At 40.6% G+C, this 101,865-nt stretch overlaps 4 protein-coding genes across 4 annotated transcripts; 1 reads left to right on the top strand and 3 right to left on the bottom strand.

The window, feature by feature from the left end:
* Nucleotides 1-3,100: 3,100 nt before the first annotated feature.
* Nucleotides 3,101-16,475, bottom strand: LOC124113337 (kelch-like protein 26). The gene is made up of 4 exons (XM_046473618.2): nt 15,989-16,475; nt 14,350-14,541; nt 13,431-13,555; nt 3,101-11,072 (listed from the first exon to the last, which is right to left on the bottom strand). The coding sequence occupies exons 2-4, from the start codon at nt 14,526-14,528 to the stop codon at nt 9,559-9,561; spliced, it is 1,818 nt and encodes a 605-aa protein (XP_046329574.1). The 5' UTR covers nt 14,529-14,541; nt 15,989-16,475; the 3' UTR covers nt 3,101-9,558.
* Nucleotides 16,476-28,397: 11,922 nt separating this feature from the next.
* Nucleotides 28,398-38,541, bottom strand: LOC124113336 (protein preY, mitochondrial-like). The gene is made up of 3 exons (XM_046473617.2): nt 38,490-38,541; nt 29,814-29,964; nt 28,398-29,682 (listed from the first exon to the last, which is right to left on the bottom strand). Exons 1-3 carry the CDS (start codon nt 38,530-38,532, stop codon nt 29,538-29,540), a joined length of 339 nt encoding a protein of 112 aa, XP_046329573.2. The 5' UTR covers nt 38,533-38,541; the 3' UTR covers nt 28,398-29,537.
* A 182-nt stretch (nt 38,542-38,723) lies between these two features.
* LOC124113335 (ribonuclease P protein subunit p29-like) lies at nt 38,724-52,427 on the top strand. The gene is made up of 6 exons (XM_046473616.2): nt 38,724-38,886; nt 39,050-39,111; nt 39,525-39,739; nt 43,055-43,123; nt 51,557-51,732; nt 51,998-52,427. The coding sequence occupies exons 1-6, from the start codon at nt 38,838-38,840 to the stop codon at nt 52,132-52,134; spliced, it is 708 nt and encodes a 235-aa protein (XP_046329572.1). The 5' UTR covers nt 38,724-38,837; the 3' UTR covers nt 52,135-52,427.
* Nucleotides 52,428-52,599: 172 nt separating this feature from the next.
* LOC124113334 (3-ketodihydrosphingosine reductase-like) lies at nt 52,600-87,962 on the bottom strand. Its single transcript, XM_046473615.2, has 10 exons — nt 87,798-87,962; nt 86,625-86,714; nt 77,307-77,366; nt 71,406-71,471; nt 62,754-62,849; nt 61,570-61,761; nt 55,711-55,794; nt 55,065-55,148; nt 54,549-54,650; nt 52,600-53,691 (listed from the first exon to the last, which is right to left on the bottom strand). The coding sequence occupies exons 1-10, from the start codon at nt 87,906-87,908 to the stop codon at nt 53,569-53,571; spliced, it is 1,008 nt and encodes a 335-aa protein (XP_046329571.1). The 5' UTR covers nt 87,909-87,962; the 3' UTR covers nt 52,600-53,568.
* Nucleotides 87,963-101,865: the final 13,903 nt, after the last annotated feature.

The following is a 101,865-nucleotide window of genomic DNA, read 5'->3' as shown; positions in this document are numbered from 1 at the left end:
GACGCTCCACCCACCATACATGCCGTATTACTGACCCTCCAACCTCCACCAACCATACATGCCGTATTACTGACCCTCCAACCTCCACCAACCATACATGCCGTATTACTGACCCTCCAACCTCCACCAACCATACATGCCGTATTACTGACCCTCCACCCTCCACCAACCATACATGCCGTATTACTGACCCTCCACCCTCCACCAACCATACATGCAGTATTACTGACCCTCCACCCTCCACCAACCATACATGCAGTATTACTGACCCTCCACCAACCATACATGCAGTATTACTGACTCTCCACCCTCCTTACAAGCTGTACTACTGCCGCTCTATCCTCCATACAAGCGAAATGTCAGTCTGTGGGTGTGTAGGACACTACGGGGTTGTCTCTGAGATAAATACAGGTAGATGTGAGATGTGTCAGTCTGTGGGCATGTTGGACACTACAGGGTTGTCTCTGGGATATATACAGGTAGATGAAAGCTGTGTCGGTATGTGGGCATGTAGGACAATGTGGGGTTGTCTCTAGGATAAATACAGTTAGATGAGAGATGTGTTACTCTGTGGGTGAGTAGGACACTGTGGGGTTGTCTCTGGGATAAATACAGTTAGATGAGAGATGTGTTAGTCCGTGGGTGAGTAGGACACTGTGGGGTTGTCTCTGGGACATGTACAGGTAGATGAGATGTGTTGGTCCGTGGGTGTGTAGGACACTACATGGTTGTCTCTGGGATATGTACAGGTAGATGAGAGATGTGTTAGTCCGTGGGTGTGTAGGACACTACGGGGTTGTCTCTGGGATATGTACAGGTAGATGTGAGATGTGTCAGTCTGTGGGCATGTTGGACACTACAGGGTTGTCTCTGGGATATATACAGGTAGATGAAAGCTGTGTCGGTATGTGGGCATGTAGGACACTGTGGGGTTGTCTCTAGGATAAATACATATAGATGAGAGATGTGTTAGTCCGTGGGTGAGTAGGACACTACGGGGTTGTCTCTGGGATATGTACAGGTAGATGTGAGATGTGTCAGTCTGTGGGCATGTTGGACACTACAGGGTTGTCTCTGAGATAAATACAGGTAGATGAGAGATGTGTTAGTCCGTGGGTGTGTAGGACACTACGGGGTTGTCTCTGAGATAAATACAGGTAGATGTGAGATGTGTCAGTCTGTGGGCATATTGGACACTACAGGGTTGTCTCTGGGATATATACAGGTAGATGAAAGCTGTGTCGGTATGTGGGCATGTAGGACAATGTGGGGTTGTCTCTAGGATAAATACAGTTAGATGAGAGATGTGTTAGTCCGTGGGTGTGTAGGACACTACGGGGTTGTCTCTGAGATAAATACAGGTAGATGTGAGATGTGTCAGTCTGTGGGCATATTGGACACTACAGGGTTGTCTCTGGGATATATACAGGTAGATGAAAGCTGTGTCGGTATGTGGGCATGTAGGACAATGTGGGGTTGTCTCTAGGATAAATACAGTTAGATGAGAGATGTGTTAGTCCGTGGGTGTGTAGGACACTACGGGGTTGTCTCTGAGATAAATACAGGTAGATGTGAGATGTGTCAGTCTGTGGGCATATTGGACACTACAGGGTTGTCTCTGGGATATATACAGGTAGATGAGAGATGTGTTAGTCCGTGGGTGTGTAGGACACCACGGGGTTGTCTCTGGGATATGTACAGGTAGATGAGATGTGTTAGTCTGTGGGTGTATAGGACACTACATGGTTGTCTCTGGGATATGTACAGGTAGATGTGAGATGTGTTAGTCTGTGGGTGTGTAGGACACTACGGGGTTGTCTCTGGGATATGTACAGGTAGATGTGAGATGTGTTAGTCCGTGGGTGTGTAGGACACTACATGGCTGTCTCTGGGATATGTACAGGTAGATGAGATGTGTTAGTCTGTGGGTGTGTAGGACACTACGGGGTTGTCTCTGGGATATGTACAGGTAGATGTGAGATGTGTTAGTCCGTGGGTGTGTAGGACACTACATGGCTGTCTCTGGGATATGTACAGGTAGATGAGATGTGTTAGTCCGTGGGTGTGTAGGACACTACATGGCTGTCTCTGGGATATGTACAGGTAGATGTGAGATGTGTTAGTCCGTGGGTGTGTAGGACACTACAGGGTTGTCTCTGGGATATGTACAGGTAGATGTGAGATGTGTTAGTCCGTGGGTGTGTAGGACACTACATGGCTGTCTCTGGGATATGTACAGTAAGATGAGAGATGTGTTAGTCCGTGGGTGTGTAGGACACCACGGGGTTGTCTCTGGGATATGTACAGGTAGATGAGATGTGTTAGTCTGTGGGTGTATAGGACACTACATGGTTGTCTCTGGGATATGTACAGGTAGATGAGAGATGTGTTAGTCTGTGGGTGTGTAGGACACTACGGGGTTGTCTCTGGGATATGTACAGGTAGATGAGAGATGTGTTAGTCCGTGGGTGTGTAGGACACTACGGGGTTGTCTCTGGGATAAATACAGTAAGATGAGAGATGTGTTACTCTGTTGGTGAGTAGGACACTGTGGGGTTGTCTCTAGGATAAATACAGTAAGATGAGAGATGTGTTAGTCCGTGGGTGTGTAGGACACTACGGGGTTGTCTCTGGGACATGTACAGGTAGATGAGAGATGTGTTAGTCCATGGGTGTGTAGGACACTACATGGTTGTCTCTGGGATAAATACAGTAAGATGAGAGATGTGTTAGTCCATGGGTGTGTAGGACACTACATGGTTGTCTCTGGGATATGTACAGGTAGATGTGAGATGTGTTAGTCCGTGGGTGTGTAGGACACTACGGGGTTGTCTCTGGGATAAATATGGGTAGATGAGAGACGACTTTGGATGTTATCTGTAATATTTTATGTTTTTAAAAAGGAAATCACTTCTTGTTTACAGCTAGGGACATATAAAAAATGTATGCAAATATTTTATTCATACGACTTACTTTTGTAAGAAGAGATTTTTGTGGGAAGGTTATAGATTGAAGGAGAGATTGACCGATAGATGAAAACCCATGACATTAGCTGAGAGTCACTTGTCATAGTGAGCCGAAAAATAATAAAAGACAAACATATGAGAATATATTTTAATGAAAATAGCTGTAAAAGGATTTCAATGGAAGATGAACACAGTCAGTGAGATGTCATGTACAGATTCCTGAGAAGCAAAACAACGCTATGTCACAAGAATGTTGGTGCTGAAACCAGCTAGTTCCTCTGGTTACTAGAGATACATGGGTTACAAAGTCATGATGTCACCACACTGAAAACTGACATAGCAATACAAGTACAACAGACATGCTATACTATTGTATTAAACATGCAATTAACTAACAATGATATACCGGTATTACCTACTGTAAAGGGAACACACTATGTTTAATGTTAGTTTTATGTAACGAAGTCAAGTTAAGTTAAGTCATTGATAAAGTTTAACCGGACCCAGGGGCCAATGCGTAGTGATTGTTCGGATACCCTATTTGAGATTTTTTACAGGAAGATGTCCTACGGTCCCATTGTTTCAGCCATATAACAAGGAAATGATCCATCATCGACAATAACAGAGCAAGGAACCCTCAAAATATGATTGACCATAAACTGGACGTCAAGAATGAATGAGTAAATTCAATGTCTACATTATGAACGTCTGTGGTAACAAGCACTATCAGCTTCTCCACTTGCTACTGACTATAGCAGTCCAAACCTGGGAAACAGTGGTCAGATGTCAGCCTTACTCATTCAGGGATCAAGTTATTGTGATAAAATAGTGTGAAATCTTGTATTTAACTAACAAAAGAGATAGCATGGCCAGCTATCTCACTGATAATACAGTTTAGACAATGTGCCAAGAACTTCCTAACTGGGTCTAACCCATAACACTTTTAGTTGTAAAACCAATTTAGATTTGACATCATGAACATAAAAGTTACAAAACCCTCATAGCGGAGCAAATATGTACTTGAAAACATATAGATAGTCATTAAGGTATCAACAAATATAGGCCTCAACAACACAAGGATTGAATGGACATTGTTCTGTTATCGTGTGGTAATGAAGAAAGAAATACACCCGCTGTACTCCCAACACAAACTCTGCCTTGTATTTACAAAATTTACCAAACATTATTGTCTTGAATTGTCTGCAGAGCCAAAAGTAACTTATTGATACATCTCACCACGAAAACACCCTACTTCCCATGAACTAATTGTCCCAAAGTACCTACAGATGAAGAAGAGCACTGTTTGTGTTGCCTTAGTTGTTACCTTTTGAATACCACCACAGACATGTGTCACAACAATCAGCAATGAGCAGGATACTGTGACAAATTGGCAACTTATAAAGTTGACCATTCTGTAAGAGTTGCTGATTAACACTTGCCATTCCGTGTCTGTTCGAACTTAACTTGGCAAGATGTGCTGCACATCAGCCAACAGTCATATATACACATTTACCTAAAACATTTCATTAAAAAACAAAAACAATAAGTAAAATTCACCCATCTAAATTATTTGCAAAATTGTGTGAAATTCTATTTTGTTGCCCTTATTAGCATATATATTTGCGGACAATATGGGAACCCTTACACAGCACCAATCTGTTTGTAAAGCAACAATGAGACTATCCTATATAAACAGGCTACAAATATATAGAAGCTTCTGTACACATAATAACTTGTAGTAGGACTATGTCAGGATGCTGCTTCAGTTAAAGATCCATCGATATCTGATATTATGCATAATGAAAATAAATATGGTGTACATTTGATGTCCTTGACCAAGCAGACATAGATGAGGTACAACAACCAAGTCACACACAGGGAGGCAACTGTGTCGGTCATCTGATAAACTATCTTCACTGCTCAACCAACCAACATGCTTAAGCCAAATCAAATAATGAAAGCTTAACTTAGAAGATTTAACAAATAAATGTTATTTAAAACAAAGGGTTGGATAAAATGTTCTTATCAAATAATGTGTTAAGATTAAAAATGATATCAATCTTATAATCATTTATAAAAAAAGAACACTAAAATGTGTGTATAAAAACTGAGACTGGTTCCTGCAGGCAGTCTGTCCATGCATGCAGACCCATGTGACAAGCATGCAGACCCATGTGATCAAGCATGCAGACCCATATGACCAAGCATGCAGACCCATGTGACCAAGCATGCAGACCCATGTGACCAAGCATGCAGACCCATATGAGCAAGCATGCACACCCATATGATCAAGCATGCAGACCCATGTGATCAAGCATGCAGACCCATATGATCAAGCATGCAGACCCATATGAGCAAGCATGCAGGCCCATGTGACCAAGCATGCAGACTCATGTGACCAAGCATACAGACCCATATGATCAAGCATGCAGACCCATGTGATCAAGCATGCAGACACATGTGACCAAGCATGCAGACCCATGTGATCAAGCATGCAGACCGATGTGGCCAAGCATGCAGACCCATGTGACAAAGCATGCAGACCCATATGATCAAGCATGCAGACTCATGTGACCAAGCATGCAGACCCATGTGACCAAGCATGCAGACCCATGTGATCAAGCATGCAGACCCATGTGACAAAGCATGCAGACCCATGTGATCAAGCATGCAGACCCATGTGGCCAAGCATGCAGACTCATGTGACCAAGCATGCAGGCCCATATGATCAAGCATGCAGACCCATATGATCAGGCATGAGGACCCATATGACCAAGCATGCAGACCCATGTGATCAAGCATGCAGACACATGTGACATAGCATGCAGACCCATGTGACCAAGAATGCAGACTCATGTGACCAAGCATGCAGACCCATGTGACCAAGCAAGCAGACCAATGTGATCAAGCATGCAGACCAATGTGACAAGCATGCAGACTCATCATGCAGACCCATGTGATCAAGCATGCAGACTCATCATGCAGACCAATGTGATCAAGCATGCAGACCTATGTGGCCAAGCATGCAGACTCATGTGACCAAGCATGCAGACCCATATGATCAAGCATGCAGACCCATATGATCAGGCATGAGGACCCATGTGACCAAGCATGCAGACCTATGTGATCAAGCATGCAGACCCATGTGACCAAGAATGCAGACTCATGTGACCAAGCATGCAGACCCATGTGACCAAGCAAGCAGACCAATGTGATCAAGCATGCAGACCAATGTGACAAGCATGCAGACTCATCATGCAGACCCATGTGATCAAGCATGCAGACTCATCATGCAGACCAATGTGATCAAGCATGCAGACCCATGTGATCAAGCATGCAGACCCATGTGATCAAGCATGCAGACCAATGTGATCAAGCATGCAGACCCATGTGACCAAGCATGCAGACCCATGTGATCAAGCATGCGGACCCATGTGACCAAGCATGCAGACCCATGTGATCAAGCATGCAGACCCATGTGACCAAGCATGCAGACCCATGTAATCAAGCATGCAGACCAATGTGATCAAGCATGCAGACCCATGTGATCAAGCATGCAGACCCATGTGACCAAGCATGCAGGCCCATGTGATCAAGCATGCAGTTAAATGTCTTCATGCGTGCAGCCCTATGTATCCTTGCATGCTGTCCTACATGTCCGTGCATACAGTCAAATGAGGTAAAAGGAAGAGGACTGGAGACAAACAATTACTGGGCCATAATGAGAGGCAATGAGACAAGTCATCCATGAACATTACTGCAGAACACTTCATGAAGAGAACACTAAGTAGCATAATAGAACAATGAAGGTATAAATTACAACATAACCACTCAAACAATAAACAAACAGTAACAACACTACATCATCATCATCATGCTTGTGAATACACAGGATTGTCTAGTGCCACAGTGCTGGGTGAGACCAGGAGTAAGTTACAGGGTCAGGGTTGTGCCAGTTTAGGCAGGTACAGTCTGCTGGGTGAGACCATTTTACAGGGTCGGGGTTGTGCCAGTTTAGGCAGGTACAGTCTGCTGGGTGAGACCAGGAGTAAGTAACAGGGTCAGGGTTGTGCCAGTTTAGGCAGGTACAGTCTTCTGGGTGAGACCAGGATTACAGGGTCAGGGTTGTGCCAGTTTAGGCAGGTACAGTCTGCTGGGTGAGACCAGGAGTAAGTTACAGGGTCATGGTTGTGCCAGTTTAGGCAGGTACAGTCTGCTGGGTGAGACCATTTTACAGGGTCAGGGTTGTACCAGTTTAGGCAGGTATAGTCTGCTGGGGGAGACCAGGATTACAGTGTCAGGATTGTACCAGTTTAGGCAGGTACAGCCTGCTGGGTGAGACCAGGATTACAGGGTCAGGGTTGTGCCAGTTTAGGCAGGTACAGTCTGCTGGGGGAGACCAGGATTACAGAGCCAGGGTTGTGCCAGTTTAGGCAGGTACAGTCTGCTGGGTAGGACCAGGATTACAGGGTCAGGGTTGTGCCAGTTTAGGCAGGTACAGTCTGCTGGGTAAGACCAGGATTACAGGGTCAGGATTGTACCAGTTTAGGCAGGTACAGCCTGCTGGGTGAGACCAGGATTACAGGGTCAGGGTTTTGCCAGTTTAGGCAGGTACAGTCTGCTGGGTGAGACCAGGAGTAAGTTACAGGGTCAGGGTTGTACCAGTTTAGGCAGGTACAGTCTGCTGGGTGAGACCAGGATTACAGGGTCAGGGTTGTGCCAGTTTAGGCAGGTACAGTCTGCTGGGTGAGACCAGGATTACAGGGTCAGGGTTGTGCCAGTTTAGGCAGGTACAGCCTGCTGGGTGAGACCAGGATTACAGGGTCAGGGTTGTGCCAGTTTAGGCAGGTACAGTCTGCTGGGGGAGACCAGGATTACAGAGCCAGGGTTGTGCCAGTTTAGGCAGGTACAGTCTGCTGGGTAGGACCAGGATTACAGGGTCAGGGTTGTGCCAGTTTAGGCAGGTACAGTCTGCTGGGTAAGACCAGGATTACAGGGTCAGGATTGTACCAGTTTAGGCAGGTACAGCCTGCTGGGTGAGACCAGGATTACAGGGTCAGGGTTTTGCCAGTTTAGGCAGGTACAGTCTGCTGGGTGAGACCAGGAGTAAGTTACAGGGTCAGGGTTGTACCAGTTTAGGCAGGTACAGTCTGCTGGGTGAGACCAGGATTATAGGGTCAGGGTTGTACCAGTTTAGGCAGGTACAGTCTGCTGGGTGAGACCAGGATTATAGGATCAGGGTTGTACCAGTTTAGGCATGTACAGTCTGCTGGGTGAGACCAGGATTACAGGGTCAGGGTTGTGCCAGTTTAGGTAGGTAGTCTGCTGGGGGAGACCAGGATTACAGGGTCAGGGTTTTGCCAGTTTAGGCAGGTACAGTCTGCTGGGTGAGACCAGGAGTAAGTTACAGGGTCAGGGTTGTACCAGTTTAGGCAGGTACAGCCTGCTGGGTGAGACCAGGATTACAGGGTCAGGGTTTTGCCAGTTTAGGCAGGTACAGTCTGCTGGGTGAGACCAGGAGTAAGTTCCAGGGTCAGGGTTGTACCAGTTTAGGCAGGTACAGTCTGCTGGGTGAGACCAGGATTACAGGGTCAGGGTTGTGCCAGTTTAGGCAGGTACAGCCTGCTGGGTGAGACCAGGATTACAGGGTCAGGGTTTTGCCAGTTTAGGCAGGTACAGTCTGCTGGGTGAGACCAGGAGTAAGTTACAGGGTCAGGGTTGTACCAGTTTAGGCAGGTACAGTCTGCTGGGTGAGACCAGGATTATAGGATCAGGGTTGTACCAGTTTAGGCATGTACAGTCTGCTGGGTGAGACCAGGATTACAGGGTCAGGGTTGTGCCAGTTTAGGCAGGTACAGCCTGCTGGGTGAGACCAGGATTACAGGGTCAGGGTTTTGCCAGTTTAGGCAGGTACAGTCTGCTGGGTGAGACCAGGAGTAAGTTACAGGGTCAGGGTTGTACCAGTTTAGGCAGGTACAGTCTGCTGGGTGAGACCAGGATTATAGGGTCAGGGTTGTACCAGTTTAGGCAGGTACAGTCTGCTGGGTGAGACCAGGATTATAGGATCAGGGTTGTACCAGTTTAGGCATGTACAGTCTGCTGGGTGAGACCAGGATTACAGGGTCAGGGTTGTGCCAGTTTAGGTAGGTACAGTCTGCTGGGTAGGACCAGGATTACAGGGTCAGGGTTGTGCCAGTTTAGGCAGGTACAGTCTGCTGGGTAGGACCAGGATTACAGGGTCAGGGTTGTGCCATTTTAGGCAGGTACAGTCTCCTGGGTGAGACCAGGAGTAAGGTACAGGTTCAGGGTTGTATCCGTTTAGGCAGGTACAGTGTGCTGGGTGAGACCAGGATTACAGGATCAGGGTTGTGCCAGTTTAGGCAGGTATAGTCTGCTGGGGGAGACCAGGATTACAGAGCCAGGGTTGTGCCAGTTTAGGCATGTACAGTCTCCTGGGTGAGACCAGGATTACAGGGTCAGGGTTGTGCCAGTTTAGGCAGGTACAGTCTGCTGGGTGAGACCAGGATAACAGGGTCAGGGTTGTACCAGTTTAGGCAGGTACAGTCTGCTGGGTGAGACCAGGATTACAGGGTCAGGGTTTTACCAGTTTAGGCAGGTACAGGCTGCAGGAGTTGTGCTCCCACATCTCTAGGGACTGATTCTTCTTGTCCTTCCATTGTCTTGTCTTCAGATCCAAACAGTCCACAAACCTACTTTTGAAGCGGTAATCTCCCCCTTGCCATCCCCCAATGACATAGATTACGCTGTCAAAAAGAGTGTATGTTGCATAGAGACGTGTTTCATTGAGAGTTGCCACTTGTTGCCAGGAGTCCGTGTCCGAGTGGTAACAGTCAATGGAAGACACCATCTCTCTTTGGTGGTTTGTTTGGTCATAGGTCCAACCTCCAATTATATATACTTGACCATTGAAGAAGAACATGGTGTGATCAACACGTGGAGACCGTAATGAAGCACACCTCTCCCAGGTATTACTGTGGGTGTCGTACCGCAGGAGGTCATTCAGTATTTCCCCATCAGTCTCCTGCTGACCTCCGGACACATACAAGAACTGTCCTGCAGCAACGCCTGCATGCTGGGTCCGGTTGCCGGGCACTGGCTCAATATCCTGCCAGGAATTAGATTTTGGGTCATATCGTTCACAGGGGGCTCCATCAAGTGTGAGATCAGATGCTTGTGGGTCACCCCCTATTGCATAAAGATAGCCTTCTGTCACCCCAAGATAAAATCGGCATCGTTCATGATTCATGGGAGTAATGCTGTCCCACTCACTCTTGGAAGGGTCATAACGGAAGCCATATGGATGAATAACTTCATCAAACTGATCGTTAAAACATCCACCAATCACATACAGCTGGTTGTGGAGAACAGCCATGCCAAAGTTGCACTGGTCTACATGAGGTATTCTGGTTAAATACTTCAAAGAAGCTAAATCCTTTTCTTCTTCATAATACCAAATATTATTGGTCATTCCTGAATCTGCGCTGAACCCGCCAGCTACCAATACTGTTTCATGGAAACCCCGCATATTCGTAATACCATGAACCTCTCTACTGACATTGTGCCCTAAAGTACCATCACAGATGTCAAGTCTATGATTCCTGGCCTCCTTCTGAAATCTTGTGTTCATCTTCTCCAAGCAGGGTACTGCAAGCATCATATCCTTCCACTCCTTTTTCTCCAGCATATCCTTGAGGCTTTCCTCCGAGATGTTATGGAACTGAACATGTGCAAGGATATTCTCAGCCATGGTCAGTCTCTCCTCCGGAGAGTACTTGACCCAACTGAGGACAGCCAGGAGGACCTCCAGCTCGGAGCAGTTGACGGGGAAGCCTGAGGCCAGCACATTGACCAGTGCCTGCTGACCCATACTGTGGAAGTAGGTGGACATCGTGAAGGTGGTCCAGTGTTTGCAGATATACTGCTGCACATGTTGCTGCAGGGGCTGCAGACAGTACAGGTCAGCCACACTGGCCACGTCCACACAGTTGTCAAGGGACAGGTGAGACCGCAGGAAGTCCTCACAGGCATCAATCACAGGCAGAATTTGGACATGGGTTGCCGCACCCAGCACGTCAGCCACATTGTCTGAAACAAGGTCAAAAACTACATTAACAATTGATGCAAGAACTCCAATTATATTGATATGAAAATTCAGAGTGATAATCAGTGAAACCCAAGAGATGACAAACATATCTACAACTATATCTGAATAGATGCTGCAAAACATATCAGGTGAGCTGCCTGAATAAGACCAATATGCCAGACCAATTCTTTTTTCCTGTGTTCAATTGTAACTGCGCTTTTTTAACCATTGCTAACATGATTTGTTTGTACCATACGTTTTGTTAAAACAATTTACAAAAACACCCCTGAAACCATATTTCATTTTCTCATTCTGTCTGTCTTCTGGTATACAGACAAACACAATCTGTAAACATAACAAAAGACCTGGGCTCACTTTCACAGAACAATCTTGGTTACAATGAACTTTACAAGCATCATACAATTGTCATTTTCCACTTGCACAAACTGATCTTAGCCCGATTGTAAGACGGTTTGGATTTAAGAGGCTAAAATCAAAATCTTCAATGTTGGAGGTATGAATATCTTAAACTCGACTCCTGTCTCCTGTTGTCTGCAAACACGCATAGCTTGCTGCATTTAGTGGAACTGGTTACAACACACAACACGTACATCCCTCTATCGCACCTTCCAGAGTTTTAAGAAAGGTCCAAATTATTTGAAGGAAACGGTTAGTAGAATGATGTCATATATTTCTTTTCTGCATTGAATACTGTTGTGATTTAGGAATTGTAAGTTTAATATTGCATCTAGAGAAATACCTTCTCATGTTTTATTAAAAGTATCAAAATACAAATAAATACATTCATAAATTCGGCTCCAGATTTAGTGACATAATTATTATGAAAACTAAAAAATACCATAATAATATTTCCTCATAACATTACACGTAAATGTATCATTGTTATCTATTTTGGGGAGCTATTCATAAAATCCTCAATATGTCCTTCATGTTTTCATTTAGCTGCTATAACAAACAATGTTATGACTAGCTATTCAAAACACAGAAAGACGGGGGATTTCAAGAATGCATGGATGGCTAATGAGAATAATGAATAATATTTTGAGAAAGCAGTTTTTTAACATATATATATTATTGGGTAATAATAACACAGAACTTTATGTTTAAAAAGTGTGAATATTATTTTTGCTATTTAAATGATATTTTATACACAAGTTTCAAATGTCTTATTAAATGTATTTCCTTGTTTGATGAATACTTGTATTATTAAAAGAATCATATATTAAAACTGTTCGTGCCTCAAAGATTTAAATATGTATGATTTTTCACTTTAACATGTATTTAATTGTAGATTATTTTGATAAACAAACAAAAGACAAAATCACTCACATGAATACGACCCAAAAGAAATACAGGCGGAGCTCAGCGATTCTACTACTTTTATAAATACAATGGGCAAGGTAGATTCTACTGTTTGGGTTATGGCAGTAAAGGGGAACCACTCCCATCTAGAGTATAAACTAAGATTATCTGCCCTTGAGTAATCCTAAAGGTCACAGAAGTTACTAATCTAAAATTATGTTTTTATCCTTCCCTTGTTTAGTGAAAAGGTATGTTCAGGGTATGAAACTCCAAAAAATTTCAGCCAGACCACAGGACTGGCTAGCTGAAATACTTGCCAGCCCTGACCAAAACCTGCCTGCTCACTTTAATCATATGTTTCTCAGGATAAGCTAACGGGGTTTCTTTTTGGTTACATTTTATCATTCATCTTTACTTGTGAATTAATGCTTATCATCGGGAAATGCTACAAAATGCTTTGTGCAAGAGTATTGCGATTGTAGACAAAGCCTAAGATCGTGACCTTAAGGATTAACAATAATAGTAGCGCTAAGATTGTTCCGTGCTGATGGACCCAGGTCTGGTCTTAATACAAGAGGTGAGGTGAAATGGAATTTAATGTCACGCCAAGATTATTGCACTCATATAGCGACCTTCATGCAAGTGTGTGTGTATGTGTGTGGCTGCTTGTACTAGTCTGTACTAATGCCGATTTTATAGTGCTACTGAGATACCATGTTACAGTTTAACATGAATACCCCATTCAGACACAGTATACTGATTCGGGGCCGACCAATCCTTGTTTTAGCCCCTTAATGCTGAATGCCAGGGAGGGGAACAACAAGTACCATCTTTTAACATCTTTTGGTATGACACAGCCAGGGATCAAACCCGGGACCTTCCGCTCTCTGGGTGAACACTCTATCACTAAACTACGGAAGTGGTCCTAAAACAAGATGCAGTCAAGATGCATAGCATATTCCTCATCAACTTTCTATATGTTCACTTATTTCACTGATTTGATGATATTAATGACCAAACTTCCTGAAAGTACCTACCACTATCAATGTTACTCTTTGATGTGTAAGCGAAATCCAGCAGATTCTTCATTCCCCGAGCAGTGACACCATTCAACACAATCCGCTTCTGTCTGCACTCCTTTAGGCCATCGGTGAACATGGCCCTGGAAACAGCAAAAGGGTGCCATTCAACTAATGGGAAGATTACAGGACGTCCTCTGTATTGTGTTGTCCTCTGTTATTCTCACCAGAAAGGATATTAAGTGTCATCACAAATCAGAAGAGAAATTAACTGTTTGATAGGCAGAGATATTGATAAACTGAAAAACACTAAACAAATTTTGATATAAGGTAATTTACTTAAAACTGAGTGGCACAAATCTAGCCATCTTTGTCAACAATTATTGATTTCCACACTTATAACTTATGATTTTTTCAATTCTTGGTTTAAAGACTATTTTTCATAAATCCTTGTTGGTAGGTGAGGAAAAAATAGACAAAAAAAGAAAGACATTTAATAAGTCATATGAACATGTGCAGTGTTTACTGAGCTGTTCTTGTTGTTAACCACTTACAACCATGATAACCTGTGGTCTTGCCGCACAACCTATTTTAACCACAATGCTTTTGTGGTGAACATATCAGTTTGCTTTTCATGGAATAAAAAACAAAGTTGTTTTTCATTTTTTTTCCCAAGGATATTAATGGGGTGAATCTGGAAGGTAGGCTCTCATAAAGCACAGGAATTATAGCTGTATATACAGACAATAATCTTTAACTGCACCATGTGACATTGCAAGAGTTTGATGGCAGACTACCCAAAGCACCAGCGTATGAGAGGCAGACACAGGGGGCACACACAGAAGGAGCACAGTGAACTGGAATCATGCATAGGTATTCCTCATGAAAACCAAGTGAGCAATACACACAATACTATATTATACAGTAGGACTGCTACCTAAAGTAGTCACTGCATGACGCCAACACCACCCTATGGGCAGGTAACTCTAGTTTGTCCACAACCAGCGTCACATCAAAGAGTTGATGTTTGTCTCGCAGGTGTCTCAGCCCTGCCAGCAGTACATCCCCGTGATTGGTGGCCTCAAACTGGAACTGGTCCTGGTCCAAGACGTCCATGCTTCCGTCAGTCCTGAAGAATGAACATGCTTAGATCAGATTGACACTGACATGACTCATTAGAATACACAATTTTACATTTGGGACAGACATTGTTAAGCCATTTCAACACATGCAACAATCTTGTCAATGAAAAATAACAATATTTTCATGCATCAACAATACATTGAACTAAGTGTCCTTGTCTTAATCCATGATGTCATCATGATCTGATTCTGTATGGTCAACTGTGTTGTGTGATGTGACATGTGGTATTGGTGATACGACTGTAGTACTGGCTACAGTGTTGTGTGATGTGACATGTGGTATTGGTGATACGACTGTAGTACTGGCTACAGTGTTGTGTGATGTGACATGTGGTCTTGGTGATACAGCTGTAGTACTGGCTACAGTGTTGTGTGATGTGACATGTGGTCTTGGTGATACAGCTGTAGTACTGGCTACAGTATTGTGTGATGTGACATGTGGTCTTGGTGATACAGCTGTAGTACTGGCTACAGTGTTGTGTGATGTGACATGTGGTATTGGTGATACAGCTGTAGTACTGGCTACAGTGTTGTGTGATGTGACATGTGGTATTGGTGATACGACTGTAGTACTGGCTACAGTGTTGTGTGATGTGACATGTGGTATTGGTGATACGACTGTAGTACTGGCTACAGTGTTGTGTGATGTGACATGTGGTCTTGGTGATACGACTGTAGTACTGGCTACAGTGTTGTGTGATGTGACATGTGGTATTGGTGATACAGCTGTAGTACTGGCTACAGTGTTGTGTGATGTGACATGTGGTATTGGTGATACGACTGTAGTACTGGCTACAGTGTTGTGTGATGTGACATGTGGTCTTGGTGATACAGCTGTAGTACTGGCTACAGTGTTGTGTGATGTGACATGTGGTCTTGGTGATACAGCTGTAGTACTGGCTACAGTGTAGGGCAACACTCACTCATTGATACACACACTGTGCACACTTCTCTAACAGAGGAACGACAAAGGAGTCTTTGCACTGCAGGTAGTAACTGAACACCATGCACAAGAAGCACCATACTGTACACAGCTATGTTCATTGAAAATGTTCATAAAGCTATGAAAAAGGGACCATTAAAGACTGAAGTTCATGCATAATATTTATTTTACTTCTTATATAGTGTTAAAGATAATATTTATTTTACTTCCTTTGGAGTGTTAAAGACAATCTTACCAGTAAAAATAGAAAGCATAAAATCGCATAGACAATATAAAAAACTCCATATCTTTTACCATGGATACACTCTTTCACTCTGTTTATATATATCTTACTAGAAACAATGCTATAGAAGTCATTAAAACTACACCGCCCTATACCATGGAAACACAATAACAATGTTAAACACCAGTCCAGTGTGGTATACAATATTAGTGTGACAACATATCACCTTAGGCTACATTAAATATGACATTATTATAGGAGTATTTACCTCTGTTATTTCCATATGCTCAATAAATCCCATGGATCTGTCACTTCCTTGTATTACAACAGACGTTGAAAATACCAGGTGTCATTGTCCAGTGCCCAGCAGTTTGAAGCACACAATGTCTTTCTGCGCCTCCTGCACTGCAAACTGGCGTCGTGTGGGCATTTATCAATCTGTACTAACGAGCTGAGTGATTGAACGAAGGAGAATCGGAAGATGTCAATCACTGATATTTATCAGCCGCGTCCATCACTATAAACAAACAACACCGGTTTTGTTTTCGTGGCTTTTCGATCACTTTGACCCGTGACTTGTGTTACTATATATATAACTTCCGCTTTTGTGACTACCCGAAACAGCTGATAAACTACACTCCGATATGAGTTACCCCCCTTCGTTATACAGTTATCGTTATCTTGAACTAATGAAGAGTCGTGTACTCTACAGGCTTCATACCCGATTGATTCCCACACAACGTAACAAAGGCTTTGTGTGAGATGAATGATTTAGCATTTTATTTTCATTGACTCCACAAAGCGATTGAAAAAAAACACTAAATCAATGCGAAAACCAGTCTAGTAAGTCTATAAAGCCGCAGTCACACGGGTGAATATATTAAATTCAACTGTTATGCGAAGATCAATGCATAATTCAGGTGCTTTGTGAAGACACACTCAAGGCGAACTTCCTGAATTTTAGTTGTTGTTTGAGTTACATTCTACAGCTTCGCGTAATATATAATGGTGCACATGCATATAACAAATATATAGGGTCTGACTGTTTGATAGAATGACAAAGAAACCTGAAGCTTCACGTAGGCAAGGTTCATTCTCCGGTCTGCACAACCATCACCATGCATGGTCGATATGTGTGAGACAGGAATTATTTAAAATGATGACAAAGAATCAGCTTGTAGTGAATATAGACTAACGATAGATTAAACATTCAAGAACTCAATTTTCTGTTTAAAACAACAACAAAACTTCATATAATGGACAGCCTGTTAAGACATTTACTTCTGTACCCGAATGAAAAATGCAACTATAAAAACTAAAACTAAAACTTGAGTGATATACGTATCACCACAAGAACAGTTACTGGTCGTACGACACACAGTGACCCATCCTGTCCTGAGTCAAACATCAATCTACAGGCAATCTATCTGATCAGCATCTAGGCTCCGAATGCCTACTGGCAACACAAACCATGCACAAAGGGTTACTGCGTTTCTTCATCAGAGGCCGTGCTATAAAGTGTCCTGTGATATGAATACAGGAGTGAATATAACTATTTGGAAACAGTGCAACGTGTTCTGCCCTATATGAACGGAACAATAAGGCACACAAACTTTCCCTGGCAATCTTGCCTTATCAAACATTACAAGTAGATATGGGTATTGATGGAAACTTACGCACCCCTTGTTCTGTGACTAGTGATCTGTAATACTAGTTGTTGTAGGCCGCCCCCAACACAACTTGTCAACAGAGAAGGGTAGGAAGTAAGGGTGTCATTTCCTGGTTCATGTACAGCAGTAGTTTTTTTTAATGTAGATATTTGTTAAAACGCTTTTTGATAAAGATTTCTGTATATTTTCTCGCTGTACATATCGGGGTAGAATGGGCTATTGTGATGCCACAGCCGTAACAACTCTCACTGCGATCTCGGCAGCGGAATTTTTTTATTCACAAGGATATGGCGTATTCCTGGAAAACCTAATAATCAAGAGACATAATCACATTACCTGACATGTTGTGCATTTATTTCCCACCAACTCATTAGAATCAATCTGTCCATCAGGAAGTAAGTTGTGCTACTTACCAGAACAATAATCAGCTATCAGCTGTCATAGGCTGCAATATACATCACTTGTCAATAACCCTGGCCCTGCGGCTACTGCACTGTCTTCACGTGTCACGGCACCGACCCCAGGACATGCTGGTGACAGGGGATATATACTCTGTCCTCATATTTCAGTGCAACCCCTACCGAATCTGCATTTGAGCCAGAAAACGTTAACTCTTTTAGGGTGAAAATACAATTGTTATCGAAGGGTATTTGTTTTTGAAACCGAGATAAATCATACATGTGATCTAGCTACTTTATTTTGAATGTCTTGGAAGTTTGAAAATGATCTATGTATGATGACATGTTATGTGGTTAACCGCAGTATTATAAACAGCTCGGACCAGACAGTGTTAAGAAATAATTGAAATGTTCGTATTTACGTTGTGGCAAATGTGTCTTGGTAGTTCTTAGACAAAGTGTGTGAGTTAATACTATGTTACGCCGCATTCAGCGCCATTACACATTTTGTGAATATTCAGACACGCCGGTGGTTCATAGCGAGAGAAAAGAGAGAAAAATAGTTTATGTGTCCCGGGTTACATAAGCTGTGTATGTCCAAAAATGGACATATAATTTAAAAGCAAGATGTAAAGATCCGCATCTGAACAAAGCTAAAATTCGACGGTGGTCCCGAAATTGATAGCGCCAGCAAGTATCCACGATAAAACACTATCAACCAAACATTGTAACCATCCAACTCTGATCAGCTGGATGTTCACAACACAAGTGGGGTATTGTGGACAAAGTCAACGTCATCATGGATGTAGATCCCCATCCCATGTTAATTGCGAGACAGGACATGCGGTAGTTGTAGGGTTAAAACGTGTGGTACACCTCGGTGGCTACACAGTCGTCAAAGTGATTGGGGCAACTGTAGCCGGAGATGAATTGGTTGGTTGGTTTGTTGTTTAACGCCGCACTCAGCAATATTCCAGCTATATGACGGCGGTCTGTAAATAATCAAGTCTGGACCAGACAATCCAGAGATGAATTGGATGTATAATTAATACACAATACACCCCTGAACCTTATAATCTGAAGATATGCTCCGACCCCTCCCACACACCACTTAAGTTAGGAAATAAGAATTAAGTTTTGTTTTTGAAAGCATGAAGTTTATGCACAGCCATAACGCTGTTGTCGAATTCTGTTATACTGCATAACCAATATAAAATACAAATTCATTGTTCAGACTTGAATATTACTGAAAACATTTTCACTGCTATAAAACAACACGGAAGTGACGGCGGTTAGCGCTATTTAGTAGAACGATTGGGGCCCTTCAAAGAGGCAACTTCCCAGTACAACTTTTCACACACCTTCAACTTGTAAATCTGAGATATAACCGCTATGCTTACATAACAACACAAAAACAGCTCCCTCCAACTTACTGATAACACACATACATGTACATAAGACCTACCTTGAACATTCACCAGCGACCATCCTTCCAGCTCCCCATAGTGCAATCTCCTAACATATTCAGTATTTGGGTGTGTGCAATAAGGATGCGTTGTTGGGCAATTTTGTATCTTAGTAGACGACGGTACAAGACACATTTTCTGTCTTTTTTAAAACTAGGGTCACCTGATCTGGCGTTGTGAGGGTTACAGATACTAAAGAAGGATGTATTTCAATCAGTTTGTATGCTTTTTATTATCTGGACTTTTAATTGCGTCTTTAAATGTATAATCTACTGTTACTCAGAAATATCACGTGTGCTGCTCAGGATTTCGCCATTTGTAATAGTATATGTATACGTGGTGAGATTTTGTATAAACACATGGCTGCTTAGCGAGCAAACAATGCCTGCCTGTCGATTTCCTAGTGCCTTCTATGAAATTCTGCTGTATTGTTCGTGATGCTGGGCAGATATGACAGTGGCAGTGTTCGTGACTATACGATTTGGATACAGTGCCTGTTAAATTAAGGCCGCAGTCAGCAATATTTCAGCTATAACACATCGACCTGTATTTAATCGAGATTGGACCAGGTCACACACTATCAGCAAAGTCACAGAACATGACAAAGCATAAACAGGGCCGGGGTAAATATATTTTCAAGAACAAAAGGATCATGAATCTGTTATGATAAATAATTAAATTAGTACGAACAACTTGGCCACAGTTCTTGAAAAATGGGATTACCTACTTGACCAAACAGTTAATTGGCAATGTCTTTTGTACAATATAGATTATGTATTAACGATGTCAAACTGCTAGAGTTTCAATACAAATTTATATCTAGGATTTACGGAATGAAAGAATGATTAGATTAGTAGATCTAACAGTGAAAGTATATTGTATCTGTATATGCATTATTTAATTATTTAAAATGATGACAAAGAATCAGCTTGTAGTGAATATAGACTAACGATAGATTAAACATTCAAGAACTCAATTTTCTGTTAAAAACAACAACAAAACTTCATATAATGGACAGCCTGTTAAGACATTTACTTCTGTACCCGAATGAAAAATGCAACTATAAAAACTAAAACTAAAACTTGAGTGATATACGTATCACCACAAGAACAGTTACTGGTCGTACGACACACAGTGACCCATCCTGTCCTGAGTCAAACATCAATCTACAGGCAATCTATCTGATCAGCATCTAGGCTCCGAATGCCTACTGGCAACACAAACCATGCACAATGGGTTATTGCGTTTCTTCATCAGAGGCCGTGCTATAAAGTGTCCTGTGATATGAATACAGGAGTGAATATAACTATTTGGAAACAGTGCAACGTGTTCTGCCCTATATGAACGGAACAATAAGGCACACAAACTTTCCCTGGCAATCTTGCCTTATCAAACATTACAAGTAGATATGGGTATTGATGGAAACTTACGCACCCCTTGTTCTGTGACTAGTGATCTGTAATACTAGTTGTTGTAGGCCGCCCCCAACACAACTTGTCAACAGAGGAGGGTAGGAAGTAAGGGTGTCATTTCCTGGTTCATGTACAGCAGTAGTTTTATTGTAGTATATGCATTTAGCATTTTGATTCTGAACATGCCAAAGCATTTTGGGTAGAAGTTGAATTAATTACCAACAGAAATCTAAAGAGCAAAACTGTATGAAAAAGATATTTTTTTTTTGGTTTAGAGTCAACATAAGCAATGGGCGACCTTTTTCAATTTATCTTCCTTTGTAACCCGCTAGGTGCGCTGACCTAGCCGGTCAGGACAGCGCATGTGGTATATCCTGAAATATATGTTACGTGATTTAGTGATACATTCGGCATGAATACGATAGCTAATATTATGATAGTAAACCACTTGATGGCCGCTTGATTCGTTAGGTTTGGTTTGGTTTGTTGTTTAACGTCGCACTCAGCAATATTCCAGGTATATGACGGCGGTCTGTAAATAATCGAGCCTGGACCAGACAATCCAGTGATTGACCTCATGAGCATCAATCCAGGCAATTGAGCTACGATGACATGCATCAACCAAGTCAGCGAGGCTGACCACCCGATCTCGTGAGTCGCCTCTTACGACAAACATAGTCGCCGTTTACGACAAGCATGGGTTGCTGAAGACCTATTGTACCCCGGATTGCCGCTTTAAGCGATTTAGTCTCGCAATCTCCCAGACCCTAGAGAATAATTTAAAAAAAAAAATGAATCAAACTAGCCATTAGAATGGCTGGGCGAGTATAGATTGCCTCATCTCCAGAAATTAAGCATTGTGTTGTACTCCATTTGTATATACTTTTTATTTTGCTGATGTACATATTTTAAATGTATTATTTATTTATTTTCTGGGACTAAATGGAAGTCTAAAAGGGAGGACCCGTGCATGCATTCAGTAAAATGGCTGTTGGTGATGGAACCTGAAACGTGAAGGTCATTTGCTGCATGTGAAGTTAGTCAGAAAGTTAATAGATATATTACTGAGATAGGTGAGAAAAGAATTTTCAAGAAATTGTGAAAGACACAGGTTCTAACAAATTATTTCATCAACTTTCTACATATCAGTACATAACGTTAAAAAAAGAAGAGATGCAAATCACTGAAATAAACTGTTTGTAATATGTTGGTGCATGGTGTACAAACACATTGTGTGAATGGCTGACGGCTGTGGGTTGCCAGCTATCTTGATCACATCACACTTATGATAATTTAAAGGTAGATACTACTGTGGCAAATTTGTATCTTGAATATTTGAAAATAATATTTTTTCAGACAAGTAGAATACATTTTCTGTGAATACATTTTAATACAAATTTTAGGGTAGTTACCAATTGCACAGAAAATGAAAAAATGTGCGCACTAGGCATGGCTGTATCTGGCCAATCGCTGAATGCAGTTGCGAACACTTTGATAAATCTAAACTCCCGACTAATGGAACGATATTGGCAACCGGGTGGAATAAAGATTAGCGTGGATAGAAGAAGGCATAGAGAGACTACCACAAGGCAGCTTCCGATGTTAGTGAGTGAGTTTGATTTTACGTCGCTTTGAGCAATATTCCAGCAATATCGCGGCAGGGGACACCAGAAATGGGCTTCACACATTGTACCCATGTCTGGAATCGAACCCGGGTCTTCAGCGTGACGATCGAACGCTTTAACCACCCGACCGCCCTCGATGTTAGTAGTAAAGGAAGTAGTAAATGACGCTTTTTAAATGAAGGTGCCAAGGGGAACCGTTTTACCTGGGCTCGGTTTCTACATGTCACATGTTGTTGCAGAGCACATTAGCAAGGAACAAGCACGGAAGCGACAAGTTGTTTGGTTATCACTCTTTGGGAAAAATAATCGCTCATTCCGTCGACTCAAAAATGAAAATCTTGGTAAATATACCCTCTGGATGCTTCAACAGTTTTTACTTTTCAGTATATACCCTTCATATGATATATATGAAAGTTCTTTCTAAAAGTAACTGACTACGTGCTGTTTAAAAGGTCTGGACTGAAGCTTGAATAAAATAACCATTGAGTGTACCATTGGTTGGTTGGTTTGTTGTTTAACGCCGCACTCAGCAAGATGACGGCGCAGTTGGGATCGATGACATGTATCAACCAAGTCAGCAAGCCTGACCCCCCGATCCCATTAGTCGCCTCTTACGACAAGCATAGTCACCTTTTACGGCAAGCATGGGTTGCTGAAGACCTATTCTACCCCGGAATCTTCACGGGTTATTGAGTGTACCAAGTCATAGCGACATAAAACGACCATTGAGTGTACCATGTTATACCGACTGATACTAACATAAAACGACCATTGAGTGTACCAAGTTATACCGACTGAAGCTTACATAAAATGAGCATTGAATGTACAAAGTTATACCGACTGAAGCTAACATAAAATGACCATTGAATGAACCAAGTTATACGGACTGAAGCAAACATAAAATGACCTTTGAATGTACAAAGTTATACCGACTGAAGCTTACATAAAATGACCATTGAATGTACCAAGTTATACCGACTGATACTAACATAAAATGACCATTGAAAGTACCAAGTTATAGGGATTTCTTGATATCTGGGCAAGAGGAGGGTTGATTGATTATTCTATAATCAATGGTTCCAGATAACTCACTTGATTCTGGAGCTGACTGTCTTGGCACGACAGGTGTCTCACTTGCCTCTATACTTGTTGTAGGTGCAGCTAGCGCTGTCAGAAGGTCATCTTCACTTTGATGCTGTATGATAACTTGAGGCTTCAGAATGTCAAGCCAATTTCCCCATCGGTTCCAAAAAGAGCAGCCCTTGTCTCATTGACTTCATATCTATGAGGGGGCAAGGGTGGCTCAGCCCTCAGAGGCGCCAGGATTGCTGTGCAAAGTTGCGTCCCTTGGGCAAGCCAGAAACCTATGATTGTGGGTTCGAATCCAAGTTTGCCCCGATTATGTTTCTAGGTTTGTCAGCATCATACCCATTCTCGTGGGTTTCATCGAAGTGACACCTGCATTGTTTCGGGCTTTCCTCCCAGATTAAGCTGACATGCCGTGATATAACTGGAATACTGTAAAAAGCAGTGTTAAACCCAACTCACTCACTCCTATCTATGATATCTATATGAGCTCTACAGCTGAAGGCTTTGGTGACTTTTGTTGATGGCACACACAGATGTGTGACTTTTGCTTACTTCTTGCTGACTTCCTTCATCATCGTCAGAGGTATATTCAATGGAAATGTGATGGAACACGTCTTTTATATCTTGAATGTGTTGTTACAATATATTTGTAATTAGTTTTCACTTTGATGCAACATTGTTTGATCATAAAATAAGTAATCGTTCCAACAACCAGGTTTTAAACAACAATTAGTTATCTCTTTGATGTAACATTGTTTTAGTTACACTGATAATTTCTTGATTACACTTTCTTCCTAGTAAGACTTGATTACACTTTCTTCTTCATAATAATAATGAATAAATACAGATTATATTTACATAGGGCTTTGTTCCAACATTTGCTCAAAGGTGCTTAGTCCAAGGCTCTACAGAAGAGAACTGTTTTGAGATGTTGTTTGAAGGTTGGGAAGTCTGAGATGCTTTGAATGTGACTTGGAAGTCCATTCCACAGTAGTGGTCCATCTTTGGCAAAAGATATATCTCAGTAGTTAGCCGTGTGGTTTAATGGCACGGTGACTAGTCCTGTGTGTCATCTGGGTAGACATGAAAAGTCTAGATTGTTCTTTTTGGCAATATCTCCTACAGGCAATGTATACACGGTGAACAATGCCTGTCCAAAGACTGAAGACTGCCCATATGCTAGTTGATGTTTCTCAGATCTGAAACCATCAATGAAAACAGACTCATTGCGATCTGTGAGATAGGATTTGAACCAGACAAGGGCATCATCTTTGATTCCAATTCTTGACTCTAATAGTGACAGAAGAATGGAATGGTGTATGGTTTCCAACACTGCGGACAGGTCAGGTGCAGCCAATATGGCACCCTGACAACCCACAGCATCGAGAAGATCATTCTTCAGCTTGCAAAGAGCAGACTCTGTGCTATGTCCATATTTGTAGTTAGATTGCAGGACTTCACTCCAAGTCTTTCGTGTGATCATGGAGACGAGATGCCACAGCTCTTTCAATTACATTTGAAAAGAATGTCAGATTTGATACAGAACGATAGTTCTTGTGATTATCAGGATACAGTCTTGACCTCTTTGAGTAAGGGGTTATGAGAACTTATTTTAGATCAGATGGGAATGCAAAACTTGAAAATGACTGGTTGGCTGCTTTTATGAAGGCATAACTTGATCTGGGCACAGTTTTAGCAGCCATGAGAGAATAGGATTCAAGGAACATGATCTCAGAAACTCATTTAACATTGTTACATTGTCTCGTATATAGATACTATTATGGATAATTCTTGTTATTATTGTTGCTGTAGCTAATCTTTTTACAGCTAACCCAGTGAACATGAAAGAGCAAGCGACTACATTTCTATCTCTGTCATTACAAAACTTATGACCGGGGATTTATTTAAGATTCTTGACAAAGTGATTATGACAGGCAACTAACAGGCAAAATTGGAATTTTACCAAAACATATCATACTTTCTTAAGATAAAAGGTATTTTGAAATTGCATTTAATGCAATAATATATAATGAAGCATCAAAACATGTTCCCATTTATTGGTTTTGTTACTTCTACAAAGCCACACAAATAGTTATTAGTTATATGTATAAATACATTGAAACCTTGGGAAATATTTAGTTCCAAACTGGAACTTCTTAAGAAACATTTGCTGTAGACATGGGGTCGAATATCGGCTTCTGGGCAGGTCAAGATAAATACCTGATGACAAACTAATTGTTAACTATGTAAAATAAATTTCATTGAATATTTCACCTGATGTAACTGCGCTGGCACCAAGAAATGTTTTGGGGAATACACTTCTTTAATAAAGCAACAAAACACTTTCCACATCCAATAGAAATCTCTGCATAAAGCAGAGTCGATTGTACAATTCCGACTACATCATGAGCATGTGTTTATTAATCACTATCAAATAGTAATGATACCAGGTGTTCGCGAGAAGGTGAGGGTATCTTGCCACACTGGTGTCACCCATCACAAACACATGCACAGGCAAGTCAGTTGTTCACCTGAAAAAGCATGGGAACATATGGTACAAGTCAAAATAGGGAATTGCATCGGACATCATTTTTGTCACTGATGCGTCAAATTTGGAAACATCCTCCACATGTCTACCATAAAAAACTTTTGAAAGCTTTACTGAGGCCTTGAATGTTGTAACCTTGATCAAACAACTTCTGAGCAAGAGTCTTGGTAGAAAGAGCATGCTCAATTGTATCTCAAAAGTTGTTAAATGTAAACACCAAAGGCTGGAGCTGTTGGAATATTGCTTGACATGAAGGGGAAGCTGACTATTGGAGTGAGTGAGTGAGTGAGTTTGGTTTAACGCTGCTTTTAACAGTATTCCAGATTTATCACGGCGTGTCAGCTTAATGTGAGAGGAAAGCTCGAAGTGATGCAGTTCTCAGACGTTTACACCTTCGGTGAAACCAACGAGCACGGGTATGGTGCTGACATACCTACAAACATAATCGGGGCGAACCAGGATTCGAAACCTAAGACGACTGGGCCACCCGTGGCCCCCTGACTATTGGAAAGTTGAACTCATCCCTCTTGCTATACAGGCTTGTGGAGAGTTTCTTGTCACTTTGAATTTTTATGCATAGATCTAAATATGGAACTGGTCTCCTTTATTTCTAGTTCAGGTGGGTAAATCGGTGGAAGGGATTTGGCTATTTGCTTGTTATTGAACGATATCAGATCATCGATATACCTGAAACTTAGGTTAAACTTCTTGGCCAAATTACCTTGTTTTGACTTTGCCAATCCGAACAGAAATTCTGATTCATATGCATAAAGAAAGAGATCCGCAAGAAGGGGAGCACAATTGGTGCCCATGAGGATGCCTACTTCTTGGCTAAATGTCTTACCCCCAAATTTTACATAGATGTTATCAATGAGGAAGTCCAGCATTTCACATATTGTTTTCTCAGTGAACTTCAGATTGAAAAGTCTGAATTGTCCTGAACCTCTGAATAAAGATATGTAACTGTATGTGTTCACCACGTTTTGTAACAAAAGCCCTATGGATCAAGGAATGAAGTTTTCCCTTAAGTTGTCATGTGGGATAGTTGTGTGCAAAGTTGAAAAATCAAATGTTTTGACAGAATGGAACTTGGTTCTTTTCTGAGATTGCAAAAAGTCAAGCAAATCCTTTGAGTTTTTTAAAACACTTCTTTTTGGAATGTGGAATATGATTCAGGGGCAAGAAAAGTGAAAAAAAGGATTGCGATTGTCAACTTTCCTAAATACATTAATTTCCGAGCAAGAAAAATTTATAATATTCGTAGAAAATATTTAAATATCCAAGTGAAAGTGCTGAAATCACACACACCATAATCTGCTCCCAAATCAAACCTATTTGGGGGTTTGGGCTAAACCAACTGTTTTCATTGGCTGATATGTTAGTCGCGTTAATCTATGTTTATCTGTTTCTGCTATTTCTGTTAATCCTACTAAAATAACAACATAGCATACAATTTTTGAATGTGTGAAACGACCTTTGATTTTCACATTGTGAGTAATTAAAATAACAATAACAATCGGTAACACGGTAACATTACTAACATCCTTGGCCCTATTCCAAACAATAAATGCCTGTCAAATAATCCTCTGAGTAAACAACTGAAGGCATCTTCTGTGTTGTTACTAAGGTGACATAAGTTGTTGATATGGTAATCAAATGGATGAGAAGACAGCAAAAAGCCAATGTATTCCACAAGCTGAGGCAGAACCAGGCAGACTTGGAGTTGGCCCGATGGTCATGATCGTTGAAATTGCACAGCGCATCAAACACTGCAACCCATTTTAACGTCTGCCCAGTTAGCTCAAAAGTGAAATTTATGAGGATTCGTGAGGCTTGCCGACTTGGTTGATGCATGTCATCGATCCCAATTGAATTGATTGATGTTCATGATGTCAATCAATGGATTGTTTGGTCCAGACTCGATTATTTACAGACCATTGTCATATAGCTGGAATATTGCTGAGTGCGGCGTTAAACAACAAACAAACTAACAAACAAACTGAAAAGTTAAAGGATTATGTATACTCCCTGAGTGAATCAGACATAAAATATATTCCCTATATATTTTAGAGATTAGACATATTCCCTGTAACATACACTGAAACACTTTGAAATCGCATTTTAAATTTTTTGTTATATTTGACCAGAGACCATATTATATTCATGTGTTGAAACTAATATGCCAAAGGAATAATGAGCCCTTTGTAGCTAGTTCTGCATGTGCCAGCTTGTATGAAGATAATTTACTTTTGAATTCATGTCAGTTGTGAGACATGACAAGAAATGCTGGCAATGCCTCCAGGTGGGGGTGATGTTGATTGTAATCATGTGTGAAGGTCCACCTAGTCTGGCCACAAAGAGAATACTCCAGGTGTTTACAAACACTTTGGATCTACCTTCAGCCAACAACACACAAACACAAACACAAACACTCTTGGTATAGCTAAGTCACCAGATGAAAACATGTCGTTATAGGAGGGAAAACATTTATTACTTTTTTTCAGTCACTAACCCAGAATATGTGTACAAATTAAAAGATATGTTACATTTGATATGCAATTCCTATTTAAATGTACATGCTTAGAATATAGTGCATACACATTTAGTGAGTATATTAACATGGTTCATACAGTTCATTTAAGTCAGCAATTTTAAAGTCTTTTTAAGACTCTTGCACACAGAATTAAGGCCCTAATAATGAAAAGCGCAACATTTTTTTAACAGGTTTAATGACCTTAAACAAAACAGAGCTTGATAATACTTGAACCGATTAGATTCAACAAACAAAAAGAAATGTTTATTGATATTTCACATTCTAAGCAGTCAAGCAGGTAACAATGTTTTTTCCCTTGGATATGTGAAACATATTAATTAAAAAGCAAAATTGAAATATAGACTTGACGTTGACTGTTTATGGCCCTTTTCAAGCTAATTTTGCATTTAAGGCCTCTTTAAGGCCAACGTCTACATTTAAGGCCTCTTTAAGACCAACGTCTACAGTCGAGGCCTCTTTAAGGCCAACGTCTACAGTCTTACGTCTACATTCGAGGCCTTTTCAAAGCCGGTGTGAGCCTTGATTTAAATAAAATAATTCTTACGTCTAAAGGAGGTAACCAATAAATAATTATTCATGACAATGAGGTCATAGGTGTATGGAATACTAATTAGTATCATTCAATATCTAATGTAGTCCATGACAACCCACACTGTTACTACCATAACATGCACAAAGAGTGAAAGTGTTCCAAAAGGCTTCGGAGAGACCTTCCTTCATCAGTGATATGCTAGACCAAAGCACTATCACTCTCTATACTGATGAGGCGACTTCCACAGATGTCAGAGCAACACAGACAGGCGTTGGAAGTGATTGGTTGCTGTTGTAGATATTTATGCTAGTACAGTATAGCATCAGACTGGCTGCTGGAATCTCAAACTACAAAACTTACATAACTGTCTTGTCTGAGTTAGACTTTTTGACACTGTGACATAGATGGTTCTAAGGAAGTATTTATACCACATATGTTGACAACAATTCAAGAACTCTTGGCCAACAAATGTTGATAGATGAACAAGACTGGTGATGACACATGACTACATAGGGAGCCTGGCTCACACAGGCTGACTGTCTGGTTGTAGTGGCTTGTCGGTCTTTATCATGCGGGCGTCTGCTGGAATAAGGTTTGGGATGCCATTGACTATTGGGTAGGCGACACCGATATCATCACAGACAAGTTGACAGTTTCCTCTGTCATACCTGGAACAGAGAGAATTACCCATTAGAGACGTATCCACAGCAACTGGATACATAGTAACATCTTCAACGATTAATTTTTTTTAAAAGAAAACTTCTTATAAGCATGATAAGTAGCTTTGCAGTATACCTACCTCAGAGGTTTCTTAGACAGCGGACAGCATATATGCTCCAGGATGTTTTCATTAAAGCTCCCTGTCTCCTTGGCTGAGGCATCTTCTAACAAGGTCTTTGTGGTTAATAGCCACCTAGATGATGTCCGACGCCAAGAGGCTCCTCTACAACCTGAAATACTCATGTAGAAAACAAAAACATATAATGATACACGCTTAAACAGGAACCTAGCACCATGTGATACAGCCATAGACAGGAACCTGCCACCATGTGATACACCAATAGACAGGAACCTGCCACCATGTGATACACCCATAGACAGGAGCCTAACACCATGTGTTACACCCATAGACAGGAACCTAGCACCATGTGATACACCCATAGGAAGGCACCTAACACCATGTGATACACCCATAGACAGGAGCTTAACACCATGTGACACACCCATAGACAGGAACCTAGCACCATGTGATACACCCACAGACAGGAACCTAGCACCATGTGATACAGCCATAGACAGGAACCTGCCACCATGTGATACACCAATAGACAGGAGCTTAACACCATGTGATACACCCATAGACAGGAACCTAGCACCATGTGATACACCCATAGACAGGAGCTTAACACCATGTGATACACCCATAGACAGGAACCTAGCACCATGTGATACACCCATAGACAGGAGCCTAACACCATGTGATACACCCATAGACAGGAGCTTAACACCATGTGATACACCAGTAGACAGGAACCTTGCACCATGTGATACACCCACAGACAGGAACCTAGCACCATGTGATACAGCCATAGACAGGAACCTGCCACCATGTGATACACCCATAGACAGGAACCTGCCACCATGTGATACACCCACAGACAGGAACCTATCACCATGTGATACAGCCATAGACAGGAACCTGCCACCATGTGATACACCAATAGACAGGAGCCTGGCACCATGTGATACACCCATAGACAGGAGCCTGGCACCATGTGATACACCCGTAGACAGGAGTGAGTGAGTTGGGTTTAACGCCGCTTTGAACATTATTCCAGTTATATCGTGGTGTGTCAGCTTAATGTGGGAGGAAAGCCCGAAGTGATGCAGGTTTTAGATGTTTACCACTTCGGTGAAACCCACGAGCACAGGTATGGTGCTGACAAACCTAGAAACATAAATGGGGCGAACCGGGATTCGAAACCACAATCATAGGTTTCTGGCATGCCCAAGGGACGCAACTCTGCACAGCGAATCGCGGCGCCTTAGATGACTGGGCCACCCGTGCCCCCCCCCATAGACAGGAACCTAGCACCATATGATACACCCATAGACAGGAGCCTAACACCATGTGATACACCCATAGACAGGAGCTTAACACCATGTGATACACCCACAGACAGGAACCTAGCACCATGTGATACACCTATGGACAGGAACCTGCCACCATGTGATACATCCATTGACAGAAACCTGGCACCATGTGATACACCCACAGACAGGAACCTGGCACCATGTGATACACCCATAGACAGGAACCTAACACCATGTGATACACCAATAGACTGGAACCTGCCACCATGTGATACACCCATAGACAGAAACCTAACACCATGTGATACACCCATAGGCAGGCACCTAACACCATGTGATATACCCATAGACAGGAACCTGCCTCCATGTGATAAACCCATAGACAGGAACCTGGCACCATGTGATACACCCACAGACAGGAACCTGGCACCATGTGATACACCCATAGACAGGAACCTAACACCATGTGATACACCAATAGACTGGAACCTGCCACCATGTGATACACCCATAGACAGAAACCTAACACCATGTGATACACCCATAGGCAGGCACCTAACACCATGTGATATACCCATAGACAGGAACCTGCCTCCATGTGATAAACCCATAGACGGGAACCTGTCACCATGTGATACACCCATAGACAGGAACCTGTCAACATGTGATACACCCATAGACAGAAGCCTAACACCATGTGATACACCCATAGGCAGGCACCTAACACCATGTGATACACCCATAGGCAGGCACCTAACACCATGTGATATACCCATAGACAGGAACCTGCCTCCATGTGATAAACCCATAGACAGAAACCTAACACCATGTGATACACCCATAGACAGGAACCTGTCACCATGTGATACACCCATAGGCAGGCACCTAACACCATGTGATATACCCATAGACAGGAACCTGCCTCCATGTGATACACCCATAGGCAGGCACCTAACACCATGTGATATACCCATAGACGGGAACCTGCCTCCATGTGATACACCCATAGACAGGAACCTGTCACCATGTGATACACCCATAGACAGGAACCTGTCACCATGTGATACACCCACAGACAGGAACCTGCCTCCATGTGATACACCAATAGACAGGAACCTGCCAACATGTGATACACCAATAGACAGGAACCTGCCAACATGTGATACACCCATAGACAGGAACCTAACACCATGTGATACACCAATAGACAGGAACCTGCCACCATGTGATACACCCATAGACAGAAGCCTAACACCATGTGTTACACCCATAGGAAGGCACCTAACACCATGTGATACACCCATAGGCAGGCACCTAACACCATGTGATATACCCTGGACAGGAACCTGTCACCATGTGTTACACCCACAGACAGGAACCTGCCAACATGTGATACACCAATAGACAGGAACCTGCCTCCATGTGATACACCAATAGACAGGAACCTGCCACCATGTGATACACCAATAGACAGGAACCTGCCAACATGTGATACACCAATAGACAGGAACCTGCCGCCATCTGATACACCCATAGACAGGAACCTGGCACCATCTGATACACCCATAGGCAGGTATCTAGCAACATGTAATACACCCACAGACAGGAACCTGGCACCATGTGATACACCCACAAACAGGAACCTGCCACCATGTGATACACCCACAGACAGGAACCTGCCACCATGTGATACACCAGTAGAAAGGAACCTGGCACCATATGATATATCCATAGACAGGAACCTGCCACCATGTGATATACCCACAGACAGGAACCTGGCACCATGTGATACACCAATAGACAGGAACCTGGCACCATGTGATACACCCATAGACAGGAACCTAGCACCATGTGATATACCCATAGACAGGCACCTAGCACCATGTGATATACCCATAGACAGGAACCTGTCACCATGTGATACACCCACAGACAGGAACCTGCCTCCATGTGATACACCAATAGACAGGAACCTGCCAACATGTGATACACCCATAGACAGAAGCCTAACACCATGTGATACACCCATAGGCAGGCACCTAACACCATGTGATACACCCATAGGCAGGCACCTAACACCATGTGATATACCAATAGACAGGAACCTGCCAACATGTGATACACCAATAGACAGGAACCTGCCGCCATGTGATACACCCATAGACAAGAGCTTAACACCATGTGATACACCAGTAGACAGGAGCCTAACACCATGTGATACACCCATAGACAGGAACCTGCCACCATGTGATACACCAATAGACAGGAGCCTGGCACCATGTGATACACCCATAGACAGGAGCCTGGCACCATGTGATACACCTATAGACAGGAGCCTGGCACCATGTGATACACCCATAGACAGGAGCCTGGCACCATGTGATACACCCATAGACAGGAGCCTGGCACCATGTGATACACCCGTAGACAGGAGTGAGTGAGTTGGGTTTAACGCCGCTTTGAACATTATTCCAGTTATATCGCGGTGTGTCAGCTTAATGTGGGAGGAAAGCCCGAAGTGATGCAGGTTTTAGATGTTTACCACTTCGGTGAAACCCACGAGCACAGGTATGGTGCTGACAAACCTAGAAACATAAATGGGGCGAACTGGGATTCGAAACCACAATCATAGGTTTCTGGCATGCCCAAGGGACGCAACTCTGCACAGCGAATCGCGGCGCCTTAGACGACTGGGCCACCCGTGCCCCCCCCCCCATAGACAGGAACCTAGCACCATATGATACACCCATAGACAGGAGCCTAACACCATGTGATACACCAATAGACGGGAGCTTAACACCATGTGATACACCAGTAGAAAGGAACCTTGCACCATGTGATACACCCACAGACAGGAACCTAGCACCATGTGATACACCTATGGACAGGAACCTGCCACCATGTGATACATCCATTGACAGAAACCTGGCACCATGTGACACACCCACAGACAGGAACCTGGCACCATGTGATACACCCATAGACAGGAACCTAACACCATGTGATACACCAATAGACTGGAACCTGCCACCATGTGATACACCAATAGACAGAAACCTAACACCATGTGATACACCCATAGGCAGGCACCTAACACCATGTGATATACCCATAGACAGGAACCTGCCTCCATGTGATAAACCCATAGACAGAAACCTAACACCATGTGATACACCCATAGACAGCAACCTGTCACCATGTGATACACCCATAGGCAGGCACCTAACACCATGTGATATACCCATAGACAGGAACCTGCCTCCATGTGATACACCCATAGACAGGAACCTGTCACCATGTGATACACCCATAGACAGGAACCTGTCACCATGTGATACATCCACAGACAGGAACCTGCCTCCATGTGATACACCAATAGACAGGAACCTGCCAACATGTGATACACCCATAGACAAGAGCTTAACACCATGTGATACACCAGTAGACAGGAACCTGGCACCATGTGATACACCCATAGACAGGAACCTGTCACCATGTGATACATCCACAGACAGGAACCTGCCTCCATGTGATACACCAATAGACAGGAACCTGCCAACATGTGATACACCAATAGACAGAAGCCTAACACCATGTGATACACCCATAGGCAGGCACCTAACACCATGTGATACACCCATAGACAGGAACCTGCCACAGTGATACACCAATAGACAGGAACCTGCCGCCATGTGATACACCCATAGACAAGAGCTTAACACCATGTGATACACCAGTAGACAGGAACCTGGCACCATGTGATACACCCATTGACAGGAACCTGCCACCATGTGATACATCCATTGACAGGAACCTGGCACCATGTGATACATCCATAGACATGAACCTAACACCATGTGATAAACCAGTAGACAGGAACCTGCCACCATGTGATACACCCATAGGCAGGCACCTAACACCATGTGATATACCAATAGACAGGAACCTGCCACAGTGATACACCAATAGACAGGAACCTGCCGCCATGTGATACACCCATAGACAAGAGCTTAACACCATGTGATACACCAGTAGACAGGAACCTGGCACCATGTGATACACCCATTGACAGGAACCTGCCACCATGTGATACATCCATTGACAGGAACCTGGCACCATGTGATACATCCATAGACATGAACCTAACACCATGTGATAAACCAGTAGACAGGAACCTGCCACCATGTGATACACCCATAGACAGAAGCCTAACACCATGTGTTACACCCATAGGAAGGCACCTAACACCATGTGATACACCCATAGACAGGAACCTGTCACCATGTGATACACCCACAGACAGGAACTTGCCAACATGTGATACACCAATAGACAGGAACCTGCCTCCATGTGATACACCAATAGACAGGAACCTGCCAACATGTGATACACCCATAGACAGGAACCTGCCAACATGTGATACACCCATAGAAAGGAACCTAACACCATGTGATACACCAATAGACAGGAACCTGCCACCATGTGATACACCCATAGACAGGAACCTGGCACCATGTGATACACCCACAAACAGGAACCTGCCACCATGTGATACACCCACAGACAGGAACCTGCCACCATGTGATACACCAGTAGAAAGGAACCTGGCACCATATGATATACCCATAGACAGGAACCTGCCACCATGTGATATACCCACAGACAGGAACCTGGCACCATGTGATACACCAATAGATAGGAACCAGGCACCATGTGATACATCCATAGGCAGGAACCTAGCACCATGTGATATACCCATAGACAGGTACCTAGCACCATGTGATACACCCACTGACAGGAACCTGGCACCATGTGATACACCCACAGACAGGTACCTAGCACCATGTGATAGACCCATAGACAGGAACCTGGCACCATGTGATACACCCATAGACAGGAACCTGGCACCATGTGATACACCCATAGGCAGGCACCTAACACCATGTGACACCCATAGGCTGAGATCTTCCATCAAGTGATACACACATAGGCAGAGAGACCTTACATCAGGTGATACACACATAGGCAGAGAGACCTTACATCAGGTGATACACACATAGGCAGAGAGACCTTACATCAGGTGATACACTCGTAGGCAGAGAGACCTTACATCAGGTGATACACACATAGGCAGAGAGACCTTACATCAGGTGATACACATAGGCAGAGAGACCTTACATCAGGTGATACACACATAGGCAGAGAGACCTTACATCAGGTGATACACACATAGGCAGAGAGACCTTACATCAGGTGATACACATAGGCAGAGAGACCTTACATCAGGTGATACACACATAGGCAGAGAGACCTTACATCAGGTGATACACACATAGGCAGAGAGATCTTCCATCAAGTGATACACACGTATGCAGAGAGACCTTACATCAGGTGATACACACATAGGCAGAGAGACCTTACATCAGGTGATACACATAGGGAGAGACCTTACATCAGGTGATACACATAGGCAGAGAGACCTTACATCAGGTGATACACACATAGGCAGAGAGACCTTACATCAGGTGATACACACATAGGCAGAGAGACCTTACATCAGGTGATACACATAGGCAGAGAGACCTTACATCAGGTGATACACACATAGGCAGAGAGACCTTACATCAGGTGATACACACATAGGCAGAGAGATCTTCCATCAAGTGATACACACGTATGCAGAGAGACCTTACATCAGGTGATACACACATAGGCAGAGAGACCTAACATCAGGTGATCAAGCATAGGCTGAGAGACCTTACATCAAGTAATACACACATAGGCAGAGAGACCTTACATCAGGTGATACACACATAGGCAGAGAGACCTTACATCAGGTGATACACATAGGCAGAGAGACCTTACATCAGGTGATACACACGTAGGCAGAGAGACCTTACATCAAGTGATACACACATAGGCAGAGAGACCTTACATCAGGTGATACACATAGGTAGAGAGACCTTAGATCAGGTGATACACACATAGGCAGAGAGACCTTACATCAGGTGATACACACATAGGCAGAGAGACCTTACATGAGGTGATACACATAGGCAGAGAGACCTTACATCAGGTGATACACACGTATGCAGAGAGACCTTACATCAGGTGATACACACGTAGGCAGAGAGACCTTACATCAGGTGATACACATAGGCAGAGAGTCCTTACATCAGGTGATACACACGTAGGCAGAGAGACCTTACATCAGGTGATACACACATAGGCAGAGAGACCTTACGACAGGTGATACACACATAGGCTGAGAGACCTTACATCAGGTGATACACACATAGGCAGAGAGACCTTACATCAGGTGATACACACGTAGGCAGAGAGACCTTACATCAGGTGATACACACATAGGCAGAGAGACCTTACATCAGGTGATACACATAGGCAGAGAGACCTTACATCAGGTGATACACACGTAGGCAGAGAGACCTTACATCAGGTGATACACATAGGCAGAGAGACCTTACATCAGGTGATACACACGTAGGCAGAGAGACCTTACATCAGGTGATACACACATAGGCAGAGAGACCTTACATCAGGTGATACACACATAGGCAGAGAGACCTTACATCAGGTGATACACACGTATGCAGAGAGACCTTACATCAGGTGATACACACGTAGGCAGAGAGACCTTACATCAGGTGATACACACGTATGCAGAGAGACCTTACATCAGGTGATACACACGTAGGCAGAGAGACCTTACATCAGGTGATACACACGTAGGCAGAGAGACCTTACATCAGGTGATACACATAGGCAGAGAGACCTTACATCAAGTGATACACACATAGGCAGAGACCTTACATCAGGTGATACACACATAAGCTTTATCTTTACTCAAACATATACAAGTCAAAAGGAATGTGTGCATCATCATAAAGAAATGGGAACATTAGCGACTTGTAGTGTAACCACTGAGCTCTAGTGAGTTTTTGTCAGTAAACAATATGTCACCTGACTAACCACGGGCCCAGGTAGTGCTGTGGGTACCCGGGTCCTACTCAGGACCCACCCGACCCGAGTTACCCGTCCCAGCCCTATTAGAAACATATATTTTGTCGCTTTTACAGTCTATACTGGTTAAAGCAACCCGGTTTCGGACATCGTAAAGGTCAGCTCGATAAAGTAAATAAAGTACGAATGCTCCAAAACAGGTACGAGTCTGACGAGAGGTTCAGGTACGGGTTAGCCATTTTCGTTGGGTACGACAACGAATATTCGTGGGTACGGGTCGCCGAGTGTTTGCAACATAATACAAATTGATAATGGCACAGTCTAAGATTTAATGGGCCCATGGGACACACAATATTCTGTAATCGCACTTAGATTTAACCTATTTCATGTTAATATTCACCTTGAACAAAATATTTGGACATGTGTTTCACGGGCGCCGCCATGTTTAAGGAGCAGTCAATGTTCTTAAAATTGAAATAGTGATATCTGAAATATGTGCCAGATAATAATTATAATTGACCAAAGAAGCTCTTTTTAAGGTATTAACAGTATCAGTTTATTATTTCTAATGTCTAGGTGGTACTTACGTCACGTGGAGGTAGTTACATCGAGAACAAAAACATAGATATGGTCCCTGCTGATCATTCGTTCCTTCAAAGTTGAAAACCTAGCATTGGCTTAGAGAGCGAAGCTGTCGATATATTCTGAACCACAATTCGCTTGATAAAAGGAAATTATGTAACTCGTGATGTCTGAAATAGACCAAAGACCTACAATGGAAACTAAAGCCACCACCGGTAGTCCTATTCGTATACTGGTGTTTATTTAGCTAGATCTACCGACCAGAACTCCTACACAAAGAAATAATATAAAATTGGTGTATATTACGTCATGTTGATGGACATGCTCGTATACATGTATTGGTGGGTTCACTATTTGTCCAACATGTTGTTGTTGCAGATACTCTATACAGTCAGCTCCCTTTGTCAGTCAAGATCCATGGACATGAATTAGGACTGAAGGTAGAAAAGATTATGTTCTGTTGAGGACAGTTTGTGCCTATCATATCTATATTTCAGATTTGACTCTTGTACATATGACAACTGAATTCAATACAATAATTAACAATGATCTGTGTTGTTTTCAAAATACCCATACTTTGTACAGTTATTAGGCCAAATGAAGTATTAAATAAATAATCAGTATATATAAAGCATGTTAGGTATTCAGGGCAAATGGATTGATCACTGAAAATGCGAATTTTTCCACATGCTTTATAACAATTGTTACACCTATGCATCGTTATTTGAAAAGGACAATTAAGATTTTATAATGGTCGACACCTAAAATGATTATGAGTACCAGGCTTAATGTGATATTATGTTCTGCATGTATAACACATGGTAACTTGTTGCATTTAATCTTTTCACTCCAGCCAATCAAGAAGCAAGGCTTTGTGACCGCGTTCCTGGAGAAGCACCTACCAGTGCGCAGACTGCAGCAGGGGGAGGGTGACATCAGCCACAGGGTTGAGTTCCTGGATGCCAGGAAAAGGAAGAAGGTGAAGGACGCTTGTGTTGGTAAGAAGGGACTGTCAAACAAGGACAGGAAGAGACTCAAGCTGTTTGACATCAAGAAGGATCAACAAAGGTAAGTAAAAGAAGAGGACAGTAAATGGCAACTTTGACTTCGTATAACATCTCCATTTTATTTTGATAAATACCCTGGACTTTTTAGCCACCATAGCTTCATTTCAGAAGTGATGTCACAACTACCATCACTCCTGTCTCTAACCTTGCACTGAATTCCTCTTGCTTGTAGGAGCAATGTGATTGGACAGCTATTTTTAAGCATTAAACTGTTTGTAGAAGACTTAAAACAAAGCTATGGTAGTGATTGGTTACAGGGTATGTATCATAATAGAAAGGAGACTGTCAATATTTCAGAAAAATTCAGGGGGTGACTGAAAAGTTCTGAGCCGAACTATGATGGACTGCGTTGATGGAGGCGGTTGCTAATTATTTTGCAACATAAACCTCTCCAAGGTCCACAAACTTCTGCAAACAATGCTGTCCACTTCTAAACAGTGGCAAAGGAAAGAGTATTATCCCCTAAAGTTGACCCCATTCCACATGGATGGTTGTTTGAGTTGGCCCTTTCAGCTGGAGATACTTGATAACAGTCCAGTAGACAAATTTTAAAACTCACTATGCATTTCTTTCTTCTTCATTTTGTGGAAACAATCCTAAAACAAGTTTCTAGCTTCAAACAATAACACCTCACCCCAACACATCGCAGTCGTCACTGTGGTCACCAGTAGAAACAATGGTCCGAACACGAACTGGTCACCTGACCACATGAAGACTCTAGCATTATCTTCTCTTTTCTATCACCTTGGATCGAAGACCCAAAGGGGTATGGTTGATTGTTCCCTTGTTCTGAGCTCATTCACTCTACGGTAGTGATTGATGACTTTGACAAAGCATCAAGAGATGCCAAGCTGGTCCATCAAACCATTTTGAGTGAGGACTGTCTTATAGAGCATACTGGCCGGAGAAGGGGTAATCCACTCCCCCTCGTAAACGGGTTTGTGAAAGTCGTGGCTGGATAAGCTTCCCCTAGTTCAAAGCTGCGTGGCTGTTCAATAGATTGACATCCTGATCAAAACCACAAAACACATGAGTTACTCGATATCATGTTGTATCTGGCCTAGGGTTTTAGAAGCAACCCATACACGAGTCTGTCTATTATGACACTAAACATTGTAACAATCATTGGATTAGATCATAGTTTAAAACCAGCTTCCTTGTGTATGTTTCACGGATGAGGTCTGTTTACAGGCTAGGGTATCTGCGCTCAAACCATGGGATAAATGCATATAATTTTTTAATTTGAAGTTTACACGATATACGGCTTTTCCATTGGACGAGAGGTCGGTCACATGACAGCGAAATTGACGTTCATAAGTGTATGAACGACACAATTTGACGTTCATACGTTTTTCACGAGACCGTGTTCTTGAAATGACGTAAACACTGACGGACTACTTCCACATTCCTGGGGAAACCCCTGGGAATTCCCTAGCACGAAAACATGCATAAACGTTCTTTCTGATCATTTAGAACCTTTATTCTTGGTCACAGCGTTTCAGTATACTTTGAGAAATGTCAGAGAGCGTGACTGCATGATTGTTCACGAATATCCATGCTACGGCCCATCCTAATGAACAAACGAAGAAATGCACATCTAAACTATCGTAGTATCGACTCGATCCGTGCCTAGGCTGACATTGACCGTCTCCAGCAATCTATGAATTTACCTTTGTGTCTGTTTGACGCATCTTTATTCACCTTTCAATGATCGGCCAGTTGATCAATGATGACTAACACATGTAACCGCCAAAGGTTCATCAACAATTTAGGAAATCTCTCCCGTCACGTTTATCGTGTCGGCCATTTTGACGTCTTGTACTTGATGTAAATGTATTACGACGTGCTGTCATTGTGACTGACTTACTGAGGTAGTTCTTTACAGACCTTTCTCATCTAATGAGGATATGATTTGAACACATGTGCTGGGTAAGATGTTTCTGGAGAGCAAGTTGTGCATCCATACGCCCATGTCACCTCTCTTTTTGAGGAACTATTTTACTCCGCGATATAGCTGGTTGTTGTATGGCTGTCAGTTTAAACATGAAGTCACATGTACTAAATAAAATTGTGTTTAGATCTAGGCCTACATCTTTTGAGGTAAGAAATTGTGATAAAAAAATTATAAGAATTGACCTTCACTTTGTGTGAGTTCATTGGAGTATGAACCTTCATAGAGTGAGGGCCAAACATTGTATGAACGTCGTCGCAAGCTCCGACGTTCATACAGTTTGGCTCTCACTCTATGAAGGTTCATACTCCAATGAACTCACACAAAGTGAAGGTCAATTCTTAAATGAAAATTTGAACCTTTTACTAGAAATTGTTTATTTATATACTTATCCTGTCTCAAATGCTAAACGCCCACCCAACCATCCCCGCATCACAGTTACACCAGCCAGTACGCTCTTGGAAAGAGAATGATTATGCTGGGGTTGTCATGTGATCAGCTCGCATTGGATTTAAGTGGTGACCAAGGTGATTACTGGGATATGTTGGGGTGAAGTGTTTTTATTTGAAGTTGGAAACCTGCTTTAGAAATTGTTTGCACACCTTGATCGGAAAAGAAGGAAGAAATGCATATCGTGAGATAGGATAACTAATAAATATACAATTTTCAATTTTGTGTCGATTTTGATCAACAGAGAATACCTCGTCACTTTGATGTCTGCACAAATATGCTGCCTTGTTGCGTATTTGGTTCAAATGAAGCCTGTATGCATGGAAAGTACAGCACTTAATACATGCAAACTGTGGGTGTATAATACGCCTTCATCTTTAGGCTCCCTCTTTTCAGCCACCCCTAGTAGAACCTGTTGCTCGACTTCTGACATGAATGCCAGTTACAGCAACATTAGTAGGTCCAGTAAGTAAGATGTAACAAGATGTAAAATAGATATGGGTGTTTCGTGTTTTCACAATTATTGTAGGTGCCAGCAAGTTATTTATAATCATGTGCCGCCAGGCCCTATGACTATACTGCTTACTAACACTGATCAATGAGAGCTTTTCACCCTTTTCTTTGAAATTAATTATCCCTAAGTAGCATTTAAGAAGCTGAACTGTCAATGAAGGACTTCTTCAAATGTTCAATTTATCAGTAGAGATGCGGGTACCTTTATGAAGGGTTGATGCAGATAAGATACTTGTTATCAGGTGTGTTGTTATTTCTGAGATGGAAACATGTGTTGTGGATATTTCTCTTGAAACACCACATTGATTTAGATCTTAATATCAGGTCAACAACAAAAATAGAATTGTATTTTCTGTAAAGAGCCAGTGAGATTCTGATATTGTGAATACATGCTTCCCACAGGTATGAGGATTATCTCCCCCTGCATATCCTGTGGACAAGCTACGTGAAAGACCTCATAGACTTCCAGCAGTGAGTAATCTTGTGACCCTGACAACATGGTGGTGTATTTGGTAGAGTCTCATATCTTTCCACTGGGGAGGATCCCAGTGCAGACCATATATCCCTCATGCTTGTATGATGAGACATAAAATGGGCACTATATGGTTGACTCTGTGGCTTGCCTGATTGTGTGTGGGTCATCATCGACAGATTGCATGGGTCATGCTTCCAGTCACTTGTTTGCCTGGTCTGGACTCAATTATTTAGTCTGCTGTAATATAGCTGGAATAATGCTTACTGCAGCCTTAAGCCACATTACCTTACTGAAATCTTTGACCTGTAATTTAGCCTAGCCTAAGGGACCAGTTCAAAAGTTCGATGTCGGACCAAAAACGTAATTCCATAAAATTTGAGACATACTTGCTACCCCCCCAAACTTAATTCTAAAAATGTTGAATTCCTGAGTTTAGTGGCCTCTGTTGTCATGCATTCTCATGTTTTGTCCTGCTTTTTAAGAAAGTTTATCAAATGAAGTTTATTTTTCGTTTCACATGCCTGCCACCCTTATTGTAAAGCTGTTTGATAAGAAATAAATTAAACATAAAAATATTTATGTTTTACCTTACCTGACGCTACACAGTGCTTTAGCTTCCCTACCTTATACAAACAGACAGTATTCGAAGGAAGAGACAGTTTAAACAGACTACCGCCTGTGTCTCAGCATCAACGAGCTATCCCCCTATTCCTAACACTCTTCTCTGTCTGCCCTAATGCACAGGCGCGTATATGGAACAGATCGTCACAAGCCGGCGCCAGACTGTTGCCTCATTTCATCGAACTGTCCCCAGTGCTTCCCGGATTGTCAGCTATCGCCTAATCGTCATCAGCTATCGCCAGACCGTCGCCAGAGTTCGCCGGAATGTCGCCAGCTTCATAGGTCGCTGTACGCTTTTTCATCTCGCCGATCATCGCCTACTCAGTGTGCTTCGTCATCTGGCCATTCGGATGATGAGCAGCATTTTGTACCAGACTATAACAAAGTCTCTCACTCCGCCCAAGTGGAGCACAGAGTTTTGGAGTCTGGAGAAGTTCTCCTCCCATGTGACCAGTAGGTAGCTGATGTGGACAGGTCATTGAACACTGCTTTTATGACACTACCTGTCCACCATTGATTTAAGTTCCGAGATTTCGGAAGGAACACTATCCTTTCCACTCTATGGAATTTTCCAACGTCCACCCTCCTGTTCGGACGTTTCGATGCTCGTCGGTTCTTCTCAACCCAGTACCTCAATTCCGATGACAGATTCTCAACTTTGAAGAATGGACACCGCTCTCCGTCACTCTCTTTATCGACTGTCGGCAGTGGCTTCCGCCAACTCGGCCATACACGACTGCTTAGACAAGAATCCATCTGAGGCTAATGACCAGGTCCTTTCTGTCTTGGATTGGTAACAGCATCAACTTGTACACATGTCCACTTAGGTACAATACTGCCTTGGATCCATCACCGTCACCATCACTAGACGCCTTGCTCAGGCAGTCCTCCTGGGATCCGTCGTTCAAGACGCAATTGATGGTCTAGGTCAGCTCTCTTCAACAGCGATATCCTTACTGTTGCCAAGGAGGCCCAGTGTTGTGATACTAATCAACAACAGTTTTGTCTCCTTAGTAACATGGAACATCTGATTTCTTCTCAGCTCTCTCAGCTGCGAAAATCATACGTTGGGAAGAGAACTAGTTTGGAGAGCAAGACCTCTTCTTTTTGGCCCTAATGACAGTCCCACAGAAAAGATTGGACCTACCAAGCCCCCCAACTTGGACGCTTACCCGGCAGGGACCAGTGGACGCCTGACAACTGGCAACACCCTTTGCCATTTTCCGCCAAGTCTTCCTGGTGCCCAAGAATGGTTCGTCCAAACTACGAATGATCCACAATCTGGCGCTATTCAACCTCAATTATCTCGCGCCTTCACCACATTTCCAGATGATCTCCATCCGGTCTCTGTGCCACCTCCTTCAACCAATGAACTACCTCATCAGTCTGGATCTCCAGGATGCCTACCTGCACGTTGCCATTCAGGCAAACACATCATCGTTTCCTCCGCTTCATCTTCCGGGGCCAGCACTTTCAGTGGAAAGTGCTCCCATTTGGCATTTCCATGTCTCCATGTCATGGTTATTCATATGTATAACCCATCCCATCATTGCGTTCCTTCACCGCAGAGGGATTCAGTTTGGAGCCTACCTCGACGACTGCATCCTCGGTCACAGGATCCATCAGACCCTGAATCTTCAGCACGATTTTACGCTTTGCCTTCTCCATCGGTTGGGTTGGATGATCAACATGGAGAAATCGGATCTGATTCCTTCTCGCCATTTCTTAGGTGGTCTCTTTCTGGCAGATCTCTCCTAGATACAGGTTCCTCCGGATCGGTTTGCGGCGATCCAATCCGGGGTCAGGAGAGCCTCTCTCAACCTCTCTATCTCCGCCAGTGGCAGAGCCTTCTTGGGCTGTTGACCTCAGCTCGGGATCTGACGTCCAGGGGTCGTCTTCAACTGCGTCCCCTTCAGCGGTTTCTCCAGCCATTTCTGCGCTCAGACCTGTCAGGTCCCCTTCTTCCTCTGCTATGGGAATTACATCTGATGCCAAGGTAGGACCATCCCTTGTGCTGTTCCTCTTGGGTTGCTGGGTACTGTTATGTTGATACCTAGTAAAGTTTTGGTCCCATTTTCCCCCCTCTTTTTGAGCCAGACCTTGCCTTTTCCCTCTGTCAAGCAATGTTCTCTCTTCAAAGAGCTTGACCTACATCTTATCCCCTTGCCTGCTGTTCCGTGAGCCTCTCCCTTGATTTTCTGCCGGACCGTTTTGTTGTGCTTCCTCCTCCTCCTCCCTTACTGTTGGCACCACTGTGTACCCTACATCTGATGTCATCCAGTGAAGAATATGAGGAGTAGGGACCAAGGGGAATAACTCGTGGATGCTGAAGCAAGGGCTGTACCCTGTTTAAACTGACTTTTCGTTCCAGTACTGTCTGTTTGTATAAGGTAGGGAAGCTAAAGCACTGTGTAGCGTCAGGTAAGTATAAAAAGATTGCATTTAATCAGAAATGTTGATATATCATCTGCTAAGCTTGTCCCACTGCGCATGTCGGAAGTGGGGCTGCTGGGAAAATCTTGTGTTGTGAAAAAGTGTGTGAGCATGTGCCGGCCAGCGTGACAGGTTGTTTTTGTGTGAGTGGTGTAAGCTGAGGAAGAATATAAGAAGCAAAGTGTCTACAGCGGTTGGTTTTGGTTATTGGACTGGCATTAACAATGGTAGCAGAGCGTGGTTGCTGAAAGGATTGATAATTCCCAGACGTAAATATCACTTTTGCTCACACATTTGTGAGTGTATTTCAACAAACAAGTAATTTTTGTGATTGATGCAGTGAGATAAAAGTGTGTTTGGAGAGATCGAAAACTGGAAATTTTGGAGTGTTGACATTTTGTTGATTAGAAGATAGAATGGCAGCGAAACTGAATCCCCCCGAACTCTGCATAGGGAAAAGTTATGAGAGATACATACAGGAGCTGAAATGAGAAAATGAAACAAGGAATAGTATTAGCTTTATCACTCCCAGAAAATGAATGTGGTACACGAGAGAAAGTATTTGATAACATTCCTCTTGAAGATTTGAAAAACGAAAATGGTTTTGAAACTCTGATAGCTTTCTTTAACACTCAGCTTGGAAAAGATGATCTTGTTGATAGTCTTGAAAAATTTGAAGATTTTGAAGATTTTTTTAGGGAAGTGGGGCAATCAATCAATGAATATATCTCCAAATTTGATCAAAAATATAATAAGATATTAAAGAAAAGAATGAGTCTGCCACAGGAAATCTTAGCATTCAAGCTTCTCAAATGCGCTAAAAATTACCAAAGAAGAAAAAATGTTAGTGATGACAGGTATGGACTACACAAACAAAGCCACATTATATCAACAGGCCAAATTATCTTTGAAGAAATGTCTTGGACAACATTCTTGTGATTGAGGAAATGGTATGCAGTCAATTAAAGTTGAATCCTCAGACATCATTAATCATGACAATGAGGAAGCTTTTGCCAATCAGTATACAAGTTCTGTCAGAGGTCGGGGTCGAAGTTACATGTATGGCAGAGCACGTGGCTTTCGGGATTGAAGACAAGGCTGGAGAGGATTGAGACAGCCAGAGCGTAACATGAATCCAGTTGGCACCAATGGGAAAACTTTGACATGTTTGGCCTGTGGGTCTTTCAGGCATTTAATTGCACAGTGTCCTCACAGTTGGGAAAATATGTCTAAAGTTCACTATGTTGAAGGTGGAAGTGAAAATGAAGAAACTGTTGAACAGGTCATTTTGTTTACAGGAAACATTAAAGATAACATGGCACAGTTAGGCAATGATGCAAGATGTTGTGCGATATTGGACAGTGCATGTTCGAGTACAGTATGTGGCAGAATGTGGTTGGAAGGGTATTTGGACTCGCTGTACAAGAAGGATAGAGATGTGAAGGTGTGAAAATGTTTATGTTCGGTGGAGGTGAAAAACTCAAGTCACAAGGTAGCTATGACTTACCAGCATTTATGGAAGGAAATAATGTGAGAATTCCGCTTTTACTTTCCTTAAGGTCAATGAAGGAAGCATGTGTCAAATTAGACTTGGAACATGACTCAGCAGAAATCCTTGGTGAAGAAGTTAGTTTAAATTACACATCATCAGGACATTACTGCATTTCCATAGACAAGTATGAAAAAATGCCTGTTGAAGAAGTTAATGGTGTATTGTTACACAAGATGGAAGATGATGAGCGTTACAAGGTAATTCTCAAGTTACATAGAGTTCACCCACCCACCGGAAAGGAAACTTGTTGCTCTAATGAAAGATGCAGGAATGAGGCGAGATGAATTCAAGGACACAATCAGCAAAATTTATGGAAATTGTCAGATGTGCAAAGCTTATACGAGAACACCTGCCAGACCTGCTGCAGCCCTGCCAATGGCATCACAGTGCAATGAAACAGTTGCAATGGATTGGAAGAAGTGGTCAAGACTTACCATTTCTGTGTTTATTCAAAGAAAAACACCTAGTGAAGTAATTGACAAAATTATGACTCATTGGATCGGCCAGACTCGTAGCCAGAGGTTTTGAGGAAGATGTGGAAATAGAGAGAGATTCTCCAATAGGAAAGAGTGCATTGAAAGTGTTTTTAGCTTTGGCAGCTTATCACAAATGGACTGTAAAAACCACTGACATTAAGTCTGCATTTCTACAAGGCAAATTATTTGATAGAGATGTGTTCATCATTCCACATCAGGAAGCTGAAATGAAAAATAATGGAATCATATGGAAGTTGAAGCATTGTTTATATGGTTTGAATGATGCAGCCAGGCAATTCTACAAAAGTGTCCGAGATTAATTATTGCAACTGAAGTGTGTGCAATCTTCACTTGACCCTGCTTTGTTTCATATGCAAGACCATGGTTGTCTTATCGGTATGATTGTTAGTCATGTTGATGACTTTTTACATTGTGGACAGATGTATTTTGAGGCTAATGTGATTATGAAGCTTCAGGTGCAATTCTTAGCAGGAAAAATAGAAACAGGACAGTTTAGATATGTGGGTTTTCAAATCACACAAGATCCTGTTGGAATCATGGTAGATCAACAAGAGTATTTGGACGAGTTGGAGATAGGAAACATTTCATTACAAAGGAAGACACAGAAACATGAACCTCTCAGTCCTCATGAACATACCAGGCTCAGAAGTCTTGTTGGAAAGCTCAACTGGCTTGTACAAGGTTCTAGGCCTGACCTTGCGTTCGAAATGACTGAACTCAGCACAAAGTTTAAGAGTGGAATTGTGGATGATCTATTGAGGGCTGTAAAAGTGATTCGGGAATTGAAAGACTCTGAAGCAAAGATTTACTTTCCGTACATTGGGAATTATTTTAGTTGGAAACTTGTGGTTTTCACAATTTATGTAATGGTGTGAGTAGTGTTGGAGCACATGTGATTTTCCTTGTTGGGGGGAATAACTGCTGCTGTCCTTTGGCATGGCATGCTGGCAAGATAAAAAGAGTAGTGAGATCTACAATACATGCAGAGACACTGAGTTTGCAGGAAGGACTTGAAGATGCATTCTATTTAAGAAAACTCATTGAAGAAATGACAGGCATGACAGGCATGTTTAACATTCATGCGTTTGTTGATAACAGAAGTGTGGTGGAGGCTGTACATTCAAACAGTCTTGTTGATGACAAGCGTTTGAGACTGGATATTGCCACAATTCAGCAGTCTCTACAAAACAAGGAAGTGACCTCTGTCAAGTGGATTCCTGGTCATCAACAACTTGCTAACGCAATGACAAAAAGAGGAGCGTCTGGGGTTCAGCTTTTGAGGGTGTTGCAAACTGGACGTCTTCAAATTGATGGATGGTGACTTTGTGCTAGTTTAAAAGATGCATGCGAGTGATAGTATGGGGCAGAATAATCCCCAAGGCAGGAGTGAAGTCTACCCCTGAGATTGCCTTTCACATGCCTGTGTACATTGTATTCTTTTAAATATAAGTTATACAGTCCTTAAATATATTTGAAAACATTAATATCTCTACAGATTTTTATGAACAATGTTTGACACTGACTTCTCTGCTTGCAAGTAATGAAGAAAAATAGAAAAAGAAAATGTATTAAATGTTGATATATCGTCTGCTAAGCTAGTCCCACTGCGCATGTCGGAAGTGGGGCTGCTGGGAAAATCTTGTGTTGTGAAAAAGTGTGTGAGCATGTGCCAGCGGGCGTGACAGGTTGTTTTTGTGTGAGTGGTGTAAGCTGAGGAAGAATATAAGAAGCAAAGTGTCTACAGCGGTTGGATTTGGTTATTGGACTGGCATTAACAAGAAATGCTCATTTTTATTATGTCTTTCGCTTGCAGTATGGACCCTCTTTACAAAATATAATGTTATATATAAATTCCATGTCTACATCACTATCAGGGATTCAAGAAACCAGCTGCAGATTTAACTCAAGGGCAGAATGACTTTCATATAAATAAATAAATAAATGATTGACATAACTATTTATTTTTATTTTGACTGACCGTATGTGTGGAAAAGCTGGAATAAATATGTGAAACATAAAATTAAAACAGTGTGGCCTTAAACATTACACACTGCACTGGATGGACTATTGCTTGTGATGACAAAACCCTACCTTGAAGAAAGACTGGATGTATTTATAGACAACCAACAGCATATGGATGAAAATAGAATGATAGTGTTTGCTTACTTTAGTTACTATTATAAAGCATTGAGAAATCAGATAAATTGATTTTGTTGGATGGAAAACTTGCAGGGCCATTAACACCCCCACCCATAAACTTAAGACATTAAGATTTTTATCCGACATCAAACTTTTGATCTAAGGCCATCATGTTTACTTCACCAGTGACCTCATGGGAAGGTTTTGAGGTGTTGGATGCTATTTTCAAGTTATGTGTATGTATTCATTCACTGATTAGAGCTTTTATGGATATGGAAATCAAGTCAACTTTTATGAGCAATCTGTAGTCTATACCTTTTCTTCAATAACCATCATCATTACTGGTTTCATCACATCATTACATTTGAGAATTTGTTGGTCTTGATGGCCGCTGAGTAGGAATACTAAAATATGTACTGGTTGATCCAGCTCCTGAACTTGGTGTCTTTGTTCATTTCGTGACTCGGCCATAGTGTCCACCACCCTTTTTAAAACTGCCTGGATCTGTGTGCGTCCCGAGCTGGCTGGGTGAAGCCAGCCTGGTTGATTGTATGTAGAACGTGGTCTGGTCCTGGCTGGAATGTGGCCATGATGCTGCTTACTTTTCTCTAAGCTGACATTCTCTTTTCAACTACCAGAGTTTTACGCGATGCAGCAATGTGCCTCCAGTACGCACAAATGTATAGAATGGAAGCAGAAAAAGATATATTGTGTTCTGAGGGACAAACAAGACATATCTTTGTACCACATTCTTGACAAGGAATATAAAATTCCTGTAAACAAAGTAATTATAAAATCTTTGTACAGTACACAACACCATTTCATTACTTTACAGGACCCTTGAAATTAGTAACATGGGGGTTCTCTGGATCCCTAGTTTTGTAGGTCAAGGTAAAACCCTGAACTACTACTTACACAATGATAAATTATTCAATTTTCATCCCCACCTGCCTCATTAACAAACATTCCACCTCACACCTTACTTTACTTGATGAAATCCACCACATACAGCCCAACCAAACATTGATGCTTCATGTGAATCACATCTGTCAATACAATGTAGTTCATTTATATGCCTTGAACAATTCGTCAACACAAATAAAATAGGAAAATTATCTGAAAACAAAATTGGATGAAATCGTATAATTAATGTAATGTGGCCTTATAATGCATTTCTTCCTTCGCAGTTTGAATGAAAAGAACCATGTGACAGCTACCATGAAGTTTATGAAAGCTGACCTCCATGGTTGCATTATTACAGTTCAAAGGTCAAAGTGTGCATCCTATGTGGGTACAACTGGGATAGTGCTTAAGGAATCTCGCAACATGTTCCTGATCGTAACAGCTGACAACAGAGTCAAAGGTATCTGTGTACTGGACCTTCTGTTAAACATATGCTGACGTGGAGAATTATATGTAATGTGAATGTTTGAATACAATCAACGTAGAAACTGGACTATTGATTGTGTTGTGACAATGTGTTAAACTTTGGACCAGTTCTGTCTTGGACTTTCAAGTTTATGTAGATCACAGGAGTTGTATAGAGGTTAGAGCTTTGTTGAAAGAGACCCTGCCCTGCATTTCACACACTGTTCCTTGTCCCATGACACCCTTATTTTCTGTTCCAGACATCCCCAAGCAGAACAGTGTGTTCACAGTGAAGGTGGAGGGATTTCTGTTCACCGTGCATGGTAACCACTTCAAGGTGAAGACTGCAGAGAGGCCAAGTCGACGCTTCAAGAGTAAAGCAACTATTGACTTGTGACTCGCTTCATGGACAGGCTGTTTGGCATGAGTTCATGAGTATAATTTCACCAGACTGTTTACAGATCACACTGATGGACTGATGCCATAGCAACACTTACGAACTGAAGGCTTCAGTGTGGCCTGCTTTGTGTCCTTCAGCCTCTAGTGTATCCAAATATCATTTGGAGCAAGGTTTCTTTGCTGAATGAATGGCAGCCTGCAGAACTTATTCTAGTGGGTCATTAATGTCTGAATGTTATGTATCTGAGTGCCACATGGACAACAATATTTAATATACCAGCTTGAGGATTACTGTTGCCTTTGTTACTGTGTACTGCTTGGTTTGTCCCACTCTGTGATGTCTGGGTCTGTCTGCTGTCTGGAGAAGGACTGGGAATGTGACATGGAGGTCATCTGGATGTCACCAAGGTGGTCCATGGCCAGAGACGAGTCTCCTCTACTGACTGACTGTTCACGCGGCACATAACAATCAAAAGAGATCTGTTTATTCCAGAAAGTGTACAAAAATATATGAGTCAAGCAATAGTCAAGATAATTACATAACCCACCCAGAAGAGGACCATTATCAAGTACAATATACACTGCATGGTCAAGCATTAATACATGCATTATCTATGGAATCTAATACAACCATTTTCTAAATGTGTAAGAAATAATGATGTTAACATCAATGAGTCAAGGCAATCAGGAGACAATACATTTGATGGATATCCATTAGGAATGCTTCCTATGGTGGCTAATTGTAGAAATATATTTGCGTTACATAATATATTAAGTTTCTCTAAAAAGATTCAAATACGAATGCAAGTTTGTTAAAGAAATATCTAAGGGATTTAGTTGTCATTTTTCTGTTTTCCAAGGCAACCCTTGATATTGTGAGGATTCTCATGATGAGTTCACCTATTACCACTGCTGGTAAGCTTCCTGGAGGGACATTGAGGAAGATAGAACAGTGACATTTTCTCCCATATTTTCAAGTAGTTAGGACAAGTTAATCTGGAACACATGGCGCATGATTCAATAGTATGAAGCAGATGTAAGACGAGTTGTTTGGCTCTCATCAGTGTTTTACTGGAAGCAAAATATGCCTTCCAATACTCATACAACTTTAAAATAGATGCACATAAGTTACGTTGTGATTCATGGGGGGTGAAATAAATGGCTATTTGAATCAATCTGTAACACTATATTGTAGATATCATGTTACATGTAACTTATATTTCTGTTCTGGTAATCAAAGTTCAGAATGTCAGTGGTTGATTTTCTTCATTCCAAAATCAAAATGCCCATCTAAAAGAGGCTTTGTAAGTGCAGGGACAAGACATAAGTAAATTTCATAGTGATATCCAAGAAGCTGTGTCTGTATCAGCTTGTGTGCAATGGAGGTGTTATGTAAGTCAGACATAGTGATATCCAAGTAGCTATGTCTGTATCAACTTGTCTTCTTCTCCTCGCCAGCTTTGTCCTCCCTCTCAGACTTACACTTACGACAGATTCGGTCGAAATAGTCTAGATAGAACAGTGAGATGACACGGAACAAACCCATTGTTGCTACCTGAAACACAAATATGAAAGTGTTGAGTAGTTGTCCCGAGAGGTGAACCGTAAGGAAATGGTGGATCTTCAGATAGCTCATCCCAGAAGTGGTGTCATAGGAAAGTGGTCTTAGATAGCTGAGCTGATCTGTTTCCTTATGTTATGTGGTTATTTATCATACATTATACAAAATCAGACAAAACATTTCCACAAAATTGTAACTGAATAGTTACTAAACACATTAAAAAATAGAGATCTACTGAACTTTTTGAAGTAGAGGAAACATCTTAAACTCATATCCAATAATGACCTCCCCTGTGTATACACAGACTCGGGTCATGAGGAGTGCCATGTGTAAAAACCTTGCATCTTATATTCTGGGGCCATGAGGCTGCATCGTGAATACTTCATGGAGGACACTACATTCCTAAATCACCCATGAATACATGATGCCACTTTGCGATGTAATAGCAACACATCTAGTTATAGTCAAGGATTGAAATGAGGCCATGTATAACTCAAGAAAGTCAACTTATCCCTACTCCATGCTTGAACTTTGAGCGAACCCTACTGTTGCCTGACACGGAAGCAATGAGGAGAGTAGAGGCCGCTAGGCTGGGGCACATGTTGCACGAGAAATACTGCGGATGTGATCTGAGTACTCATTGGTCTGGCTGGCTGGAGCCAGGCTGTGACTTGAAGCATTGGTTGAAAATTAATACACCACCAGGTTGACATGTATTCACTGATTCTTCATGACCATCAAACAGGAGATGCAGCTACATACATTGGTATGTATGTAATGAAGTTCCTTTTCATTTCTAAGCGGGAGGGCTCAGCTGCCTCACTGCTACATGTCATGTTGGTGTGACTGACCTGCTGTGTTGCTGCCATGATGGATGTGACTGGGGACATCCCACAGGTCAAGTTGGCCAGCATGTAGCCATCCAAACCCATGTAGCTGAAGAAACGACCTTGCTGCAATGAGAATATGACAATGGGCAAGTTTTAGAAACTAGCTGTGTCCTTGGGATCTTGTGGTTTTCAGCTGTAGTATTTGAACCTACTGCCCCCATTTAACATAAGGGCAAGAACCCCTTGTCTTCACACGGAACACTGTGTGGCCCTTGTTATTGGAATCACAGCATACTATAGAGAAGCTTATTGTTTGTTTGTTGGTCCAGCTGTCATAGCAATCTGTAAATAATGAAGTCTGGACCAGACAAACGAGTGACTTATAATATGAGCAACATCAGGAGTCTTTACAACAAGCATAGGTTACTTATGATGAATAGAAGAGGTTATTAATGAAACCTTCAAACTGAAATATATTTGTGTTTGATCAATTGATCAACATGTCACATTGGTGAACACAACAGTGTCATTGCTTACAATCGCATCCTTAATGACTGTTTGGGCAACATCTGTTGGCTGGAAGAGACCGGCAGTTTCTGATATCAATCGTGTTTCGGCAGGCTGTAAAAGATAGAAGATCTCAGCTGCTGCCCACCACCACAGATAGTCATACACGTTGCATAATACTGATATTCTTTTCTCTCTAAAACTACCTGTTATACTGTATTATCCTACAAAACATTGCTGAGACAAGTACAATTCAGTATATGAGCTTAAATTACCAGTATGACACATAATACAAATAATAACTCTTGACGAGGTTCACCAAAGATAGGATATCAAAAGTAATGATTCGTTTTGTTATACCAAAATTCACTTTAAAGTTTATGAAGCCTTTAAACTGTCCTCCGTTACATTACAGTACTGGCAAACCATGAAATGTAACTACCAGATGCCATCTCGTTTTCTTGCAGACAAGAGCCAATATTCATCACGTTATAGGTCAATACTGATCATGTTACGGGTCAATAGTTGATGTCAGTGTCAGTCACATGATTTGGGGGACTACATTTAAATGTGTTGTTTCATAACATGGTACAGATTACCCAATGAAATTGCAAGATTCTTAATAGAGGCATAACAAACACTTATGTTGACCAGTAACCAGAAACATGAACCAAACCTTAGATTTCTGTTCCTCTGCAAATCCTGGTGTGTCTGTGTCAGCTGGGAAGGCGAGTGTTACATACACATTGTAGGGCTTTAACTGAAACAAGGCTGTCCTTCAAACTCACTGTGTTTCCAAAAACATTACAAATATATGGCATGTGACACAAAGTCAATTCATCCCAATTTGTAACAAGAGGCCCATAGGGCCTGTATCACTCACCTGGGTATTTACGCAATCATGACAAAATAAACATTTGCATTGTACATGTATATAATACTGCAAATATTTCATAATTTTGACCCTGTCAGCATTTAAAAGGGGCTGATGGCAAATCTGACAGCATGAACGTGTATTTCTCTAGCTACAAATGTAGCATAAAGATCTGAACCGTTTCCATGTTATGATCCAGGATCTAAGTTTCAAGAGGCAAGGCTGCATCCCAGGGCGAGTCCTATTGGCATAAATGTATTATTCTCTTCATAACAAACAAATGTATACAAAGTCTCCGTTTATCATAGGGTGGGGATAATATCTGTTTACATGGTGTGGTCAAGGTTCTAACTCCTTTGGGAGTGCCAGACAGATGAACAGAAGGGCCAGTCCTGGTAGAATATAATTCCTCTCATTACATATGGTTATACGGTGATCTTAACTGTGTCAATCTAGGGATGCTTCCAATCAAATATTGTTGATATCTATATCTTAGTTCCAGAGAAGAAGTCGCTTAAAGCAATATAGCCAAATTACCCCTATTTGGCCCCACCCCTCAACCCCTGGTGGGGTAAGCCCCACATTTGTACAATTTTGAATCCCAACCACCTAGGGATGATTCCAGTCAAATTTTGTTAATTTCCTATTAGTGGTTCAGAAAAAGAAGTCGTTTGAATAAATTGTTGACGTGCGGAAGACGGACGGACGGATGGACGACGAACGGACGATGGACGCCACAGTGAGCTAACTAGGAGCAGCACAGGGCCTTTCCTTACAATACGAAGTTCAGAAACAGAAACCGATCAGAAGCAAAACTTTTTCTATAACCCCGCTACTATACTTGGGTGGTTTGCTTCGTTTGTTGTTTAAGGCCGCCCTCAGTAATATTCCAGCTATATGATGGCGGTCTGTAAATAATCGAGTCTGGACCAGACAGTCCAGTGATTAATATCATGTGCATTGATCCATGCAATTGGGATCAATGACATGCATCAACCAAGTCAACGAGCCTGACCACCCGATCCTGTGAGTCGCCACTTACTTTTACGGCAAGCATCGGTTGCTGATGACCTATTTTACCCCAGGTCTTCACGGGTCTGCTACTATACTATTAATTACTCAGAAATATTTCATAATGCCATCAGCATGATCCATATTAGAGTTGGTAGAAGCGTAGAGTTACCATTACACAATTACATGTCTTGTATACCATAGACAGGATGATGATCAGTGTTGGAGTGGGCAGAAGTGTAGTGTTACCATTACACAATAACATATCTTGTATACCATAGACAGGATGATGATCAGTGTGGGAGTGGGCAGGAGTGTAGTGTTACCATTACACAATTACATGTCTTGTATACCATAGACAGGATGATGATAAGTGTGGGAGTGGGCAGGAGCGTAGTGTTACCATTACACAATTACATGTCTTGTATACCATAGACAGGATGATGATAAGTGTGGGAGTGGGCAGGAGTGTAGTGTTACCATTACACAATTACATGTCTTGTATACCATAGACAGGATGATGATAAGTGTGGGAGTGGGCAGGAGCGTAGTGTTACCATTACACAATTACATGTCTTGTATACCATAGACAGGATGATGATAAGTGTGGGAGTGGGCAGGAGCGTAGTGTTACCATTACACAATTACATGTCTTGTATACCATAGACAGGATGATCATCAGTGTGGGAGTGGGTAGGAGTGTAGAGTTACCATTACACAATTACATGTCTTGCATACCATAGACAGGATGATGATCAGTGTTGGAGTGGGCAGAAGTGTAGTGTTACCATTACACAATTACATGTCTTGTATACCATAGACAGGATGATCATCAGTGTGGGAGTGGGCAGGAGGGTAGAGTTACCATTACACAATTACATGTCTTGTATACCATAGACAGGATGATGATAAGTGTGGGAGTGGGCAGGAGCGTAGTGTTACCATTACACAATTACATGTCTTGTATACCATAGACAGGATGATGATAAGTGTGGGAGTGGGCAGGAGTGTAGTGTTACCATTACACAATTACATGTCTTGTATACCATAGACAGGATGATGATAAGTGTGGGAGTGGGCAGGAGCGTAGTGTTACCATTACACAATTACATGTCTTGTATACCATAGACAGGATGATGATCAGTGTGGGAGTGGGTAGGAGCGTAGTGTTACCATTACACAATTACATGCCTTGTATACCATAGACAGGATGATGATCAGTGTGGGAGTGGGCAGGAGTGTAGTGTTACCATTACACAATTACATGTCTTGTTTACCATAGACAGGATGATGATCAGTGTTGGAGTGGGTAGGAGTGTAGAGTTACCATTACACAATTACATGTCTTGTATACCATAGACAGGATGATCATCAGTGTGGGAGTGGGCAGGAGGGTAGAGTTACCATTACACAATTACATGTCTTGTATACCATAGACAGGATGATGATCAGTGTGGGAGTGGGTAGGAGCGTAGTGTTACCATTACACAATTACATGCTTTGTATACCATAGACAGGATGATGATCAGTGTGGGAGTGGGCAGGAGTGTAGTGTTACTATTACACAATTACATGTCTTGTTTACCATAGACAGGATGATGATCAGTGTTGGAGTGGGTAGTAGTGTTTAGTTACCATTACACAATTACATATCTCGTATACCATAGACAGGATGATGATCAGTGTGGGAGTGGGCAGGAGTGTAGTGTTACCATTACACAATTACATATCTTGTATACCATAGACAGGATGATGATCAGTGTTGGAGTGGGCAGGAGTGTAGAGTTACCATTACACAATTACATGTCTTGTATACCATAGACAGGATGATGATCAGTGTTGGAGTGGGTAGGAGTGTAGAGTTACCATTACACAATTACATGTCTTGTATACCATGATGATCAGTGTGGGAGTGGGTAGGAGTGTAGAGTTACCATTACACAATTACATGTCTTGTATACCATGATGATCAGTGTTGGAGTGGCTAGGAGAGTAGAGTTACCATTACACAATTACATGTCTTGTATACCATAGACAGGATGATGATCAGTGTCGGAGTGGGTAGGAGTGTAGAGTTACCATTACACAATTACATGCCTAGTATACCATAGACAGGATGATGATAAGTGTTGGAGTGGGTAGGAGTGTAGAGTTACCATTACACAATTACATATCTTGTATACCATAGACAGGATGATGATCAGTGTGGGAGTGGGTAGGAGCGTAGTGTTACCATTACACAATTACATGTCTTGCATACCATAGACAGGATGATGATCAGTGTTGGAGTGGGTAGGAGTGTAGAGTTACTATTACACAATTACATGTCTTGTATACCATAGACAGGATGATGATCAGTGTTGGAGTGGGTAGGAGTGTAGAGTAACCATTACACAATTACATGTCTTGTATACCATAGACAGGATGATGATCAGTGTTGGAGTGGGTAGGAGTGTAGAGTAACCATTACACAATTACATGTCTTGTATACCATAGACAGGATGATGATCAGTGTTGGAGTGGCTAGGAGTGTAGAGTTACCATTACACAATTACATGTCTTGTATACCATGATGATCAGTGTGGGAGTGGGTAGGAGTGTAGGGTTACCATTACACAATTACATGTCTTGTATACCATGATGATCAGTGTGGGAGTGGGTAGGAGTGTAGGGTTACCATTACACAATTACATGTCTTGTATACCATAGACAGGATGATGATCAGTGTTGGAGTGGGTAGGAGTGTAGAGTTACCATTACACAATTACATGTCTTGTATACCATGATGATCAGTGTGGGAGTGGGTAGGAGTGTAGGGTTACCATTACACAATTACATGTCTTGTATACCATAGACAGGATGATGATCAGTGTTGGAGTGGGTAGGAGTGTAGAGTTACCATTACACAATTACATGTCTTGTATACCATGATGATCAGTGTTGGAGTGGCTAGGAGTGTAGAGTTACCATTACACAATTACATGTCTTGTATACCATAGACAGGATGATGATCAGTGTTGGAGTGGGTAGGAGTGTAGAGTAAACATTACACAATTACATGTTTTGTATACCATAGACAGGATGATGATCAGTGTTGGAGTGGGTAGGAGTGTAGAGTTATCATTACACAATTACATGTCTTGTATACCATGATGATCAGTGTGGGAGTGGGTAGGAGTGTAGAGTTACCATTACACAATTACATGTCTTGTATACCATGGACAGGATGATGATCAGTGTGGGAGTTGCTAGGAGTGTAGTGTTACCATTACACAATTACATATCTTGTATACCATAGACAGGATGATGATCAGTGTTGGAGTGGGTAGGAGTGTAGAGTTACCATTACACAATTACATGTCTTGTATACCATAGACAGGATGATGATCAGTGTTGGAGTGGGCAGGAGCGTAATGTTACCATTACACAATTACATGTCTTGTATACCATAGACAGGATGATGATCAGTGTTGGAGTGGGCAGGAGTGTAGAGTTACCATTACACAATTACATGTCTTGTATACCATAGACAGGATGATGATCAGTGTGGGAGTGGGCAGGAGTGTAGTGTTACCATTACACAATTACATGTCTTGTATACCATACACAGGATGATGATTAGTGTTGGAGTGGGTAGGAGTGTAGAGTTACCATTACACAATTACATGTCTTGTACACCATAGACAGGATGATGATCAGTGTTGGAGTGGGTAGGAGTGTAGTGTTACCATTACACAATTACATGTCTTGTATACCATAGACAGGATGATGATCAGTGTGGGAGTTGCTAGGAGTATAGTGTTACCATAACACACAATGACATGTCTTGTATACCATAGACAGGATGATGATCAGTGTTGGAGTGGGCAGGAGCGTAGAGTTACCATTACACAATTACATGTCTTGTATACCATAGACAGGATGATGATCAGTGTGGGAGTGGGCAGGAGTGTAGTGTTACCATTACACAATTACATGTCTTGTATACCATAGACAGGGTGATGATCAGTGTTGGAGTGGGTAGGAGTGTAGAGTTACCATTACACAATTACATGTCTTGTATACCATAGACAGGATGATGATCAGTGTTGGAGTGGGCAGGAGTGTAGTGTTACCATTACACAATTACATGTCTTGTATACCATAGACAGGATGATGATCCGTGTTGGAGTTGGTAGGAGTGTAGAGTTACCATTACACAATTACATGCCTTGTATACCATAATGATCAGTGTGAGAGTGGGAAGGTGCAAATATTAAAAACACCAACAGTTTTTTAATTTCTAAATGACAATGAGATACCACTGAATAAAACATTGTCTGATGTGGCCTTTGTACAATGTTCAGTAGAAAATGTTTTCAGCAAACTATACCTTACTGTGTCATATTTATTTGTTTCTTCTTGGAAAATATGGTTCTCAACAAAGAGAAAGACACAAGCAAGGATATTTCAAACACTTTCTGGCTTCTGCTCTGAAAACTATGCCAATCTTGCATCTCAGTGTATTAGAACTTCTTGCTTTGATAACAGCAAAATAATTCATTCTAAATTTTAATTTGAAAAAGCATGACATAAGAATTTGGCTGATGTGTTTTGACAGACTGATGAGACATTTCAATGTCAAGGGGATAAGAAGGTAAAGCAAGTTACCTCCATATGTAGTGACTCTGCCAGTCCTCTCAGTGCATACTTGGAGGCAGAGTATGCTGTGAACCCGAAGAGTCCAATCTGCCCAGCTTGTGATGACACAAACACAATACGACCTTTCTGACGCCGCTTCATCCCGGGGACAACAGCCTTGGTGGCATATACGCTACCCATGTAGTTGATATCAATCATCCTCTGAAATAGACAGGCCGATAATTGAGTCTGAACTAGATAAATAAGTTCTGGGTATAATAAGCTAACTTCCTTACCAGTAGGCATGAAGATACTCACTCAACCAATTCACAGCAACTGATCATTCAATTCATTCTATCGCCCTTTAGAAAAAAAGTATAGGTTACTGTGGACCTGCTCTAACCTAGAAGGGGGCAGTGGGGTAGCCTAGTGGTTAAAGCGTTCGCTCGTCATGCTGAAGACCTGGGTTCGATTCGCCACATGGGTCTAATGTGTGAAGCCCATTTGTGGTGTTGCCGGCTGTGACGTTGCTGGAATATTGATAAAAAGTGGCATCAAACTATACTCACTGTAACCTGGAAGCTCCAAAGGCCTGGCATTTTTGTATAAGATAATAATGGTCACAAAAAGCAAAAAAAATTAACAGCAGTTTTAATACAACAAATCACTATGAACATATTATGATACATGTAGTAAAGGCAGATTGTCATGCGATCATGCCTAAAATTAGCTCAGAATTGTGAGCAAATTTAAAGACATCACTGCTCGAATCACATTCACCAAATTTTGTTTTCCAAAGAGAAGTTGAAATTGTTGATGACCAGCTAAATGGGCATTTAAAGGCAAAGGCAATTGTTAATTCACACCCACATACATACTGAACATCAAACTGGATAATGATACATGTGTATGCAGAAACAGCTGAATAGTAGGCAAAACTGACATTGAATATGATTGTCATGGTGTCCATTTTGAAATTCAGACCAAAATATTGCAAACACTTCTTAGAAACCTCACACCTGGGATCATCCTCAAATAGTTTCAGCTTCATCAAGGGCCATGTTGTTTCAGAGGATATGGTGAGTTTATGTTAAAGTTTATGACAGACAGACAGGAGGAAAGTTGGAGACAGACAGCACCCCACATCATACGCTCACTTGAACAGAAAGGCATCCCATTCTTCCAGACATGTATTAATTGTGTCTTTCTTGTACCTTGAACTCCTCCACTGAGGTGTCTTCAAATGACCCACTGATGGACGTGCCTGCACAGTTGACCAGCAAGTGGACGGTTCCAAGCTGTTCCTCTGCCTGAAGGAAAAGACACATCTTACTAAACATACTTACCACACAATTCCCACATCTTACTGAGCATCGTTAGTACACAATTCACACATCTTACTGAACATAGTTACTATACAATTCCCACATCTTACTGAGCATCGTTAGTACACAATTCACACATCTTACTGAACATAGTTACTATACAATTCCCACATCTTACTGAACATTGTTACTACACAATTCACACATCTTACTAAACATCGTTAGTACACAATTCACACATCTTACTGAACATAGTTACTATACAATTCACACATCTTACTGAACATTGTTACTACACAATTCACACATCTTACTGAACATCGTTAGTACACAATTCACACATCTTACTGAACATAGTTACTATACAATTCACACATCTTACTGAGCATTGTTACTACACAATTCACACATCTTACTGAACATAGTTACTATACAATTCAGACATCTTACTGAACATAGTTACTACACAATTCACACATCTTACTGAACATTGTTAGTACACAATTCACAAATCTTACTGAACATCGTTACTACACAATTAACACATATTACTGAGCATTGTTACTACACAATTCACAAATCTTACTGAACATTGTTACTACACAATTCACACATCTTACTGAACATTGTTACTACAAAATTCACACATCTTACTGGACATTGTTACTACACAATTCACACATCTTACTGAACATTGTTACTACACAATTCACACATCTTACTGAACACCGTTACTACACAATTCACACATCTTACTGAACATTGTTACAACACAATTCACACATCTTACTGAATTTCTTTTTTTCTCCAAAATACTGAATCCGCTAGAGGGGGGTGCGCATTATACATGGGTGCACACTATACTCAAGAAAATATGGTACTCATGATTGCAAACAAGCTAGGAAGGCAAGGAAAAATGCTCAACACTATTTCTGTCGACATCCTGTGGTCCATAATTTGAATGAATATAAAATCTTAAATGGTAAAGCCAGACAAACATTTAAACAAAATAAACACCTATCTTGGCATAACTATGTTACAAAAATAAATTCACGGACACCAAAGGATGGAACATGATCCAAAAGATCAAAGGTAAGGGTTCCAAATCAAGCATCCACCATCTTAAAAATGGGGATGAATTGCTTACAGATAGTTCAGATATTGCTAATAAACTGGGAGAAACTTTCACAACACATTATTCCTCAACTAACTATGTATCTAAATTTAAAAAATACCAACAGAAGCAGGAAAAGACAAAAATTAATTTTACATCAGATAATGGAGAAGATGACAATGAAATATTTTCCATTCATGAGCTCCATACTGCCCTTGGGCAAGCTCGTGATACTGCTACAGGAGCTGATAACATACATTATCAAATCATGAAACTTTTACTGGAACCTTGTTTAGAAACTCTTTTGTTACTATTTGACGATATTTGGACATCTGTTAAGTTTCCTTCATCATGGCATGATGCCATAGTTGTTCCCATACCAAAACTGGGACGGGATCATACTGGTACCTCAAATTATAGAACCATTTCATTAACAAGCTGCATTTGCAAAACCATGGAACGCATGGTCAATAATAGATTGACATGGTACTTAGAATCCAATAATTTAATAACAAATATTCAAAGTGGTTTTCGGAAAAATCGCAGTAGAGTCATTCGTTAAGAATGCCATTGTGAACAAACAACATGCAGTATCTATCTTTTTCAATCTAGAAAAGGCATATCACTCTGCATGGAAGCACGGTATTTAAAAAAGATTTACACAATTTTGGATTGCGAGGCCTCAATTTATATCCAACTTTTTAACAGATAGACAATTTCAAGTTCGCGTGGGTTCTACCCTGTCTGATCATTATAATCAGGACCAGGCAGTCCCCAAGGCAGTATTTTGTCTGTCTCTCTGTTTAGTATTGAACTAAATAGTTTCTCTAAAGTTTTAAATGAATAACTTGAAGGATCACTTTTTGTGGATGATTTGAACATATCTTGTCGTGGTAAAAATATGCAAACTATCGAAGGACAACTGCAATTATGTTTACATAAATTTTCTAAATCTAAAACATATTGTATTCACATTTGTAGGAAATACAAACCTCATAGAGACCCAGAATTAGTTTTGGGTGGCAATCCTATTAAGGTTGTCAATGAGGCAAAGTTCTTGGGTATAATGTTTGACAGACATTTGACATTTTTACCTCACATCAAACATTTAAAAAATAGATGCCTGAAGGCCCTAGACTTGCTGAAAGTCGTGGGTGGGGAATCAGAAAACTCTACTCCACCTGCACTCATAACTGATTTGCTCAAAAATAGATTAGGGCTCCATTGTCTATGGTGGAGCCTGTAAAAGTAATTTGAAAATACTCGATACCATTCCTCATGAAGGCCTGAGGCTTTGCCTAGGTGCCTTCAGAACTTCTCCCATTAACAGTCTGTATGTAGAGACTAAAATTAGCATTGCAATATATCATAAAACTATATATTCCAATCCATCTAATCCTGCATATGAATGTGTTTTTCACACTTCTTATGAGGATTTGTATGGAAAAAAACATCGCTTATTCCACCACTTGGAATAAGAATAAAACCTGCCATTTCTGATGCAAACATTAACTTTACAGATATATTTGTCTTCTCCTCCGTGGCAGTTCATAAAGCCACAGGTCAATCTGACGTTAACCAACCTAAAGAAATCAGATACAAATCAGCTACTTTATCAGCAAAAATATAAAGAATTAAGAGGCACCTATAATCCTGACAAGTCTCTATTTACAGACGGATCCAAAGACGGTGGTGCAGTTACTAGTAGTCAGTTGGCAAGGGGTGAAAAACAAGATTTTCGTTCCCACATTTCCCTGTATACCTTAAACCTTGTCTATTGTATAAAGGAGGTATCTGTACACAATTGTCATTGGGTAGTAAGCTTGCAAGTGTGTGCAGGAATTTTCAGGGGGTCAAAATTGCATAAATTGAAGGAAAAATGCATACTTTGACAAAATTGGCTGTAACATTTTCATTAAGTCATTAAATTATCCAAATTAAGTCTTTGATTACAGGTAATAGGTTCGGTTATCTGAATTTGGCAAACATTTTGTTTCATTTAACTGTTATTCTAATTCTCAGTGGAAACTTTGGTAAAAATCATGTTTTTTTACTTCATTTTCAAATCTTGTGAGTAGGTAAAACACTAATTCCATTGAATTGTGACAATAAAACCACTATAACTGGGTATTAAAATCTGCCTTAACCATTGTACTATCCTATACAAAAAACAAAATGAAAATATATTACATAGGGGTTGAGATATTGTATACAATGTTACCCCACCCCCCAAAAACCAATTTTGATGAAAATTGCTTATTGAGTTATGGTGGTAGATGATGTTGCTGTAGTGGATGAGTGGGATAATTGCAACAATGCCTAAACACACCAAAATAGTAAACTCAGAAAGAAAAATTATGTTTCAAGTTTTTCTGTGAGCATTTATGGTGGCCATCTTGAATTTCAAGATGGCCGCCATTTTGACCTGTTTTTAAAAACAAGATCTTATATAGTTCTTCAACATGGTCATGTAATATATCATATGAAAGCTTTTTACATTGTCTTTTCAATGATGTACATTATTCACTGACTCCTGTGGTAAATTGACCCCCAACAATGAAAAAAGGAAATATTGAAAGCTAATTTCTCTCGTGACTTCAACCCATACCCAAATTTAGATTTATATTGAAATGGACATATTTTCACTCAAAATTGTAGATATACAGCACTTTAGTTCTACAACATGGTCATGTAATATATCATTTGGAAGCTTTTTTACATTGTCTTTTTAATGATGTACCTTATTCACTGACTTCTGTGGTAATCTTATCCCCCAATAATACAACAAATGATATATCGAAAGCTAATTTCTCTAGCAACACCAACCAACCTCCAAAGTCGTATTTTAATAAAATGGACATCGTTTCACTCACAAATTGTAGATAAATTGCACTTTTGTCTGAGCATTTCACTAGTTTATCGTTCGAGTGAAAAAAACCATGAGAATACTTGAGTATTATGAAGTATTAAAGATTACATCACAGAGTCAAGGGCTGTGAAATAATGTCACCTCTAGTCACCGTCAGAGTCCATCTCTTCTGGAAAGGTAGGTAAGTTGTTTCTGTTTAGGCATGACATAGCACAACTGCATCCAAGGGAACATGTTCTTGGCGCAGCAACACCTGGATGAGGAGCATCTGCCTGTTGTGCATTTACATGTGAGCAATTCTAGACACAGTGCTGGCATTCGTTTCTGGCTCATTGGGATGGTTTCTATGACATCCTCAGTAGATGACCACCTATACTCTTCTGGTGGTGGAATGTCAGCCTTTCCTTTGTGTGCAGAACACCACGTGATGCACTGGTGCTGACATCTGAGTAGAGGTTGTGTGGTGGGAGTTCCTCTAGGTCTCCAACTCTGTGGAACATGTCAGCTGTAAGTGTATTAATGCTAGTTCCAGTCGATGCTGGATTGTACACTTTGACAACAAATGTTTCTGTCTTTTTCATGTTGAAGGCACCAGTTTCTTCTGTTGGTTAGAACAAATCTGATTGTGCGATAAATATGTTCCAGGTCGACTTCTTGCCATTACCACTGAACTGGCTTGTTGTGTCACAACCATGACCGCATGGAATGCTGGTAGAGTTGCTACAACATCTTGAGTGAGAGATTGATGTACATCATCAACTTGTATGAATAGTAGGTCCTTTGCAGTACCTGTACCCACCTATATCTGATTTGGTAGATTTGGTATCGCTGCAGATTGATCTAAGGAAGATATTACATCATCATGGTATGAATCGAGGTGACAAGCTTTTGTCAGAGTTCACTGACAATCGATTGGCGGATAATGCTAAGAGTATTCATGACAAAATATCAGAAGTGTGTCCAACAGTACATGTTCCGCACTGTACATCATGCAGATATCAAAGAAGTCAACTCAAACCAATACCTTTAAGCAAGGAAGACAACGTTTCAGAAGGTTGCTGAGTGCCACCCTCAGTGGAATAGAAGTAAACGTACCACATCTTCTAACACATGAGCTGTCCCAGACCCCACCTTCCCTGGCAACAACAGATGGCCTACTTTGTACAACAAAGCTGCATTATCACATTTGCTTGCAGATTCTCATGGTACCATCAACTGATGACACATAATGCATTGTTATTTCTGGCATGGCTCTTGTACAGGTTATAGGCAAACCAAGCAAAGCTAGGCCCTTTGGAGATTTGGCTGATGTTTTCAATTGGAATGTGCTGAAGAACTTCGGTGAAACTTGTACTTAAGTCGATGATGTCTTTGACCAATATGTTGCAAAGTCAGTAAAATCTGCAACTCGGACAAAAAGAGGTGATCGATCAAAGAAAACTTGAAGAATAATAGATAAATGAGACATCCTTCTGCTGGCTACATTGTCCAGTTTTATTGAAATGAACAAGCAAAATTTGATACAATTCTTGACCACATAATTGCACACACAGGCACAGCATCTCCATCATAATCATCAAATCATCATCATTGCAGGTGGATTAAGCAGCCCAATTACAGCAGTATCTTCCATAGATCAATCTGAAGCAATGCCAAATCTACTGTCAACACATAAAGAGGCAGCTACACGAATGGTGATCAATGTCATGGATGCCTCCTGCAATGGATACGACCACAGTGTCATTAACAGCTGAGACACTGATGTTAGAGTACAGTTGACGCATCATAAACATCGTTTTCTGCTCAGATATGAATGGGTGCATATCAGTTGATGATGTACATCAATCTCTCATTCTCTCAGATATTGTAGCAGCTCTACCAGCATTCCATGCGGTCACAGGTTGTGGACCTGGAACATATTTATCGCACAACCATATTTGTTGCAACCAACAGAAAAAACTGGTGCCTTCAACATGAAAGAGACAGACTCACTTGTCATCAAAGTGTACAATCCAGCATCGACTGCAAGTAGCATTAATACACTTACAGCTGACATGTTCCACAGAGTTGGAGACCTAGAGGAACTCCTACCACACAACCTCTACTCAGATGTCAACACATTTGCATCACGTGGTGTTCCGCACACAAAGGACATTCCACCACCAGAAGGGTATAGGTGGATGTCTACAGACGATGTCACAGAACCCATCCCAATGACCCAGGAATGAATGCCAGCACTGTGTCTAGAATTGCTCACCTGTAAATGCACAACAGGCAGATGCTCCTCATTCAGGTGTAGCTGCGCCAAGAACATCATGGGATATTCCCATGGATGCAGTTGTGCTATGTCATGCCTAAACAGAAACAATTTAACTTACCTACCTCTCCAGATGCGACGGACTCTGACGGTGACATTATTTCACATTTTATTTTTAATACTTAATAATACTACAAGTATTCTCATGTTTGTTTCTTCACTCAAATTATAAACTAGTGAAATGCTCAGACAAAAGTGCTGTATATCTACAGTTTTGAGTGAAAATATGTCCATTTTAATTTAAATCTAAATTTGGGTATGGGTTGAAGTCACGAGAGAAATTAGCTTTCAATATTTCCTTTTTTCATTGTTGGGGGTCAATTTACCACAGGAGTCAGTGAATAATGTACATCATTGAAAAGACAATGTAAAAAGCTTTCATATGATATATTACATGACCATGTTGAAGAACTATATAAGATCTTGTTTTTAAAAACAGGTCAAAATGGTGGCCATCTTGAAATTCAAGATGGCCACCATAAATGCTCACAGAAAAACTTGAAACATAATTTTTCTTTCTGAGTTTACTATTTTGGTGTGTTTAGGCATTGTTGCAATTATCCCACTCATCCACTACAGCAACATCATCTACCACCATAACTCAATAAGCAATTTTCATCAAAATTGGTTTTTGGGGGGTGGGGTAACATTGTATACAATATCTCAACCCCTATGTAATATATTTTCATTTTGTTTTTTGTATAGGATAGTACAATGGTTAAGGCAGATTTTAATACCCAGTTATAGTGGTTTTATTGTCACAATTCAATGGAATTAGTGTTTTACCTACTCACAAGATTTGAAAATGAAGTAAAAAAACATGATTTTTACCAAAGTTTCCACTGAGAATTAGAATAACAGTTAAATGAAACAAAATGTTTGCCAAATTCAGATAACCGAACCTATTACCTGTAATCAAAGACTTAATTTGGATAATTTAATGACTTAATGAAAATGTTACAGCCAATTTTGTCAAAGTATGCATTTTTCCTTCAATTTATGCAATTTTGACCCCCTGAAAATTGTTGCACACACTTGCAAGCTTACTACCCAATGAAAATTGTGTACAGATACCTCCTTTATACAACATAAAAGGTTTAAGGTATACAGGAAAATGTGGGAACGAAAATCTAAACTAAGCCTCTTTTCTGCTGGTGGCCAACTGACTATATTACCACTGTCATTGGATCCAACACCATATCATCGAGAATACCAGATGCCAGTTCAATTTTTACAGCAGAATCAAAGGCAATTTTAACAGCTCTCCAATATATACATACACAATCTGAACATAAACAGTTCATCAAATTTTCTGATTCCCTTTCCTGTCTTCAAGCAATTAAGAATATTTCCTGTGACCATCCACTTTTACTTGAAATCATAGAACTACATAATGATCTTGCTACTGGCCAATATGAAATGGTCTTTTGTTGGTTACCCAGCCATGTTGGTATTATTGGTAACACAATGGCAGATGCTGCTGCAAAGGCAGTGTTCAACAAATCTGTGACACCACTTCTAATCCCATACAGTGATTATTAGCCTGCTATGAGATATTACATCAAAGATCTAATGCAAAAGAAGTGGGACACCCAAGTAGGTATCAATAAATTACCTGAAATTAAATCGTCTGTAGGTTATACCTACTTGTGTTGTCAGTCCTGATTTGACGATTATGCGACAATGTCATATTGGCCACTCCAGATATACAAACGACTATTTGTTGAAAGGTGAGGATCCTCCGTTCTGTATCCCTTGTGATGAAAGAATCACGGTCAAGCATGTCCTGCTTGACTGTATTGATTGTTGGCAGGTTTTTCAATATGTTTATTATGTTTAACCCTTGATAGTCACGATATGGCTGAAACATGGCTGATGTGACTTAAAATTTTAACTCACTCACTCACTCAGTATATATGTGAAATATTTTTACCATTTTACATCACCTCACCAACACTTGTTGCTAACTGAGTTTGTTCAAAGTTTCCAGTCTTTTCAATCTACCCAATCATCAGGTTCAATGCTCTCCATTGAAGTCGAATCAAGAATCACTGGTTCAGTGCCAGAATCGAGTCAGGCTTTAACAACAAACAAAAGACTTCTCAGAAAAGCCTTCAATCAAGGTGCAGGTGTTTTTTCCCCTCAAATCTGTGGGGTTAACCATGAAAATCTTAACTGATTTTTTCATGCAATACATTTTCAGTACTGGATTATTATGAAATGCTCAAATAAAACACATACCTGTCGCACTGCTTTCTCCACAGTTGCAGCATCTTTGGATAAATCAGCTGATATGCAGATGATCCGCTGCCAAACACACCACAACACAAACATATCAACAGAAGCTAGTACAGTAATGTAAGGTGAGGTGAACACATGGATGCCGCAGCATGTTGAGCAGTGGCCAAACATTATCACAGTTATAGGGAGTCTGGGAGATAAACTATGCAGCAAACCATCAGGTCTACCATGCCTTGCAATTCCTGTTGGAGATTGATAATCTGATAAGTTAAGGATCGACCACTGGTATTTTAATATCCTTTGATGAAATTTTGTCATAACAATACAAATACTTCAACAGAAACACGCCATGTTTTTCTAAATGTTATTCTCAATTATATTTTACCCAAAATGAAAAGAAGGAAACATGAATGAAGATACATAACTGGAAGATGATTCATGATCGACTCTCTGAATGGAAAACGAAATCAGTCAACAGGTTTTGAAATCTGACATTTCCTTGTGGACTACCAGTTTTATCTTTGCACACTGGTGGAAATGAAAATTTTCACAAAACATATTTTTTTCTCAAAACATTTTTATTTCCTGTAAAAGCTGGTATACTTTGTTACACTTGCAGTAAATGATGGAATTGAGGTCAATCAAAGTAGGGGGTACAAATGTGGCATTTATTACAGGCGCTTCTTTCAGTTTGTGGCCCAAAAAGGTCAGAGATTTTACTAGTGTCTAATATGGTTCATAGGTGAATATCCTGAGTCCGATGCTCAACCCCATTTCCCCTCACCTTACCACACTACAATCCAAGGTGTGAATTCCATTTCCATTAAACCTGTTCCAGTATTATTGATTATACTATGAACATTTCAGTTTTCTTAATATTCTTGATAACTTTTATTACATAGTCTGTTGACATACTATAGGTGAGGTGAAATTGGGTTTAACGTTGCGTCCAAGATTATTGCACTTATATAGCGACGTGCATGCACGTGTGTGTGTGTGTGTGTGTGTGTGTGTGTGTGTGTGTGGCTGCTTGTACTAGTCCGGACTGATGCCGATTTATAGTGCTAGCACACTGAGATACCATGCCGCAGTTTAACATGAATACCCCACTCAGACACAGTATACTGACACCGAGCCGACCAGTCCTTGTTTTAGCCCCTTAATGCCGAGGGACAGACAGGGTAACAACAAGTACCATCTTTTAACGTCTTTTGGTATGATGCGGCCGGGGATCAAACCCTGGACCTTCCGCTCTCCGGCGGACGCTCTACCACTAGACCACGGAGGTGGTCTCTTGACATAGTATAACCTATCATACTATAAATATACCAATTTGTACCAATTATTTAATTATCTTCTCAAAATTGGTAGTTGTGAAAGAATGGCTGGAATGGAATATCATTTGTAGCCGTTCTGTCAATCTCTACATTTTCTGTGTGTTAACCAAGATTAAATTCCAAAGTTTAAATTGTATTGCCAGTCACAGAACAAATTCCAATATTTTTTGATGGATCAAAACTCAATTTAGTCCAGTTACTCCACAAGCAATGAATAAAGCTGTTCATGATTTCTTTTGCAGTTTGAAAGCTTGTTGCTGATTCATCTAGGAATATTTGGGTGTCATCAGACTATTGGCCACGTTAATTTTCATGGTTGAAATGATATCTTCATTGTTTTCTTAACATACATTCTATAACTTCAAGGCAAATTGGAAGAGTTAGGGTAACTACGAGTCTCCTTGTCTACAGCCACTTTCATTAACAAAGGATAAGTAGCCATTCTGAGTAATGTAGGAACTAATTATCATGAACATACATGGTGGTGCTTGACTTGACATCCGGTATGCATCATAAACATACATGGTGGTGCTTTGAATGACATCTGGTATGCATCATGAACTTACATGGTGGTGCTTGACTTGTCATCCGGTATGCATCATGAACATACATGGTGGGGCTTTGAATGACATCCGGTCAGGCATCACAAACATACATGGAGGAGCTTGACATGACATCCGGTATGCATCATGAACATACATGGTGGTGCTTGACTTGACATCCGGTATGCATCATGAACATACATGGTGGTGCTTGACTTGTCATCCGGTACGCATCATGAACTTACATGGTGGTGCTTGACTTGTCATCCGGTATGCATCATGAACATATATGGTGGTGCTTGACTTGACATCCGGTATGCATCATGAACATACATGGTGGTGCTTGACTTGACATTCCGTATGCATCATGAACATACATGGTGGTGCTTTGAATGACATCCGGTAGGCATCACAAACATACATGGAGGAGCTTGACATGACATCCGGTATGTATCATGAACATACATTGTGGTGCTTCGCATGACATCCTGTATGCATCATGAACATACATGGTGGTGCTTGACATAACATCCCGTATGCATCACAAACATACATGGAGGACGTTGACTTGATATCCGGTACGCATAATGAACATACATGGTGGTGCTTTGCATGACATCCAGTACGCATTACAAACATACATGGAGGAGCTTGACATGACATCCGGTATGCATTACAAACATACATGGAGGACGTTGACTTGACATCCGGTACGCATAATGAACATACATGGTGGTGCTTTGTATGACATCCGGTATGCATCATGAACATACATGGTGGTGCTTTGCATGATATTCGGTATGCATCATGAACATACATGGTGGTGCTTTGCATGACATTCGGTACGCATCATGAACATACATGGAGGACGTTGACTTGACATCCAGTATGCATCATGAACTTACATGGAGGAGCTTGACATGACATCCGGTACGCATCATGAACATACATGGTGGTGCTTTGCATGACATTCGGTATGCATCACAAACATACATGGAGGAGCTTGACATGACATCTGGTATGCATCATGAACATACATGGTGGTGCTTTGCATGACATTCGGTATGCATCACAAACATACATGGAGGACGTTGACTTGACATCCAGTATGCATCATGAACTTACATGGAGGAGCTTGACATGACATCCGGTACGCATCATGAACATACATGGTGGTGCTTGACATGACATCCGGTACGCATCATGAACTTACATGGTGGTGCTTGACATGACATCCGGTATGCATCATGAACATACATGGAGGAGCTTGACTTGTCATCCGGTACGCATCATGAACTTACATGGTGGTGCTTGACATGACATCTGGTATGCATCATGAACTTACATGGTGGTGCTTGACATGACATCCGGTACGCATCATGAACTTACATGGTGGTGCTTGACATGACATCCGGTATGCATCATGAACATACATGGAGGAGCTTGACTTGTCATCCGGTACGCATCATGAACTTACATGGTGGTGCTTGACATGACATCCGGTATGCATCATGAACATACATGGTGGAGCTTGACATGACATCCGGTACGCATCATGAACTTACATGGTGGTGCTTGACATGACATCCGGTATGCATCATGAACATACATGGAGGAGCTTGACTTGTCATCCGGTATGCATCATGAACATACATGGTGGTGCTTGACATGACATCCGGTATGCATCATGAACATACATGGTGGAGCTTGACATGACATCCGGTACGCATCATGAACTTACATGGTGGTGCTTGACATGACATCCGGTATGCATCATGAACATACATGGAGGAGCTTGACTTGTCATCCGGTACGCATCATGAACATACATGGTGGTGCTTGACATGACATCCGGTATGCATCATGAACTTACATGGTGGAGCTTGACATGACATCCGGTACGCATCATGAACTTACATGGTGGTGCTTGACATGACATCCCGTACGCATCATGAACTTACATGGAGGAGCTTGACTTGTCATCCGGTATGCATCATGAACTTACATGGTGGTGCTTGACATGACATCCGGTATGCATCATGAACATACATGGTGGTGCTTGACTTGACATCCGGTATGCATCATGAACATACATGGTGGTGCTTGACTTGTCATCCGGTACGCATCATGAACTTACATGGTGGTGCTTGACTTGTCATCCGGTATGCATCATGAACATACATGGTGGTGCTTGACTTGACATTCCGTATGCATCATGAACATACATGGTGGTGCTTTGAATGACATCCGGTATGCATCATGAACTTACATGGTCGTGCTTGACATGACATCCGGTACGCATCATGAACTTACATGGTGGTGCTTGACATGACATCCGGTAGGCAATACAAACATACATGATGCTTGAGATGACATCAGGTATGCATCATGAACATACATGGTGGTGCTTGACTTGACATCCGGTACGCATCATGAACATACATGGTGGTGCTTTGCATGACATCCGCTATGTATCACAAACATACATGGAGGTGCCTGACATGACATCCGGTATGCATCACGAACATACATGATGCTTGACATGAAATCCAGTATGGATCATGAACATACATGATGCTTGACTTGACATGCAGTTTGCATCACAAACATATACTCTGCTAAAAAAGAAACATAAAATCGTAAATATGTGACAGAATGTTGCTGACATCCATACAAATTTAATACCAAAAATGAATTGGTCATTTCTGCTTGGATTGGGATTGATTTGTGTGGAAAGAATGAGGAACTGCAGAAATTTGGTGAAAAGATGGAAAAAAATCGCAAAAACACAGCCACATGAGAAGCCATGCACGTGCAACATCACTTGTTGGGCTATAAAACCCTTAGGTTTTCCTTTGCATGCCATCACAATCTTACAGCAAGTGAACAGCAAAAATATGCCACGACTGAAGGAAGCACAGTGAACAATGCCATCAGCTGACTGCAAACAGAGAATCATAATCATTTGTAGCCAGGTTTTTCCACAAAGCACTAAGCACCATTACAAGACTGTGGAACTGTTACCGAACAAACGGGACAACATGTCATCTTCCCAGATCTGATCGACCATGTATCACCAGTGTTCACGCTGGCTTTTGAAACTGTCAGTCCTGCTGGAATGCATACTCTAAGACATTCCCAGTCCCTACTAATTTTTGTCAGTCCCAACTTTCAACAAATAAAAAAATGTATGGAAATTACCTGTTTTTAATTCTTTCAAAATCATGTTCAATGCAATGATGTCTCTGAAGTAACGTTGTAGGATCTACACGTCATTTACACACAGTTCAGTCAAAATGGTCTCTCTTTTTAAAAATATTTTGAGACTAAGTCACGACAAATATATATTCAACTTCAAGCAAAGTGAAATGTTATTTCCTTGCACATGGAGAAACCCCTATGATAACACACAAGCTGACTTTGTTTGAAAAGTAACTTTTCACAAGATAAGATGTCAGGAGTCACAAGCCTTGGAAGCCAGGGAGCTCCAACTTCTGTCACGCCCAGTTCATACTTTGAATGTTCTCAACTTTCTCATGAAAGATGCCCACTGTATTGGCTATATGACATGTTGTGAGCCTTAATCATCACATGTAATTTACCAATGTTTTAGTGGCAGTTAAGGTCTTCCTGATCTTCGAGACCTCTCTGCCCCTCTTGATCCCCTCTGCCCACCTATTAATACTAGATAATAGTGCATCATCCTCTAAAGACAACATTTCCCCACACGACTGTTGGAGTTAGCCCTTTCAGTTGGAGTCACTTGATGACAGTGTGGGAGTTGTTAATTTTATTTATCTTCATAAACATAGAATACCTCGTCACTTTGATGCCTGCATAAATATGCTGCCTAGATGTGTATTTGGTTCAAATACAGCCTGTAAGCATGGAAAGTACATAATACATGGAAACGGTTAAGGGTGTACTATACATCATTCATATTTATGCTCAGAACTTTTCAGCCACCCTATGTTAAACCATGTAATAACTAAACATTTTCTTGAGGCCAACATCGCAAGAACCTGATTAGATTTGTCCTGAAGATACTTTTCAACTTCTTCTTTGGCTTCTTGCAACTTTATCTGAAACATACAAAATACAAAATAAATACAGATGATGACCTCTGAAGAAATAGGATATACATGTACCAGGAATTGTTGTTTCAGGAATAGCATAGTGGCAGACCCTTACCCTTTGTTCATGTTTCAAAATGTCATGTTTTCTGTTTGTCTGAAACCTGGTGATTCCACTTATTACTACAGTATTACATTTCAACACTGTGTTACTACTAAGCCTTTAAAGGCATTTAGAAGAGAAACACACAAGGAAGAGAATTTATGGATGTCAACTTCCTTATTATGAGGAACACAACGTTTTGGAGTATATACAATAAATGCTATGAGGCAGAGAACATATATATGTACCTGTAAGAACAACAAAAGTAAAAGATAACAAAGGTGGAACTTAACAAGGGAAGCCAACAGATAATTGGCGCTGATAGATGATTAACAAAGGGACCAGAACATCCACTACAACTCCTGTCACCATCCCAAGATAAAACAAGCCATCATAGCCACCCTCACCCGACATGCCCAATCCATTTGTCACCCTGATGCCATCAGCAGTGATCTGGACCATCTCAAGAAACCTTCACTGCCCTCAACAATTGCACTGCCCACCTTGTCTCCAAAAACATCCGCAAGACCCTCAAGAACTCTGACTCCAGACATAAACCTGCCCCGACACCCATCAGAATCTACCAAGGCTCTGTCACTCATCAGATTTCCTGCCTCATCAAGAACAGAGCCAACATAGACGTCACATATTCTAGCGGCAAGTCCATCAAGACCCATCTACGAGCCAATGGCAGAGGCATATACCAGATGCCCTGCACCTGTGGCCACCAATACATTGGAGGAACCCTCAGAACCCCCAACATCAGACTCAAAGAACATCAGACCTATGTCAACAAACTAGACCTGAAATCCTCTATTTCCGAACACATCCTGAAGAACCAAGACCATAACATCATGTGGGAAACAACCAAGGTCCTGTCTACCAACAACAACATCTGGCGACAAAGAAAACTACAAAAAGTCCTTGACATCAGGAGACACCAGCCAGCCATGAACCGTGACAAGGGAACATATCTGCTGGTCATCGGTGTCGTGCCTGGTTCGCGAAAATCCAATTTTGCCTAGTATCAGTAAAGCGAAAACCCAAGTTGGGGTAATTGTCCTACGAAAGTGAGAAATGAGTAATTGCTATAAAAACACCGGATTACCATAGTTTAGATTCAAGCGGCTTTGCAGGTAAGAAAATAATGCACATGATCATGATGATAATAATCTTAAAGACATAGACTCAAAAGACTATTCAGTTATTTATTTTACTTATTATTATTACTTATTATTACTAACAATAACATCGAGGGGTGGAATCACAAACTCAACAAACTTGCCAGGAAGAGCCATCCGAACATTTTTGAAGTTGTTACGCTATTTCAAAGAGAACAATCCAACGTAGAAGTCGCCATTCAATGAATTGGAGCCCACTGGTCAGCACCACCCAGAAAGAGAAGATACCGGCTGATTGACAACCGTCTTCAGGCTCTGAAAGACAATCTCGTCAACAACATCATCTGCGAAGTTGAGTATACAGATCACGTTGGTGACCTGATCCACTTAGAGTTAATGACTTGAACACAACGTGTATGCCAGTGCAACCGCAAATTTATTATAGAATGTATTTATGTATTTACCATTTTATTTTAAGATATAAGTAATTGTTGTTTTTGTAGAAATTATAATGTACATCTATGAAATATTAAAGTATTAGAGTTATTAAATTTGTTAAATGTTAAGTACTTTTGTGCAACTATAGTATACTTCAGCTTCTAATAAATTACTACTGTGATTACGGTATACGCATTTCTGTGTTTTTCTTGTAATTTGAGAGTCCCGGTAAAGCAATATCCTGTGTTTACTGTAGCGTGGCCAGTCTTACTGTAGCTTCACGAAAGTGAAGAAATTTTAGAGTTGATTATGGCTAGGTTTCGCTCTTCCGGCCCAGAACCCGGTCATCTCCCATTTGTCAGACAGCTTCAAACAACAACTTTTTATGGTTGAGGGCACATCAGGTGTGTGATATATTCCCTTAAATCTGAATAGACGAGTCCTGTTGTCAACAACTGTGTGACAAAATAAAATAAAATTTTCTATAAATCAGTGTTCATTCTTGATTTATCCTTGCTTTATACTTTGGAATATATTGCTCAGTTAAAGGAGTTTTACATTATATACATGAAGTATAATACACACCATATACATTATATATAATGACCATCAATCATTAAAAATATATAGTACTATTTATTTCCACATCAATGTCAATGTACTGTCAGTCATATAAGTTAAATAATGGAATTCATCACCTATGTCTGATAGTTTACAGAGTTTCCTTTCGGTTAAAGGTATTTTTCTCCATCTCCCAGTTTGAATAGGTAGATTCTGGTTACAAGTTCTAAACTTATGTAAGACTTGTAAAACATTTTCCTACAGTACGTTTAGATAATATTGAAAATTTAGGCAATTATTTTTTATGATACTAAACATTGTGCATTTTGTAGACTTATCTCTTGCACTTTTCCAACACTGTAGGTTAATGTCATTTAATTTTTCATGGACTTAATGTTTTAGATAAGTAGGATTTTTGAAACTTTGTGAAACCAGATGTAGATAGTCCAAGTTCGTCAAAAGTTCGTTTGATATATGTAATCCATTTATGTTTACATTTTCCAAATAGGTCAAATTAAATAATAGCTTGTATACAAGAAAGGATTATTTAATGTTTCCCCGGAGAGTGATTGGGCCTAAAACCTTATTATTCTCATTGTTTAATAGATGGAGCCTTCCAAGTCCCCTATGTACCATGAAATTTGGAGATTATTTTCTGAATGAGAAAAGATAATTTAGAAAATGCAAATGGACACCTAGAGTTGAGATGTTTTCAAATCCCCATACTTTGCATCCTTAGAAATGAACTGGTATAACCATACTGCCAAAAAGCTGCAGTTGTTATTTAAGTGATAAATTTAACTCTGACGACCCAGGTTGTATTCTAAGCACCATATCACAAACTTCAGTGAAAACAAACATATTTACAGTTTAACTAAGCCATTTAAAACTTCAAAGAGATTGCCAGTGTCTGGGTCATACCACTATGAGTAAAGGGGTGTATGGCAGTTAAAAAATTCTTGGGATTTATTGCTTTGATCTTTGCTGGTGCTAATTATCTAGATGGCTTCCATTTGACCATTGTCATTTCCATTCTATTACCTATAAGTGCTAATTACCCCTGGTCTCCCCTTTGCCAATTGTTTATTGTCAATCAGTGATCAGTTAAGTGTAGGCTTCCTTATATCCATTGTGAATCACCTGTCAGCACCAATAATCTGTTGGCTTCCCTTGTTAGTTTCCACCTTTGTTATCTTATTAGTTTTTTTGTTCTTACATGTACATAAATATGTTCTCTGCCTCATATCATTCATACACCTGATGAAGGAGTAAGTAAATACCCTGAAACATGGTGTTCGTCATAATAAAGAAGTTGACATCCATAAACTCATTTACTCATATATTACTACTCTCCTATACTGTATTACTACTGTAACACTTCAACACTGTATAACTACTGTTACACTTCAACACTGTATTACTAGTGTATTACACTTCAACACTGTATTACTACTGTATTACACTTCAACACTGTATTTCTACTGTATTACGCTTCAACACTGTAATACTACTGTTACATTTCAACACTGTATTACTACTGTTACACTTCAACACTGTATTACTAGTGTATTACCCTTCAACACTGTAATACTACTGTTACACTTTAAACACTGTATTACTACTGTTACACTTCAACACTGTATTACAACTGTATTACACTTCAACACTGTATTACTGCTGTTACACTTCAACACTGTAATACTACTGTTACACTTCAACACTGTATTACTACTGTGTTACCCTTCAACACTGTATTACAACTGTTACACTTCAACACTGTATTACTACTGTAACACTTCAACACTGTATTACTACTGTGTTACACTTCAACACTGTATTACTACTGTATTAAACTTCAACACTGTATTACTACTGTATAACACATCAACACTGTATTACTACTGTATTACACTTAAACACTGTATTACTAGTGTATTACACTTCAACACTGTATTACTAGTGTATTACCCTTCAACACTGTATTACTACTGTATTACACATCAACACTGTATTTCTACTGTATTACACTTCAACACTGTATTTCTACTGTATTACCTTCAACACTGTATTTCTACTGTATTACACTTCAACACTGTATTACTTGTGTATTACACTTCAACACTGTATTTCTACTGTATTACACTTCAACACTGTATTACTAGTGTAATACCCGTCAACACTATATTACTACTACTGTATTACACTTCAACACTGTATTACTACTGTATTACACTTCAACACTGTATTAGTATTGTATTACACTTCAACACTGTATTACTAGTGTATTTCCCTTTAACACTGCATTACAACTGTATTACACTTCAACACTGTATTACTACTGTATTACACTTCAACACTGTATTACTACTGGATTACACTTCAACACTGCATTACAACTGTATTACCCTTCAACACTGTATTACTACTGTATTTTACTTCAACACTCTATTACTACTGGATTACACTTCAACGCTGTATTACTATTTGAAAACCCTTCAACACTGCATTACAACTGTCTCAAACTTCAACACTCTATTACAAATGTATTACACTTCAACGCTGTATTACAACTGTATTACACTTCAACACTGTATTACTACTGTATTACACTTCAACACTGTATTACTACTGTATTACACTTCAACACTGCATTACAACTGTATTACCCTTCAACACTGTATTACAACTGTATTTTACTTCAACACTGTATTACTACTGGATTACACTTCAACGCTGTATTACTACTGGATTACTCTTCAACACTGCATTACTACTGTATTTTACTTCAACACTGTATTACAACTGTATTACACTTCAACGCTGTATTACTACTGTATTACCCTTCAACACTGTATTTCTACTGTATGACACTTCAACACTGTATTACAACTGTATTACACTTCAACACTGTAATACAACTGTATTACACTTCAACGCTGTATTACTACTGTATTACACTTCAACACTGTATTTCTACTGTATTACACTTCAACACTGTATTACTAGTGTAATACCCGTCAACACTATATTACTACTACTGTATTATACTTCAACACTGTATTACTACTGTATTACACTTCAACACTGTATTAGTATTGTATTACACTTCAACACTGTATTACTAGTGTATTTCCCTTTAACACTGTATTACTACTGTATTACCCTTCAACACTGTATTACTAGTGTATTACCGTTCAACACTGTATTTCTACTGTATTACACTTCAACACTGTATTACTAGTGTATTACACTTCAACACTGTAATACAACTGTATTACACTTCAACGCTGTATTACTACTGTATTACACTTCAACACTGTATTTCTACTGTATTACACTTCAACACTGTATTACTAGTGTAATACCCGTCAACACTATATTACTACTACTGTATTATACTTCAACACTGTATTACTACTGTATTACACTTCAACACTGTATTAGTATTGTATTACACTTCAACACTGTATTACTAGTGTATTTCCCTTTAACACTGTATTACTACTGTATTACCCTTCAACACTGTATTACTAGTGTATTACCGTTCAACACTGTATTTCTACTGCATTACATTTCAACACTGTATTACTACTGTATTACACTTCAACACTGTATTACTACTGTATTACACTTCAACGTTGTATTACTACTGTATTACTCTTCAACGCTGTTTAAGGGTGTATTACACTTCAACACTGTATTACTAGTGTATTACACTTCAACAATGTATTACTGCTGTTACACTTTAACACTGTATTACTAGTGTATTACCCTTCAACACTGTATTACTACTGTATTACCCTTCAACACTGTATTACTACTGTATTACCCTTCAACACTGTATTACTACTGTATTACACTTCAACGCTGTATTACAACTGTATTACACTTCAACACTGTATTACTACTGTATTACACTTCAACACTGTATTTCTACTGTATTACACTTCAACGCTGTATTACAACTGTATTACACTTCAACACTGTATTACTACTGTATTACACTTCAACACTGTATTACTAGTGTATTACACTTCAACACTGTATTACTACTGTATTACACTTCAACACTGTATTTCTACTGTATTACACTTCAACACTGTATTACTAGTGTATTACACTTCAACACTGTATTTCTACTGTATTACACTTCAACACTGTATTACTAGTGTAATACCCGTCAACACTATATTACTACTACTGTATTACACTTCAACACTGTATTACTACTGTATTACACTTCAACACTGTATAAGTATTGTATTTCACTTCAACACTGTATTACTAGTGTATTTCCCTTTAACACTGCATTACAACTGTATTACACTTCAACACTGAATTACTACTGTATTACACTTCAACACTGTATTACTACTGTATTACACTTCAACACTGCATTACAACTGTATTACCCTTCAACACTGTATTACTACTGTATTTTACTTCAACACTCTATTACTACTGGATTACACTTCAACGCTGTATTACTATTTGAAAACCCTTCAACACTGCATTACAACTGTCTCAAACTTCAACACTCTATTACAAATGTATTACACTTCAACGCTGTATTACAACTGTATTACACTTCAATGCTGTATTACTACTGTATTACACTTCAACACTGCATTACAACTGTATTACCCTTCAACACTGTATTACTACTGTATTTTACTTCAACACTGTATTACTACTGGATTACACTTCAACCCTGTATTACAACTGTATTACACTTCAACACTGTATTACTACTGTATTACCCTTCAACACTGTATTTCTACTGTATTACACTTCAACACTGTATTACAACTGTATTACACTTCAACACTGTAATACAACTGTATTACTCTTCAACGCTGTATTACTACTGTATTACACTTCAACACTGTATTTCTACTGTATTACACTTCAACACTGTATTACTAGTGTAATACCCGTCAACACTATATTACTACTACTGTATTATACTTCAACACTGTATTACTACTGTATTACACTTCAACACTGTATTAGTATTGTATTACACTTCAACACTGTATTACTAGTGTATTTCCCTTTAACACTGTATTACTACTGTATTACCCTTCAACACTGTATTACTAGTGTATTACCGTTCAACACTGTATTTCTACTGCATTACATTTCAACACTGTATTACTACTGTATTACACTTCAACACTGTATTACTACTGTATTACACTTCAACGTTGTATTACTACTGTATTACTCTTCAACGCTGTTTAAGGGTGTATTACACTTCAACACTGTATTACTAGTGTATTACACTTCAACGCTGTATTACAACTGTATTACACTTCGACACTGTATTACTACTGTATTACACTTCAACACTGTATTACTACTGTATTACACTTCAACACTGCATTACAACTGTATTACCCTTCAACACTGTATTACTACTGTATTTTACTTCAACACTGTATTACTACTGGATTACACTTCAACGCTGTATTACTACTGGATTACCCTTCAACACTGCATTACAACTGTCTCAAACTTCAACACTATTACAACTGTATTACACTTCAACGCTGTATTACAACTGTATTACACTTCAATGCTGTATTACTACTGTATTACACTTCAACACTGCATTACAACTGTATTACACTTCAACCCTGTATTACAACTGTATTACACTTCAACGCTGTATTACTACTGTATTACCCTTCAACACTGTATTTCTACTGTATTACACTTCAACACTGTATTACAACTGTATTACACTTCAACACTGTAATACAACTGTATTACTCTTCAACGCTGTATTACTACTGTATTACACTTCAACACTGTATTTCTACTGTATTACACTTCAACACTGTATTACTAGTGTAATACCCGTCAACACTATATTACTACTACTGTATTATACTTCAACACTGTATTACTACTGTATTACACTTCAACACTGTATTAGTATTGTATTACACTTCAACACTGTATTACTAGTGTATTTCCCTTTAACACTGTATTACTACTGTATTACCCTTCAACACTGTATTACTAGTGTATTACCGTTCAACACTGTATTTCTACTGCATTACATTTCAAAACTGTATTACTACTGTATTACACTTCAACACTGTATTACTACTGTATTACACTTCAACGTTGTATTACTACTGTATTACTCTTCAACGCTGTTTAAGGGTGTATTACACTTCAACACTGTATTACTAGTGTATTACACTTCAACGCTGTATTACTACTGTATTACACTTCAACACTGTATTACTACTGTATTACACTTCAACGCTCTATTACTACTGTATTACACTTCAACACTGTATTACTACTGTATTACACTTCAACACTGTATTTCTACTGTATTACACTTCAACGCTGTATTACTACTGTATTACACTTCAACACTGTATTTCTACTGTATTACACTTCAACGCTGTATTACTACTGTATTACACTTCAACACTGTATTACTACTGTATTACACTTCAACACTGTATTACTACTGTATTACCCTTCAACACTGTATTACTAGTGTATTACCGTTCAACACTGTATTTCTACTGCATTACATTTCAAAACTGTATTACTACTGTATTACACTTCAACACTGTATTTCTACTGTATTACACTTCAACACTGTATTACTACTGTATTACACTTCAACACTGTATTACTAGTGTATTACACTTCAACACTGTATTACTACTGTATTACACCTCAACACTGTATTTCTACTGTATTACACTTCAACACTGTATTACTAGTGTATTACACTTCAACACTGTATTACTAGTGTATTACCCTTCAGCACTGTATTACTAGTGTATTACCCTTCAACACTGTATTACTAGTGTATTACACTTCAACACTGTATTACTACTGTATTACACTTCAACAGTGTATTACTACTGTATTACACTTCAACACTGTATTACTATTGTATTACACTTCAACACTGTATTACTACTGTTACACTTCAACACTGTATTACTGTATTACCCTTCAACATTGTATTACTACTGTATTACACTGCAATAGCCAAAGGAATCTCACTTGGTTGCGTGCTAGGAGAGATATGTTGGCTCCTCGCTTTGCCACCTCAATTGCCAAAGCTTTTCCAATTCCACTTGATCCCCCAGTTATCTGTGAATAAATTGTAACATGTCTGTATCTGAATAGGTGCTTCATACTAAGCCCACAAAATTAACGTGCTTGTCAAGTTGCCATATTTAATCTTAATGCAAATGGTGCTCATATCTAAGTGCATCTCAGAAGGAGAAACATGAACATTCTAATAATTGCAATGGGATTACCAGTATTTAATACTGAAATTCCTGTGTTTATATATTTACAAGGTGATCTCGTCAGTTGGTAAGGAGTGTGCCTGAGGTACAATGCTATTGTATGTAAATGTCATTTTTAGATTCCAAAGTTAATGAGAAATACTTCGTGCTTGTTGACATGTGTTCCCAATGGATGTCATTGACTAGGTTTCCACACACCATTATGTTTTAGTAATATTTCAATGTTGATGTCAAATTTCCGATGTATATGAATTGTCTTGATATTTAATTTTGAGGTTTAATCAAATTAAACCATACAAATGAAAGCAGAGTAAGTTTTTCTCCTTATTTTGAGATTCATCGTCCTATTTTAACAAAAGTCATGCTGTCACCTGCTGCTATAGGCCTATTATTGGCATCCAACAAACATGGTGGATGGGGATCCAGTATTCTGTGTGTGTATCCAAAAAATATCTGAAATATCTGTTTTATATACTTATTATCCCCAACTACATGTACACATAGTACTAATAAGTATATTTCATACAATAATATATAGATGAAAAGAAAATGAAGTCAGACTGAAGTATTAGGTACACCAACAGAATACTGGATACCTAGATATGCTATATTTGTTTGTTGCTACTAATATAGCAGCACACAGCACTGGGACTGTAAAATAGTGCGATTAAGCTAGCCCACCAAACCCTTTGTTGTTTTAGCCAGGCCAGGCCATATTATTTCAAAATGCCATTGCCAAATCATGATTTCGCAAATCACGGGAATTCATAGGTGTACACATTCACTTCATGTTTTTACACAGTAGGAAGGCAAACTTTTATGTGGATACTGATAGTCTGATAGGGCCTAGTTATGTTGATACTTCGCTAATCGCAAATGGACTCTACAGCCGGGAATTGCTAACCTTCGATGATAATCTTACCAGAACATGTTCTTTAATTAGTTCCAACGGTTTTGGTGCAATGAGAGGAGAAGCAAGATATAAGATGATTAAGAAAACAACAAACAACGCCACTGCAATTCCAAACCACATCTTGTTGACGTGAAAACCGAAAACAAGAACCTGTCTGCTTTTGTAGGGGAGGCTACTCCCAGCACTTATACTTATGGCTTGCCACTAAAATATGAATGCGACAGCTTGGTTCGCACTGTATTACTAGTGTATTACCCTTCAGCACTGTATTACTAGTGTATTACCCTTGACATCAACATTGAAATATTACTAAAACATAATGGTGTGTGGAAACCTAGTCAATGACATCCATTGGGTATCTATAACACGGGAGGTATCTACAACACAGGGGTATTTACAACACAGGGGGTATCTACAACACAGGGGGTATCTACAACACAGAGGGTATCTACAACACAGGGGGTATCTACAACACAGGGGGTATCTACAACACAGGGGATATCTACAACACAGGGGGTATCTACAACACAGGGGGTATCTACAACACAGGGGGTATCTACAACACAGGGGGTATCTAAAACACAGGGGGTATCTAAAACACAGGGGGTATCTACAACACAGTGGACATCTATAACACAGAAGGTATAGATCTACAACACGGGATATCTACAACACAGGGGGTATCTACAACACAGGGGTATCTACAACACAGGGGGCATCTTCAACACAGGAGATATCTACAACACAGGGGTATCTACAACACAGGGGTATCTACAACACAGGGGTATCTACAACACAGGGGGTATCTCTAATACAGGAGGAATCTATAACGAAGTGGGTATCTCTAACATGAGGTATTTATTTATAACAAAGGAGGTATCTACAACAATGGAGGTATCTACAACACAGGGGAAATCTCTAATACAGGGGGTATCTACAACACAGAGGGTATCTACAACACAGGGGGTATCTACAACACAGAGGGTATCTACAACACAGGGGGTATCTACAACACAGGGGGTATCTACAACACAGGGGGTATCTAAAACACAGGGGGTATCTAAAACACAGGGGGTATCTACAACACAGGGGGTATCTACAACACAGGGGTATCTACAACACAGGGGTATCTAAAACACAGGGGGTATCTACAACACAGGGGGTATCTAAAACACAGGGGTATCTAAAACACAGGGGGTATCTACAACACAGGGGGTATCTACAACACAGGGGTATCTAAAACACAGGGGGTATCTAAAACACAGGGGGTATCTACAACACAGTGGGTATCTATAACACAGAAGGTATAGATCTACAACACGGGATATCTACAACACAGGGGGTATCTACAACACAGGGGTATCTACAACACAGGGGGCATCTTCAACACAGGAGATATCTACAACACAGGGGTATCTACAACACAGGGGTATCTACAACACAGGGGTATCTACAACACAGGGGGTATCTCTAATACAGGAGGAATCTATAACGAAGTGGGTATCTCTAACATGAGGTATTTATTTATAACAAAGGAGGTATCTACAACAATGGAGGTATCTACAACACAGGGGACATCTCTAATACAGGAGGCATCTACAACACAGGGGGTATCTTTAGTACAGAAAGTGTCTATAACGAAGGGCGTATCTATAACACAGGTGTATCTACAACACATAGGGTATCTATAACACGGGAGGTATCCAAAACACAAGGGGTATCTACAACACAGGGGGTATCTAAACACAGGGGGTATCTACAACACAGGGGGTATCTAAACACAGGGGGTATCTACAACACAGGGGGTATCTACAACACAGGGGGTATCTAAAACACAGGGGGTATCTTAAACACAAGGGATATCTAAACACGGGAGGTATCTAAACACAGGGGGTATCTAAAACACAGGGGGTATCTACAACACAGGGGGTTTCTTCAACACAGAAGATATCTCTAATACAGAAGGCATCTACAACACAGGGGGTATCTCTTATACAGGAAGTATCTATAACGAAGGGGGTATCTCTAACAGGAGGTATCTATAAAAAAGGAGGTATCTACAACACAGGGGGTAACTCTAATACAGGAAGTATCTATAACGAACAGGGGGTATCTCTAATACAGGAGGCATCTACAACCCGGGGTATCTCTAGTACAGAAAGTATCTATAACGAAGGGCATATCTCTAACAAAAGGTATCTATAACAAAGGAGGTATCTACAACACAGGGGTATCTACAACACATTGGGTATCTATAACATGGGAGGTATCCAAAACACAGGGGATATCTTCAACACAGGGGGTATCTACAACACAGAAGATATCTCTAATACAGAAGGCATCTACAACACAGGGGGTATATCTTATACAGGAAGTATCTATAACGATGGGGGTATCTCTCACAGGAGGTATCTATAAAAAAGGATGTATCTACAACACAGGGGGTAACTCTAATACAGGAAGTATCTATAACGAACAGGGGGTATCTCTAATACAGGAGGCATCTAAAACCCGGGGTATCTCTAGTACAGAAAGTATCTATAACGAAGGGCATATCTCTAACAAAAGGTATCTATATCAAAGGAGGTATCTACAACACAGGGGTATCTACAACACATTGGGTATCTATAACATGGGAGGTATCCAAAACACAGGGGATATCTACAACACAGGGGGTATCTACAACACAGGGGGTATCTCTAATACAGGAGGTATCTATAACGAAGGGGGTATCTCTAATACAGGAGGTATCTATAACAGAGGAGGTATCTACAACACAGGGGTATCTCTAATTCAGGAGACATCTACAACAGAGGGAGTATCTCTAATACAGGATGTACCTATAATGAAGGGGGTATCTCTAACATGAGGTATCTATAACAGGCCACAAAAACACGAAATCGCGAGAACGCGTGAATGCGACATTTCATTTTCTCGCAATCTCGCGTTCTCGTGTTCTCGCGTTTTAGACGCTGTCCGTGCGCATGCGATATTTCATAAGGTCAAGGCGGATGCGCATGTTAGTAGTCCTTTGGTAATGCTTCTTTCATTCTCTTCATTCTCCAAGTAGCATTTAGCAAAATTATGACTTGAGCTTGAAAATGCCATGTAATTTACATACACCACTTCTGAGTCATTTACATCACAGGGGTATATCCAATTCAGGAGACATCTACAACAAAGGGGATATCTCTAATACAGGTGTATCTATAATGAAGGGGGTATCTCTAACATGAGGTATCTATGGAATAATGTAAGGGACATTCTCGCGATCTCGCATTCTCGCGATCTCGACCTTTGGAAACGAGGTAAATATGCCTAAAACACGAGATTGCGAGATCGCGAGAACGCGAGATTTGGCCAAAATCTCGCGTTCTCGCGATCTCGCATTCTTGTGGTTTTGGTACATAGCACTTTTTGTCAAAAGTCGACAACGCGAGAATGCGAGATTTGGACATAAAATCTCGCAATCTCGTCTTGTCAAATTAGGCCACAAAAACACGAAATCGCGAGAACGCGTGATTGCGACATTTCATTTTCTAGCGATCTCGCGTTCTCGTGTTCTCGCGTTTTAGACGCTGTCCGTGCGCATGCGTAATATCATAAGGTCAAGGCGCATGCGCATGTTAGTAGTCCTTTGGTCATGCTTCTTTCATTCTCTTCATTCTCCAAGTAGCATTTAGCAAAATTATGACTTGAGCTTGAAAATGCCATGTAATTTACAAACACAAAGTCCTATGTGGAATATAGTTGGGTCGTCTCCCGTCGTGACACTTTCCTGTGTACTTTATATCCAAACCCTCAACATGCTCAATATAAATTAACAAAAGAAATTGTGTACATGAATGTCCAATGATAGTGAAAACATTAATGTGTCCGAAAGCTGGAAACAAAACTATCACCGTCAGTGAGTGAGTGAGTTATATTGCTTAAAGCCGCATCAGCAGTATTGCAGGTATTCGCGGCTACACTGTCAGTTACAGAAATAATCACAGGCCAGTGAGTTTCTCAATGAGGCAATTTTATACACGGCTAGAATATTCATTTAAATAAAATTCTCACAGACCAATTTGTAGCATTCGGCTAAAATGATATTGTCCGATGTTTCTTTTACACGATACCATATTCGCTACTTTAATTAATAGATTTTCATCCGCTCCCGTCTGACAACAAAACATCCTGCCTTACATTATTCTAATGCCCTCAAATTCCTAGAAAGAGAAGTATCGTTAATATGAGTGTTCCTACTTTATTCACCGGATGAAATACTCCGTACACGTAGCCCTCATGAACACACATGATGCATGTGAATAGCACCCGTCGACAGCAATTGTACACGTATGCCTTACGTAGGTCGATAAGAACAAAATAAAACGTTAAAAATAAAATGCCTCCCGTCTCCCGTGTTTTTAAAAAATCAATCAAACTGTAACTATTAATTTATTGCGGCCTTAACATCCAAATGACAGGCATGCTTATACTGGAAAAGTACCCCAAATATCCAGCCTGGGGGACCGGCATGGCTCTGAATAAGTGAGTGAGTTTGGCTTAACACCGGTTTGAACAGTATTTATATTTCAGTTATATCCCGGCTTGTCGGTTTAAAGGGGCACGAATCTTCTTCTCGGCTGTCTAACACTGCCAGCTTGGGCTCACTGTCTGCTGTGAGTCGATTTGCTCGCTGACGCAACTGAGCGTGACAAGAGACTGGGCTACCGTCTTCAAGAACACTGATTGGTTACCCGTAATCTATGAATCTCAGACAAAGGTCGCATGCATGTTAATTATTTTCTTCAGCCTAAACAAACGGACAAAAAGAACGATGGAAGCTCATCGGATGTCGTTATTTGGAAATACCCCAGATGGTCATAGTTTAATAGTTAAAAAAATGGTATCCCAGCAGTGAAAGCATTTTCGGATTTTGGATTGCGCGGATAATACGGTTGCTATCTCTTGTTGTCATAAACGTTTTCTGGCATAACCCTCCCATTGTGTCTTTGTTGCCATTCGCTTGAAGCTCAGTTAATGAACCTATTACAGGTATAGTTAGTGGTAGCACCACTCAGATTGTCCAACAAAGGTTCCCATTTGGCATGTCTTGTGTCTGGGGTAATTATTTCATCTGAATCCATGTTTGAAGTGAGGGGAAATGTATGTTCTGTGATATTCACGTGGCAGCCCAGCAAGAGGAGTGATCAGTTCATTTACTTTTTTGTAAACGGATCATTCCTCGCCATCAAAAGTTCCACAGAAAATACGTTCATTGATTAATCACTGTTATCTTGCACAGTGGATTTGTCAAACGTAAGTGTTTACATGTGTAGGTTTACTAAAGCAGACGGAATACACTCATATCATGGCGTGAAGTGCCGATGAAAAAACAACATACTTGGTTCAAAGGATTAGCCGATATGTTCATTGATTGTTCATTGCTTTCTAACTCCATGGACATCATGAACATAATTGTCACATTTGCTATCTTAGCTGACCGATGAGACTTGACACCATTGTGAAACATCTGAAACAAACTTGATCAGTTGAGAAACGAACACGGGTTATAATATCCAGGAATGCTATACATATATTTTAAAATATTTGATTGTAACAGAGCCACCTGACGCCGAATAAGTTTATTTGTACAGCTGCAGACGTATGGGATATTGTTCCTATTTGTGAATATTCACGGATACATTCCTCGAAATAGGAAGCTGCCCAAATTTATGCATAAAACTTTGGTGGGTCGTAATTATGATATTTGCATTTTGTTTTCATTCATTTGCTGTTGCATTGGATAGAATCATGTTTGTTCCTCTTGTTCCTGTAGGCGTGTATATGTTACACTCAATGTGTAAAATGTGATTCACTCAGGCAATTTATAAAATGTCTTAATATTTCGGTAATTTACAAATTGACTGAAACCAAGTCCAGATTGACTGACAATTTTTAAGAGGACTATTTATCCTAGTATTAGAGTGAGTGAGTGTGTTTGATTATACCCCGCTTTTAGCAATATTCCAGCAATAACCACTAGGCTACCCGACCGCCCCTCTAGTATTAGAAGCCAAAACTAAAGAAACGTACTTTGAATTTCGTTTTCTTTTAATCCTATCATTTTCAGTCACTGGGTGAGGAGATTAAAACACAAAAATGTTTGGAATTCGTAATAACAATAACATAAATGGACCGATTCTCAGTCAATTTGTAAAATAACTGAATATTTAGCCGTTTAAAAAAATGCCAAAGTGAAACAATATAAACAATATACCCACAATGAAATACTATCAATAAAAGCGATACATGCGCTTACGAATGGCGCAGCACAGGTCGCGAACTAGTCTAGATTTCTGCTAAATCATCCGGATACTCACGGGGGAAAAACAATGACAAAGGCAACAACCAGTCTCGGGGCATTGCTGTAGATCAGTGCCCCTTTAAAATGGGAGGAAACCTACCATTGTAGGTTTCTGGACCAAGGGACGCAACTCTACACAACGAATTACGACAACTTAGACAAATGAGCCACAAGATGACTGTACGGGTAATTGGCAGGAAAACGCGACCAATGTCGCAATCTCGCGTTCTCGTGTTTTTGAAAATAGTTACATATAACTGTATAGGCAATAAGCAATAAAACACGAGAACGCGAGATCGCGACCCTTAAAGGGGCACTGATCTAACGCAATTCCCCGGGACTGGTTGTTGCCTTTGTTATTGTTTTTTCCCAGTGAATACCCGGATGTATAGCAGAAATCTAGACTAGTTCGCGACCTCTGCTGCGCCATTCGTAAGCGCATTAGTCACTTTTATGGGTAGTAATAAGGGCGTATGGTCACATTGATCAACAAAATGAAATACAGTTTTCGAGATAATAAGGAAATGTAGGTATCTTTGTGAGTAGCATCGGTAATGGTGACGAAGTTTTGATAAGTCACTTGCTTGGTAATTTTGCGATTTTCGTTTACACTATTTTGACTTGCAACACAAAGTATATATTTCACCTGAACATATGCTTTTTTATAGTGTGTATATTTTTTTACTGTCAAATGTGTAACAAATTTATTAAACGTCTAAATATTCAGTTATTTTACAAAGTGACTGAAAAACATTTCCATCTGTATTATTATGACAACGAATTCCAAACATTTTGATGTTTAATGTCATCACCAAGAGACTGAAAATGTAACGTTGAAAAGTACATTTCTAAGTTGTTTGGCTTTTAATCCTACATAATAATCTGTTGTGATGTTTGTAGGCCCTTTTGATCGTCTTGATCAATCTGGACAGATTTTTTAGTCAAAATGACTGAAATATTTACACATTTTATAAATTGCCTGAGAGAATCACATTTTACAAATTGACGGTAATATATACACGCTTACAAAGGAAAAGACCTGTGACAACAACGTCTATCGCGCATTGAAGAATTTCCCAACCAAGACGTAGAGAAACAAGAACGAATCGGTTCAAATGAAGGAAAACAAAATGCAGATATCATAATTACAACCTACCAAATTTATGTGTATAAGTTTTAGGCAGCTTCCTTGTTCGAGGAATGTATCCGTGAATATCCACACAAAGGAACAATATCCCACTCGTCTGCAGCTGTACAAAGAAACTTATTCGATGTCATGTGTCTTAGTAACAATCAAATATCTTAAAAGATATATATCGTTTCGGGATATTATAACCCGTGTTCGTTTCTCAACTGATCGCTTGGATTGTTTCAGGTGTTTTACATAGGTGTCAAGTCTCAATGGTCGGCTGAGAAAGCCCACGTGACAGCTATTTTCATAGCGTCCACGGTTCCTAAAAATTCCATTGAGTGATAGATAACAATGATCAATCAATCAACGTATTATCAGTTAACCCTTTGAACAAAGTATGTTGTTTTTATATCGGCACTTCGCGCCATGATATGCGTGTATTCCCTTTGTTTTAGTAAACCTAGACATGTAAACACACACTCTTGACATATCCACTGTGCAAGATAACAGTGATTAATCAATCAACGTATTTTCTGTTAATCCTTTGATGACTAGGAACGATCCGTTGATTAACAAAAAAAGGAAATCAACTGATCATTCATCACTTGCTGGGCTGCCACGTGCATATTACATAACACACATTTCACCTCATTTAAACCTGGATTGAGATTGAATAATTACCCCAGACACAATAAATGCCAAATGGGAATCTTTGTCAGGTAATATAAGTGGTGCTACCACTAACTGTACCTGTAATAAATTCATTAACTGAGCATCAAGTGAATGACGACAAATACACAAGTGTAGGGTTATACGAGAAAACGTGGATGACAACAAGGGAGTAGTAATCGTATTATCGACGCAAGCCGAAATCCGAAAATGCTTTCACTGCATGGATACTGTTTTTAGTATTAAACTATAACCATCTGGGGTATTTCCAAATGACGACATCCGATGAGCTCCCTTGTTCTTTTTTGTCTGTTTGTTTAGGCTGAAGAAATGAATTAACATGCGCCCTTTGTCGAAATCTTTATAGATCACAGTTAACCAATCAGTGTTCAAAAATGCGTAAAACAAATATTGCCTCCAGCCTCCAAGTTTATTTTGCTGTCCTTGCAGACGGTACCCCAGTCTCTGGTCACGCTCAGTTGCGTTGCGTATCATCCGGGTACTCACGGGGGAAAAACAATAACAAAGGCAACAACCAGTCCGTTAGATCAGTGCCCCTTTAACCAATGTCGCAATCTCGCGTTCTCGTGTTTTTGAAAATAGTTACATATAACTGTATAGGTAATCAGCACAAAAGCACGAGAACGCGAGATTGCGACACTTGACCAATGTCGCGATCTCGCGTTCTCGTGCTTTTGTACTGACCTACGTTTACAAATATGGAATCGGCATAGAACAAACTAGACGACGTCACCATTGAACGTCATATGACGTCAGCTAACAACGGGCGTGGTAATGGCCCGTCGTTAAGCAATATGAGGGCATTATCAAGTTTTATCATCATAAAACTCACATATCCCACTGGAGATATCGCTTGGGTCAGATCAACCGATATCATTGCTTACCATGACGTCACAATCACATGACATCACTAATGGCTCTGCAACTGAAGCTGTTAGCAGTACTTTTTACACTTAAGACACTGCTTATTACTGTCTACAAACTGAAAAAGTTGGACGAGTGATGTTGGATGATGAATAAAATCTCATGCTCGTGTCTTTTGACGTCAAAACGTCGAGATGAACCACAACGTTCATAGAAATCACGTGACTTTTGACAATGTCACAATGCAGATTTTCCAAGTCTTTTTATTATACAGAAACATATATGTAAATTTGTACACATATAACTACACTTGCCAAAAAAAGAAACGCCATAACAGAATAATCAGTGTTTCATTTCATGTTTAATGAAATAGGATTACACAATAAATAATGAAGATACAACAACCAAATTTTACACAGGATGAGGCACATGTTTCTTACACTGCAAACAGTCTTTTAATGTTCTAAGGGACGTCTGTGTCTGTGATGGCACTGTGCCAAAGCCAGTACCGGGTGTTACACACACGAGCATCGATCACAGCTCTGCACCGCCTGGGCATGGACTGTATGAGTCGTCGAGTCTGGCGTTGTGGACTCCTTCTCCACTCATCCTGCAATGCATGGTTCAGCTGTTGAAGCGTCTTAGGTTGAGGCTGTCGGCGTCGTACACGTCTGTTTAGCAGATCCCACAAATGTTCAATGGGGTTTAGATAAGTCGATTTGGCAGCACAGTAACATGGTTGTGGGCAAAATAATCCATGGTAACACGTGCAGTATGTGGTCTTGCGTTGTCTTGCTGGAAAATCTCTTCTGACGTCAATTGCGGGAATAAGGTGACGTTGAACGATTTCATCACGGTAGCGTACAGCAGTTAAATTTCCCTGCACGTGCATCAGATCTGTCCTACCATTCACGGATATGCCTGCCCACATCATGACACTTCCACCGCCGTATCAGTCGACTTCATGAATACAGTGTCGAGTGTAGCGTTCATTTCTTCGTCTGTAGACACGAATCCTACCATCCAGACGATAAAGCCTGAACCGCGGATCATCACTGAACCATATCCTTCTCCAGTGCACTAGGGTCCATGGTCGAACATTTCTGCTCCATTGCAGACGTGCACGACGATGATGTTGCCGCAGAACGGGCGCTGTATATGGTCTCATTGGCCGTATCCCATGCTGTCTTAGACGGTTTCTGATGGTTTGCGCTGATACTATACGAAGACCAGGAACATTGTTAGCTGTGTATGCTGCACTGATTGTCCGGTTGCGAAGATGCAACACCCGGATGAAGCGGTCCTGCGCCGCAGTTGTGCCCCTGGGTCTTCCACTTCTCGGTCGATCTCTTGTAGCGCTGCCACAGACGAGAAATGGTACTCTGTCTCACGTTAAAGTGCCTGGCTACTGATGTCTGACTTTCTCCAGCTTCCAGGCGTCCAATGGCTCTGTTTCTACAGTCTTCATTCAGTCTTGGCATCATGAGAGTCACGCATACAGAACATCGGAGAGTTATTCGCAGCAGGACTGCCAAATTTTTACACCCATCGGTATAAAGGTTAAGTAGCCGAGAACGCGAGATTGCGACACTTGACCAATGTCGCGATCTCGCGTTCTCGTGCTTTTGTACTGACCTACGTTTACAAATATGGAATCGGCATAGAACAAACTAGACGACGTCACCATTGAACGTCATATGACGTCAGCTAACAACGGGCGTGGTAATGGCCCGTCGTTAAGCAATATGAGGGCATTATCAAGTTTTATCATCATAAAACTCACATATCCCACTGGAGATATCGCTTGGGTCAGATCAACCGATATCATTGCTTACCATGACGTCACAATCACATGACATCACTAATGGCTCTGCAACTGAAGCTGTTAGCAGTACTTTTTACACTTAAGACACTGCTTATTACTGTCTACAAACTGAAAAAGTTGGACGAGTGATGTTGGATGATGAATAAAATCTCATGCTCGTGTCTTTTGACGTCAAAACGTCGAGATGAACCACAACGTTCATAGAAATCACGTGACTTTTGACAATGTCACAATGCAGATTTTCCAAGTCTTTTTATTATACAGAAACATATATGTAAATTTGTACACATATAACTACACTTGCCAAAAAAAGAAACGCCATAACAGAATAATCAGTGTTTCATTTCATGTTTAATGAAATAGGATTACACAATAAATAATGAAGATACAACAACCAAATTTTACACAGGATGAGGCACATGTTTCTTACACTGCAAACAGTCTTTTAATGTTCTAAGGGACGTCTGTGTCTGTGATGGCACTGTGCCAAAGCCAGTACCGGGTGTTACACACACGAGCATCGATCACAGCTCTGCATCGCCTGGGCATGGACTGTATGAGTCGTCGAGTCTGGCGTTGTGGACTCCTTCTCCACTCATCCTGCAATGCATGGTTCAGCTGTTGAAGCGTCTTAGGTTGAGGCTGTCGGCGTCGTACACGTCTGTTTAGCAGATCCCACAAATGTTCAATGGGGTTTAGATAAGTCGATTTGGCAGCACAGTAACATGGTTGTGGGCAAAATAATCCATGGTAACACGTGCAGTATGTGGTCTTGCGTTGTCTTGCTGGAAAATCTCTTCTGACGTCAATTGCGGGAATAAGGTGACGTTGAACGATTTCATCACGGTAGCGTACAGCAGTTAAATTTCCCTGCACGTGCATCAGATCTGTCCTACCATTCACGGATATGCCTGCCCACATCATGACACTTCCACCGCCGTATCAGTCGACTTCATGAATACAGTGTCGAGTGTAGCGTTCATTTCTTCGTCTGTAGACACGAATCCTACCATCCAGACGATAAAGCCTGAACCGCGGATCATCACTGAACCATATCCTTCTCCAGTGCACTAGGGTCCATGGTCGAACATTTCTGCTCCATTGCAGACGTGCACGACGATGATGTTGCCGCAGAACGGGCGCTGTATATGGTCTCATTGGCCGTATCCCATGCTGTCTTAGACGGTTTCTGATGGTTTGCGCTGATACTATACGAAGACCAGGAACATTGTTAGCTGTGTATGCTGCACTGATTGTCCGGTTGCGAAGATGCAACACCCGGATGAAGCGGTCCTGCGCCGCAGTTGTGCCCCTGGGTCTTCCACTTCTCGGTCGATCTCTTGTAGCGCTGCCACAGACGAGAAATGGTACTCTGTCTCACGTTAAAGTGCCTGGCTACTGATGTCTGACTTTCTCCAGCTTCCAGGCGTCCAATGGCTCTGTTTCTACAGTCTTCATTCAGTCTTGGCATCATGAGAGTCACGCATACAGAACATCGGAGAGTTATTCGCAGCAGGACTGCCAAATTTTTACACCCATCGGTATAAAGGTTAAGTAGCCGTATTTGAACGTGCAGCATGCTTACAGCTTTTTCTCCATGCAATTTCTCCCAGATTGGTTTCAAGATGCTGTATTTTGACGACAAGTCACCAAATGTTGTGTTCGGGTGCAATAAATTAGTGTAAGGTCAATATTCACAGTGAGCAATGACATTTATATTGAGTTCGAGCCTTCATCTTTAATAACAGTCAAGTTTGACTTGTAACGTTAAAACGCAGTGTGTTTGACGACGTTAATTGTGAGAGGGAAGTGTCCATTAAGTTGCTCTTCATAGATGTTGAAGTACTTCCATTGACAAGGCGACTGCCTGAAGACGATAAACATCCCAGTGTCACCCACAGGGTACAGGTAATTCACATGTTTGCCGTGTCTCGAAATATGAATTGTAAATAGTGTATCGTGCCAAATATATGGTGAGTTACTGAATAAATACAGTAGTTTCAAAAAGGTGGTAATTGTATTTATAATGTTAAGTGTATTTTACAACATGGACCAGGTTGATATTGTATCTTAAAAGTGATGTCGGGATCGAGTTATCGCCCTTGATGAATTGTTTATTTTGGGCTAAGATTATGATTTTGTATATCATTGATTATTAAGTTCATGTTCATGTACAGAATATCGACGTATGTTTATATGAAATCAATGGTGGCTTTGTATTGTATGAATATGTATGTGTATGAAACCTATGTACTATTGTTTTTATAATGTTATTGTTTTGTACATTTCAGGGTGTCATTATCTACTCGGGCAATAAACACTCACACCGGTAGCCTGTGTTTGAAATCGTATTTTCCATCACAAACCCCGGTTACAATATGACAATCGGTATTGGGAGAAAAGGTACATGTAATCGACCTTAGGATTGTGCGAGCATATGCGGGAAATACCCACCTTAAATAGGGGTAAATATTTTTAAACCTTGTACATTTTATTAACATCCTTGAAGAGGCTGTACATAATGTTGATATCTCATATAATCATTAAACGACTCGTGGTTGTTGTTTATTGTACAATAAAACACTCGCTCCTCATGGTTTATTCTCCCTGCAGTGTTGTATTGTACCCCCACTCGTCGTTTATTTCTTTAACAGTGGCCCGCTCATTTATGATAACATGCGGGCGATTTAATGATAAGTTTATCCATTTTAGCTATAAAATAATGTAAAGCAGGATGTTTTGTTGTCAGGTTGGAGCGGATGAAAATATGATAATTAATTTTGTATTTCAAATTGGTCTGTGAGAATTTTGCTTTTTTATTAATATGCTAGCCGTGTATAATATTGCCACATGGAGAAACTCACTGGCCTGTGATTATTTCTGTAACTGACAGTGTAGCCGCGAATAGCTGCAGTACTGCTGATGCGGCTTTTAGCAATATTACTCACTCACTCACTGACGGTGATAGTTTAATTTCCAGCTTTCGGACACATTAATGTATTCACTATTATTGACATTCATGTCCACAATTTCTTTTGTTAAATTATATTGAGCATGTTGAGGGTTTTAATATAAAGTACACAGGAAAGTGTCACGACGGGAGACGACCCAACTATATTCCACATAGGACTTTGTGTTTGTAAATTACATGGCATTTTCAAGCTCAAGTCATAATTTTGCTAAATGCTACTTGGAGAATGAAGAGAATGAAAGA

This window comes from Haliotis rufescens, unplaced genomic scaffold (genome assembly GCF_023055435.1).
Source record: "Haliotis rufescens isolate VD_foot unplaced genomic scaffold, xgHalRufe1.0.p SCAF_19, whole genome shotgun sequence".
Lineage (NCBI taxonomy): Eukaryota > Metazoa > Mollusca > Gastropoda > Lepetellida > Haliotidae > Haliotis > Haliotis rufescens.
The sequence above is the reverse complement of the archived record's forward strand: the minus strand, read 5'-3'. Positions and strand labels throughout refer to the sequence as shown.

Bases quoted from the DNA above. Each gene is read 5' to 3' on its own strand.
- LOC124113336 (XM_046473617.2), bottom strand. From the start codon at position 38,532: ATGGCGGCGCCCGTGAAACACATGTCCAAATATTTTGTTCAAG. The intron at 29,965-38,489 runs GTGAATATTAAC...TGAGTATTTCAG, and splicing joins GTCCAAATATTTTGTTCAAG to GTTGTAGAGGAGCCTCTTGG. The intron at 29,683-29,813 runs GTAGGTATACTG...TCTCTGTTCCAG, and splicing joins CTGTCTAAGAAACCTCTGAG to GTATGACAGAGGAAACTGTC.
- LOC124113335 (XM_046473616.2), top strand. From the start codon at position 38,838: ATGTCTGAAATAGACCAAAGACCTACAATGGAAACTAAAGCCACCACC. The intron at 38,887-39,049 runs GTAGTCCTATTC...TTGTTGTTGCAG, and splicing joins GGAAACTAAAGCCACCACCG to ATACTCTATACAGTCAGCTC. The intron at 51,733-51,997 runs GTATCTGTGTAC...TTTCTGTTCCAG, and splicing joins AGCTGACAACAGAGTCAAAG to ACATCCCCAAGCAGAACAGT.
- LOC124113334 (XM_046473615.2), bottom strand. From the start codon at position 87,908: ATGTGGTTTGGAATTGCAGTGGCGTTGTTTGTTGTTTTCTTAATCATC. The intron at 86,715-87,797 runs GTAAGATTATCA...ATTTATTCACAG, and splicing joins TAATTAAAGAACATGTTCTG to ATAACTGGGGGATCAAGTGG. The intron at 62,850-71,405 runs GTATGTGTTTTA...CTTTTCCTTCAG, and splicing joins TGGAGAAAGCAGTGCGACAG to GCAGAGGAACAGCTTGGAAC.
- LOC124113337 (XM_046473618.2), bottom strand. From the start codon at position 14,528: ATGGACGTCTTGGACCAGGACCAGTTCCAGTTTGAGGCCACCAATCAC. The intron at 13,556-14,349 runs GTAGCAGTCCTA...TGCTGTTTCCAG, and splicing joins TCATGCAGTGACTACTTTAG to GGCCATGTTCACCGATGGCC. The intron at 11,073-13,430 runs GTAGGTACTTTC...ACCTTGTTTCAG, and splicing joins AAAGAGTAACATTGATAGTG to ACAATGTGGCTGACGTGCTG.